Source organism: Taudactylus pleione, unplaced genomic scaffold, assembly GCF_031769625.1.
Source record: "Taudactylus pleione unplaced genomic scaffold, aTauple2 ptg000547l, whole genome shotgun sequence".
Classification (NCBI taxonomy): domain Eukaryota; kingdom Metazoa; phylum Chordata; class Amphibia; order Anura; family Myobatrachidae; genus Taudactylus; species Taudactylus pleione.
In genome coordinates this window covers 1262640-1400554 of record NW_028284949.1, presented here as the reverse complement: position 1 = coordinate 1400554, position 137915 = coordinate 1262640, and the positions used below count along the sequence as shown (strand labels likewise).

Sequence of the window (137915 nt, the reverse complement as noted above, 5' to 3'; positions counted from 1 at the left end):
CAGAGACGGAATCGGTATGATTTACCACCGGCCACATGGTCGGTGGTTCTAATCCTGACAGCGGCAGCACGGCAGAGGTGAAAATCCTGATCATCCTTTTTGGTAAGTATCGCTAACCTAATTCCCCCCCCTAACCCATACTTAGGGGTGCCTAACCCTAACCTCCCCCCCAAGTTCCAAACCCCCCTCTAAGTCCCTTAACCTAACCCCCCCATCCCCGCAGCCTAACCTTAAGTCTTCTGGGGAGGTGCCTAACCCTATCCTCCCGCCCCTAACCTAACCCTCCACCCCCGCAGCTGTCCGCCCCCGGCACCCGGCTTACCTTCGATCGGTATCACGGCTGCAAATGCACGCAACTAATATCTCTGAATTTCTATTACCATATAGTCTTTATATATTGTTGCAAGTATAATTCAGTGTGCTGAGGAACAATAGGGGGTTAACCCCCCCTTTTTTCTACTTGGTATGACCCTTCCCTTTCATGCACCTGAAAAGTACTACTAGATTGATTGAGCAGCTGACATTTTTTGTTTAATTTTTGTTTAATTGCACAATGACTGCACAGCAATGCATCTCAGGCATGGGATTAACATGTTTTATGGATTAAATGTAATTTTAAAAAATCCACATATGTTGCAAGCAGTCATCTTTGTAGGAAGGATTGGGGGAGATGAATCAAACCTATTATAGAAAACCAGAGCCGAAACTAAAGGTGTGCAACTGCTGTTGTTGCCAAAGTCTCAGGGCCGGGTGACACCCTCATTTGGCTTGCAGGGTGCTTGGAATGGCACCTTGCAGAGCTGCTGAGCTGCTTAGAGCATCATTTGAACACTCAGGGTAAGTAACCTGCAGCTTGTACAGCCATCTGCAGTGTCCTGAGGACACTCTATGCAGTGCATCCTGGTGCTGATGGCACTACCCCCTCGGTGTGACATAATTATGTGACATGTCTAGAAGACAGGGCATGCACAGGGTGCAGTGCCACCCTGTTATGACACAGAAGAGGACAATGGGAGTTGTCGTCTATAGAAGCTGATTCGTTGCCATGTGTGATTTCTCCATTTGCCCTTTATAGAATCTATGATACATCTCCCCCTGATTACCACAAAAGTTCTGTAACTGAACTGCTCTGTATTATGGACCCCAATGCTCTTACTGCTAATGATAATAGATCTGTCACTCACCTGTTACTGAGGAACCGGCCATCGTACAGGAGACAGTATGATCCTACTGTACATATCCTAGTGGGGAATAAACAGCCGGTTACTGGAGTCTATCATCAACCACTGACCTATTGCTGAGGTCATCTGGGAAACTTGTGCTATTTTCTAGATGGTTTCCTGAATTAATTAGGGCAGTATTGGGATATAGTATATTGCACTCGTCTATGGCAGAAATGTGATACAGACCATGGTCACCAGCATCAGTGCAACTGCACCTATAGACGCAGTCACTGACACCGGCACCGCCATACCCGATACTGTTACCCATTCATCGAAATTGTATTGATCTCCATGCTAATTTTCTTTGCATCTCCTGGTGGTACACATCAGGATGCATGTGCTGGGTGCATCGGAGCGTCACAGCGTGCCGGTCACCGGCACTCACTTGCTGGGTCCAGCAGCGTTGGTTGGTGGCTGGGCAGCAGGTGGGGAGTCTCCTGCGCCCTCCTCTGTAATCCTCGACTTCCCCCAGGCATCTGGCTGCAGTGTACAAGTGGCCGCGGCTTCCCTAGGAGCACGTGCGCCAACCTGTATGAATATTGATAGCGGCTGGCGCACCAAAACATATAATGGAGAGACTTACTACTGATTTTCTACTCCTCGTTCCTGACCTTGGCTTAGTACCTGACCTGATTCCATCTCCTCCCTGCTACTGCAATTGGGGATACTGGATTGACCTTTGCTATCCGCAGTGATCTGTTTTAATCTGTCCGTTTCTGACCCAGCTTGTCAACTACACTTTGTATGTCTTCAAATGTACTTTCCACAACACTCCAGTGTACACCAGCTCCTGCACTAAGGAACCAAAGGCCTGATGCAGACCCAATCGCAACGCTGCATTTTCCCGCAGGCATACACTTCCAAAGAATGCAAACCCTGCGATCGCAAGCTTGCCATAAGCACTCCCACTATGTCTTACCGTGCAATCGCTCATATGTTTTAAGACACCCTCCAGCAGCACATAGACGCCCACTTTCCCTTCGCGCCTTTGTCATCTCCAGGAAGTGTCTAAGACAATCGGTAACATTGAGAACCATCGAAGGCATACACGGCGCTTGTGGTTGACCATTCCCTACCACAAGCGCTGCAATCACTGCAGCATGTTAAACAGCCAGGTGACGTGTACAATGACGCTACCTCTTAATTATGTATGCCAAAGTAACGGCATTGAGACACTCAGACACGCCTGCATTTGCAGCACCACACCCCCATTTCCTTCAGCCAGCCCCTGTTGACACCCACAAATAGCACGTCCTGTCACTCAATCTAGTGAGCCATCTATGCTCCACGAGCGATCGCAGAGACTGGTTCGCGCACGAGCACTGCAGCTTTTATGCATGCGCAGATTGCAAACATTGGCCAGCTATGGGCGAACGCAGAGTTGTGATTGGGTCTGAATTGGACCCCAAGTCAGAGGGCTGCGACCTGCATGTCAGATGCAGCTACGTCCAAACCTCCTTGCAGGGGTCTCTGGTGAATACCACTGGTACGTTTGACTAGACCCAGTACAGATGCGTAGAGTCTATCTCAAAGTACAGTAGAGCAATCACTATCTAGGAGTTCGTGATACTTTACCTGCATCCACCTCCATATCCCCCCCCGAATGCGCATGCAACTTAGAAACAAGCCCAGAATCTGCAAACTGCCCAACGAGCACAGGTGATAATCACTCCAATTACCAGGGCAGCAATCAAGGAATAACGGGGGGAAGGTGTGGTACAGCAGTAAAGGGCCCACACTAAGAAGAGGGACGGCCAGTGCAAATGATCCCACCCAAAAACTGATTTTGATTCACAGACTGCCTGTTAATCAAAATAATCATATACCCTAAAATAAGAGGGGCAAGCTTTCTTAGGGGATCCAGTCAATATACCGTCAGTCAGGATGACAGTAATTAGCATGCCGGCGTCGGCATCCTGATGGTAAGCACTGCGGTTGGGGGAGGGTTAGGGTTAGGCACTAAGGGGGAAGGGTTTAGGGTGTGGGGAGGTTAAGTTCAGGCACCAGGGAGGGAGGGTTAGAGAGAGGGGGAGGGTTCAAATACTGACAGACAGATGTCAGTATCCTAACCCAGTCTGGATTCCGACATCGGGATTCTGACCTCCGGGATCCCAAGCGCCAGCATCTTCTAACCAACCAGTTCATAGGGTCATATTTACTAAGCGACGGTTTTAGGTTTTTCCATCGGTTTTGCATTTCACAAAACAGACAGGATTCTGCTGAAAGTACAGACTTTCGAAGGCTATTGAACATTGGCTCATCAATGTTTATTTATTACAAGTAAAGAAACCCCAGATTTACTATGCGGCGGGTTAGGAGCCTGCTCAAAAACCAACAGCAAACCCACCAAATTAATAGACCTGCCTTTGGTAGGAGAGTTTGTGTGGAGCACTGCACAGATCACTATAACCTTTGCAGGTTTTGCTGTGTAAAAGCGGTTTAAATGTGTAAAACAACTGTGTGGTACCCCCCCCTTCCCCATGTTTGCTGAAGTTCTAGCTGGGGGATGCCAGGCTGACAAAGCAGCTGTTGTGAAGGAGATGTGGCATATGTGGGCCATACTTGCCAACATTCAGCTCCCTCCTTCCGGGAGGGAGCTGAATGCCTGCATTCTGCGGGGGGTGTGGCCGGGCTATGATGCCGTTTTGGGGGCGGGGCCAGGGGCGTGACCGCACGATCGCGTCATTGTGGCCCCGCCCCCTCTTCACAATGCCGGGCAAAAAGGCATTGTGAAGCAGGGGGCGGAGCCACGATGACGCGATTCAGCGCGAATTGCGTCATTGGGCCCCCTGGCTGCGGGGGTTTTTAGTAGTAGTTCGGGGGGGGGTAGGCAGCAGCCGGGAGGCTTGCCTGCCTTTCCGGGGGTCGGGAGCGGCACCCGATGTTCGGGAGGCTCCCGACCAAATCGGGAGGGTAGGCAAGCCTGATGTGGGCGGTGTAATATGTCAATCCCGTCCTTGTTGCCCCACCCCCTGATAGACAATGCAGAGATTAAAGGAATTGTAAATCAGGCAGCATGGCTACTATGATGTGATTCAGCTGCCCAGACCACCCACCTAACTTGGGAAGTGGGCATTGCAGGATGGATGCTGTGCAGCTCTGGGAGATGTTATTTGGGAGCCTCCTGGTCATTCTGGGAGAGTAGGGAAGTATGTCACTCCCCTCAAATATTAACCAGCCCTAGGCCTCTGATCCCTGGCTGGTATTGAAAAATAGGGATGACAATAGCATGGGGTTACTCCTATTTTCCAATAACCATCACTAGGCTGAACCAGTTGGGGCTGCTGACACTATAGCAGGAGGACACACAGCATGGGGTCCCCCTACCATAATGGCAACCAACCCTCAGCTGGTCATTCTGAAGTTGGAATCCCTAGGGAAGTAGGAACCGCCCTCACCAAGGACAACCAGCCCAGGGCTCTTCTCTGCACTCCCATTCTTTTGTCTACAGAGGTAATCTTATTAATAAAGTAAAAATAAAATTGTTCTATAAAGGTGGACAACAAGTACCAGCAAGCCTCCACCTGTTATTTTTTTAAAGAAAAACCGTGCACATACACCAAATATTTGAATATTATATTTAAATAAAGATACCCTGACACATTACTTGTTTACCCATTTATTACTAACTAAATAAAGGGGTTCTTGTCCTCCGGTTCCTGTAGCATCCCTGAACCTTGGCAAAACAAAATAAGCCGCTACTGCTCCTCTCGTAGCCTTGCTTCAAATGAAATGTCACTCAGACAATATCCATAGGAATGCATGGAGCTTTACTGTTTTTTCCCCCTTACTTTTCAATAGCAGCCTACTCTTAGAGGCCGGGGCCGGTTATCCATATGGATAAGAGGTGGGTGGACAAACAAAAACCCACAAATTCTGACAAACTCCAAGCACTGATTAGGCAAGAATGGGCGGCCATCAGTCAGTACGTGGCCCAGAAGTTAATTGACAGCATGCCAGGGCGTATTGCAGAGGTCTTGAAAAAGAAGGGTTAACACTGCAAATATTGACTCTTTGCATAAACTTAATGTAATAATTGTCAATAAAAGCCTCTTATACTTATGAAATGCTTGTAATATTACTTCAGTATACCATAGTAACATATGACAAAAAGGTCTAAAAACACTGACGCAGCAAACTTTGTGATAACCAAAACTTGTGTCATTCTCAAAACTTTTGTCAATGGCTGTATAATACATATATATATATACATACATACATACAGACACAAAGTCAGAAATCCACTGCACTCGCCACTCCCAGATTTGGGGTGCAAACCTGCACTCGCCATTCCCAGGCATGGGGTGCAAGTGGCTTGTGCCCACATTGCTTAAATAAATAAAAACAGAAAACTCAGCGCTCACCATTGTTAAATAACTCACAATAATATATAAATAAATAAATAAATAAATAAATAAATAAATAATGGGGTTTTGGTTCATGGATTGATCAATGCATTTAAGCCTGCAGCCCTCATCACGGGACCCCATTTCTCTGCAGGTCCTACACTATCTATCATACTTCTGGAAACCTGGTAGCTGCTATCACAGAGTTTAAACTGAACATTTTTTACCTGGTTTAGAGCTCACCTGCCATCTAATGGCTTTGAAAGGCAAAGCAGTCACCAAACATAGCTTCTATCACACTACCAAAAAGGCAGCTGACACAGGTTATTATAAATGAGCTTGCAAAGGGGTGCATGAGAAAGCTGTGATCACACAAGGTTAATTAAAAATTAACCAAATATACAAAGTCAGAAATCCACTGCACTCACCACTCCCAGATTTGGGGTGCAAACCTGCACTCGCCATTCCCAGGCATGGGGTGCATGCAAGTGGCTTGTGCCCACATTGCTTAAATAAATAAAAACAGAAAACTCAGCACTCACCATTGTTAAATAACTCACAATAATATATAAATAAATAAATAAATAAATAATGGGGTTTTGGTTCATGGATTGATCAATGCATTTAAGCCTGCAGCCCTCATCACGGGACCCCATTTCTCTACAGGTCCTACACTATCTATCATACTTCTGGAAACCTGGTAGCTGCTATCACAGAGTTTAAACTGAACATTTTTTACCTGGTTTAAAGCTCACCTGTCAGCTTGCACCCCAAATCGGGGAGTGGCGAGTGCAGTGGATTTCTGACTTTGTATATTTGGTTAATTTTTGATTAACCTTTTGTGATCACAGCTTTCTCATGCACCTCTTTGCAAGCTCATTTATAATAACCTGTGTCAGCTGCCTTTTGGTAGTGTAATAGAAGCTATGTTTGGTGACTGCCTTGCCTTTAAAAGCCATTAGATGGCAGGTGAGCTTTAAACCAGGTAACATTTTTTCAGTTTAAACTCCGTGATAGCAGCTACCAGGTTTCCATAAGTATGATATACAGTGTAGGACCTGCAGAGAAATGGGGTCCCGTGATGAGGGCTGCAGGCTTAAATGCATTGCTCAATCCATGAACCAAAACCCCATTATTTATATATTTATTTATTATTGTGAGTGATTTAACAATGGTGAGTGCTGAGTTTTCTGTTTTTATATATATATGGGCAGAATGGGCCACCGGGACACCGTGCCGGTTCCCGCTGGGCCGGTCACTACAGTGGCCGGCGGCCACCCACCACTATTGCACAAATGAAATTGGCTATGGGGAGCTGCTGTGCATGACAGCCCCAGCAGCTTCCCCACAAGCATTTGCGGAGCCTGTCAGTCACCACTGACAACAGCTCCACCTCCAGCCCCTCCGCATCCTGGCTCTGCCGCCAAGACAAGCTAAGCAACAGGCAGCCTGCCCTGCATGGTAGGAACGCCGGCCACACCACAGAGAAGCAGCAGGCAGCCAAACAGAGGAGCAACAGCAGCAGCAGGTAAGTGTTGGCAGGTGGATGGCGGACAGATGGACGTGGACAGACACTGGGGCTGAGGGCTGGTGGCTTGGGACTTATGCTGTGGGCTGGGACTGGTGGATGGGGCTTGATTCTGAGCACTGGGGCTGGTGGCTTGGGAGTGGGGACTGATGCTGAAGACTGGGGCTGGTGGCTGAGGACTGGGGCTGGTGGCTTGGGAGTAGGGACTGATGCTGAAGACTGGGGCTGGTGGCTGAGGACTGGGGCTGGTGGCTTGGGACTCATTCTGTGGGCTGGGACTGGTGGTTGGGGACATGCTGCTGGCTGGGGATTGATTCTGAGAACTGGGGCTGGTGGCTGGGGAGTGGGGACTGATGCTGAGGACTGGGGCTTGTGGCTTGGGACTCATGCTGTGGGCTGGGACTGGTGGCTGGGGACTTATGCTGAGGGCTGGGGCTTGATTCTGAGAACTGGTGGCTGGGGAGTGGGGACTGATGCTGAGGGCTGGTGGCTGGGGACTGATGCTGAGAGATGCACACTGGGGCTGAGGGGGAATGAGGCTAAAAGACACACTGGGTCCTGGAGGAATGGGGCAGAGAGACACGCACTGGGGCAGAGAGATGTGCACTGGGGCTGGGGGAATGGGGCTGAGAGATGCACACTAGGGCCGGGGGAATGGGGCTGAGAGAGACACACTGGGGTCAGGGAAATAGGGCTGAGAGACATACACTGGGGTCAGGGAAATAGGGCTGAGAGACATACACTGGGGCCAGGAGACACACTGGGGTTGGGGGAATGAGGCTCAGTGCCACAGGTGGGCCCGGGGATGGAGAGATGCATTGGAGCTTGGAGAGAAGCAGGGGTCCTGGGGATGGAGATACAAGGGGTCCTGGATATGGAGAGATATGGAGACCTGGAGATGAAGAGACACAGGGGTCCTGGAAAGCCACAGGGGGACCTGGGGATGGAGAGACATAGGGGGTCTGGAGCAGGGCCGGCTCCAGGGTTCGGAGCACCCTGTGCCGGCCCTTGAGAAGGCACCCTAACCTCACCCAAATTTGGGGGCATGGCCTAATTACCATAGGCCACGCCCCATGTGTAACATCAGGCTGGGGGTAAAGCCCAGCACTCCGTCACTGGCTGGGCTTCCCCCAGCCCTCTCCCATCGGTGAATGGTTGTAGCGTGCATGCGCGCGGCATCCAATCACTCTCCGGGGGTCCGGCACCGCTGCGGCGGTGAGGGTCCCCAGCCTCCCGATTTGACCACCCGTGGGTCCCTTCGCTGAAATCGGGATGCTGGGGAGGGGTGCCGCCCTCTACAGGTGGCGCCCCTGTGCGACCACACTGGTCGAACACCCCAGAGCTGGCCCTGTTCTGGAGTAACACAGGGAGGCCTGGAGAGACACAGAAATTATTTGATCAGGGAAATTCATATTTTGCCCTGCACAAAACATCCTGTTACTATATATTAACTGGTTATGTTTCTATATAAGTCAATGTGATCTCCTACATGAATAGTGAATACCGGCTGAAGACGCTGCCCAGTGAGGCTCTAATTCCTCAGAGGTTCCCCGTTGCAGAGAACCCGCCATATAGGTAAGAAAAGACTTTCAAACTCACTGGTCTGTACCTAGTGCAGAGGGATGGGGTGCCCCAAAAAGAGTGTATCATTGACCAAGATTTATGTTACCGACCCTGCTCCCCTCAGTGGCTTGCAAAAGCCCCTCCAGGCATTAAGAGGAGGGAGTATCCTGCCCACCTCCACAGACCCTGCCCTCTCAACATACCCACCTCCATTAAGGCTGCTTCCAGAAATTTCCCAGGCTGGTTTTCCACCCCAATCGCCCGTGTGTGTGTGTGTGTGTGTGTGTGTGTATATATTTATATATATATATATATATATATATATATATATATATACATACATATATGCTATTTTATATAGTGTAATACAGATTAGCTATTACATTGCTGCTTGTGTATAAATTCAAGTACTGTATATGTTGTATATTAGTGAATAATAATAATAATAGACAGGGGCATAACTAGGTATTTCAATGCCCCATAGCAAAAGTTTGTAAGGGCCCCTATGTACCACCCAATGGTGAAAGATATATATGTAACACATGTAACATTGACAAGAAAGATGCCCCACCCCCCTCAGCTCTTGGCCCCATAACAGCTGCAGCCCTTGCACCTATGGTTGTTACACCCATGATAATAGAATATAATACAATATGTAATACAGATATATTACCTGCTCCAGCACGGTCTGTGACTATCCCAGAAGTATTTCTGTGCCACTACAAGTTACATTGTGCATAGTGCGTGCAGCTGGGTGTTAGGAAAATAAAATGTAGTTTATCTGTCTGTCCTTCCTGTAGGAGATATGTAGAGAGCCCGGCTGTCATCACCCTGCCAACAGCAACCACTGTACTTCTCCTTTTAACACTAAGTCAATTCCCATCCCCCTCCTGGCTGATGCTGCAAATTCCTCATGTCTATTTGTACTCCCCATCTCACTGGCACTCCCGCACATCAAGCCTAGTTTCTGTTTCACAGGCTATAGTCCTACCTGGCTGACGTTCCCTAACTCCAAGCCTCATTACCACCTTGTCTGTGACCTGTCTCTCACAGCCTCCCGGCTGCCTGACTGCCTCACGTACACGTGTCCTGGGAATATGGTTACATATAGTGGGTTTGTTCTCCTATGCTCCGGAGTTTCCTAATGTTGAATTTTAAGTGTGTATTATTTTGCAGAGAGATCCTTCTACATATATTTAAATCTCCTGAGTTCGTGGAAACTGTTGATCCCATGAGGTTGTGCAAACTGACTGCTCCCGGAATGGCTGCCACCCTGCAGGTCCCCCCCACATAGCGTGTAAATGCGGGTGGTCAGGGGGGGCAATGACACAATTTGCGCCAAATTGCATCATTGTAGCTCCACCCCCTGCTTTACAATGCTGGAAACATCAGCATTCTAAAGCATGGGGCAGGGCTGCAATGACAGCACACTCCCGCACCACCCACTTAAGCCACCCTCGGAGAGGGCTTCCAGAAATTAGGTAAGTATGGTCTGTATACAGGATTGAAGCTGTGGTGCTGGAAGGTAATGGAGCACAGCCGCAGATGGGAGGCAGGTCTGTATGCAGCATTGAAGCTGTGGTGCTGGAAGGTAATGAGGCACAGCGGCAGATGGGAGGCAGGTCTGTATGCAGCACTGAAGCTGTGGTGCTGGGAGGTAATGGGGCACAGCCGCAGATGGGAGGCAGGTCTGTATGCAGCATTGAAGCTGTGGTGCTGGAAGGTAATGGGGCACAGCGGCAGGTCTGTATGCAGCATTGAAGCTGTGGTGCTAGAAGGTAATTGGGCACAGCCACAGAAGGGAGGCAGGTCTGTATACAGCATTGAAGCTGTGGTGCTGGAAGGTAATGGGGCACAGCCGCAGATGGGAGGCAGGTCTGTATACAGCATTGAAACTGTGGGGCTGGAAGGTAATGGGGCACAGCGGCAGATGGGAAGCATGTATGTATGCAGCATTGAAGCTGCAGTGCTGGAAGGTAATGGGGCATAGCGGCAGATGGGAGGCAGTTCTATATGCAGCATTAAAGCTGCGGTGCTGGAAGGTAATGGAGCACAGCGGCAAATGAGAGGCAGGTCTGTATGCAGCATTGAAGCTGTGGTGCTGGAAGGTAATGGGGCACAGCCGCAGGTGGGAGGCAGGTCTGTATACAGCATTGAAACTGTGGTGCTGGAAGGTAATGGGGCACAGCCGCAGATGGGAGGCAGGTCTGTATACAGCATTGAAACTGTGGTGCTGGAAGGTAATGGGGCACAGCCGCAGATGGGAGGCAGGTCTGTATACAGGATTGAAGCTGTGGTGCTGGAAGGTAATGGGGCACAGCTGCAGATGGGAGGCAGGTCTGTATACAGCATTGAAGCTGTGGTGCTGGAAGGTAATGGGGCACAGCCGCAGATGGGAGGCAGGTCTGTATACAGCATTGAAACTGTGGTGCTGGAAGGTAATGGGGCACAGCGGCAGATGGGAGGCATGTATGTATGCAGCATTGAAGCTGCAGTGCTGGAAGGTAATGGGGCATAGCGGCAGATGGGAGGCAGTTCTATATGCAGCATTAAAGCTGCGGTGCTGGAAGGTAATGGAGCACAGCGGCAAATGGGAGGCAGGTCTGTATGCAGCATTGAAGCTGTGGTGCTGGAAGGTAATGGAGCACAGCGGCAGATGGGAAGCAGGTCTGTATACAGGATTGAAGCTGTGGTGCTGGAAGGTAATGGGGCACAGCCGCAGATGGGAGGCAGGTCTGTATGCAGCATTGAAGCTGGAGCATAGGGGCAGATGGGAGGCAGTTCTGTATACAGCATTGAAGCTGTGGTGCTAGAAGGTAATGGAGCACAGCGACAGATGGGAGGCAGGTCTGTATACAGCATTAAAGCTGTGGTGCTGGGAGGTAATGGGGTACAGCGGCAGATGGGAGGCAGTTCTGTATGCAGCATTGAAGCTGTGGTGCTAGAAGGTAATGGGTCACAGTGGCAGATGGGAGGCAGGTCTGTATGCAGCATTGAAGCTGTGGTGCTAGAAGGTAATGGGTCACAGTGGCAGATGGGAGGCAGGTCTGTATGCAGCATTGAAGCTGTGGTGCTGAAAGGTAATGGGGCATAGCCGCAGATGGGAGGCAGGTCTGTATGCAGCATTGAAGCTGTGGTGCTGGAAGGTAATGGAGAACAGCGGCAGATGGGAGGCAGGTCTGTATGCAGCATTGAAGCTGTGGTGCTGGAAGGTAATGGAGAACAGCGGCAGATGGGAGGCATGTATGTATGCAGCATTGAAGCTGTGGTGCTGGAAGCTAATCGGGTACAGCGGCAGATGGGAGGCAGGTCTGTATGCAGCATTGAAACTGTGGTGCTGGAAGGTAATGGGGCACAGCGGCAGATGGGAGGCATGTATGTATGCAGCATTGAAGCTGCAGTGCTGGAAGGTAATGGGGCATAGCGGCAGATGGGAGGCAGTTCTATATGCAGCATTAAATCTGCAGTGCTGGAAGGTAATGGAGCACAGCGGCAAATGGGAGGCAGGTCTGTATGCAGTGTGGAAGCTGCAGCGCTGACAGGTGATGTTACACAGCGGCAGATGGGAGGCATGTATGTATGCAGCATTGAAGCTGTGGTGCTGGAAGCTAATCGGGTACAGCGGCAGATGGGAGGCAGGTCTGTATGCAGCATTGAAACTGTGGTGCTGGAAGGTAATGGGGCACAGCGGCAGATGGGAGGCATGTATGTATGCAGCATTGAAGCTGCAGTGCTGGAAGGTAATGGGGCATAGCGGCAGATGGGAGGCAGTTCTATATGCAGCATTAAAACTGCAGTGCTGGAAGGTAATGGAGCACAGCGGCAAATGGGAGGCAGGTCTGTATGCAGTGTGGAAGCTGCAGCGCTGACAGGTGATGTTACACAGCGGCAGATGAAGAGCTGATGGCAGTAAACTCACTAGCTGAATGGAGTAGAAGCAGCAAATCTGTATACAGCACGGAAGCTGCAATGCTGGCAGATCATGATACTCAGCACAGACAGTAAATAGTGACATCCACAAAGTAGAAGATAAGAGTCACGGAGGACACAAGCACAGGATACAGGCATAAACCTGGAGCCTAGAACCATCCTGGGAAGGAAACACGTTGTTCAGGCCATGGATATCAGTGTGACCTGTGTATAGTGATCAGTGTGTATCAGGTGTTTGATTTTTTTTTTTGTCCCCCCACAACTTTTCACCTATATGTATAGTTAATTTATTTTTCAGTTGTTGCCCTCACCTTCTCTTATTTATCATTAATAATCCTCTATTATCCTTTACTTATATGTTTGTGTGTATTTTGTTTAATACTGCTTTGTCCCTTATTCCCACTTACATATATGCGCAAAGATTTTTTGTCCCCTCTTCACTAGTATCGCAGTATCACCAGAGATGGCGCTGGTGAGCAGCAGATTGTGTGTGGGGCAGGAGAGATCCGCCAACATAGGTTAGAAATACTGAGTTTTGCCACACCTAATTGCTGCCTTGTGGAGAGAGTCCAGGTGTGGGATAATGAGAAGGCAGACTAGTCAGGCTGCCATTGGAGACAGTCTAAGTGGGACTGTGGCAGCCAGAAAGCCCAGTGAAGCTAAGCCAAGCCATTGGGGGGGACCAGATCCTATACCTGGAGGAGACTGGGAAGGCCACCAAGACTGACTGTGTTTTTGTAGCTGTGGCAGCCAAGCCAGGTTGGAGCCGGTGATAGACTTGCAGAGAAGCAGGCAGAGACTTTATTTGCAGACTAACTGCTCAAAGGTAGTCAGGGGTCAAGAAGGGAGTTAGACGCCCTAAATAGGGGCATAGGCTGTTTGTTGTTTTCCATTTTCATTCTTGCTAACAAGCTCCATTTATTTTATTTTATCATGGAAGCTGTGTGCGTGGACCCTCATTCAAGCACCTAAACACTGCACCAATCCACCCATCTATCGAGCGAATTACCCCACAACATCACAATATGGTGGAGAATGCGGGCAGATAGAACTACGCAACCGGATCTGTGTAAAATTTGGATTATAGCAGCAGCAGAAAGGTATACGCAAAGCAGATCTGCATAGAAAAGGTGTAAAGCAGCAGCTAATGGATGTGTACTGTGACTGCATAGTGGACTCAACAATGCAATGCTCATCAGACTGGTGAGCGAAGAGAAGTCATTATGAAGTTTTGTTTGAAGACCATTGTCTGCAAATTGGGAGATGCAAAGTTTGCCAGAAACAAAAGTTGTTGGAGTATTGTTTATCTGCAAATTGCCTGCATACAGTTTATGGAAAACCATTATGATACATGCAAATGTTTGGGAATTGCCAGTTTTAAAATATATATTGTGTCTATGAAGAGAAATGTGCACACATGTTGAAATTCCTGCAGGAAAAGGCAAAGCATTTGGACTTTTTGCAGCATTGGAAGGGTTAAAAGAAATTGTGTGGTTTATTCTGCTGAAATGCTTAAGTCAGATGTGGCTAATCAAGTGTATGTGGAGGAACGATTGCTATTGAAAGGCTGTTGAGACTGCTTGATACCTGCTGGTACTTGTAGTTCCACATGAAGAAAGATGTTTTGCTGTGTTGAACATATATTGGAAGGCAAAGTGTGACATAGTGAAAACAAAAGCAAGTTGCTCCTGTGTGTTTTGTGCCAAGAATTATGGGAAATAAAAATAAATTATGTTAAAGGCAGAAGGCCTGCTACAAAGGTGCAGTCTGAAGCTGGGGATTTGGAAATCCAGAACTGGAGTGTCCAGTTTGAAAGTGGAAGTCTGTCACAAGGAAGTGATTTAAAGCTGTTTGAAATCCTCTGTGGTGAATCTTTTCAAAATACTTGGGTTCCATTTAATGTTCCAGAGAAAGAGACATTTAAATTGCCAAAGCAGAGTAAAAATGTCAGTGTGTGTGGTCAGTGTATCGGCATAGAAAAATTTGACTCTCTGGGGTAAATTTACTAAAGTGAGAGTTCTTAGAAGTGAGTTTTAAAAGTGATGTTGCCCATAGCAACCAATCAGATTCTACTTAACATTTAACTTGCACCTTCTAGAAGATAATAAATAGAATCTAACTGGTTGCTATGGGCAACATCACTTTTAAAACTCACTTAGAAAAATTCTCACTTTAGTAAGTTTACCCCCTTGTGTGAAGTTTGGTGTTTAACACTTTTACGCTATTGTGACCAGATAAGTGACTAAAGGGTCTATTTTCTAAGCAGTGTTAGGAGACAAAGTGAAAGGAGATAAGGTACCAGCCAAACACTGCTTAGTAAATAGACCCCTTAGAGCCATGGTAGCCAACCCTGGTCCTCAAGAGCTACCAACGGTGCATATTTTGCAGGTCTCCTCACAGAATCACAAGTGATAAAATTAGCTCCACCTCTGGATCTTTTCAAATGTGTTAGTTAGTAATGAATACACCTGTGCACCTGCTAGGTGGTCTGGAAAACGTGAACTGTTGATAGCTCACGAGGACCGAGGTTGGCTACTGCCTTAGAGGATAAGTCTACAAAAGAGAAGATTTTGCATGCACAAACTGAAAATGTTACAGAGTGAATTGTCCTCTTTGAAAATGGCATTTGAGAAGGAAGAAATAAAAAAAATGTAAAGCTCTTAAAGAAACAGACCTCAAATTAGTGGTTATGTCTGAATGCCTTGAGGAAGCTGAAGCATTCAGATGTATTACAAAGTAGGAGAATGATATGCTGCTGGCAAAGAATGACGTATTAAAGCAAGACATTGTTGAACTGATTTAAAAGTAAGTAGTCCTTCAGCATGAAGTGGAGGGATTGAAAGAATGTGTCCAGAGACATCAGAGTGGTGCAGAGCGCACACAAGTGAAAGTGGCAGATCCGAGTCTGGTGTTAAACTAAAGACTCTTTAATTGTGTCCACACAATTAAAGCTTAAAGATTGTGATTGGAGAAAAGTTCTCTCCCTGAAAAGTTTTGTGAAGTAAATGAAAAATATCTTCAGATGCTGCAGACTCGCGCTCAGTGGGAGACTGACCGTAGAAAAAAAAAAGAGATGGCGATGGTCCATCTTGAAGTCAGCTGTAAGGAGCGAGTACGAACTCTCCAATCCAATTTAGCTGCAGCTAGAGCAGTTACAGAATGTCTGACAGAAAGAAATGTATTCCTGGAGGAATGTCTGCATAAAGTTGCAGAGCATAGTGAAGATTTGGAGAGAGCTTAGCCTTGCCCATGGCAGGGCTTGGAAATTGCTATAACGGGGTCAAAACCTTGAGAAGTGTCTGCCAAGTACACAGGACCAGTTGCAAAGATTCCAAGTGAAGGGGAATACCAAAGAACCGGAGTTGCAATGTGAATTAAACGTGGCAGAGTCTCGCCACCCACACACACACACACACACACACACACACACGCTAACGAATAAAGGAGAGTTTAATGGTGCATACACATGGTCAGATTTTTCTTCAGATCTGAACGTTAACGATTTTATCGTTCAATCGTTCATATCTGAAGGAAAAATCTGACATGTGTGCAAGGATGAACAATGCGCATTCCTGTTTGTCAGATAATGATATCTGACGGGTTTGCAATTCATTTTAATGCAGTCAAAAATCGTTCAATCTTTCAATCGTTTGCAAATCGTTCAGTCGTTCATCTGACCGTGTGTATGCACCTTAAAAGGTCCGATATTGAAAAATGGTTACAGCAGCAAGATGCTACATTAGCCCCCATCTCATGGCTGCTTACAATCTATGTTCCCTATCATGTAAATGTCTGAATCACTTTACAGAGGATATTTGTCCATGCGGTAGCATGTGTGAAATGACCACAAACTATAGAGATCTGTATCACACTGGACAATTCCATAAATTTCTAGAAAAAAAAGAGAGCGACATCTGTATCTGGTGCACTGTATTCAAATGTAACCTTTATTTTTCTATTTAAAATGTTCAAACAGTACATAAAGCAAAGAGAGATATTTGGGTTTAAAATAAAACAAGAATCGTGTACAGAAAAACAAATTTTATGAAAAAAAAAAGTGATTAAAATAAAAAGAATCAATGTCCGAGTGTCTGTCTTTCAATAACATATCATCTTGGTAACACTGTATTGATGTTCAAATTATTTTCTGGTTCCAATAATGTAGTTATAGTTCCTGCTACAATTATAGTTTGAATAAACACTCTATCAAATAACGACCAGCTGGCTGAAAACATCAGACTGGGTATGTATCTTTTATACCTATGGATCTAATTGTAACAGATGTTGATTAAATGTGTCCGACGCTGTTGCTGCTAGATGTACTAAATACAATAGCATTTGAATGTGTTTCTACATTCTAAATTCTTCAGTGATCAGTTGGTGTACTTTACCAGATTCCTCTCAATAGATCTCAAGTGGGATTGCGGCTTTCTACACTTGGGATAACATTATTCTATTTCCTTGCTGCTTATTCCAGTAATATAGAATTCCTTTAATATATTGTTGTCTTATTTAAAATCTGAGATCTCTTTGGAGTTAAGCGGCCTATACACGGTACGATAAAGCAGGCGGTGTGACGGATTGGTACGATTTGCCTACTATATCGTGTATGGGCCTGAGGTTGTACAAAGCGCACTCCTGTGGGATCGTACGATCAGGGATGCGATGTGCGGACCGCCCTATATGTCGGACGTCGGATCCCCTGTTGCCTCATAGCACCGTGTATGACCGGCATTAGATTCTATACACCGTATTCACATGCATATAAATGATGTCCCGTCTCATTCAGCAATCCTTGTACAGGGTTCAGTCAGTGTATTTAATTACAGTGGAAATTAATTGCATGTAACAGACATTATTACTGCAGAGTACCTCAAATAAGTATTGTATATTCTAAATCCCTCAGTAATTAGCTATAGACTGTAGGATTCGTATTCACATCCAAGAGATAGTCGGCTCATGTAATGGGATAGTGTTCCGTCTTACTTTGCAATCCCTCTGCAGAATTTACTATTTCAATTGGGATCAATAATACAGATGTATCAGTTGTATAATAAATGTATTAATTCTCCCAGTGTCCCATGCGAGTCCTTTTGTAATAACAGGATTTATATGTAATTCATTCAGGAACCTTGTGTTCAGCTTCGTAATCACAACTTATTTATTGTGACTAGCGTTTCTCTGACAGTGTGTGATGTCTGATAATTAAGCTGAGGCTATAAATTCCACATATTAGTTCACCACACATGCTTTATTCCTCGTGGATTTATATGAACCCTATTTCATTCCCACTTCTGCCTATGATGTAATACAAGGTATCTCTCTCACATAACACAACATGGTATGCCTCAGTATAGCCGCATAGTTATAGCCGCGCATCCAAAACGCATGCTGTGGGATTCTTCTACAATATAGAGAATGTAATACTGAGCTAGTCTAACTTCAATACATCATAAAAGTAAATAATTAATTTGGATATATCAAACACTTGGCTACTGAAGCCGACGTACGTTTCGCTAAATACAGCTTTACCGAGGCAACCGGAGCCAGAACATACAGGGTCCTTAAATAGGTCATACAGCCTATCATCTTCGGCTCTGGGTTATTCAAATTATATTTGGGTGCTATGTCCGTTGAAATCATTACAATCTGCACTCTATTAGATCTATACTATCATTAATTTCAAAGAGCACAGGGATGAAAAGTCTCACCTCAAAGCTATGATGTAATTCCTAACCTATACCTTCCTTACTAGTCACGGATCTGGATGTCGAAGCTCCATTAGTTTTCAAGTTCAAATCATGATATATAAATCTGTCATATTAGATCATGATAATACGGTATACTATCATTCTCGATACACTGGATTATATTAAAGAGAAGAAAGCCCTTTAGAAGTTGCTCACTTAGTAATCATCAGAGAATTATATCTATTTATTGTGTTTATGTAATACTCATGCAGGTTTATGTTTACTAGTCTGGTTTCAATTACATTTATGCATAATATATACAATAATATATACTTAAAACTGAAGTCCAGTGCCTGGGAGTGAGCTATAGAGGAGAGGAGCCTGGGCTTCTTGGTAATTTGCTTTGACCATTTGGTCCCCAGCCTCTCCTCTCCAGGTTACACCCAAAGTAGACCCTGTGCGTCCCCCCCCCCTAGTGGAGGAAGAAGAAATGGCCTCTCAATTGTGTGACATCTATGATGTATAACAAGATGTGATTTCTTTCTATTCCCAGTCTAAGCATGAAAGTGGCACATTGAAAAACATATCCCTCACTAGGTTATATTTATTAAGAATTGTGTCTGGACAAGTTGGTATTCTTGTGAAAGTTTCCCCTGATTTTAAAACAGGGAAATTTATTAAAGGCAAACACTGGTGACAAAACACTGGTGCAAAATAGCTGAGGATTTATGGTCTTACCTTGATAAATCCTTTTCTTCGACTCCATAGGTGGCACAGGGATCACTGTGGGTATAGCCTGAAGGAGGAGAATCTGGGCATCAAACAGATATGGATTTCGTCCCAGCAGCCCCCTGGCTCCCTCTCCACTATACCCCACCTCCAGCCACCAGTTTAAGTTAGCAAGCCAAGGACAGGAGCGAGGCAAAGAGGAGAAAGGAGGAAAACCAGCACACACTCAGAACAAGGTGTGCCAAGAACCGGCATCAGAAGAAATAAACCCCACAAGCCAGGTGAGTCAGGGTAGGAGTCCTGTGCCCCCTATATAGTTGAACAAAAGGATTTAACAAGGTAAGACCATAAATCCTCTTTTCTTTTTTCTCCACTAGGGGGATCAGGGATCACTCCTAGATGTCCTAAAGCTGTCCCTAAATGGGAAGGGATGCTCCTGGGCTGCACGGGGAACCCCTCCGTACCCGAAGGCAGCGTCCGAAGACGTGAAGGTGACCATTATATAGAGACGAATACAAAAAATGTGGGCAAAGAACCACGTGGCAGAGTGAGGCGAAAAGCAAGCAGGGCCAGCTGGATAATCTGTTGAGACACAGTCAGCCCCCGCTTGCAAAAATCAAACAGGACCCCAGAGAAACTAAACTCTGTGTCTGTCCAAAGAAAATCACCGGAGAGCCTACATCCATAGATGTGTCCACCAGAAAAAAGTCCGGATACAGAAAAATCGAATCAATATAACCGCAGTAGAACAGGAACCGAGACAACAGGTGCCTCTGCTCTGCACAGCAACAAACTATAAAACTAGTGGCCGGTGGCTGGGTATAGTGGAGAGGGAGCCAGGGGGCTGCTGGGAAGAAATCACTTATTTGGTGCCCACATTTTCCCTCTCCAGGCTATACCCAGAGTGATCCCTGTGCCACCAGTTGAGGAAGAAAAAAATAAATTGAAGTCAATATACCATCAACCAAACTCTTAAGTACTTTCCAAAGATAGGAAGAGAACACGAGTATTTACTAAGAATCATGTCTGCTAACAATCTTAAATGGAGCAAACTCGAGACAAAAAGTTTCAAATAGACTCCCCTCCTGAGCAGGGAGGTTGGCAGAAGTGCAAGCTTCTGAGTGTAATACATTTATTATACTCAAAAGAACAATTAGAGGTTCCCTCCTCCCAAAAGTAAAATAAAACCAGCCTTGGATCTCTTGTCTGGTAGAGGAATATCAGGGGGAGAATCAACATGGGATCCCTCATTTTTACCTTTAATCTGCACCGAGCTAAACCAGCCAGGAGGCTTATACTACAGCATGAGTGCGGGAAAGTGAGTGCATGTGTAATTAAAGACTAATATGTATCTTGTCATTTATAAAAAAATATTTTATATACATTAAGGGTTCCCTGGTTAAGCGTTTCGGTGTAACAGAGCAGGCCTGCTGGTACCTGTAGTTCCACTGTCAAAAATAATCTTAACCCTTTATTTACACCATTACCCCTGCACCCACCAGCCATGGATGCAGGAAGGTCCTGCTGTAGTTTAAGCCCCCATGCTAGTTCAGCCCAGTGCTAGTTACAAGGAATATAGGAAGACTGGTCGGGTTTTCCTCAACCAGACTGAGCTCAGAGGTCCAGGGCTAGATATGTTTTTGGTGGGGTGACAACCCCACCCAATTTTTGTTATAGTTACCCTTTAATTACAGGAATACTCAAAAGTCTGTACCAATCACACTGATCGGTGTAGCACATCTGCTAAACACGCTGCTGACAGGCAGGCCTATTGTGTTCAGTCCAAATATCACTGAATACACTCACAACTAGCAACCACGACTGCATACACCATCGACAAACACGGTTCTGTGAAACCCGATTCTTAGCAAATTTGCGAGTTTATTTGAAACCAATTCAGTCCTGTCCATGTGATGTCCAGTGTGTTTAATATGGGGTCAGAGACAAATCTTAGGCCATTTCCATGCCCTGTGACGTATATTAACTCTCACCTGTGTGACGTCTCTTGATGTCTGATCAAACGTGGTTTCAGTTTAAAACATTTCCCACACTCAGAGCATAGAAATGGTTTCTCACCTGTGTGATGTCTATGATGCATAACAAGCTCTGATTTCTGTGTAAAACATTTCCCACACTCAGAGCATAGAAATGGTTTCTCTCCTGTGTGACTTCTCTGATGCATAACAAGATGTGACTTTTGTGTAAAACATTTCCCACACTCAGAGCATGGAAATAGCGTCTCACCTGTGTGACTTAGCTGATGTCTTAGAAGAGATGATTTATATGTAAAAGATTTCCCACACTCAAAACATGGAAATGGTTTCTCACCTGTGTGATGTCTCTGATGTATAACAAGATGTGATTTGTTTTTAAAACATTGCCCACACTCATTACATGGAAATGGCTTCTCACCTGTGTGACTTCTGTGATGACTAACAAGATATGATTTCTGTGTAAAACATTTCCCACACTCAGAACATGAAAATGGTTTCTCGCCTGTGTGACTTCTCTCATGTTTAACAAGAACAGCTTTCTGTGTAAAAGATTTCCCACACTCAGAGCATGGAAATGGCTTCTCACCTGTGTGACATTTCTCATGTTTAACAAGAACAGCTTTCTGTGCAAAACATTTCCCACACACATTACATGGAAATGGTTTCTCACCTGTGTGACTTCTCTGATGACTAGCAAGATATGATTTCTGTGTAAAACATTTCCCACACTCAGAACATCGAAATGGTTTCTCACCTGTGTGAATTCTCTGATGTGTAACAAGACGTGATATACAGGTAAAACATTTACCACAGTCAGAACAGGAAAACAACTTTCCGCCTGTGTGACTTTTCTCATGTATAACTAGAGCCGATTTCTGTGTAAAACATATCCCACACTGAGAACATGAAAATGGCCTCTCATCTGTGTGACTTCGCTGATGTCTAACAAGATTTGATTTATGTGTAAAACATTTCCCACACTCAGAGCATGTATGGGGCTTTGCACTGGTCTTCGTTGGTTGGTCATTAATGACTTTTGTGATCTGTTGGGTATCTATAGAATAGGAAAAAATGTTATCTACTGGAGGAGCTGTACTAGGTGTACCAATATCTGAGATATCAGGAGAACATTCCCCATAATCAGAGGGATCAGATGACACATCTGCACTGTGAGGTACTGGATATATAATTGTGGTGTTAGGGTTTTGTCCTAGAGAACCTCGGGTGAAGTTGTGATCTTCTATTTCACCATCTGTAGATAAGATGAGATGTCCTTCTGAGACCTTCCTTCTGTTACATCCATCTGCTGGGAATAAAATAAATATATGAAAAAAGTATTATTTCCCTGTAACAAGGATAGTTTTCCAATAGAGACTACGGTGACAGGTCCCCAAAGTAGCAACAAATGGGGAAGTTCCGTTGTTTCATGGTACAATTTATAACTTTCACATATTATGCTATGCTATAATTATCACAGGGTTTACAAGTTTAATCTAATGCAAAACATAAAGACAACTGTTGTTGGCATTGGCGCCACCACTACAAACCTGGGTCCATCTAGCAATCTAAGCACAAGGACTTAAGCAAAACATATAAGCTTGCAGCCCAGTATCAAGGTTCTTCCAAGTGGGTCATTCCATGCCAAATCATCACATCGTCCAACCCAACCGTCTCATTTTCATGAAATTTGGTAGGATAATAGACGACAAAGAAACTTTCATATGTAACATTTTAACCCTCAGTAATACACTGTGTTCATGCAACAGGGTTGCAAACATGACAAAAAATGTCAAAAGTATACTTGCAAGGTCAACTAAAATTATACATAACTTTGCTTCTAATTGTGGTAGAACTTTCATGTTGGTCTTGTTTTGAAGCTAAGGGGCCATAGTTTTCATAAAATTTTTTTTAATATTTAAATATTGACTTTTAAATTTCAAGGTCACATGATGTGAACTTTGACCTTGAATATCTAAAAAAAATGTTAAATTTTTTTGTACATAAAATATGTTATACACTTAAATACAATTTCTCTTTGGTAAATTAATTTCTATGGTGAATAATCGATGGGTTGCACCTCTCTGTCTGGCTGTAGCTTCTGCATTGAGAACTAGTGATACAAGACATGCTAGACTCTGGGAAGGGGTAGCCAGGATAGCACAGTTGGGGCCCGTGGCGGTGCATAGGGGGTGTGGCTAGGAATATTACCCGGCATTAGGATCGGAGTGGGGGGCATGACCACGCAATCACATCATTTTGGTCCCGCCACCGCTACACAGTGCAGAGATTACCAGCATTGTGAAGCAGGGGACGGGGCCGTTATGACAAGCCTTGCCTGCTTTACCCGATTTTCTGGTGGCTCCCATCCGTTTGTAGTTTTATTAAGAGTGTGACTAATGGAGAAGAAGTACATTAGGACTCAGTGCTGCAACCCATTTGATATTAAAGAACATATCAGCAGTAGAAAACAATTAAGGAAGGTGCTACCATGGATGATTAAACTACAGCCACCTGTCAATAGTGATCAAATGATTTGTGATAACTGTAGGAAAAATTAAAAGGGATTCTTTAACTGCTGAGGAAGAACCATGCACATCAATTGAGGAAAGTGACATGGAGGTGGCAACAGGCATAACTGAATCAGCTTTGCCCTTTGCAGTCATTAAATGAAAGTATAAGCAATGTGGGAGCATCACCTATCCAGAGGAAAAGAATGAAAAAAAAAAACCTATTGCAAAAGGAAACCTGTTAAAATACAGCCAGGATGTGGCTGCTGACTCTTACCGCAGCCTGACTGGGTCCTGGTAGCTTGCAAGGCCAGGAAGTCTGCATCCACCAACGCAGACCCTGGCCTCGTCCCTCCCGAAGACCATTTTCAGGAACGCTGCCCAGAAATGCCCCCGCAATGCCTCAACCTGTCAATCAGGCTGTGGCTGGGAGGCTCTGCAAGCGAACTCGCAGATGGAGGCCTGTAGATGCACAGTACTCCCACCATCGGAGATGTGCGCTAACCATCAGGTTAGCATACATCTCTGAATCAGGCCCTGTATTAGGTAAACTGTCTTAGTCCCTTCTATCACTAGAGCTCAATGTAGAAGTTGCAGCCAGACTGAGAAGAACACAGTATGGATGGCCCTCGACCATCAATAATTTACAAACATCGATTGTTTACTACCGATGGCCAATTGTTTTGCCATTGATGGCAGAGAGCCAATTTTTTTCCTCCATCGATGGCGAAAATGGAACCCGATGGCTTATTTCTGCTCATGACAGTTTAGCTCCGCCCCCTGGCTGTGCGCTAAGCCCAGCCACTTAAGCGCCGCTGCCTAAGCTCCGTCCCTTGTTTTAGGATTAGCCGGTGGCATGCAAAACACCCGACAGTGGTGGCCATCGAGTGGTGCAAACCATCAATGGTTCGCCATAGATTATTATTGTACCATCAATGGTCATCACCGATGGTGCCATAGATGGTGACTAATGATGGGAAACCACCGATGGCCATCCCTAGAACACAGAGAGAGACAACAAGACAAGTCTGAACTTGCCAGTTGCATGGTTAGTGCAAGAAGGGTTCAACTGCCGTACTTAATATTTTTCTACTCCTGTTTCCAAAGGCATCCCAAAATTTAATTTATACCAAAGTGAGATTGTAAGTGCATGACATACCTTATTTACTAAAAAATTCAACGTACACTTTTTTTTTAGATATTCAAGGTCGAAGTTCACATCATGTGACCTTGAAATGAAAAAGTCAAAATTTAAATATAAACTATTCTTTATGAAAACTATGGACCCTTAGCTTCAAAACAAGACCAACATTGTTCTACTACAATTAGAAACAGTTGTGATTGGTTTAAGTTGACCGTGCAAGCATAAATTTGACATTTTTTGTCATGTTTGCATCCCTGTTGCATGAGCACCATATATCACTGAGGGCTAAAATTTTACATATGAAAGTTGCTTTATGTAGTCTATCATCCTACCAAATTTCATGAAAATCTGAGACGGGTTGAAAAGTGACTTTTTTTGTGATGATTTGGCATGGAATTGTATATGCATCAAACACCATTAAAGGGCGACTGGAGCGGCGTTCACCTGCGTGCGCTGGCGGTGACGCTGTTCCATCCTCTACCCTCCCTTGCCTTACCCGCGATCACTGCTGAGCTGTCTCTGGAGAGGGACTGCGCTGGCTGGCGGCGCCGCGGAGATCTGCCGCCCAGGATCACAGACGCCGGGAGTAAGAGAGGCCCGCTCCCCTCAAGGGACCTGCTGGGATTCCCATTTCACCCAGTTTCCCTACGTCTGCTGCCGGGGGGAGGGTGCGGCTGCCGGAGCTCCAGACAACCTCCGCTTAGAAATTTTTCACTACAGCCTGCTGCTTCTGACTGCGACCAGCGGCTGTCCTCCAGGGACGTCCGCCATCTTAGATCCGCATTTTACCTCGGGGTGCAGCCAGAGGAGGGGGATCTGCCTCTGGGATGTCCCTGAAACTAAAGCAGGGTCCCTGTAACTAAACCTTCTTTTGCCTGTGAGATTAAGGCATATGTTATGAGACCTCTCCATGATACCCCCTTAGATATACAAGTCTAATACAGTAAATACATGTACTGCTTGCACCTTTCATTCTAGCTGGAGAGCTGAGTCAATACTAGCCTTACAACCGTATTGGAACCCACAAAAAGAGAGTATTGACTATCACATCACTATCTCAATTCAATACTACATTCCTGCAGAAAATCTTTTTTTTTTAGCTCTATGTGAAATCATAAGTTAGTGAACATCGCCACCCTGTGGTCTGATGCTGCCAACGCAAGCACTCAGACTTAATTGTGCTATATAATTTCTAGCCAATAATGTAGGTCTCTCTGATGGCTGCCTGATTCCTCCATGGGGTCTGGCGGGTGGGGATAACCGCTACTCCTGCTCATTGATGTTGCTGCAATTTACTTGTTGAATCAAATTATACATATTGCTGGTCGCGAAGGGCGTGGATATCTCATCTTCTCTGAACAATCCCATCTCTCTGGTGGCTAATGATCCTCTCCCCAGAGTCAATTAACCTGCTACGCTGACTATCTTGCCTTTTATACCTCCTCCGCTTGGGACCAGACCTGTGTTACTACCCTACACACCCACCTTCTGACACTAGAGTAGTGTTTTCATGAGTCGATGGAAAGATCGGGGGTCGAAAAGTACGCCCAAGCCTCCCAAGGATTCTGCTAGAACTGATCTTCGTCGCTTTCTCCACTCTCAAAAAGACTCCTCAATGTGCGCCTTCCCGTGCCCCTCATCACCAGCCAACTCTCCGGCTTCAGATACCCCATCTGGGACTGAGGATTTCTTAAGCATGTCTGGCCAAGGCGAGCGCCAGGATTTCTAGAAGGTCCTGTAACTCCTTAAAACCCTGCCCACTAAAACAGATATTCCTTCTAAAGCCGACTTTGCCTCTTTGAATAATAAATTGCGGGAAGTGGTGCATTCTGAAGTTGCCTCGCTTAAATCGGAATTATCACATCTGGGATCACGAATCGTGACGCTGGAGGAACGTGGAGAGACTATGGAGGAGTTCCAACATGCTCTTGTCGACACTGTTAAAGCACAAGCGGTGGAAATACAAAACTTGAAAGCCCATCTAGATGACCTTGACAACAGAGGACGCCATAACAATCTGAGGGTCCGAGGTATTCCGGAGGACATTTCCCACCAAGGACTGCAGGATGTATTAACAAAATTATTCAATGAAATCCTAGGACGTGACCCTAATGATTCTATTGTTTTTGATAGGGCGCATAGAGCCTTTACGTCCTAGAGGCTTACAGTCTGAGCGGCCGAGGGACGTGATTTGCCGATTACATTATTTCACGCAGAAAGATGACATCTTGCGGAAAATACGAGACTTAGACAACTTAAAGTTTGACGATCATCCAATACAGGTGTTCCAGGACCTTTCTTGGCAAACCCTACAGCTGAGACGTCATCTCAAACCCTTAATGGACGTTCTACGTTCCCGCAATATTAGATACAGATGGGGCTTCCCTTTTAGTCTTACAGCTTCTAATGGAGGGAGGACGGTGATTCTACGCCCCTCGGATGACATCGGTCCTTTCTGCTCAGCTTTGGACATTGATCCAGTTCGAGTTCCAGACTGGAGTTCTTCTCGTGATTACCTCCTTCCACCTCCGGCGCCTTCCAGGATGATGCCCTTTCAAAACGTAGGGCCCCTCCTGGTTCTTGGAGAAGACCTCACTCTACCTCGCCCATCTCTGGGATGTCTCAAGCTGTTGACCCATGTAGTTATGGACCTTGACATTATTTTCAATGAGACTTCTGTAACAGTTACTTTGGGACTCTCTTTTGTGAGTTTTGATTGGCTCAGTTAGTTATGAGAGATTTACCATTGCCATAGTCCCTGACTAAAGGTCTGTTGTCTGCCGATAAAACCCTGGGAAGGTGGTCATGTGAGTAGAGAGTGACCAGAGTTACTTGATCTAAAGTTTAAATTGATCTAGGTATTATCTGAAGGTTATATATAGTCTAATAGAACTTAATACTTTAAAGCATACATGGGATTGTTCTCTGTTATACTACTCCTATGTTAGTATGTTTTTCTACCTACCTCTTTCTTTTCTTGAATACTTAATAGGAACTTAGTTGGGTATTTCTGTTATTTAAGGATGGGTCTTCGCCCTTTGTGATTGGCTCTAAATTCAATATTAAGTAAAATCATTCTGATAGATTCAGCTATTCATTGATATTAATAGAATGATAGGGTTCCCCTACCTGTCCATCCCGTTGCCTCCTACACCGCATAGGCAGATCCTGGACCTAGTGGTGAAACTGGCTTTTGACTCTATGTTGTCCAGGTGCGGTGTTACAAGTATGTTTCTTCTTTTCACTATGTTAAGTGATTTTTGCTCTCTAAACTACAATCTGTTTTATCTGTTCTCTTTCTTTTTCCCTTTCTTCCATTTGCCTTTTATATCAGTGATATGTAGCAACGCTAGATTAGTATGTCCGAATGCCTCCAAACTTTATACTCATGCCGAAGTCTATGACCGATCTAACTTTTCTCCTGTTTTAAAATATACTCCTACCACCCAATATGGCTAATTTAAACATTGTTTCTATCAACGTGAGGGGCCTTAATGTCCCTGAGAAGAGATCTCGAGTATTAAGGGAACTGAAAGCGGAATGCGCAGAGGTAGTGTTTCTCCAAGAAACACACTTCAAAGAAGGTGCCGCATCACATCTCAAGAATAGAGATTTTCCTTGTGGATTCTTTTCTAATAATCCTGAAGGCAAGTCCCTGGGGGTTGCAATTTTATTTGCTAAGCATATTCCCGTTACTGACATCACTTGTTTACCGCTTATTGCAGGCAGGGTCCTAGTAATAAAATGTAAGGTGTTTACCCAAATATTTACCTTCGCCAATATATACGCACCTAACAAAGCCCAACCGGCTTTTTTTGAAAGGGCATTGGACCTGGTCCAGGCCCACACTGAAGGTATACTGGTTTATGGTGGAGACCTTAACTGGTCTTTAGACCCACATCTGGACTCCTCTAACCAATCGCCTAGGTACTCAGATAAGTTTCATCGTAAAGTGACGAAAGCTCTCCATACACACCAATTAGTAGATATCTGGCGCATACAACATCCTAATACACGAGACTATTCTTTTTTCTCTCACCCCCACAAGCTGTACACTAGGTTAGACTATCTTTTTCTCTCACACAGATTTCTTCATTTAATAAAAGAAACAAAGATTGGTCACATCTCCTGTTCAGATCATGCCCCCGTCTCAATGAGTCTCACAATTCCGTCTTCCCGACTTGTTTCACTTGGACGCTGAACGAATCACTGCTTCAAGACTCATATTGTCAACAACAAATTTGGTCGACCCTGGAAGATTATATAGCCACTAATGACCTCCCTGACATATCCAAGTTAACAGTTTGGGAAGCACATAAATGTGTTTTAAGGGGGAAGCTAATTCAGCTGGGATCTTATTTAAAAAAGCAACTCTCAGGAGTAAGAGACGCTCTAATACAAAAGATCCAAACCTTAGAACTCACGCACAAATCCTCCCTCTCCCCTGAGACATTTCAAGCACTCTCTGACGCACATCAGGACCTTAATATGCTTATGTCTGATAAAATTAAATCAGATATCCGTAAATGTCACAGTAGATACTTTCTATGGGGAAACAAGCCGGGGAGACTCCTGGCTAAAGCACTTCGTGACCAACGCGCAGCCACATTCATTGCCCAGGTAAAATCACATTCTGGCTCCATATGTAACACCACAAAGGATATTGCAGCAGCATTTCAATTCCATTAATCCCAATTGTACAATTTAAGAGATTCCAGAGAGGGGATTGACAAGTCCTCACGGAAGGCCTCCATTAAGACCTACTTGGAGGAAATTGGTTTTCCTACTTTATCAAATATGGACATAGAGTCATTCGAAGAGCCATTTACCCCAGAGGAATTAGAAGCAGTGATCAAATCAACACCTAACGGCAAAAGTCGAGGCCCTGACGGGTTCACTATCGCCTACTACAAAATGTTTAGAGAGTTGCTGTCCCCCCTGATGCTCCGTGCTTTTAATGAGGTTTCGGACCTTTCCTATTTTTCTTCCCAATCTTTACTCTCCCATATTTCAGTGATACCTAAAGAGGGGAAGGATCCAGCCCATTGCTCCAGTTACAGACCCATATCCCTGTTGAACGTTGACCTAAAGCTTTTCGCTAAGTTAATGTCGAACCGTCTCAAATTATTTCTCGACAAAATGATCCATTCAGACCAGGTGGGATTTGTCTCTGGTTGTGAGGCCAGGGACAATACTACTAAGGTCTTAGACCTGATCCATGAGGCCGTTTCTCGGAAGATCCCAACTATACTTTTGTCTACAGACGCTGAAAAGGCGTTTGACAGGATAGACTGGGATTTCCTGATGGGGGTGCTGGAGCATATGGGCTTGGGTCCGACGGGCATTCAGAGAATACGAGCACTTTACTCCACTCCTTCTGCACGTGTGAAGGTTAATGGGGATCTGTCTGAGCCGGTTTTGATTGCTAATGGCACTCGGCAGGGCTGTCCTCTTTCACCGCTAGTATTTATTTTATGTATGGAGGCCCTGGCGAGGGCCATTCGTCTTAATACTAACGTAATGGGGCTGACTGTGGGAGGAAGAGAATACAAGTTAGCCCTTTTTGCAGACGATCTTTTGGCGGTAATTACAAACCCACGGACTTCAATCCCTAACATCCTTCATGAATTTGATCGTTTTGGAGCTCTTTCCAACTTTAAAGTAAACTTATCTAAGTCTAGTGCACTTAACCTCACAGTAGATCAGAAATGTATGAAGGATATACAATCTTTCTGCCACTTATCCTGGCACCCCACACATATAAAGTATCGGAGTTGACTTCCGGTGGGCGGGGCACCCAGAGTGGCCGCTTTTTACATGGGCTCCTGACCATGTTAACCAAATCAGCTCTTCAAGTGCATATTTACCCCAGTAATTACTCTAAACGGCTGAGAACTACTACACCTAAACATTGGTGCAGATTTTAATCCAAGTATCGGGTCTGGAGCCACTTAATATCCACCGAAGTCGAGCCTGCATAGTCTCAGGCGCATATGATTGCCCTCAGCCATTTTAGGGCGCGAAAATTGTGAGAGTCTGAGAAATTCTTCTGCCTCTCCAGTCATTGCAATTTTATACTCACCCTTGCCTATGGACCCCCAATAGCTGTTTTGATTCCAGTCTGCAACTATTTCTGACGAGGTGCATCTGGGGACCTCGCGTGACAATTCCTTCCTCATTCCTCCCATTGCCACAGGACCCGGGTCCCGTAGATTGACCTGTGAAGCTCCCGTTCTCTCTGAAATCACTGACTGCGTCGCTGCCGGAGACTCCTGTATCTCTTCCTATCTGGGATAGTTGATTTATCTGCAGTGACCTGACCTATGTGGGGGTGGACTAGGATAAATACTTGCACTGTTCTACTTTATACTGCTGCCTTCGCTGATCTTCCACTGAGCTTAGCATTCCTCCCTGTGTCCCCCTGCCAAATCATTGCCATAGAGCAAAGTGGTGCTTTCTCTCCTGACCCTGCCAGGGACATATAATCGGAATTCGGCTGCATACCTGCCTCCTATCAAAGACCAGGGCCAAACTACAGGTGCTGACCATCTTGTCCCTGGGACTCTTGTTAAGTGAGGTGCTGCGTCTTTTGGTACTTTGGAGTTGACATTCGTGTCTCTATCTGCACCCTCATATTCACTGATCCTCTGTGCTCTGGACACTAACTGGAAATTATTAGAAGTGGATTGTCTTAGGGATGCTGGTGCAGTGATGGTGGCTATTTGTTCTGTTGTCCCTCAGTGACTCTTTCTTGTATTAGTATACTGGTGCTGAAGCTGTTAGTGGTGACTGCTGCTGACTAAATATTTCTGCGCTTTCTATATTTGCAACTATCCAGTATAGCAACATTTATTTGACATAGCATCTTATACAAATATTCATTGCACATGTATATCACTGATACCTATTGATGTATATTTCTGGTATACTGTATATATTCACTTCTGTTATACAGCTGTATCTATAGTGTTATATATGTTACACTGCATTTTGTAATATGTTCATGTATGGGAATTCTGAATTGGAGATGAGCCCCTCACTAACTTCCCTCTCCTCTGTCTCACCAGCGGTGAAGGTCATGTACTCAGTGTCTGACACTGAAGCTCTCGCCACTCAGTTGGCGCTCAAGTTATCAAAGATCTTGTTACCCTACATAGAAAGCAGATTTAATCGTTTGATGTCTCGTCTAGACCGTGACTCTATTGTTATGAATGACCTGGCCTACTCTCAGACTACTCAAATTCAGTTACAAAGTGATTTTGAGATTGGGGACCCAACCTATTCTAGCCTTAGAACTGAGTCTGATGGCCCTATGCCTACGCATATTTCTGAGACTACTGTCTCTATTACTGCCCCTGCATCATGTGCCCACTGGGTTGAATATTTTAGTCTTGCGGCAAATCCTGACTCCCTTCTTGAAAATCAAGCTCCACATATTGATTTGGGTACATACCTACTGAACACTGCCCATTCTTTATCCAGCTGGAGGATACACAGCGATTACAAGTTTTGTAGTTTTGTTTTATTGGTACCTACATTATAATCTCTCCTTTACCCATAGGACTGCTGTGTTTGTATACCAGAAAGGCAAGGCAAATCATTACAGAGCTAACTTTATACCTTTTCCTTGGCCTCCTAGGTTTTATTACATAAGTGGTTACTTGATGTCTTTATTACTGCTTTCAGGGTCACATATATTCCGCCTTTCTGACTCAATTCAAAGTGATTAGTAGATGCCTCCCTATCATTACTATTGGTCAGTATGCGATCCACTTAGGTTACCTTGGGGAACCAACATTATCCCTGGTGTTTTATGTTAGTTAATTGACTGAGACGATTACGACAACATGATATACAGTACTGAGGCTTACAAATACACATCTTAATTCCACACTGTTACAGTACATTGATATTCCTAGCCTATATGTTGTATTTGGTGTTTTCAACATCTTTTTGTTATGTTTTTGTACACTTCTGGGATAATTTATACCAATCAACCCACACTGTTTAGATTGTTCTGGTATGAAAACGTGATCCCTGGTGCATCCAGTTTGAATTGTTTTAATTTATCTGGTGTGTCGATGTAATCCCTGGCACACTAGGTTAGTTCATTGGTTGAGAAAATTAAGAAAAAGCGTTATTTTGAAGCACTTCTGCTCTGGTACTGTTTGTCTGCAGTACCTTTACTTTATAATGTATACTTTTGTCCCTTTTTATCTTCCATACTACAAACCGAATGTTGGTATATACATACTGTATCAAGCTCTATTGTTGTACTTTGTCAGTGTAACTCATTCATTGTGTCGCGGCTGTATATTTGTTTTTGTATGCCTTGCAAAATTGTTGACAGTTTTACTTACTCTGATACTTGTGCTTCAGAATTAATAAAAAGTTTTTAAAAAAAAAAAGTATCTGGGAGTTTTCCTTCATAAGGATCTCTCTCAGATATTCTCCTCTAATTTTCTCCCTCTTCTTGCTAAGCTGCGAACAGATCTTATTTCTTGGCGTCCAAAGAAGATCTCGTGGACGGGAAAGATAGGAGTGGTAAAGATGAATATACTTCCCACGGTCCTGTATCTTTTGCAAACCCTCCCAATTACAATACCTCATTCCTGGTTCACCACACTTCACAGAATTGTTTGAGACTTTGTCTGGGCGGCCCGCAAACCCCGCTTCAAACACGATATACTCTTTAGGAAAAAACATCAGGGAGGTCTACAATTACCACATTTTCTCACCTATTATCATGCAGTTTTGCTAGTGAGGGTAATGGAATGGAGTAGGTCAAATAATAGGAAGCAGCGGACTGATATTGAGGCAGCTTCCTTTCCTTCTATTGATTCAGGATTTCCTTGGCCTGCAACCCTTCCCCGAACTAGTCATCCTCTCCTGAGCCCAATCATCTCCTGTTGGGGCCGGTTTCGCTCACATCCCCTTTTTTCCCCCATCCCTTCTCCTTTAACCCCTCTATTTGGTAATCCGGCTTTTTCGCCGGGGATCCCAGCAAACTCATTTGGATTGTGGAGGACACAGGGGATCCTCAAGATTAACCAGCTATTTGAAGGCTCGGAAATTATGAGTTTTCCCTCTGTTCAAGCTAAATGGGCCTTACCTAATAGTGAGATTTGGAAATACTTGCAGATAAAGCATTTTCTATCGACACTAGATTCCCCTAAAACATACGGGAGGAGTAACACTCCGTTTGAGAATATATGTGTAGTTCTGGGATCCCCACCACACCCGCTGTCCTCTATTTACACAATGTTAATTGAACGCCTTTTTTCTGGTACACCTAAATTTATTTCTGACTGGGAATCGGATCTGGGGGGATTAATAGGAGAGGATGATTGGCCGGAGGTCTTTAGAAATACTTTGGCTGCATCCTCAAATACGTTAACTATGGAGACACATTATAAAGTCCTCTCATGTTGGTACCGCTGCCCCAGTCAGCTTTCTACGATGTATCCAGGAGTTCCTAGCACTTGTTGGAGATGTGAGACAGAGCCGGGAACACCTTTACACATCTGGTGGGAATGCTCTTCTATTAGACCCTTTTGGGATAAAGTAATTGAAACGGCAAGCCTTATTCTTCATGAGGATTTGCCTTCGTGCCCTAGCTTCTGAACGTCGTTCGGAGACCCTATGCGTACTTCAAAAAGTCGCTACTCTGTCATATATTAAGTGCTTCCAAAGCTGTGATCCCTGATCACTGGAAGTCCAGGTTAGCCCCCTCCATGTCTGAGTGGTGTAAACGTCTTAATCATTATATGACTATGGATGATTTGATTTTACCCCACTCAGACAGGGGTAAAAATTTCACTGTGACTTGGCATCCCTGGTTGCAGTATAAGGAGTCGGACCGTTACAAGATGCTTAGTCACAATTAAAGAGTCCAAACAGACTCCGGGGATATATTTAATAGCGAATTAAAAATAGATGATTGGTTGTAGCAGTTTTACGATCTAGTAGGAGGCTTCTTTCTTTTTCTTTTGTATTTTCTTCACCTTTCTTTAATTTCCCTCTTTATTTCTTATTTTTCTTTTATTCATTTATTCTGATGTAATTGTGTCAGATAAAGTTTTTGATGTAAAATGTGACCATATTGTGTAATATTGTTAACTATATATTGATATGCCAAATGCTGATTCTTTTGATATGTTTTCAATTGATATTTTTATATTTGAAAGAATTAGTGTTTGTACTTTGTTATGGTTTTCAATAAAAACATGCGTAAAACACCATTAAAAAATGTGCTCACCTCCCAGATCCAGAGGCTAACGCCTAAACAAGCACAGTCTAGTGAGCCACACCCAAAACGGCCTCATATCAACTTGATTGACAGCAATCAGGACTTTAGGCACAATTTGAAACAAAAGAAATAGGCCGGTGCTGGAGGTTAGCCATACATTACATTGTACCAGCCGAGAGGCAATAGGTTTTTGTTTCAAAATTAGCTTCTGTAGCTGGGAGGCGAGGAAGATGTAACTACAAGTTAGTGGTGTAACAAGCATCATTCAGAGTAGGAACTTGCAAGAAAATTAAAAACTTCTGACACCGGGCTGCAAGCTTAAATGTTTGAGCAAATATGAACAAACGCCTTATACTGTCCTGTGCTGGATACACAGATTGTCAACGGTGGTGATAAACCTCAAGGTGCCAGATGTCCTTGTTCTTCCATGTGATCATAAAATTTTTTGGGGCCTAATTCAACACTCCTAGGGGTTCTTACTGTCAGCAACCGCCTGTTACTGACTCCTCCAAGTGCCTCCTGGGTGGTGTTGGCTAATTGCCGCTGATCTTTCAATGTGGACAAGTCTGCACAGAGTAGCTGGCAGAGGGCTTGAGCTTGGAGTCACTGGGCCCAAACCAGAACAGCTGGAAGTAGTGTTTGGCGCTACTCTGATAGTCACAGGATACAAGCAGATGCAGGTGTCTAAGGCAATTGGATATGTATTGCTCATAAGATATGTCTTTACAAAGACAGTTACTCCAGAGCATACAAGATGTTACACAAGTTCCCTCCTCTCAGATATTCAGAGAGGATACACCTTACAAAGCCACATCAGTTCTTAACATACAGAAAATGTATATAACACAGCAGGGGTCCAGCCCAAAACATAAGTTATCAAATCAGAAAACCAAAATGAAATATAATGTCAATGTCACAGTAACATAGGTTAATTGTATTCCTCCCTTGATAAGCCTGACACTTAGTACACAGAATATTTGGTCATCACGAAGAAAACTAAATTATTGTGACTTAAAACACATCGTGTTACATGACTGGTCTCCTTAGTATGGAAGGCATGAACAGGAAACTCCAATATGCAGGAAGACCAAAAGACAAAGGCATCACTAGGGTAAATCTCAGCCTCAAGGCTTGGGTTCCTGACCACGACAACAATTGTCTTTCTGTATTGCATACATATACGGCATTACTATGCCACACAGCTTGTACCATGCACAATATGGGTAACCCAGGTGCTGTTATGTTTGTTTTAATATTTTACGATGCTTGCACTGGAGTTTACTTTGTGATATCAAACTACAAGTCCCAGCATGCCATGGCACAGTTTGGCTATTAGGAAATGCTAAAACTGTGGCAGGGCATGCTCGGGGGTATAGTTGCACAACAGTTGGAGGGCCACAGGTTGGCCAGGCATAAATTAGACCGTGAAAGCTGAAGGAACGTGAACAAGACACTGCTGCCTCCAGGCATGCAGGAAAGATGCGTAATATCCATGGGATGTACGGAAAGAGAAGCTGGAAATGTACACAGGTTGCCATTTTGGGGAATATGTACATGAATATGTTTTTTACTGCAGGTGAGCAGTGTGGGTGAAAATAATTTCATCCCGAAAGACGTATTCCACGCCCTCATAATGGTCCCTTCAACGTACAGAATGTCTACTAGTTCTTATTAGGAAGTGAGCAAAAATATTCAGCATATTATCCTATGTAGTATCAGTCGGCCAGGCCAAGCCCTTTGGCTGAGCATAGAGAATAAGGGATTGTTGTAGCAGGGCACAGTTGCACACTGTGTTAGCCCTGCCAACTGAGAGCGTGACATCATTACATCACACGGAAGGGGGTGGGACCGGCTACTCCGGTAAGTGCAATGCTTACTGCTGCATATACTGCCCAGGGAACTCATTTGGAGCGTCCACAGGAAGCTCCGCGGGTGCTCCAGCAGCAATCAAAGGAGGGTATGCCCACAGAGCCTCTGTGCCCTGTGCAACGGCACTGGTTGCCAATAGCTAGTTACGGCCCTAGGTTGTAGTGCAAGGAGTAGGTGACTCTTTTCTGTAGTAAGTGTTTATTACTCACCTGTGTTGATATCTGTGGAAATTTTCTCTTCTTTACACTGCTTATCACCCCTAACATAGGTCTCTTCTTCTCCCTCTATATCTTCTGCCTTCATATCAGTCACATACGTCTCTTCTTCTCCCTCTATATCTTCTACCTTCATATCAGTCGCATACATCTCTTTTTCTCCCTCTATATCTTCTGCCTTATTATCAGCCACATATGTCTCTTCTTCTTCCTTTATATCTTCTTTCTTCATGTCAGTCACATACGTCTCTTCTTTACCCTCTATATTTTTAACCTTATCATTAGTCACATCAACCTAAAAAAAAAATAAAAAAAAATATACAAATCACAACAATATAAAATACATCAGTCCAGAAAGAAAACCCAGTAAGGAAGCCACAAACTTGTGGCGAAACACGTCCTGGACACTTCCTACAGCATAAATTTATTTTATTAATTACAAATGTATGGAGAAAAAAAAAAAAATTATATATATATATATATATATATATATATATAATTTTTTTTTTATTTTGTAGGGTATCAATAAAGCTTTTCAAAATGTCTAAGAGTCTCCTGACACAAGTATCCAAATAGGATACCATCCAATTCATGTGAAAAAATGCACAAGAAAAGATTATTCTTGAATAAAACTTGAATAAAACTATGGAAGGAGGGTATGTCTGTATCATGGTCTGGTAGACACAGTTGTGAGCTATAGCCAAGACTACCAGTAACCCTTTTTCTGCTCCTCATGGTCCATTTCAAAGAGGAGTCGAGGAGCCCAACACTGCACATACCGGGGGGGGGGGGGGGGTTTGAGTGGCGCATTTAAGTGAGTAGAGGAATAAAACTGAAAACCTCTCTGAAAATATTTAAGTGGGCAACAATCCACGACGGAAGAAATTGCACTTATCTTTTTTCAGAGTTTTTTTTAGGGGCATTTGGAACCCATCATGTGCTGCTGGTTCCACTAGTCCCCTTCCCATAGAACCAGACTTTGTTCCCATGCAGCCTCATGACTAACGGTGGTATTAGGAGGTGTAGGGGAGCTGGCTAGAACATCCACTTAATTGTTTCACTGGAGCCCTAAAAGTATCCAGCTCAGTAGTATGGAGACTACAGCCTGGGTATCTGGTCACTTGGTCTCTGGAGCCCAAATTCCACCATAGGCCGTGGATAGGTACCGTGGCAGAAGTCTGGAATGAAGCCTTGCAGGGAACCTTCCCCCACACTAAACTTGCCGGCACCTGGCGTGTGGTCAATTACCCAGACGCTCTCATGCACAGAGGAGCAACCTCTCCCCACTATCCATTAGGGTCAATGTAAAGGGCATGAATATTTATGGCCAGTTAGATGGTAGGCCATAGATGTAGTGAATTTCCATGGGCAACAACAATAACCTGGCCACTGCGGAGAGCAACAAAGCCAGAGATCTGTCTTTGCTCACAGAGAATCCTGATATCTACCTGAGCACCTTCATCTTGGTCAGAGTAGGGCTGTAGTATCTCTCAGGGATAACAAATATAGAACATGGAGTCACTAGCAGATTCTGCAATCTTAGTGTCAGATTTACAAAAGCCAATCCCCTAGCATCTGGGAATATCATGGTGCTGTAGAGCACTGCATCTAGGAACATCACAGTGCTGCAGTGTCTGGGTATGAAAAGCCAAGTGTGCATAGAGTGTATATTTAAACTGATTTAAAGTCTGTATTCAAATATAAATAAATGCTCTTACCTTGTTTCCTAGTTTTGTAGGGGGATCTGAAGCCTACCATGTGCTGCTGGTTCCACTAGTCCCCTTCCCAGAGAACCAGACTGTCTTCCCATGCAGCCTCATGACTCACAGTTGTATTAGGAGGTGAAGGGGGAGCTGGCTAGCACATCCAGCTAATTGTTTCACTCGAGCCCTAAAAGGATCCAGCTCAGTAGTATGGAGACTACAGCCTGGGGATCTGGTCACTCTGCCTCTGGAGCCCAAATTCCTCCATAGGCAGTGGATAGGTCCCGCGGAAAAATTCTGGAATTAAGCCTTGGAGGGAATCCTCCCCTGCACTAAACTTGCTGGCACCTGGCATGTGGTCAATTACCCAGATATTCTCATGCACAGAGGAGCAACATCTCCCCACTGTACATTAAGTAAAAGTTACGCATAGTAAGAGACTAAAGGGCATGAGTATTTTTGGGCAATTAGATGGTAGGCCATAGATGTTGTTGCCCATGTAAACTCACCACAACAGCCTGGCCACTGTGGAGAGCCACAAATCCAGAGATTTCTCCTTGCTCACAGGGAATCCTGATATCTGCCTGAGCACCTTCATCTTGGACAGAGTAGGACTGGAGTAACTCACAGGGATAACATATATAGAACATGGAGTCACTGGTAGAGGTTGTAATCTTAGTGTCAGTATTATCAAAGCCAATTCCCTAGAATACTTCTTGTGATCGGGAGTCGGCAAGAGGCCACATTAGGGTTTCGAATCCCACTGGACCTTTGGTATCAGGGATTACTGCTTACCGCCAGTGACCACCTGTCACTGACTCCAACCACTGCGCAATGGGCACGTATGTTGCTGCCACCACCGAGCTCCTCCTAGTGGCACTCGAAACCGCTTACGAACACCCAGGCTCCTACTTCGGCACCTGGAACCGCTTCTGCTGGATATGCATTGACTAGCTGTGGCCACACCCCCTGATTGGTGTCAGCCGATTCCTCCTGATCCCTTGCAATGGACCAGGCTCTGCACGGTAGCTGGCAGAGGGCTTGAACTTGGATACGCGAAGCTCCACTCAGAACAGCTGGAGAACGGAATAGCATTTGGCGCAAATCTGTTGGTCGCAGGATCGAGATGCAATTGTAGTCAGGCAAAGTTGTTTATTACTCAAAGTCTTGAAAAAAAACTCATCCTTCAAGTTGAAGGGGTACATCAGCATCCAAAAATCTTATCAAACAGCAGTTCTTCTCCGCAAAGGATATACAGGGTTGTACAGTTTCACCCGGCACGAAGCGTTCTTTTATGCCACTCCGATACACATTACTACCGTGATTTCCAACCAATTACCTTAAGTGCATGACCTGTGCATGTGCTGGCCACATGCACATGTAACATTGTCCCCTATGGACAGTGGGGAGTATTCATCACCCTGTGCCTAAGCCCACCTGGTGTTTTAGTTGCCACCCAGTTGCCACGAGTCAGCTCGTCTAGGGCCGGGGGAGGTTTCCCTCCAAGACCTACTTCCAGGAATCAGCTAAGTGACCAAGCCTGCCTCCTATGCCTGATTATGAGCTCCAGGGGTGGGCAAGCATGGTCCCCGGGCAGGGGTTCCTGGCAACGGAAGGGAAGCTATTTTGGAGCTCCCTGAACCAGTTAGCTGGCTGCATAAGCCAGCTTCCTATGCACCTCCTCATACCACTTCCAGGTATGAGGCTGCATAAGGGGACATTTATTTCCCTGGAAGGGGCTGGGGAATCCAGCAGCCCACTGAGGACTCTGGATCCGCAGGCCGTCCAGAGAAATCACAGGTAGGTGCATTTACTTTACAAAATATACATTTGAACACTTTATTTTACATTGGGCACCCGTGTGTGTTTTACACTGTGTGCCCAGTACTGGGCTTTACTACATCAGCCCTGCCGTCCTGGGACACTGGGAGCCAAGCTCCCAGTCCTCAGCATAGGGCTTTCAGCTCTGCAGCCTGGGACCTATGCCATGGCTGCAGCAGCATTACCTGTACTCAGCAGCGCTCAGCTGCTGCTCCCTTCCAGCATAAGGCCACTATACCTTTTTTGCTGGGCGCTGGGAACTAAGCTCCCGGATCCCCAGCAGTCACCCCACACAGCCCTACTCCGCACAGGTGTATAGGGAGTCAGCGCTCCTGACCCCCAGCGTGCAGCTAATCTGCCTTGCAGCCACCGTACAGGGAGCTGGCTAGCCCGGTCTCCCTGCATGCAGTACTCAGACCTGCAGTCCGGGACACTTGTCCCGGCTGCAGCGGCTTCTTTCCACCCGGCAGCGACAGGAACTTCGCTCCTGGCCCCCGGCGGTCAGGGCACACTCCCTTCCGCAGTGCCGCTGCTCAGCTCTGCCCTCCACTGCCTGGCCTCGATGAGCAGCCAGCACGGAGAGGCCAGTGGTAATCCGGTGGAGCTGGGGCGTCGGGAGCCAGGTTCCCGGCCCCTAGAATCGGCGCACAGTGCCGCGCACTGGGGGTTAACCAGCACCATGCAGGGAGCTGGCTAGCTAGGTGCCTCCTGCATGTGATACCTACCCCTGCAGTCCGAGACACTTGTCCTGGATACAGCGGCTTCCTGCTGCCCTGAAGCGCCGGGGAGCTTTGCTCCTGGCTCCAAGCAGTCAGTGCACAGCACCGCAGCCTCGCTGTGTAGCTGGGGCACCGGGAGCTAAGCTCCCGTCCCCAGCATTGATCGCTGAAGGGCTCCTTACCATATTGCCCCCCGGCGCCGGGCACCGAGGGGTTAACACTGGCAACCGGGCTGATCGGCAGGTCCCATGCTACCTGGGGACGGTGGTGGAAGGCTGCAGAAAGGTGGAGTGTGTGCGTGTGTGGGGAGGGGGCTTACGAGATTTGGCAGAATAGTATATAAGTGGTTGTCTCAGATTGTCACCAGGATTTTAAAGACCTGGTTGGATAAAGTCATTGGTAGGACAGAAGAGAACAACTCTGAATTTTCTGAGGAGGGTTCATATAGGCATCACTGAATATAGGATATGAAGGACCTTCAGTATGGAGGGTAAGTAAAATAATAAGGTTGGGGTGCAAGATATTATAATATTCCCCAATGAAGCCATCAGAGCTGGATGACTTACTATTGTGAAGTGTAAAGATCACCCACACCCATTCAGAGATGTCCGAAATCAGCATCTTCAGCTAAGAGGAAGAAAGCTTTGCTAGGCATGGCTCCGGCAATCATTTGGAATGTAATACAAAGGCATCTGGACCAGCAGAATACATATTACATAATAGGATTGATATTCTGCGGCTACGGAAGACGCTGTGACCAGCAAACTGATGCAATGTAGGTTAGATAAGATAGCTAGGAGCTGGCCAGATGCATCCCCTATGGGTGAACTTGTTTTTGGAGACAAACAGGAACCATTGTGCATATAACTTGGACTAGTAACTTTCTAGAAGTTGTCGCTCTGTGCTGTAAGTGCCTAAATTGGTTTTTAGGAGTCCACCACTTATCCACGATAAACACGATATTCCTTCAGTCACTTACTACATACACAGTGTTATTGCCCATATATTCCCCTCTCCCTTCCACCTACATCCACTTATTACCCCTCCATTTATTCCTCTATGCACCCACTTATTACATATTATGCCTCCAGCCACTTACTATATACAGTGTTATTGCCCATATATTCCCCTCTCTCTCTGCGAATTTGAAGAGAAAATAGCAACTTGCACCTCAATTCACACCTAATTCGATTGACCCCACAGTGTTATTGCCCATATATTCCCCTCCCCATCCACTTATTACATATTATACTTATCATCCCTCCAGCCACTTACTATATACAGTGTTATTACCCATCTATTCCCCTCTCCAGCCACTTATTACATATACTTATCATCCCTCCAGCCACTTACTATATACACAGAGTTATTACCCATATATTCCCCTCTCCCTCCCGTCTCCATCCACTTATTAATCCCTGTCTGCAGAGCTTGGGGGCTGCCCGGCATGTCCGTAAATGCCGGGCACGCCCCCAAGAGTGACGAAAAGGGGACGCCTCTTATAGACACGCCCCCTTTTCGATGACCACGCCCCCTTCTTGGGCGCACGGGCATGCCCTCTCTAGATCCGGCGCCCTGCCTCCCGCCGGAGCTAGAGGGAACACTACATATTATACGTATTATTCCTCCAGTCACTTTGTGTAATTTCTCCGCTTTTCTTCTCTCCAAGGCTTGATGCATCTCTCCCTGTGTCACCTGCCCTCATTGTCACTGTTATTCTGTCAGTGTAATGTTACCTGGACTTGTTTAGGCCTAATGGTTATGCTCAGTCACTGTCATTATCTCTTACTCCCATCTGAACCATATTGTCATCTATATTGTTACGTAGCGACCATATTATATTCCATGTCTCTCTAAATCCCATCTACCTGATGCTCCTGTGGGATCCTGTGATCCTCCTCTGTATCATCCTGGGAATAAAGAGGAAGGGGACATCTCTCTGGGGTATTTCTGTTACTGGCTCCATCTGTAGGAGACACACAGTATATTGTATATATGCGATTATCAGATGACGTGTATATAGGTTGCCCTGTACAATAGATGAGAGTCTCCTCTTACCCAGTGATGTGAGGGGCTGGAGATTCTCCATCATCACGTCCTTGTACTGACCCCTATGTTCCTCTATATACTCCCCCTCCTGCATGGAGACATAGACAGTGACATCCTCACACCTTATAGGAACCTGACACACACAATGATACAGTCATCACCCAGACACATCCCCTGGTGTTACTGTATAATGTCCCATTCCCAGCAGTCACCTCTCCAGTCAGCAGCTGAATGATCTTGTTGGCGAGTTCCAGGATCTTCTGGTCATTGTGTCTCTCATGTATTAGTGAGTGAGGTGGAGGCACCGTGATGGGGCTCTTGGTCCTGCTCAGTCCTCCTGACACACCGGGTCGGCTGCATGGTGTCTCATGCCCACCGCATGTCTTCTTCACTACTGTGTAATCCTGTGTATTGGGGAAGACACCAAATATCACTGCATATAGTCCCATATCCCCTCACCACCCAAGTCATATCCATGTATTATTACTAGATATGTGATGTCACTGTGACACTCCCAAATACCCTCACCTCCGTAGTCATATCCCTGTATTACTATAGATATAAGTGAGGTCACCGACACATCCAGATCCCATCCCCAGTCATGTCCATGTATTATTACTATACATATAAGTGATGTCACTGTGACACTCCCAGACACTCTCACCTCCCCAGTCATGTCCTTGTATTATTACTATAGATATAAGTGATATCACTGTGACACTCCCAGATCCCTCACCTCCCCAGTCATGTCCCTGTATTGTTACTATAGATATAAGTGATGTCACAATGACACTCCCAGACCCTCTCACCTCCCCAGTCAGCAGGTAGATGATCTCCAGGGTGAGATTTAAGATCCTCTCAGTCATGTGACTCCTGTCCGTGTCCATCCTCAGTGATCAGTGATTTATACAGGACACATCTCACCTTCACATGACATCTAGTAAAGATTCTCTGGTTCCGTAAAGCTCATCTGTCTATTAAAAATATAATTAAAAAAAATATTACAGAGTACATGTAAGATATTTAAACAGGAAACACACACAGATATTACTCACCTGACACACACTGATCACTATACACAGGTAGCACACCTGATAACCAGTGATTATTACACATAGTATAATATACACAAGTACACAACACCATATGACAAGATATTTCCACAGGCCGGATCCCTCACAACCCACCCACCTTTTCCTCGTCATTCCACCCTCAGGTCATTCTCCCCAGTAACCTTGGATTAGGTCTCTGCACCCATCATCTTACCCTACTTCCCTGCTCCCCCTCCCCCATTATACGCCCTCTGATAGCGCACCTCATCTCCCAGCCCAGCCTCTCTCCCCTACTACTGCCCTATTCCTCTGTATCCTAAATATCTGGCTGACTTATGTCCAGTCACCAATCTTATTTCCTCTGCTCCCGCATCTGCAATAATTACTGAGTGTTAGAAGTGTTGTACCGTCTGTAACTCCGCAGCTGTAGTGGTACCATAAGTCCCAGCATGCCCTGTTATGCTGGAATCCACAAAAAGCCTACCAGGATGTACGTTACATGTGTGACAATCCTGTCGGCCATGTTTATGTAGCATAGGGGAGAGGTTGAAGCATATCTTGAAGGATAATCACTTACACACTGAAGATTTAGAACAGTGTCCCTGATTCAGAGCCGAACGCTCTGATAGACCGCTCGCTCTGAATCAGGGCCGGCCTTCTTGATTTTTAGAGCGGCCTCCTGACCGCTCGTATAGCTGTGGGTGACCACCCACAGCTATAGCGAGCGGCCAGGAAGATGGTCGCGATGGTCAAGACCATTGGGCTTGCGACGAGACCCTTGTGGTAGGGTCTCGTTGCCGCAAGCCCTGGAGTGCTTTCGGCTCAAACAGTGCCGAAAGCACTCCCACTGACATCACTTGTGATGTCAGTGGGGCCGGCCCCAGACGGTAGGCGTTCCCATGGGAACGCCTCCGTCTGGGCAGCCATGCCCCCGGCACGCCCACCAAAGGGGGCGTGCTGACACTCAACATCGACAGCACGCCCCCTTTGATACGAGACCCGGAGCGACTGTTTGCCTGTGACTATCCGGGTCTCGCGCAACGTGCACGACGGAGCCAGCTCCGTTGTGCGCATGCGCACTGGGCCACCATCGACCCGCTTGCGAGTGCTCAGCGCTCGCGAGCGGGTCTGAATCAAGCCCAGTGTTTCCCATCTCCGGTCCCCAGGGATCCCTAACAGAGCATGTTTTCCATATCACCTTGCTGGAGCACAAGTGCCTTCATAAGGCTGCGTACACACCTATAGATATATCTGTCCAATCTGTTTTAAGATTTTGTAATGTAATGTATGAGAGAGGATTGGGTATGGGAACAGGCAGTCAGGATGCCGCCGGTCAGAATACCAAACATCGGCATCACAACAGACAGAATCCCAACCCCTGCAGGTAAGTACTCCTAACGCTAATCTCTATCCCTCCCCGGCGCCTGAACCTACCTCATCCTCCCCACTCCCTAAACCTCCCCCCCTTAGTGCCTAACCCACTCCCTAGTGCCTAACCTTAGCCCCTAATCCTCCCCATCGGATGCTGGCAGTTGGGATTCCAGGCACCGGGAAATTTGATCCGAAACACTGGAAAACAGACCAGATTTTCCTTCCCACCAGACAGATTAAACACGTGTATGCAGCCTTACTGAGGACACATATCATAGGTACATATGAGACAATGCACGCGATATGTCGCTCCGCGTCTAGTGCGTACCCAGCTTGAGAGCTCATCAGTCAGGTGAGGACTCAGCAGGGCCTATTACAGAGGACGTTTGTGCATCTTATACTGCTTTTATAACTAAATTCCAAGTCTGACCCAGAGGTTGGAACAGGATTCCAAACCGGATCAGACCTGGAATTTCCCCTGCGCCGACTCAAGATATTCCTGAGTTGGCACCGGTGTGAACGGCACCGGGTCTGCAGAAACCCGGCTTTTCCGGCACTGAAGTGGACGCTTGGAGATGACCACTGAAGCCAGCCAATCGGCAGGCATGCGGTACCCGGATCATCGTGACTCGTATCGTGCCGTTTACACTGTAGTGCTTCACGGGTTTATTCCCGTGTTAAACCCTGCAAGTTAGCTGGGTTGGATTGCCGGGTCACTCCACCCGGGAATCCAACCCAGTCCCCTTTTACACCAAGGAGCTACCAGGGTTAACCCTGCAATAACCCGAGTTTTAGCTCTGGTGTAAAAGGGGTATTATACATCTCCCGGTGTACACTATGGTGTCTCTTCCACACTAATAGCAAAGCATGTGAGAAAGAGAAAGTTCTTTTTGTGGGGAAATCTTGTTGAAAGATAAAGATAAAACTTTAATCTCACAAGACAAACAAACAAGCAACACATAAAGCTAAAATAATATTCCTGGATTAATGAGATCGTCGTTAAGTGGAAAGGAAACAACCTTCAAAACTCTAAATATCGGTGCTATGTATGAAAGCAACTCTGAGCCACAAAACAGCTGATACGTTCTGTATGGGGATCATCATCATGCAAACACGCTGGACAACCTGACGATAACGTCAGGTTGAGCATGTTTGCAGATGATTGATGAGCCTGCACTGAACGACTGCTCGTTCAGTGCAGGCTCATCACAGACTGGCAAACGACTGCACAATTACAATGTCGTAATCGTGCAGTCGTTTTCATGTCTGCTAGTGGATGGTCACCTTTACACTAATAACCACATACTGAGGGTACTCACCACCAGCTACAGTGGTTACATTCTGTATGTTTTTTTTAGAAAGTGTTTAGCATAAATATGGACAAATGGAAGATCAGCACTATCCCGAGAAAGCACCCAACCGTGTGAAACGCGTTACGAGTTGGCAACGGACGGAGATTAACTGGAAAGTTCCCTTACATCGGGTGGCCGGTGACACAACTCTGCATGACACATACACTGTGAGTCTAGTGCAAAACATCAATGGTAACCTGGCCCCATCTTATCAGGCTTCAGACTGAGCACAGAACGGTCGTTATAGGCATACCTGCCGGGAAATGGGATTGTAAATCCAGCGGCTGTTTAAATGCAGGTCAAATACCTACACCGAGAGGCCGAAAAAAGGTAATTCCGACAGCAGAGGTAAGTAACGCTAACCCTCCTTTAGGGGTGCCAAACCCTAACCCTCCACGCTAGTGCCTAACCCTAACCTCCCCCCAGGGGTGCCTAAACCTCCCGGGGGGTACCTAACCCTAAAATCCCCTCTGGGAGCCCCCTAAACTAACCCCTCTCCCCCCCTCCTGTGGCTAGGAGGAAGAGCGCCCGGATTTACCTCGCTTGGTCCCGCATCGTCCTGGATTCTGGAGTTGGGATTATGACAGGTGGTTAACTACATCCCCCCTGCCGGATATGCATCCACGAAGAAGATGGCTACCATCTTGGGGTACGGTCGGGACAGTTCACCTTGTGACTGGCGTTCCACATTACCCTCACAGGGACCCGCCCTTCCACATATTCTCATAAAACCTATACACATAATCTCAGTGCTTATGCTGATGGATGTATGTGTAACTCCTTTATAAATAAGGATTGCCTCAACATAAATACCAGCGCTCGGCATAAACACATATTATCCTAGTACAATTGTATGGGGTTTTATGAGAATGTGGTTTAGCGCTTCAAAGAGTAATTAGCATGCCCGCATAGGTATGGGGGACCCCTAAGAGACCCCCAGGATTCCAAATGCAGAAAAATGGGGGTATACACGCATGGCTCTTACTCTGCTGAGACCTGAGGTTCAAGGCGTGCAAAATAACCTCACTTCTATGATATCTTGGATAGTGAAACAGATTTATTAATGTAAATATGTGACACTGTATCTAACACTATGTAAAAAATATTTCATAAACCGGATAAAATAGTTTCATAGACAGTAAAGAAAAAATATAAATACATATAAAATTAGGTCTTTTTACCTGGGAGCCAATGCAGGGTGTATGCGGGACACTCTGTATTACTACAAACACCCATGGCACCATACCTCCGAAATTGGTACGATCCTTCCAATTTCATTGTGATCTGTTTGCAGTGGGGAATTATTCCTCCCCCACAGATTTTATATGCACATCGTCACTTTCTTTGCGACATTAAAAACTTGACCCTCAGATGTGCAATAAGCTTTCTCATATATTATTGTCATTTTATATGTATTTATATTTTTCGTTCACTGTCTATGAAATGATTTATCCTATTTCTGAAATGTTTTAGATACAGTGTCACATATTTACATTAATAAATCTGTTTCACTATCCAAGATATCATAGAAGTGAGGTTTTTTTTTTTGCACACCATGAACCTCAGGTCTCAGCAGAGTAAGCGCCACGCACCTAGGTATAACTCACTTCCTTTTTCTAAATTTTATCCCAGCCTTACACTACTGTGCTGCTTAGTACATCACAAGCACAGGAAAGTCTCATTACTTTTACATTGGTAACAATTGGCTACTATATGTCACCATGGTAACGGGCAATGCAGTATAATTAGATGCTATGCTGCAGTAATACCTTATATGGGCTTCTTTGCAGATTGCTTATACTTACATTTTGAAACTAACCCACGTGCCTTATACTATATGCTGTTATATGTACATTATCCCACAAGGATACCTGGGAAAGCTCATATACATTGTGCTGTATTAATATATCATTATATTGCTGTCTACTCAGATATATGGGATTATTCTATCTTTGTTACATGTACCACGTCAGATAGATGGGATTACTCTATGTATGTTACATGGGAATGCACCATGTCAGAATGCTGGGATTATTCTATGTATGTTACGACGCTATATATGAAGGAGAGAGAAATATTCCCATTACCTCTATGTTCTGTGTACTTCCTGCTTTATTACGCCATACGGATAACACCTAGGTCATTACTTACGGACTCTATCACAGGTTACGTTTTATTTTTAGTAGGAGGAGTGCCCCAAACAGAGAGAACTTTCATTGTTGTTACAGGTATAATGATAATGCAGCACCAGAGCCTGCTCCAGCTGTATTATAGTAACAAGGTTTTGCTCCACATGTAGTATACCAACATTGGGGTCTGCTCTACCTGTATAATGCTAAAGGGTGTGTGGGGGGGGGGTAGACAAGGCATCTCGGATGCTGGTGGGCCATACACGGTGCAAGACACTGGCTCTGCACAAGACGGGAGATCAGATGTCCGACATATCGGGCAGTCCCCACACACTGTGCGATCGGCCCGATATGCCGGCTCCCCCCTCCCTCACCCGTATAGCACTGCATGGGCTTGCACATCGCATACCCTGATTAACTGATTCTGCAGTGCGATCAGGGGGTGCGATGTACGACCCCCACGGGAGCACGCTCGGCCCGACATCAGGCCCATACACGGTGCGATATAGATCTGCTCCACCTGTATCGTAACACTGAAGTCTGCTCCACCTGTATAATAAAACATGCAGCAGCTGATTCTGCTCCAGCTGTATTATAGAACAAAAGGTTTTGCTCCACCTGTAGTATGCCAACACTTGGGTCTGCTCCACCTGTATAATGATAGTGCAGCACCAGACTGCTCCAGCAGTGCTTTTTAAAACAAAAGGTTCTGCTCCATCTGTATCATACCAACAGTGGTGTCTGCTCCACCAGTATAATGATAATGCAGCACTAGAGGCTGCTCCAGCTATACTACAGTAACACCAGGGTTTGTTATACCTGTATAATATATAACAATGCTGTTTGCTCTACCTGTATGATGATAACTAGACACCACAGTCAGCTCCACCTGTATAACAATAATAAATCTCATTACCTGCTGTGACCGTCGCCCAGAAGCTGCAGCAGTTATAGAAGAAGACACGTCGCTCTTCATAGCCACGCCCCGTCCCGCCCACCTAGCTAAGGCTACTGTCTGCCCTCCCCTCTTATCATAGTGACCGCTCTACTCTCATTCCCCTCAGAGAGGAGATTGGCAGCAGCGAGTAGCCAATCAGGCGGCAAAAAATGGCAAAGACGTGCTGTAACTTGCAGCAACATGCACCTGCCGATCACAGCTTCATCACTAGAGTAAAAAGAATATAGTATAGTGGTGTCATGTACAGTAGCCGGCGGCCATATTCTTATAGTCATCTAGTCACAGAACAGAGTGGGCGGGACCACAGGGGCTTCAGCTGCCATTTTGTCTTAGACATTCCTGACAGCCGGAGCCAGGTAACGTGTCCTGTATATATTATTATTATTATTATTATTAGATAGGGGAGAGGGGACTGTTCGGTGATATATGAGGGGGTATAACACAGCTCCCAGCACACACTGATATGTGGTATTATTATTATGCAGGGGAGAGGGGACTGTTCAGTGTTTAAATGAAGGGGAATAACACAGTTCCCAGCACAAACTGATATGTGGTATTATTATTAGGTTACAGATAGATCCCCTTCAGTTTCTGTACCCTGACGTCATCAGCCATTGTCCAACGTCATTCCCTACCATCCACGTGGGCATAGAGGGGGAATATAATCTTGTGGTGAGCCACGGAGCCCGAAGCGTGGGTCCAGAGTGCAGCGCGAAAAAGGTGACGTCTCTGTGTCCGGCAGCAGCAGGTAATGTTGTCCTGCTATACAGGGGGAGTGGCCTGTGGTGTCCATTTATACAGGGGGAGCGGCCTGTGGTGTTCATGTATACAGGGGGAGCGGCCTGTGGTGTCCACGTATACAGGGGGAGCGGCCTGTGGTGTCCACGTATACAGGGGGATCAGCCTGTGGTGTCCTACTATACATGGGGAGTGGTCCGCAGTGTCCTGTTAATATTATACAGTGGGAGCGGCATGTGGTGTCCTGTTATTATCTCATAGGAGGAGCAGTCTGTGGTAGCCTGTTATTATCATACAGGGGGAGCAGCCTACAGTGTCCTGTTATTATTAAACAGGGGGAGCAGCTTGTGGTGTCCTCTTAATATTATACAAGGGGAGCGGCATGTAATGTCCTGTTATTATAATACAGGGGAGCAGCCTGTGGTGTACTGTTAGTATTATTATACAGGTGGAGCAGTTATTATATAGCAGTAGAGTAATAATAATAATGAGTTGTCAGAGAATGGAATAACATATAATACATATAACATGTATGTATGGGAAGTAGTCTGTATCCTGACAGTTAGAATCCTGATGTACGTCTGTGGGATCTGGATGGCCAAAATGCCAACAACTTCAAATGGTGAGTGTTAGGGTAAAGGTGCGTACACACGGGACAATATTTTGGACGACAGAACGATAACGTTATAGTTCAGTCGTCCAAAATAACGTTCACTTTCGGCTCCAAAACGATGACCAATAACGACCAATGCACGCTCCCCTTTGTCGTTGGCAGTAGTTAACGTTCATCGCCCAAACCTTCCGTCCAACTTGACGATATTGTCAGGTAGGACATGTTCGGGGTTGAGGGAGGGAGCCCGGCACTGAACAAAATCATTCTTGATTTCGTTCAGTGTGTGTGCTCAGCGTCGTTAATGACACTGAGCACACCCCTGCCGGGGACACACGGGACAATGTCGTTCATGGAGCCCAACGTCCCGTCTGTACCCACCTTTAGGCTTAGAATACGTATCGAAAATTTGCAGCATTTTCACTGTCGGGATTCAGATGCTGGCATTCTGATTTTGACCATCGGGATGCCATACCCAACCCATATTTATGAGGGAGGTTCAATAAGTAAGGTAGCAAGACCTCTCACGTGTATAATGTTCTCTATTTCATTATAATTTCCTGCCAGGCCAGAGCAGGTAGACCACTGCTTTCCTTCACGGCCATTAGACTGCGCCTCATATCATCATACTATCCCAGCATCAGGTGTAATGGCGCATACACACGGTCAGATTTTTCTTCAGATCTGAACGATAACGATTTAAAAAATCGTTCAATTGTCCATATCTGAAGGAAAATCTGACATGCCTGAATGATGAACGATGCGTGTTCCCGATGGTCAGATAACGATATCTGACATCTGATGTGTTTGCACTCAGACTTGGACGATTCCATTCATTTTAATGCAGTCAAAAATCGTTCAAATCTTTGGTAAAATCGTTCAAATCTGACCGTGTGTATGCACCATAAGATGGTGGGGCTGGTGGAAACGTGGTCACACATTATGGTGCATAGTGGGATCAGGTTTCTGCATCTTAAGGGCACATCAACAGCTGAAATTCATCCTGACTTGTCGATGTGTATGGTGGTAATGTCATGGAAACAGGTTTGGGTTTGGTGCACTGCCTACAGGACATACGTTCAAGATGAGCAGCCAAGCACGTCCACTCAGCCAACCGCACCCATGAGTTGTTATGGTGCTACCATTGGGAGGTACTGGACCATCTTCCCTGCAGCCCTGACCTGGTACAAAGTGATTTCCATCTCTTTGGACCATTTAAGAACCACCTGCGTCGAAGGCGATTTGCAACTGGTGGTGAAGTTCAGCATCCGTCATGTTCTGGCTTCAGGCGCTTGACTGATTTCTTCTATGCTGGTTTAGATGCCTTGGTGTAACGTTGGAACAAATGCTTAGACAAGTATGAGGACTATGTGGATAAATAATCTGTACCAACGCCATACTATTGATTACACGTATATGTACCAGTTGAACAAATTTACACAATGAAAGGTCTTGTTACCTTAATTATTGAACCACCCTCGTATATACCAGATGATACATAACAGGAGCTGGTAAGGATGTGTGAGAAGGACACAGACAGGCCATGTAACAAAGGGCTGCACTCCCTGAGATGAGACTGTCAGGGCGTCTTGTTATACTGAGCGATAGAGACTCTCTCAGAGACAGCCAGTGGGTGTGACAGTGCCCAGATCTTCAGAGTGTCACTGATTATCCCCCAGTAGACAGCAAGGACGTACAGGAGGATCAGCGTAGACTGGGACAGACAGCAGGGTTCAGATCAGGCCAGGATGGAGAGGAGTCATCAGCGCAGGACAGACACAGGCACAGCAGTCACCGCAGGCGAGACTCAGCACATGCACCCCTGTGCATGTTATGAACACCGCAATACTATAGTCACGAATCTTCGCCGGAGCTGATGAGGATCTGCTTCCTCCCTCACTGTAACATCTGGTAGCCAGGCAGCAAAATCTGGTAGCCATGGCAACCTGGCCTCCGGGATTTGTCGAGCCCTGGGTTACACAGTACCTACAGTGCATCCAGAAAGTATTCACAGCGCTTCACTTTCTCCACAGTTATTGTTACAGCCTTATTCCAAAATGGAATAAATTAATTTTTGTCCTCAAAATTCTACACACAATACCCCATAATGACAATGTGTAAAAAGTTTTTTTGCGATTTTTTTCAAATTTAATAAAAAAACAAAACCTAAGAAATCACATATACATAAGTATTCACAGCCTTTGCTCAATACTTTGTTGATGCACCTTTGGCAGCAATTACAGCCTCAAGTATTTTTGAGCATGATGCCACAAGCTTGGCACACCTGTCTTTGGGAAGTTTCGCAAATTCCTCTTTGCAGCACCTCTCAAGTTCCATCAGGTTGGATGGGAAGCATGAATGCACAGCCATTTTCAGATCTCTCCAGAGATGTTCAATTGATTTCAAGTCTGGGCTCTGGCTGAGCCACTCAAGGACATTCACAGAGTTGTCCTGAAGCCACTCCTTTGATATATTGGCTGTGTGCTTAGGGTCGTTGTCCTGCTGAAAGCTGTACCGTCGCCCCAGTCTGAGGTCAGGAGCGCTCTGGAGCAGGTTTTCATCCAGGATGTCTCTGTACATTGCTGCATTCATCTTTCCCTCTATCCTGAATAGTCTCCCAGTTCCTGCCGCTGAAAAACATCCCCACAGCACGATGCTGCCACCACCATGCTTCACTGTAGGGCTTGTATTGGCCTGGTGATGAGCGGTGCCTGGTTTCCTCCAAACATAATGCCTGGCATTCACGCCAAAGGGTTCAATCCTTGTCTCATCAGACATGAGAATTTTGTTTCTCATAGTCTGAGAGTCCTTCAGGTGCATTTTGGCAAACTCCAGGCGGGCTGCCATGTGCTTTTTACTAAGGAGTGCCTTCCATCTGGCCACTTTACCATACAGGCCTGATTGTTGGATTGCTGCAGAGATGGTTGTCCTTCTGGAAGGTTCTCCTCTCCACAGAGGAATGCTGTAGCTCTGACAGAGGGACCCGATCGCTCAGTTTAGGCCAGCCAACTCTAGGAAGAGTCCTGGTGGTCCTGAACTTCTTCCATTTATGGATGATTGAGGTCACTGTGCTCATTGGGACCTTCAAAGCAGCAGATATTTTTCTGTACCCTTCCCCAGATTTGTGCCTCGAGACAATCCTGTCTAGGAGGTCTACAGACAATTCCTTGGACTTCATGCTTGGTTTGTGCTCTGACATGCACTGTCAAGTGTGGGACCTAATATAGACAGGTGTATGCCTTTCAAAATCATGTCCAATCAACTGAATTTACAACAGGTGGATTCCAATTAAGCTGTAGGAACATCTCATGTATGATCAGTGGAAGCAGGATACACCTGAGCTCAATTTTGAGCTTCATGGCAAAAGCTGTGAATCCTTATGTACATGTGATTTCTTAGGTTTTCTTTTTTTTTTATTATTAAATTTGGAAAAATCGCAATAAAACTTTTTACACGTTGTCATTATGGGGTATTGTGTGTAGAATTTTGAGGACAAAAATGAATTTATTCCATTTTAAAAATAAGGCTGTAACATAACAAAATGTGGAAAAAGTGAAGAGCTGTGAATAATTTCCAGATGCACTGTAGGCAAACATCCGGTGAGTAGGAGACAACCAGCAGCCACCCCCATGTGTCAGGAGGACTGAGCAGGACCCAAAGCCCCATCACGGTGCCTCCACCTCACTCACTGATACATGAGAGACACAATAACCAGAAGATCCTGGAACTCACCATGAAGATCATTCAGCTGCTGACTGGAGAGGTGACTGCTGGGAATGGGACATTATACAGTAACACCAGGGGATGTGTCTGGGTGATGACTGTATCATTGTGTGTGTTAGGCTACTATAAGGTGTGAGGATGTCACTGTCTATGTCTCCATGCAGGAGGGGGAGTATATATAGGAACACAGGGGTCTCTACAAGGACGTGATGATGGAGAATTACCAGCCCTTCACATCACTGAGTAAGAGGAGACTGTCATTTATTGTACAGGGGAAAGCAGGAATTGGGGCCCCCATCTGATAATCACATATATACAAGGTACTCAGTAACTGTGTCTCCTACAGATGGTTCCAGTAACAGAAATATCGCAGAGAGATGTCCCCGTCCTCTTTATTCACAGGATTGTACAGAGGAGAATCATAGGATCCTACAGGAGCATCAGGTAGATGGGATTTAGGGTCTCACCAAATAGCAAAATACGAAGTGACTTTGTCAGTACTCCATGGCAGTCCCCACAAAAAGGTTATGTCTATAATGAGGCTTCTCTTTTCTTGTCTAAGGCACTTAGTAGTGTATGTGGTCTCTGTAACGGAGGCTTACCTCTTGCATCGTCCCAGGTTATAACAGAGTATTACCTCTCTCATCGTTCCAGGCTATAACAGAGACTTATCTCTCTCATCGTTTCTCAGTGCACTAAATTGTAACCTTAAAAAGAGCCAGGTTTGGAACAACACATTGGCAGAAGGATTAGAGCAGAGATTGATGGTCACATACAGGCTGGGATCAGACACGGTATCAGCAGTAGCAGGAAGCTTGGCGGAATAGCGAGTAGTCAAACACAAGTGGAATCTGTACACTGTATCTGCAGGAAGAGCAGAAGCAGGTAGTCACACAACAGCTGGGATCTGTACACTGTATCAGCAGGAAGAGCAGAAGCAGGTAGTCACACACCAGCTGGGATCTGTACACTGTATCTGCAGGAAGAACAGAAGCGTGTAGTCACACACCAGTTGGGATCTGTACACTATCAGCAGGAAGAGCAGAAGCAGGTAGTCACTCACCAGCTGGGATCTGTACACTATCGGCAGGAAGAGCAGAAGCGGGTAGTCACACACCAGCTGGGATCTGTACACTGTAACAGCAGGAAGAGCAGAAGCGGGTAGTCACACACCAGCTGGGATCTGTACACTGTAACAGCAGGAAGAGCAGAAGTGGGTAGTCACACACCAGCTGGGATCTGTACACTGTATCAGCAGGAATAGCAGAGGTTGGTAATCACACGCCATCTGGGATCTGTACACTGGACCTAATTCAGACCCGTTCGCAAGCGATTGAGCGGTCGCAAGCGGGTCGATGGTGTGCTCTGCGCACACGCAGCGGCCGCACTGCGCGTGCGCAAGCCCCGGAGCGAGAGAATTTCTCTCGCTCTGTGGCTCACTACAAAAGGGGCGGCTGTCGATGTTAATCGGCAGCTCGCCCCGTTTTGTAGGCATAGCGGGGAGGGCTTCCCAAACGGAGGCGTTCCCAAGCGAACGCCTGCCGTTTGTGGGCGGCCCCACTGACATCACCAGTGATGTCAGTGGGAGAGATTCCGGCTCTATTAGAGCCAGAAGCTCTCTGGGGCTTGCGGCCACGAGACCCTACAACAAGGGTCTCGACACAAGCCCGATGGTCGCGGTGGTCTTGACCATCGCGACCATCATCCTGGCGGCTCGCAATAGCTGTGGGTGGTCACCCACAGCTATGCGAGCGTCCAGGGGGCCGCACAAAAAAAAAAAAAAAAAAACGCCCAAATTCAGAGCGTCCGGCTTTGAATCAGGGCCACTGTGTCAGCAGGAAGAGCAGAAGTGGGTAGTCACATACCAACTGGGATCTTTACACTGTATCAGCAGGAAAGCAGAAGCAGGTAGTCACTCACCAGATGGCATCTGTACACTATCTGCAGGAAGAGCAGAAGCAGGTAGTCACACACCAGCTGGGACCTGTACACTGGACTTCATTCAGAGCCGCTCGCAAAAAGCGAGTGCTCGCTCTATATGAGGGCGGCCGCTTTTCTTTTTTAGCAGGCCCCCTGGCCGCTCGCTAAGCTGTGGGTGACCACCCACAGCTTTGGTGAGCGGCCAGGTGATGGTCGCGACCATCGCGCTTGCGACGAGACCCTTGTGGTAGGGTCTCGTCTGCCGCAAGCCTCAGTGAGCTTCTTGCTCTAATAGAGCAGGAAGCTCACTACTGACATCACGAGTGATGTCAGTAGGGCCGCCCACAAACGGCAGGCGTTCCTTCAGGAACGCCTCCGTTTGTCCAGCCACTCCCCCTCCCCGCCTACAAAACGGGGCGAGCTGTCGATCAACATCGACAGCCGCTCCGGGGCTTGCACGCGCGGCAGGTGTGCAGTACCCCACCATCGACCCGCTTGCGAGCGGGTCTGAATGAGGGCCTGTACTAGCAGGAAGAGCAGAAGCGGGTAGTCACTCACCAGCTGGGATCTGTACACTGTATCAGCAGGAAGAGCAGAAGCGGGTAGACACACACCACGTGGGATCTTTACACTGTATCAGCAGGAAGAGCAGAAGCAGGTAGTCACTCACCAGCTGGGATCTGTACACTGTATCAGCAGGAAGAGCAGAAGCTGTTAGTCACTCACCAGCTGGGATCTGTACACTGTATCAGCAGGAATAGCAGAGGCGAGTAGTCACACACCAGGTAAGATCTGTATACTGTATCGGCAAGAGGAGCAGAAGTGGGTAGTCGCACATCAGCTGGGAACTGTACACTGTTCTCAGCAGGAAGAGCAGAAGCAGGTAGTCACTCACCAGCTGGGATCTGTACACTATATTAGCAGGAAGAGCAGAGGCGGGTAGTCACACAGCAGCTGGGATCTGTACATTGTATTAGCAGGAAGAGCCGTCTGGGCAGCCACGCGCCCGGCACGCCCACCAAAGGGGGCGTGCTGTCAATCAACATCGACAGCACGCCCCCTTTGTAGCGAGACCCATAGCGACGGCTTGCCCATCGCTATCTGGGTTTCGCGCATGCGCACGACGGAGCCGGCTCCCTCATGCGCATGCGCGCTGGGCCAACATCGACCCGCTTGCGAGCGCTCAGCGCCCGCGAGCAGGTCTGAATCAGGCCCTTAATCCATTGTAAGAGCTGCCATGGAGTACATCAACGAAAATACATCTTCAGATTCAAAATTTGTTATTTTCTCTTATTATCCAGTTGGAGGACACTGTATACTATAAGGCAGAGAGTTTGGTGTAGAATCACCAGCAGGAATTTAAGAGTTAATATAAAGTGACCATACTGCTGTCACCACACTCTGTACCTCATAGTATCCAGTATCCCTCAGAGTATACAGAACTAAGAGAGATGGGTTGTTATTAATATTATTATCGTTTATTTATATGGCGCCACAAGTGTTCCGCAGCGTCTTACAAGGTACATAACTAAAAAGTGACTTACAGTAAAATACGATGCAATGAAGGACAAGGACATGGATAATATACATTGATACATAGGTGGCCATAACACCCACATAAGCAGCAAAGCATAGGCACCAAGTGTTAGGTGTCCTAGTGGTGAGTAAGAAGTAGATGAACATATAGTAAGGAGAAGCACAAGAGGGTAGAGGGCCCTGCTCGCAAGAGCTTACATTCTCAAGGGGAGGGGCAGACAGATGGGCATGATACAGATGGGAAGACAGGGAGGAGGGTTCATAATGTAAGTACAGCTATGCAATATTTCATTGTATGGCCTCTGTGCGCTAATTCACTGATATTCTTCTGTCTAATCTCAATAATACAAAAATTATTCAAGTTTTATTTTGTGGGTTATTTAGAGTGAAAATCTGACTGACATTAAGGTAGTAGATACAGAGGGAGAAGAGGAGACTTATGTGACTGATATGAAGGCAGAAGATATAGAGGGAGAAGAAGAGACCTGTGTGACTGATATGAAGGCAGAAGATATAGAGGGAGAAGAAGAGACGTATGTGACCGATATCAAGGCAGTAGATAACAAGGGAGATAAAGAGACGTATGTGACTGATATGAAGAGAGAAGATATAGAGGGAGAAGAAGAGATAAATGTGACTGATATGAAGAGAGAAGATATAGAGGGAGAAGAAGAGATAAATGTGACTGATATGAAGGCAGAAGATAACAAGGGAGAAGAAGAGACGTATGTGACTGATAAGGCAGAAGATACAGAGGGAGAAGAGACGTATGTTACTGATATGAAGGCAGAAGATATGGAGGGAGAAGAAGAGATGTATGTGACTGATATGAAGGCAGAAGATATAAAGGGAGAAGAAGAGACGTATATGACTGATATAAAGGTAGAAGATATAGAGGGAGAAGAGACGAATGTGACTGATATGAAGGCAGAAGATATAGAGGGAGAACAGACGTATGTGACTGATATGAAGGCAGAAGATATAGAGGGAGACAAGACATATGTGATAAATATAAAGGTAGAAGATATAGAGGGAGCAGAAGAGACGTATGTGACTGATATGAAGGCAGAAGATATAGAGGGAGCAGAAGAGACATATGTGACCGATATCAAGGCAGTAGATAACAAGGGAGAAACAGAGACGTATGTGACTGATATGAAGGCAGAAGATATAGAGGGAGAAGAAGAGATGAATGTGACTGATATGAAGGCAGAAGATAACAAGGGAGAGGAAGAGACGTATGTGACTGATATGAAGGCTGAAGATATAGAGGGAGAAGAGACATATGTGACTGATAAGGCAGAAGATACAGAGAGAGAAGAGACGTATGTGACTGATAATAAGGCAGAAGACATAGAAGGAGAAGAAGAGACGGATGTGACTGATAATAAGACAGAAGATACTGAGGGAGAAGAAAAGACTTATGTGACTGATATGAAGGCTGAAGATATAGAGGGAGCAGAAGAGACGTATGTAAGGGGTGATCAGCAGTGTAAGGAGGACGACATCCCTACAAATATCAGCACTGGTGAGTAATAAACACTTTTCTCTGCACAATGAAAACACAGTGTTCGGTATAATTTTAACTAATGTATTATATGTGTGGAGTTTGTATGGTCTCTCAGTTTTGTGTGGCTTTTTTTCTCCAATCCAAGAATATGCTGGGATGTTAATTGACTTATAACACAATGCACGTATGTCTTCTGGTATTTAGATAGTAAGCTCCAAAGTGTTTGGGACTTGTGTGAATATCTTGCATACAGCACTAAGGCCCTCATTCAGAGCCGTTCGCTATTTGCGGTCGTTCCTTCAAAAACAAGGGGTGGCTATTCAAATGATCCGTTCGCACATTGCAGTCTGATCACACCTCTAAGTCTGAACGAGCGAGCAAAACATACGCTCGTTTATTTGATAAAAACGCCCCTTGGCCGTTCGCACCATACGTCATGTCCGCTATTTATTAGATTAATCGAGTACATCGTACAGCTTATGAACTGCTCGCTATTCTTGTGGTTGGTTTTTTCAACCGCTATTTTGCGAGCAGTTCTGAGTTAAAAAAAAACAAGTGACGTGGTCAATGACGCTGCTGTATTAATTATGCACTCCCTTAAAACGCCCGTTTTGACCTTTAAGCACGCCTGCGTTCGAATTCCACTCCCCCGTTTTCTAGCACCTTCCCCTGTTACCACCCACAGACGCCTCATTCTGTCACTCAAAATAGCAGGCACTCGCTATATAGCGTACAAACGATTTTCGGCCGCACTGACTGGTTCGCGCATGCGTACTAAAAACCGTACGCATGCGCAGATGTGCGAACATCGCTCGGGACGAGCGTACTGCCGCTAGCGAGCGGCTCTGAATGAGGGCCTAAGATTGGCTCCTAATAAGTAAGCATAATAATAAAAAATGCAGTCAGTAAAATAATCTCTTATGCTACATCCTTCTCAGTGCCCATTAAGCTCCTCTACCCCTCACCTCATGTCACTGTGTTACCAGCCTAGAAATCTGACCAGTCTCCACCCCACACTCTCTGGTGTATCTCATACATCAGGAGCCATCAGCCCCTATTATACTCCTGCTCTCCCCCTCACATCATGACACTGTGTGTTACCAGCCCAGAGATCTGACCAGTCTCCTCCCCACACTGTCTGGTGTATCTCATACATCAGGAGCCATCAGCCCCTATTATACTCCTGCTCTCCCCCTCACATCATGTCACTGTGTGTTACCAGCCCAGAGATCTGACCAGTCTCCTCCCCACACTGTCTGGTGTATCTCATACATCAGGAGCCATCAGCCCTTATTATACTCCTGCTCTCCACCTCACATCCTGTCACTGTGTTACCAGCCCAGAGATCTGACCAGTCTCCTCCCCACACTGTCTGGTGTATCTCATACATCAGGAGCCATCAGCCTCTGTTATACTCCTGCTCTCCCTCCTCAGATCATGTCACTGTGTGTTACCAGCCCAGAGATCTTACCAGTCTCCTCCTCACACTCTCTGATGTACCTAATACATCAGTACAAATGACATCACTATAATGATTTAATCACTGGTCAATGTAATGAGATCCAATGTGACATTACCCATGATCCTCCTTGTGCACTACCACATCTTATAATAAGTATTATCTTCCTTCAGTAGTATTTTCTGACTGATTTTTTTAATATGCTGTATAGTGCCCATCACAACACACACATCACACTACTACACCTTATCTCACACACAGATCTATAACCACCACCCATCATTGCACAATGGATCCCTTCAGTTTCTGTGTTTAGATGCTCTGTACTGTTGTGCTATATCTGCTGACCTGTCTCTGTAGCCTTCTTTGCCCTTCAAAGCTGCTTCTTCTTTTTGCTGTTGCCCGTCTGTGCCCTGCGCCATTTCCCTACCATGTCCTGCTGCCTCCCCCACTATGTGCTCTGCGCCATTCCCCTAACCTGTACGTCTGCCTCTTCCGCTCTGTGCCCTGCACCATTCTCCTACCCCGTCCTGCTGCCTCCCCTGCTCTGTGTCATGTACCATTCCCCTACCCCGTCCTGCTGCCTCCCCCACTATGTGCTCTGCGCCATTCCCCTACCCTGTACGTCTGCCTCTTCCGCTCTGTGCCCTACACCATTCTCCTACCCCGTCCTGCTGCCTCCCCTGCTCTATGCCCAGCACCATTCCCCTAACCTGTCCTGCTGCCTCCCCCACTCTGTGCTCTACGCCATTCCCCTGCCCTGTCCTGCTGCCTGCCCCGCTCTGTGCCCTGCACTGTTCCCCTACCCTGTCATGCTGCCTCCCCTGCTCTGTGCCGTTTCCTTACCCTGTGTTGCTGCCTTCCCTGCTCTGTGCCTTGCCGCAGTTCCCTACCCTATCCTGCCTCCCCCGCTCTATGCCCAGCACCATTCCTCTACCATATCCTGCTGCCTTCCCTGCTCTGTACCATTCCCCTAACCTGTCCTGCTGCCTCCCCCGTTCTTTGCCCTGCACCATTCCCCTACCCTGTCCTACTGCCTCCCCTGCTCTGTGCCCTGCACCATTCCCCTACCCTGACCTGCTGCCTCCCTCACTATGTGCTCTGTGCCATTCCCCTACCCTGTCCTGCTGCCTCCCCTGCTCTGTGCCGTATCCCTACCCTGTCCTGCTCTGTGCCCTGCTCCATTCACCTACCCTGTCCTGCTGCTTGCCCTGCTCTATGCCCCGCACCATTCCCCTACGCTGTCCTGCTGCCTCCCCCGCTCTGTGCCCAGAAGCATTCCCCTACCCCCTCCTGCTGCTTCCCCCGCTCTATGCCCCGCACCATTCCTCTACAATGTTGTGCTGCCTCCCCAGCTCTGTGCCCAGAAGGATTCCCCTGCCCTGTCCTGCTGCCTCCCCCACTTTGTGCCCTACACATTCCCCTACCCTGTCCTGCCTCCCCTGCTCTGCGCCATTTCCTTACCCTGTCCTTCTGCCTTCCCTGCTCTGCGCCTTGCCTCAAACCCCTACCATCCCTGTCCTGCTGCCTCCACTGCTCTGTGCTTTGCACCATTTCCTTACCCTGTCCTGCTGCCTTCCCTGCTCTGTGCCTTGCCCCAATCCCCTACCCTGCCCTGCTGCCTCCCCTACTCTGTGCCCTGCGCCATTCCCATAACCTTTCCTGCTGCATAACCCACTCTGTGCCACCATCATTCTGTGTTGCTCTGTCCTATCACTCTCCTTTCCTCTCAGCGTTTATTTACAGTGACTTATTACCCTAATTTAGTAGCATGACTCTGGTGGGGCTACTCTACCTGAGGGTGATCAGAGGACCATATAAAGGCTGCTATTGCAAAATATACACTATATGGACAAAACTATTTGGCCACACCTGTTAATCATTGAATTCAGGTGTTTTATTCAGACCCTTTGCCACAGTTGTATAAAAGTAAGCACCTAGCCATGCAGTCTCTATTTGCAAATATATGTGATACAAAATGGGTTGTTCTGAAGAGCTCAGTAACTTCAAGTGTGGTACTGTGATAGGATGCCACCTTTGCAATAAGATGGTTCATAAAATATCATCCCTGCTGGATATTCCACGGTCAACTGGAAGTGATATTATTAGAAAGTGGAAGCATTTAGGAACAACAGCAACTCAGCCACGAAGCGGGAATACCAAGTAAAATCACAGAGTGGGGTTAACGACCTGCTGAGGTACACAGTGCGTAAAAGTCGCCAACACTATGCTGATTCCGTAGCTGAAGAGTACCAAAATTCCCCTGGCATTAATGTAAGCACAAAAACTGATCGGGGAAGCTTATTGAAATGGGTTTCTATGAGTGAGCAGCTGCATGCATACCTCACATCACCAAGTTCAAGTCCAAAGCCAAGCCAAGCATTGGATGGAGTGGTGTAAAGCACACCGACACTGGACTGTGGAGCAGTGGAAATGTTTTCTGTAGAGTGACGAATCACGCTTCTTTGTTTGGCAGTCAGATGGGCGAGTCTGTGTTTGGCGGATGCTGGGAGAACAATACCTGCCTGACTGCATTGTGCCAACTCTGAAGTTTGGTGGAGAAGGGATAATGGTAAGGGGCTGTTTTTCAGGGTTTGAGTTAGGCCCCTTATCTTCAGTGAAGGGTAATCTTCCAACTTTGTGGTAACAGTTTGGGTAAGGCCTTTTTCTATTCCAGAAAGGGGAGAGAAAAGAACTGCACTGTATCAGTCGGTCAATGCTTTAAAAATGTATATCCACTCTAGGTGTATGGATAAAACAATGACATTTATTACAATCTCTCTCAAATACAATATTGCATGGGTCCCAGCAAATATAACATTACACATATAAAACGTGAAAATATGCACAATAAAATTACAACACAATTGTATAGAATTAAGCTGTCTATCCCCCTCCTTAATATATTAACCAGTGTCCAGCCTGTTAACCTCCAATTACAGCACCGTAATCACGCTGCTCTATCCTGGTGAGACCGCCGTCTCTCCAGTGTGGTGGGCGGCAGGTGTTGGGAAGGCTTGCAGCAGGCAATAGAGTTGAAAGACTGTATTCTCCAGATACATAGCAATTGGTCTCCACACTTGTGCCGGTTAGGTGTCTGGTGACATTGCTGGATCCCCTGCTTGTGTTGACAATCAGTAGAAACTGAAAGCAGGATTTTTAACGCGTTTCTTTACCAGCGGGTAATTTCATCAGAGGATAAAACTCTGCAACATAGATAATGCTATTTATTCACACTGAGATAATTGAAGTAATTAAAATAATTAAATACACCTCAGATTATTGCTCATGAGGTCAGCTTTAAGGAATATCACACTTGGTCGGTTCAATGGTAATTAGAAGAAAAAAAGAGAAAAAGAAGGGGTTTCTTCTTCAGTGCATAGGGAGCATGACATTATAAATATAATAGAATAAGGTATTCATTTGAATTAACTATGTGACTACATCAAATATGTAGTATGAGCACTTTATTAAATTGGTCACCCCTTCATATGATACAACACCTGAAGACCACACTATGGTAGAAAGGGTTTACTCTAAGAATACAAGTAGATAAACTACAAATTATGAACTAAGATAATTACAAATAATAAACTCATACCTAATTGAATGAATAGAAATACACTAAGTGTAGAATAACTATCATATACATGCATCAGATAACCACATGAATAAATAATATGATGGGGATAAACAATAAAATAAATTATTTAATTTCCTTGATAAATCTCTGCATAATACAGTAGGTTGAAACTTAAAATTTAAGAAGGAAAATACAAACCATATATTGGTGAAGATTTATTAATATAGGGTATAATTCCAACTAAAGTGCTGAATATCTATTAATGCATCATGTTAAAAAAACTATAATCAAATTTATTATACAGTAAGATCAAATTAATATTGAATAGATCTGCGAATAATCAGTGCAATTAAATGCATTGTATGTACATTTAAATTGTAATATCTTATTTAAATTAATAGATCCATTACTCTTTAATTATTTTAAGTGAATAAAATAAATATATTATATAATTTATGAAAATAAATGCCGCCTAATTTAGATGAATTAAGAACAGACAACTATATTACTAAAACTGAGAGTCAAATAATATCAATTTATAACTTCATATTCGTTTAATACCTATCTCAGACTTACCTGATTGAATGAATGAAAGGTTTAAAAGTCCCGGTCTTTCTAGCAATCTGATTGCCTCGAAAAACCAGTTGCGAAACGTACGTCGGCAGAATGTCCCTTGTACTCATGCATCCTCCTAAATACTAAATTAATAGAGAGATGTCAAACTTCTAGAGATCCACAGACTTGTGTCATTGAAGGGAAACATTTACTGTATTGTTACACATCGTTATTGCTATAAATAGCTGACTATCGGACTGTGATCAGTGCTTATAATAACATACGTGTTAGAATGTTGGACTAATAGTATAAACTGTCACCTACGGTGATGATCACTACATAGCAAACTGTCACACTCTGAAATACGAGATATTAGAAAACCACGCAGACTGTATAAGACATGTCAGGCTGATTACAGCACTGAGATAATCTGCTGATAGATAGACTTACAATTTCAGGATAATTGGACATACCATGGTCGATAAGTTTTCTCACATATGCTGACTGTTATACGTTGATAAATATGTAAATTAACAGAGTAGTGGTACAACGACAGCTACACACACTGTGTGACTGAAACATTAATTAACTGCTGCACTGTGACGGCTTGTAGAAAAACAGACCTGCACAAAGAGCCATATATATTCCGGCTGTGCAGCCGAAATACAAGCTGATTCCTCCACTTTGACAGCCTGTAGATTAGTAGATTTATAGCATCTAAATAACTACACGTACTCAGGCTGTCCTGCCGTAGTTTAGATAGATCGCAGCACTGTGACAGCCAGTAAACCACAACTCATCCTGGCTGCACGGCAATAATGCCACACTGTAACAAATTCATAGATCAGAAGATCCTGTAGCAATAACATAATTATATACATACTAACTATGCCAACACAATTTATACTGAACATTGCATATGTTATGGCCAACAATTAAACTATGACCCAGTCCTAGGAATAACAATTATACTGTGCACATAGATTTGTGCCTGTGATCCTCTGCTGCTCTGTAATATATGATGAGAGTAGGATCTCTTGCAATACCAAATAAACTACACTGCAAAATAATCCTCTCTGTGGACACTTTGAATGGAATGGTGTTACAATATAAGAAAGTTACATAATATAAAGATACACAGTACCTTACAGTTTAGATACATAGTATCAGCTACACACAGAGCATAGCAAATGAGATGCACTTAGTGATTGGGAATAATTTTCTGAGCAGCATATGATTAAATGTGTAACAACAACGGTTAATTGATGTGAATAATGCAATGATTAATAATTTTTGAATAACATAGGATAAATGGAATGTTCATTTCCTATTTAATACGCAGAATAAATACATAATCTGCATTATACAATATAAGCCACATCACTGCTATATACCATCGATAACTGAAATATAAAACATAATATTTATGTAAGGTAAATAATTCAGTAACAAAACAAGATTGGCACTTTCTGGACACAAACTGATAAAAGATCCCCATACGGATCTGAGCGATCTAGTAATACCTATAACAAATAAGATATCTTAGATAAGGGATGAATAAAAGATTCCTCATTAAACATTAGTATACTAAGGGGGAAATAAATAAGCTGTACAACAAGCTTAACACTAAATATTAGTATACTAACCAGCATTCATAGGAGCTAAAGTATAATTACTGAGTAACGAAAGACATTCTTTTTAAGTGAAAAGATTAATAATCACCTTTTCTAACTTTATATACACTACTAATTATTTTAATACAAATATTTCACTGCTATCATTACTATATATTTTAGGAATAACAAATAATAAAAGTTATGTTTTAAATGGAATAATCAATCCATAGAATAAAATATTGTGTGTTAGTAAGTGCACTGAAGAAACCCTTTTTTCTCTTCTAATTAGTCTATCATAAGTGGCATCAGTAGCACTCCTGTCCATGACAGGATATGTTTAATGGTAAGTATCCGAGTATAGAGATATCCACAAAAAATAGACATTAATACCACTGAAATACCACTTGGATCAATAATAGAAAATAAGTGGTGAAACTGGTGCAGGAATATCATTTTGTTTTTTCTCTGTTCAATGGTAACCGACTTAATATACAATAAATCTAAATAGCTTCATATAAGAAAGACCTCTTTGTTTCGATGACAGTATTAGAGAACAATTATAGATATTTAAATTGCTTTTCTCTGCTGTCCAGATACTCAATGTTAAACTATTATTATAAGAGGCTTCACGTCCTTAATTAAACTGTATCCACATTTAGCTACAAAATAAAAAAAAACAATTATGTGCACATCAAAAATAGCTCATCTCTGCTAGGCATATAATTAATAGTAATAGACTTCAAAATAAAAATAAAAGTGAAAAAGAAGTAAAAATAGAAAAACGTGTCTATATTCATAATGCATCCACAGTAGACCACTAACAAATAGGAAGAGTAGGTACTGGTGTGTGTATATATATATATATATATGTGTGTCAAAAATTAATTACTGATTTTTCCCACATTCTTCCATTTATATTTTATCCTCTGACGAAATTACCCGCTGGTAAAGAAACGCGTTAGTAATCCTGCTTTCAGTTTCTACTGATTGTCAACACAAGCAGGGATCCAGCAGTTACACCAGACACCTAACCGCCACAAGAGTGAAGACCGATTGCTAGGTATCTGGAGCCTACAGCCCTTCATTCCTATTGCCTGCTGCAAGCCTTCCCAGCACCTGCCATCCACCACATGGGAGAGACGGCGGTCGGGAAATAGCAGCGCAAGTACAGCGCTGTAATTGGAGGTTAACATGGCGGGGATAGATTGTTTGAAACTGCTATTCAGTTAAACAGCCCTGGCAGCCAGGCTATTATGAGTACATACCGGAGTAAGTGTGCAGCCCCGCGGGTGAGACATTTTATATCTCATTGACTATAATTGTGAATACCATCTGCTCATATTTTCTGTGACCTTCTCTCGCGGTGCTCGTAAAATGTTCTAGAGACTTGGACACTGGTTAATATATTAAGGAGGAGGATAGACAGCCTATTTCTATACAATTGTGTTATATAAATGTGAAAATATGCACAATAAAATTACGTGTAATTTTATATTTGCTAAGTCCCATGCAATATTGTATTTGAGAGAGATTGTAATAAATGTCATTGTTTTATCTATACACCTGGAGTGAATATACATTTTTAAAGCATTGATCGACTGATACAGCGCAGGTCTTTTCTCCCCCCTTTCTGTTTCTGTGCTACATGCCTGTTAAGACTACAGAGTTTTAATTAGAATCAGGGAATCAGCACCCATTGGTTTAGTTTACCCTTTTATATTCCAACATGACTGTACCCCAGTGCACAAAGGACTATAAAGACATGGTTTGATGAGTTTGGTGCGGAAGAACTTGACTGGCCCACACAGGGCCCTGACCTCAACCCCATCGAGCACCTTTGGCATGAACTGGAATGGAGATTGCGAGCCGGGCCTTCTCGTCCAACAGCAGTACCTGACCTCAAATGCTCTTCTACAGAATAAATGAGCACAAATTCCCACAAGAATCCTCCAAAATCTTCTGAAAAGCCTTCCAAGTAGAGTGCAAACTGTTATAGCTGCAATAGGGGGACCAATTCCATATTAAAGTATATGAATACAGTGTTATTACAGTCCCCGTTGGTGTAATGGTCAGGTGTCCGAATACTTTTGTCCATATAGTGTATATCCATGTGGGGAACATTTCGTAGTGTGGACGCAGTTGTTTGTAATTAGTTTCCCATGTTTATGTGTGAGCATGATGTAGATGGATATTGTGGTTCACCAGCATCACTGGCTAATGAAGCGTCCTGCTCTGTGATGATGGCTAGGGATGTTACCCAGCAAAGTCTGCATTTGAGGGAGATAACCATTGGTGATGTGCCATCTGCATGTCCCTGTGGCTAAGTCTATGACCTGTGCTGATAATGTGCTTTAGGCTTTATATGCCAATATTTTTTCTGTTCATCGAGATTCTATTTAGTTTTTTGTGCATTTGTAAATGTAATAATGTGGTCATAGTTTGTACCTGCAATTAAACACATAAAAATATTCATTCATAATAGTTACATGGTTGTGTAGTGGTTAGCATTATAATCTCGCCACACTGAAGTCAAGATTTTAATTCCAAACCATGGTGCTATTTGTGTGTAGTTTGTATGTGTCCCCTCCAACACTCCAAAAATCATAATGGTAGGTTGATTGGCTTCTAACACAATTTAACCCTAGTGTGTATATATGTGTATCCATTGGGTAGATAATATAGATTGTAATCTCCACTGTAGCAGGGTGTGATGTGAATAACTGTGCTATATAAAGAACTGAGAATAATTATTTTATTTCTATCAGATGAACGGAGAAGCAGGAATAACTTGGAGGGAGATCTCATCTTGTCTTCAGAAATTAAAATAGAAGATAACAACACACAAGAATCTCCAGGAGACAGATCTCTAGTGCCTCACAGTGCAGATATATCATCTGATTCTTGTAATCTTCAGGACTGTTCTCCTGATACCTCAGCTTTTGTTACACATAGTGCATCTCATATCGGTGATAAAATATTTTCCTGTCCTGAGTGTGGGAAATGTTTTACATGTAAATCACACCTTGTTACACATCAGAAAAGTCACACAGGTGAGAAGCCATTTCCATGTTCTGAGTGTGGGAAACGTTTTACATATAAAGCGCATCTTGTGAGACATCAGAGATATCACACAGGCGAGAAGCCATTTCCATGTACTGAGTGTGGGAAATGTTTTACACAGAAATCATCTCTCTTTACACATCAGAAAAGTCACACAGGTGAGAAGCCATTTCCATGTGCTGAATGTGGGAAACGTTTTACATGTAAATCACATCTTGTTACACATCAGAAAAGTCACATAGGTGAGAGGCCATTTCCATGCTCTGAGTGTGGGAAATGTTTTACATGTAAATCACATCTTGTTATACATCAAAAAAGTCACACAGGTGAGAGGCCATTTCCATGCTCTGAGTGTGGGAAATGTTTTACATGTAAATCACATCTTGTTACACATCAGAAAATTCACACAGGCGAAAGGCCATTTCCATGTGCTGAATGTGGGAAAAGTTTTACATATAAATCATTTCTTGTTATACATCAGAGACATCACACAGGGGAGAGTCCATATACATGCTCTGAGTGTGGGAAATGTTTTACAAACAAATCATCTCTTGTTACACATCAGAGATGTCATACAGCTGAGTTGCCATTTTCATGCTCTGAGTGTGAGAAATGTTTTACAAAGAAATCGGCATTTGTTAGACATCAGAGATTTCACACAGGTGAGAAACCATTTCCATGCTCTGAGTGTGGGAAATGTTTTACACAGAAATCAGATCTTGTTACACATCAGAGAAGTCACACAGGTGAGAAGCCATTTCCATGTGCTGAGTGTGGCAAATGTTTTACACAGATGTCACATCTTGTTACACATCAGAGACATCACACAGGTGAGAAGCCATTTCCATGTGCTGAGTGTGGGAAATGGTTTACACAGATGTCACATCTTGTTACACATCAGAGACATCACACAGGTGAGAAACCATTTCCATGTGCTGAGTGTGGGAAATGTTTTACACAGAAATCAGATCTTGTTACACATCAGAAACATCACACAGAGCGAAGTCCATATACATGCTCTGAGTGTGGGAAATGTTTTACACACAAATCATCTCTTGTTACACATAAGAGAAGTCACACAGGTAAGGTGCCATTTTCATGCTCTGAGTGTAGAAAATGTTTTAGAGACAAATCGACTCTTGTTACACATCAGAGATGTCACACAGGGGAGAAACCATTTCCATGCTCTGAGTGTGGGAAATGTTTTACACAGAAATCAGATCTTGTATCACATCAGAGAAGTCACACAGGTGAGAGTCCATTTCTTTGCTCTGAGTGTGGGAAATGTTTTTCACGGAAATCACATCTTGTTACACACCAGAGAAGTCACACAGGTGAGAGTCCATTTCCATGCTCTGAGTGTGGGAAACGTTTCATACAGAAATCACATCTTGTTACACATCAGAGAAGCCACACAGGAGAGAGACCATTTCCATGCTCTGAGTGTGGGAAATGTTTTACTAGGAAATCAGCTCTTGTTAAACATCAGAGAAGTCAACACAGGTGAGAAGCCATTTCCATGTTCTGAGTGTGGGAAACATTTTATACAGAAATCAAATCTTGTTACACATCAGAGAAGTCACATCGGTGAGATAGCATTTCCATGCTCTGTGGGGGAAATTATTTACACTGATATCACAGCTTGTCAGACATCAGCTGATACAAAACAGGGTTGTAGCAACACTACAGTCACACATTATTTTAATATTTCATTTATCCATCCACAGATCATTGGGATGTTTGTCATTAATATAAAAAAGAGGAGAAATGTACAGCGCTAGGAAAATCTAAACAACAATAAATATAGTGCTTGATAAAGGTGCAATAAAAATGTATAGTATTTAATATGAACTCTTCCAGGGGCGGTGACAGATTTCACCATCTATATAGTCAGAAGGTGATCTGGATGTTCTAAGTGAATTCGCTTCACCCAAATGGTTAAAACTAATCAACATAACTCAACACTATTACCTGATAACCTCTTCACCTGGTTCTACCAACCACCTAAATATTTGTTATCCTCTGACTTCACATATGTGATTTTCTACCTTTATCCATATGTGTTTTTATATATATATATATATATATATATATATATATATATATACACACACACACAGTACTGTGCAAAAGTTTTAGACAGGTGTGGAAAAATGCTGCAAAGCAAGAATGCTTTCAAAAATAGAAGTGTTAATAGTTTATTTTTATCAATTAAAATGCAATGTGAATGAACAGAAGAGAAATCTAAGTCAAAATTTGGTGTGACCACTCTTTGCCTTCAAAACAGCATCAATTCTTCCAGGTACATTTGCACACAGTTTTTGAAGGAACTTTGCAGGGAGGTTGTTCCAAACATCTTGGAGAAATGATCACAGATCTTCTGTGGATTTAGGCTTGCTGAAATCATTCTGTCTCTCATGTAATCCCAGACAGACTCAATGATTTTGACATTAGGGATCTGTGGAGATCATGTCATCACTTCCAGGACTCCTTGTTCTTCTTTACGTTGAAGATAGTTCTTAATTACATTGGCTATATGTTTGGGGTCGTTGTCCTGCTGCAGAATACATTTGGAGCCACTCAGACACCTCCCTGATGGTATTGCATGATGTATAAGTACCTGCTTGTATTGCTCATCATTGAGGACACCATTAGTCCTGACCAAATCCCCAACTTCATTTGTTGAAATACAGCCTCAAATTTGCAAGGTACTTCCACCATGCTTCACTGTTACCTGCAGGCACTTATTATTCTATTATTCTCTCCTTCAAAAACTGCAAGTGTACCTAGAAGAATTGATGCTGTTTTGAAGGCAAAGGGTGGTCACACCAAATATTGATTTAGATTAATATTCTGTGCATTCAATTTGCATTTTGTTAATTGATAAAAATAGACTATTAACACCTCTTTGTTAAAGCATTCTTACTTTGCAGCATTTTTTTCCACACCAGCCTAAATGTTTTGCACAGTATTGTGTGTATGTATAGTGTAATAAGATTGGGGTAGGAAGGCTCTCTCTTGGGGTAGTGGGACACCTCCTAACACACAGCAGCCAGGAAACAGCACACCAGTCCAGGGTTTTCGTGCAAAGTAGTTTTTTTTCAGTAATAAAAAGCATAAAAAAAACATAAGTCCTATCCCTATTTCCTATTTCTATTCCCTATTTCTTAACAATGATTAAGGTGAATATGGATACCTCACCTTTTTCTGTTTTATTAAATTTTATTGACTATGGATGTTTTATATTGTTCACAAATACCACCTATTCTATTATCTATATATATATATATATATATATATATTATTTTTTTTTAGTTAAACAGATCATGAAGATTGGTCCATTACTTCCAGTATCTGAAACGGAAGTACGCGTTGTCAGGGTTACCTTAACATGAGCTACATCATGTATCATTATGGCCGTGGACCACGCGGTCGGATTTATTACTTCCGGGAGCTGAACCAGAAGTATGCGATGTCCGGGCCTTACTTAGTATATCCGGCAACAGAGCGCAGAAAGGCAGCCACGTGCTATGCAAACACGCGGCGGCCGTTTCGGAAATTACTCCCTTCGAGGACCGCTACTCTATGATTTCCGGTGGAATCACCGGAAGTTCGTGGCTTTCACTATATGTGGAACGCATTTATGCTTGACCTATGTGCTCCAGGATTAACACTTTTTATACAAATGGATTCTGCTCTTTATCGATTTTTTTATGAGAATAGGTGGTTTTGAAGGATATTAGTAATAATTTTATGTTTTCATGAAGTTTTTAATATGCATTAAGAAAGGTATGTTTTCACTTCCGGGTCAATGGACCCATAAATAGCAGATAGCACAGCCATGGATCCCATACAGCCTTGAGGAAGAGTAACCATTACTCAAAACGCGTTGGCAGCTGGGATCTATCTGCTGGTGAAACCTTGTGACCGTGTGCGGCGAGCTAAACCAGAGGCTTAGAGGGAGCTGGGCAGTTTATCTTGATATTCTCCCATACACACTCTCTAGAAGCACCAAATCTGGTGCCAACCACGGTACGGTTCCAACATATATTTATGATTCTGCGTGACCTCAGAAGAACGTGGATGTGGCTACATTTGTAGTGAACATTACATCTTATTTATTCATATATGTGTCATCCAACCTATATGCTCTTAATTCTGGGTGATCTCTGGGTGGCTACATGTTGTAGTGAAAATTCAAATCTCATGTTCATGTCTGCTTGTCGGTATATGTGTTATTAAATTCTAAAAATTACTACACTATATAGTATTTTATTTCTAGCTTTTCCCATATATATATATATATATATATATATATACATACAAATAACAGCGGCACTCACAGGACTTGTAAAGAAGACTCCAGACTCCCAAGGTCAAGTTCAACGTTTCAGTCAAACGACTTTTATCAAGAACCATAGAACAGTGAAAGAATACCTATATACCAGAAATACATCCCATAGTGACAAAACATGCAGCCTGCCCAGCATCTCCCGCCGGATCCAATGACGTCATCAAGACGGGACCCGCCTCCTAAAGATGACTCGGCTGTCGGGCGCACCGCTGTTGTAGTGATGCACCATGACAACGGAGCACACAACGTGCGGTCATGCAGCCGATCATGTGACCTATCTCACGCGAGCAGGGATAGTAAACAAAACTGCGTCAGCTGCCCTAACAAAAAAGGCAGACCTGACCACAATGTAAGTGTGAACTATGTACCGTATAACCAGTGGCTGAAATGTGCTGAGTAAGCCTAATAAATATATAACTGGCAACAAATTCAGAGCATGCAGAGACAATAAAGGTAAAAACATAAACAGTGTGTCAATTTGTTTTGGATCGGGTGCCAGGGCAGGCTGTCACAATATACAGTGCAATGATATACTTAATAATGAGGGTGGGTGTTAATAAACTACAACAGAAACAAGGAATAAATGAAATGAAAAATATGAAATGTGTAAGGACACAAATATGATGTAGTGTGCAAGAATAAGGATGCATCTACATCTAGCTGCTGAAAAATCTGCTCTAATTTATGAATCAATGTAGCCAAAAAACGTGGCAAATTAAATATATACTGAAAATAATATGAAAAAATAATAATTTTCTTCTTTACATCCTATTTTTTATTTCTTTTTCTCTGCTATGTGTTGTTTTCTTGATGGCATGTACGGAGTGATCCAGGATCTAATTATCAGGATTGTATTCATTTCTGTTACAGTCATACTACACTGGATACGCCTTATACCGTCTGATCTTTGAAGCTAAGCAGTGTAGGCCAGTTTAGTACTTGGATGGGGGACCCCCAAGGAATACCTGGTTCTGTAACATACTGTGATCCGCAGTCGGGCATCATCTGCTTCATCCATCATGTTTCTCTTGTTTCATTTACATTTTTTAGTCCATTCTTATTTATTTTCTCTCATTCAGTATATTTTTTTGTTTCTATCTATAATTACAATTTTTATCCACAGCATGGACAGCCCCCATTGTTATGGCATTTTTTTGTCTTGAATGTTTGGCACAGCTTGACTCATCAACAGTACTTTCGTTCAACTTGGTAGAGTTTGATCCATCATTAGTTTTTTCGTACAGGTTCACTGCAGAGTGGAGTTACGGTACCAGATGTGTACATCCAGAGACATATATTTATATTCCAAGCTTGTCGTCCTGTTATTCATTCGTTTTTTGTATAGCTTTTATGACATCATAGGAATGTCTTGGGATTTATTGTACATTTGTGCCGTATGTGTTTTATATGTTTAACACATGTAGGTATTTCTCATTGGCACATACCTCATCCTAGACGTTACAGATTCTCTAGGTGTTCAAGCAGCACAGGTTGAGAATTGTTTTGTATTCTTTGACTGTATATTTGTGTCTCCAGTATACATTATTATTATTTTTTCAGATTATTTTCAGTATATATTTCATTTGCCACATGTTTTTTGGCTACATTAATTCATAAGTTAGTGCAGATTTTTCAGCAGCTAGATGTAGATGCATCCTTATTCTTGCACACTATATCATATTTGTGTCCTTACACATTTCATATTTTTCATTTTTTTATTCCTTGTTTCTGTTGTAGTTTATTAACACCCACCCTCATTATTAAGTATATCATTGCACTGTATATTGTGACAGCTTGCCCTGGCACCCGATCCAAAACAAATTGACACACTGTTTATGTTTTTACCTTTATTGTCTCCGCATGCTCGGAATTTGTTGCCAGTTATATATTTTTTAGGCTTACTCAGCACATTTCAGCCACTGGTTATACGGTACATAGTTCACACTTACATTGTGGTCAGGTCTGCCTTTTTTGTTAGGGCAGCTGACGCACTATTTTGTTTACTATCCCGGCTCGCGTGAGATAGGTCACATGATCGGCTGCATGACCGCACGTTGTGTGCTCCGTTGTCATGGTGCATCACTACAACAGCGGTGCGCCCGACAGCCGAGTCATCTTTAGGAGGTGGGTCCCGTCTTGATGACGTCATTGGATCCAGCGGGAGACGCTGGGCAGGCTGCATGTTTTGTCACTATGGGATGTATTTCTGGTATATATGTATTCTTTCACTGTTCTATGGTTCTTGATAAAAGTCATTTGACTGAAACGTTGAACTTGACCTTGGGAGTCTGGAGTCTTCTTTACAAGTCCTGTGAGTGCCGCTGTTATTTGTATGTATATCTTTGATCCATTGGGACCATCAGAGGGCACCCAGGCATGTACAGTGTATTTATTTGTGGAGTGCCGGCGTTATTTTGATATATATATCTGGGAGAGAAATTCTGGATGAGCAACAGAATAACAGCCGTGAATCCTGACATACAATAGACAGAGACATCATAAAGACTTTTATTGCCTTATAAACATTGATGTGAAACAACTAATTAGTGCCTCGTATATGTGACCAAATTTTGTAGTATTGTTTTCTCTATTAACTGTTCTTGGGGACAGTAGGTCGTGTGTAGTGGCTGCTTACTATTAGGTTGCACCCGTGTCTTTTCCAACAATTTTGTGTATCATAATCCTAGCCAGTCTGGGCACTAACTAGACAGTAACGTCCCTCTCTCAAAAGTGGTAGGGCCTGCTGCCCTCACCACAAACATAGTCATATGCACATCACTTACAAGAAGTAAATCACAGTGTCTCAACAAGCCTGCCTGCTTGTTCTCCCAGGTGTGAGACCCTGAGCCTAACCCTGACACAGCTCATATGAGCCTCTTCCAAGTGAACCCACTAATCAGTCTGCTCTCAGGCTGAGAGGGCCAACACCTGAAACAGCCCTGTGGATGGAGCCCTCCCTTCTCTCACATCCACACACCAGGACCCATTATCTAGCTTTTACTCCAATCAAACAGACTTTTCCTGAGGGTTTAAAAGATATAGGTTACGGGCAACAACTCCACTTTTAAATACCCGCATTTTAGTAAATATACCCTTAAGTCTCCAATAGAGACCTAGATATGAATGTTAAATTGCTTATTTATTATATACAGTATAATCTCCATATCTGTCCTTATTAGTGTAATTTGGTGTTTGGTGTGATCATACCATGTGACTCGTGATATAATAAGTTATTACTAATATTATAATTATAAGTATACAATATGGGATTATAATGTTTCCATAACTTGTGACCAGGATCCCAGTGATGCTGTCGATATTCACAGCTCACTAATCCGTTATTTTACTATATCATGTATGTTATTTATATCTTTCTGTTTGACTTTATAATTTAGGAGAATTGCTTTGATATATATAACATGTAATGATTGGTATTGGTAATCTCCATCACATGACATTGTTCCCATTCTATGTGCCCGGAGACTTGTATTTGTATATCGTCACCATGATAGCTCTTACTCATTGTTACTGATGTAACCGGTCACATGATTGACCAGGTGGAACAAATCATTAAAGTCTCTTAGTGTTTTTTCTACAGAGATCTCCACTACTGGTCCATTCTGGTCATGTGTGTGTGTGTTTACATCACATGACTGGGTGGATGTGATTACCCAGACTCCCTCTCTAGTTCATTCTGGCACTCTGCATAGATTGACATGATTGGGCTATTCCGATCATGTGCCAATGTATACATCATGTGACTCAGGACCGGCTGCTATGCTGCATTAATTGGCAAATGAACCTTTTTATTGTTAGGTTTTATATTGTTTTTTACAAACTCATTTGCTGATTATACGTTAGGTAATGATTTTCTTCTATGTAATGCATTTATTTATTATTCTTACATATACTGTATCATGACTAATTATGTCCGTTGCACAACAAAAAAGAAAAAAATATTCCCATAAGGGGCACTCACTGGATAGATTGAACCTTATGTAGCTTAATTGTAATCAATATTATAAAGGTCCAGATAGGTGAAAAATAGAACATAAAACATAACTTTTATTGATAATTATAACATTATTATTTAAAAAAAGCCAGCAAAGTATTGTGATTGGTGAAAATAAAATGAAAGAAAAATATGTGAATTAAAGTGATTAAAAAACACTATTCTCACAATGTAATTTGACCTGTGGTTTTTTCTTGTATTCTAAGGTAACAATTCAAAATATCATGTGATGTTTGTCGCAGACCGGTATAATTAGCTTTTTCTATATGGGTTCTATAATCACTTTGGGTTTTTCATTACTCGTGATACCTTAATATTTATTAGAGAGTCACTCAAAGTACTGTCTACCTATGGGTTGTTGCAACCACTCATTAATATAATATATATAGTAATTAAATACCTCACATGTGACATTAATATTTTTATACAACATCTATAGTTGGCAGATTTAACCACTAATCATTTTACAGTATGACTGCTATCTAGAGACTAGCTCATAAAATTGTACACATACAAATGGGCCCAGCTAGTTTGTTGCTCATAGTGTGCCATTCAGGCCTCTTTTGCGCCATGGAACATTACGTGATGGCTGTACTGTGGCGTACCGTGGTATTCTACAACAAAAGATAAGCCACTGCATGTAATACACTGCTTAACCGCTGGGTGGCGAGTGCTCCACTGATGAAATTTGTACTACTGAATACCAGACTGTTAAATTGGATGGATATCACATTCACGCAGTGTATTTGCATATTGCATGTTCGCACAACCAATCCTTTTAATATCACATAAGCTCTTAGAATGGGATGCAAATCAGTACACATACATAACTGTACAGTAGTGTAATTGTCGTGTTCTTATGATGGTATAACCGATACTGTAGATTAATGAGACGCACGCACAGCTTTCAATGAGACAAGATGAATTCTCTAATGGTGGGGTACTGTGTATATATGTACTTTGAAAGGAAGACACGTTTATTAAAACAGCAGTGGGTGGGTGGAGTGCACAAGGATGAGCCTGCTATTGACATTGTACACAGTGCCTGCTGTAATTCGCAGACATCACATCACATACACGACCGGAGCGGTTCTTGATACGGCTGGCGTGTGTGGGCTAGAGGTTTGGTAAACGCCTTGTACAGTGCTTGTCTTGGGTTCAAGACCTGGAAAAGAACAATTCACTACAGGATTAAAAAGAAATCACTTGGTGGTGTGTGAGTTCTGTCATTTATACAGGTATCTGTGTTGACCAAAAATACGCACTCCCAGCATAAAGACAGAGCAAATGAAGTTTAGTATTATCCAACCCTACTGAACTCAATACATTATCCACAACTTCCCACCACCTGGCATTTCTAAGCTACTTTATGCCACTGTACTGCTGATGCACTGTGTGCTCAAGAAAGTGGAGTGCGGCGCTGCAAACGCCATGTAGCGCCCTGCTAGTCGTGCAATGCTGTGGTGCTATGGCATATGGAGTCTCAGTATTGCGCATGCCTAGTAGTCTGAGTGAAAGAGGGGTACCTGGATTACAAACTGACTGCGTTTTAAGATGCACACTTGCAGCCCTGTCGACATGTCGGCTGTGCTGTGGTGGCTGCCAGCTCCGGGGGTTGGACATAGGATCTCCGGCGCATGCCAAGTGGAGCCGATCCATTGGCCATGCAGCGCCCTGCTAGTCGCGCTATGCTGTGGCATATAGTCTCATAGTACTGCACTTGCCCAGTAGAACCAGTCGGGAGTCACACACAGTGCATCCCAGACTTAGATACTATAGTGATTTTATGAGTTTAGAAACTAGTAGTGGGCTCTGTTTGAAAGAACGGTCTCTGTATTACAAACTTACTGTGCATTTTAAGCCGCACACTTACGTCAATGTTTGCGCTGTCCCCAGACTTAGATACTGTAGTGAATGCATGTCTTAAAAACTAGTAGTGGGGTCTGAGTGAAAGTGGTCCTTGGATTACAAACTGACTGCGTGTTTTAAGATGCACACTGTCGGCACGTTGGCACTGAGGTGGCTGCCAGCTCTGTGGGTTTCACATATCTCCTGTGCATGCCCAGTGGAGCCGCTCCATACGCCATGTAGTGCCCTGCTAGTCACGCTATGTTGTGGCGTATGGAGTCTCAGTTCTGCGCATGTCCAGTGGAGCCGGTCGGGAGTCACACACAGTGAATCAGGTCCTGTCCCCCAAAGCAAGCAAGAGCCTTTCATTACCATAATAAAGGACACTTCGTTAGCCATTTAAGCAGTCAACTCAAGATCTGCCCTTGTGTCCTGAAAAGTCGAGGAATGGTGACTATTGCCAAGGACACTATCCCCCATCTGCTAGAACACCTAATGTGCCGCTATGAATGTGTTAGTCGCTGCGGCACTGCAGAATAAGCAATGGCATGTTTTAGCAATTTGTAGTGTTGTCTTAACAGTGGTGCATAAAACCATCACTGAACTAAAAGTCAACCCAGAAAGACGTGTCTCTATATCACATATTGACTGTGCGTTTTAAGACGCACACTTGCGGCACTGTCCCAGACTTAGATACTGTAGTGAATGCATGTCTTAGAAACTAGTAGTGGGGTCTGAGTCACAGAGATGTCCCTGGATTACAAACTGCGTTTTAAGACACACACTTGCGGCACTGCTTTGCAGAATGCGTATCCCAGGTTTGAAACCTGGAATGGGATTTTTTAATATGTATTTTTAAGAGTTACATATATTGTCTTACTTTGGAACTACAGGTCCCAGCAAGCTTGCCCTGAATGCTGATACTTGGAGAACCACAAGTACCAGCATGCGGGGCATTATGGCCCACTGGTACCTGTAGTTACACAGCAAAAGAAATATTAAAATAAAAACATGACACACACACCAAAGAAAGTTAGTTTATTAAAACATGCATGCACACATGGTATGAAGTATCCCGATGCCGGCAGCCAGAAGGTAAGTACCCTATCCCTACCCTTCTCCCCCCTAACCCTCCCTTAGTGGTACCTAACCCTAACATCCCCCTCTATTGTCTAACCCTAACCTTTTCCCAGAGGTGCCTAAACATACTGTAACCCTCCTTACCGCACCCTAAACCTAACCTTCTCGGAGGGGGTGCCTATCCTTAACCTGCCACCAGGGGTGCACAACCCTAACCATAACCCCCCCATGGCTAATGCTAAGGGCGCCCCCGGACTTACCTCGTTAAGGCTGACATCCTTAATCTTAAGTCCCGTGCCGAGCTTCTGCAGTCAGGATATAGACCGCCAGTATCTTGTCCACCGGTCTATTGACTGCATTCCTGCATACACTATGAATATATTTATAAATGATGTATAGTATATATTTATGATGGGGCTCTGGGTCCTGCTCAGTTCTCCTAACACATGGGGACGGCTGCTGGGTGTCTCACACTGACTAGATGTCTTCTTTACTACTTTGTATCCCTGTGTATTGGGGAAGACACCAAATATCACTGCATATAGTCCCAGATCCCCTCACCTCCCCAGTCATGTTCATGTATTATTACTATAGATATAAGCGATATCACTGTGACACTCCCAAATCCCCTCACCTTTCCAGTTAAATACCCATATAATTACTATAGATATAAATCATGTCACAAGAATACTCCCAGGTACCCTCACTTTACCTCATGTCCCTGTATTACTATAGATATGTGATTTCACTTTGACGCTCCCAGTCATGTCCCTGTATTATGACTATAGATATAAGTGGTCACTGTGACACTCCCAGATCCCCTCACCTACCCAGGCATGTCCCTGTATTATTACTATAGATATAAGTGATGTTGCAGTGAGACCCTCAGACCCTCTCACCTCCCCAGTCATGTCCCTGTATTATTACTATAGATATAAGTGATGTCACTGTGACACTCCCAGACCCTCTCATCTCCCCAGTCATGTCCCTGTATTATGACTATCGATATAAGTGATGTTGCAGTGAGACCCTCCCACCTCCCGGCATGTCCCTGTATTATTACTATAGATATAAGTAATGTCACAGTGACACTCCCAGATCCCCTCACCTCCCCAGTCATGTCCCTGTATTACTATAGATATAAGTGATGTTGCAGTGACACTCCCAGATCCCCTCCCCAGTCATGTCCCTGTATTATTACTATAGATATAAGTGATGTTGCAGTGACACTCCCAGATCCCCTCCCCAGTCATGTCCCTGTATTAATACAATATAGGTGATGTCACTGTGACACTCCCAGATCCCCTCCCACTTCCCCAGTCATGTCCCTGTATAATTACTATAGATATAAGTGATGTCACAGTGACACTCCTAGATCCCCTCACCTCCCCAGTCATGTCCCTGTATTATTGCTATAGATATGTGATGTGATGTTGCAGTGAGACCCTCACCTCCCCAGTCATGTCCCTGTATTACTATAGATATAAGTGATGTTGCAGTGAGACCCTCCCACCTCCCCAGTCATGTCCCTGTATTATAAGGTCGTGCCCTTATATTAAGGCTGAATAAAAAAACTGAATTATCCCATAAAGAAGTCCTGGTGTTTAAGGGGCTACACCTCAAAAGCTATTGGACGTACCGAGCTGTAATTTGGCATGGATGGGTAGAAATGTCGCTCGGTGCAGCATGCCAGATTTCAGGGCAAAAAATAAATAAAAAATTAGGATTTGGGAGTATTCTAAAGTTCCAACTGTCAGTTTTTTCTGACACTCTCAGGACCACTTTTGTGTAGTATATGGGGGATTTTTGGGAGGTTATAAGTCAAGGTAGAGGATGAATTTAGACTTGGGGTTTGTATTATTAGGTAGCTCTTGTTCCAGTGTAGGGCCTTTTGGGGTTCAGGTAACAGATATATTTGTGTGTGTGTGTGTGCGCGCTGAGTATATGGTTATATACAGAGTGTCAATCGTCCGTCAGTGGTCGCTGGCAGTGGGCGGGTGATGAATGAGCGGGTGGGTGGGTTATCACAGTCAGCCAGTCAGTACTGATCACGTGTCATGGCTGCACCCGGCTGCTCCCTGTCCCGCTGTGTGTTGGCTCTGGTCATAAGGCCTCCATCATCTTCCTGCATGGATCAGGTACCTGCTCTCTCCCCGGCCCAGGCTCTCTATCCTCTGTATAGTGCAGCAGCTGTGGTGGGACTACAGGATGAGGTGTACAGAGACTACCGCCATCTCCAGCTGCCTGCCCGATGGTACCCCTATCACTGTGCGGACGTGGACACCGATTGCTAACAGCTGGTACCTTTACTCCGCCTTCTCCCCTCCCACACGGGCATGTTGCAGCATGAGGATGAAAGTAGCCCTGTCCACTCTGTTCCCCAAACACACCCCATGGGGGGTTGTGTCAGTGAGGGCTCAGGCTGCTGGCTCCATTTGCCCCAGGAACCAGCCATGGTACCATGAGGAGACTCCTCCTCCTCCTACTGGCACTGGGGAGCAGCACCAGGGGCGAGACAGGGTGGGTCATCTCCATTCTCCTCCCTGGAGGCCGGGCTGCAACACCAGGGAATCCGGGTTATTCACCGCCACTTATCCAGCAGCTACCACACTACCCCGTTCACCTCTGTCCCCACCACCGACCTGTTCCCAGTCATTGTATTGCTTGTCACCCCCTGTACCTGCCCCCTATCCTGTGCCTCCTAAGTACCTGCCCCCTGCCCGTCTCTCTGCCTCCATCCTGTGCCCCCCAGTACCTGCCCCACTCCACCTATACCATGCCCCAGCAGCTGCCACTGAGCTCCCCAACCTGTCACCCCCCAGTATCTGCCCCCCTGCTACACTACCAACTTACTGTGCCCCCACCAGCATCTGGCTCACTGCCTTCATCCTGTCCACACAGCCCCTACCCCACTGCACCCATACCTTGCATTCAGCAGCTGCCACTCTGACCCCCATCCCCCCAGTATCTGCCCCTCAGCACCTGCCTCACTACCATACTGTGCCCTCTGCACCTGACTTGCTGCCCCCATCCTGTGACCACACTAGCCTCACTGTCACCATACCCCATACTGTATTATACCCTCATGCAGCATGCCCCATACTGTATTATACCCTCTGCCCCCATCCTGTGCCTCCCCATAACCTGTCTCTTCCTATATGGTACAGTCTTACTTTGTGAATCACCACCCCTTACATCCCATCGTTATTGGTATATGCCAGTGATTTAGAGACCAACGCCGGAATACTGATAGTGAAAAATCCTGATGGGAGCCTGTAAGTACCCCAACCGTCCCTCTCTCCCCCCTAACCCTCCCCCAGTGGTGTCTAACCCCCCCTTCCTGCACCCTAAACCTAACCCTTCCCGTAGGGGTGCCTAACCCTAACCTCCCCCCCCGGTGGCACCTAACCCTTATTCCCCTTCCCCGCAACCTAACCCACCCTGGGAGGTCCTTAAACCTGACCCCTTCATCCTCGTGCTGTCATACTTAGCCGCATATTTACATTTGGGATGCCGGCGTCTCCATTCTGATGGCCGTCGGTGTGAGTATATTGACATCCAGGATACCTCTTAATGCCTGTCTTATCATCCCCAGTCGGTGCCCCTCTCAGCAGCTGTGTCCCTCTTACTCTGTGAATCACCACCCCATGCCCTCACATATAACATTTAATGCCTGTCTTATCAGCACCACTCAGCTGTGCCCTTTACTTTGTGAATCACCACCCCTTACCCCCACATATACCACTTAATGCTTGTCTCATCATCCCCAGCCGGTGCCCCTCTCAGCAGCTGTGCCCCCTCTCTTGTGCCCCTGTGAACCAACATCCCTTACCGCCAAGTAAGTCCATCTTTCAGTACTTGTCTTATCGCTATCTGCATGTACCACCATTATACACTAATACCCTGCAGCCAATACCCCACTTACTCCATGGCTTTCTCCACAGCATTGCCCCCCTCCAACTGCGAGGTGAACCTGCACTGCATCCCAGCCTGTGGAGATGTGATGAGGATGATGATTGCTCCGATAATAGTGATGAGGAGGGCTGCTGAGAGTTTGGGTTCAGGGGGGGCACCTGTGATACTCTCGTCAGTGCTCTGCCACTGATCGCACACAGCCTTCTGGGATACATGTGTGTCTAATGTCATGGTGCCAGTTACACATATGCCCGTCGTCCAATAGCGGCCAGAGCCACACTGTATGTGTCTATATGTCCTGGTGCCAGTTACGTATTTGCCAGGCATCCCATAGCTGCCAGCGCCACACTGTATGTGTCTATTGTTCTGTGCCAGGTACATATATGCCAGGCTTTCCATAGCTGCCAGTGCCACACTGTATATATCTAATGACCTGTGCCAGTTACATACCCCGTATAATTATAAATACGTGGGAATGATGATGAGAGCATTCAAATGCGGATTTTTCAACGTACTAGCAATATCAGAAATGCCGTTTCTGACATAGGAAAAATGAGAGAAATCTCTTCCGTCGCACGGCATTTTTTATTGAAACATAGAAGCGACCCAGGACAACTCAAAGCATTCTGCCTTGAGAAAGTGAAGATGGGCATTAGGGGAGGGGATCTCAACATGGCTCTACTCAGGAAAGAATCTGAATGGATATTCAGATTGGACACCCTTGTACTCGAGGGGCTCAATGAGTACAACAGTTATAGTCCATTCTTATAATTGGTATCTTGGTATTACATGTGGAACTTGGTCAATAATAATTTTTATACTATCTAATATTATGCACGTGATTTCTTTAGTTAGTAATCATCTTAGGTTACTTAGAGTTCCTTCTACATCATATTATCCACCAGAGTTATAAACACATTCATTCTTTGATATTATTATTATCCGTTATTACTACTTCTATTTTTAAATTGTGTTTTTAGAATTATATTGTTCCCAGTTTTAATATAAAATATTTGTCTCATGCTGCATTATCAGCATGATATTGTATATTTTAATGGAGTGGGTTATTTACTTTCTCACTCACCATATATATGTAGGTATAATCTTGAGAAGATTCAAGTTTCACTTATTTTTATCACTCCACATTCACTTTTGTTTGTATAGTATCCCATCACGACTTATTTTGTTACATATTCACTTCACTTCTCGGATCAGTTTTGAGCGCGGCCCGGTCCTACTTTATCTTATTAGTAATTTTATTACTCACATTTCGATACTACACATTATTTAATCACCTCACCTTTCACAACGCTTCTTAATTACAATTTATTCATGTTCCCTTGGTGCACATGGCAGGGTTTTGCCAGCACACACTACATATTTATGTTCACCAGAAATAGATTGCTGGACTGATCGAGTTTGAGATGGGATACTTCTCCCTAATGAGTTGATATCACTGTTCACCTTTGAGACCCCAGGGTCAGACTTTGGGAAGGCATGACAATGTGACACTGTAAACACTTGCAGTTTAGGTTAGATTACTGTGAGAACTAGATTATTTGCCCATCATTTGTGTTTTTTCTGCACCATTATAGGGGACGTATTTTGTTACATACTTACATCATTTCCAATTTATACAGTTACGTTTATAATGTATCAATGATTAGGTGGATGCAATCAGTATCTGTTGTTACTATATGTATACTTACCTAGATACCATATATGCTTGTTATTTCATATTCTCTTTTTCACATATATTTATTCTCCTTTTATTTGATTCGACTTTATATTAATTTTTATTTTATAAAAAATATAAATATTTTTTTCATTATTTTATTTTTTTTCATTTACTATTTTATATTATTGTTTTCATTTTTCTCTTTATATTCATGTTTTATTTTATTATTTTTACCATTTATTGGTCCTTCTTTGTGATGCTGTCCTTGTCACAGCAAAGATTAATGTGTAGATGTTGTAGATTGGCGAGACCAATCCCATCCACTGCACCCTGGAGAGGATGGCTAGTCATTAAGTTTTGTAATAGTTTAATATGTCACTCCCATGGGTTGTCTGAGTGGCTGACCTGCCTGTCGATCATGGAGATAGGTGGGTCCAAAACTGACCCGCTGTTGGATAGGAAATACCACAACGGGATTACCAATGATTGTCCACCTTGTTCGTAACAATATGACGCCAGCCTATTGGCTAACTCTTATTTAAATATCCAGAATGTCTAGTACTCACACTTGCAGCTGTCATCTCCGTGAGCAAGCCATATCGGCGAAACACGCGTTGGAGGTGCAGTATGGGTGCCCGTGGCTGCGCAGCACGGGACACCCCATCACCAAGTTGGTATACCCATGTGTTCCTGAGGACTTTACCAGTGTATGCCGGCTTTTTGTTTCAATCCCTGACTAGACTATTTATGAGTGCAGGGGTTAAATTGGAAACACATTAGATAGCTTTCTTCACCTCAATAGACGTAGTACACTTTACTATTTATTACCAATTTTTACTTGTGCTACAGTGTATTTAGACAACAGTACTTATCAATTGTTAGCCTTGAGCACTTGTGGCAATTAGCCGCGGTAACATTACAAAAGATATCCTTTAACAAATTTTTGGCAATTAGCCGAACTAACATCATGAGAGTTATTCTTTAATAACATGGACGCTTATTTTTAATTAATGTATTTTGACTGCTCATATATATTTTACTATCGGCATAACAACAGTTGATACAACAGGTGCCATGCACATATGATATATTAATACCAGCAAAAAAAAATTCACCTGAGTGACTACTGATTGTCTTTCAGCCAGTTTATCCAGCACAACATTTTTTTTCTGTCTTTTCTAATTGATTAGGTACAACCACGGGTTAGCACGCCTCTCATTTAGTGCCCTATGCTATGTGGTATGACATCTGAAAGCAGAAAGGAACACCCTAGCAACGTATCACTCATCTCTTTCTTTCTAAGGGTATAACCAGTCTCCATTTGCGTCATACTTCTCATCGATGGTTAACAGACCAAGGACCTCATTTATGGTGAGGGCCTGCGTATGCGCAGCGCTCGCACTGCACGTGCACAAGCCCTGGAGCGAGTGACAAATGCACTCGCTCCGGGGCTCGCTACAAAAGGGGCGGCTGTCGATGTTGATCGACAGCTCGTCCCGTTTTGTAGGCGGGGTGGCCGGACAAACGGAGGCATTCCTGAAGGAACGCCTGCTGTTTGTAGGTGGCCCTACTGACATCACCAGTGATGATCTGTTAGAGCAGGAAGCTACCTGGGGCTTGCGGTAGGTGAGACCCTACCGCAAGGGTCTCGTCGCAAGCCCCGATGGCCGATATGGTCTCTACCATCGCCTAGTCACTCGCTAAAGCTGTGGGAGGTGACCCACAGCTTAGCGAGCGGCCAGGAGGCCGCCTTTCAAAAGAAAAGCGGCCGCCCTCATTCAGAACGAGCGCTCGCTTTTTGCAAGCGGCTCTGAATGAGGTCCCAAGTGAGATGCAGTACAACAAAAGACCACTATTCTGTTTTATTTCAGATTTCAGGTTATTGTGACGCTATTTGTGCACAAATTATTGTTGATGTTTATTATACCACTGGTAGTATACCCTGGAAACTGTTGCTAGTCTATTACCTTTACTAATTTTCTGATTGGGCAGTTACTAATTCAAGTGATTAGTCCTCAAATTGGATGTCCAATACGGTAGCAAGACATCCATGAGCAGTGACGAAACCCTGAATAATGTAACACCCACTCTGTTGTTTCTAAGCAATATTGCACACTGTGAGCTGGCTCTATCCTCATAGATGACAATTGTGCCAGGTGAGGTTGAGCAGGGCAAACAGTAGCAAATCTATCTTTCCTGACTATCCTGTGTATTTTTCTTTAAGGTGTGATAACGTTACAATGTATTTACCAACTTGGTTTAAACATATATTACCAATTTGGTTTTAAATATAGCATTCATACTTTCCAATATTTTGCCACATGTCAATTGATATATTTTTGATGGACCTATTTGGGTTATCGAGTACAAAAGCTTATTAGTAATATATCTACCCTATAACAATTGTTGGTTATTTGATTTTAGGAGATGAGTCTGCCTATATTTATGTACCAGTGTTTATACACCGCAATGTTTTTTGTATTATTTCATTTTATGAGCACATGATTTATGTCCATCATTTCGTGTAAATGTGCTGTTAAGAGGAATTTATTTTATTTGGAATACAAACAATAAAAGTTATGTTTTAAGAATATCTTTCCCATATTTTCAAGAGTGCTCCCGTCACAGAGCTTTTCTTTCTCTGTTTCTTCTCGCCAGTTGCATATCTGCCACGCTTCCCATAGCTGCCAGCAGAGGTGTAGCTAGGTGCCATGGTGCCCGGAGCAAGGGTATGTTTCCGCACCCCCTCCCTTGTAATGAATTGGTGGCGTGGTTACATTTGAAAAGCACATGAGCAGTGTCGGATTCCCCCAGAAGAGTCTTTCACGGATGTGAAAGATTCTTCTGATGTAGCCAGGATCTAACTCGCAGGAATAATAGTTATCGCTATTGCTGTCCCTTTGAGTTTTGTTTAGTACATAGAGGGGGTATTTAAATTAAATTATCCAACACGATATGGATGGGTAATAAACACGGCATAGCCCCCCCCTCAAATTAGATACATATTGCACCAGCCATGCAGCATGGACGGCGTAATGGTTAGCATTACTGCCTCACAGCACTGAGGTCTTGTATTCGATTACCACCATAACACTTATACCCCCTTTACACCAGAGCAAAAACCTGGGTTTTTGCCGGGTCTACCTGGGTCGCAGCTCAGTGTAAAAGGGTCCCTGATAAATAACCCGGGTCAAATGACCTGGCAATCCAACCCAGGTAGCTACCAGGGTCGGACCCAGGATGGACCTGGGTAATGGTGCAGTGTAAACGGCGCAACCCGGGTTAACCGACCTGGGTCATGCCTAAAATTAGCTGATTGGTGGTTGTGGAGCAGTCACATCCCACTTTTTATGACCTCACAAGTTTAGCAGGGCAGACACAGGTTCAGTGTGAACGGGGCTGATCTGGGAATAACCCAGATCAATGGTGCTGTGTAAACGGGTCTGACCTGGGTTGGAACCATCTCTGAAAACCCAGGTCGGACCTGGGTTTTTGGTGTAAAAGAGGTATAACTGTGTGGAGTTTCTATGTTCTGCCAGTGCTTGTTCTCCGGGTACTCCGCTTTCCTCCCACAAATAAAAAATATACTGGTAGGTTAATTGGATCATGACAAAAAATAACCCGTGTGTGTGTAAACATGGTAGTAAATATAGATAGTTAGCTCCACAGGAACAGGGACCAATGTGCATGGTCAGATTATCTGTAAGGCGCTGTGGAATATGTGTGAGCTATATAAATAACATATACTGTAAATAAATATATCTCAGCAAACAATGAATCTGGCACTCCACTGGACCCCTCAGGGACTGACTTGCACCAGTGTGAGTAAAGGCGGCACTCAGAGACCGTAGCAGGGTGAAGCTGTGCTTTATGAAGTCTATGCATTTTTATGACTGATAAAAGTGGCAGTGCCCCCCCCCCCTACACTGATTGTAACAGCTCCTCATCCCTTATATTTATTATTGCACCCAACAGTGACGGCCCCTATAAATTCTAAAGCCGTATATAGCATATATATATGTGGAGCCAGAGCATACTTACTTTCTCTTCTGTGTCGGTGAGGTGCGTCCCGGGTGGCTCTGGCTCCTCTGTCCAGACTCCTGTCCTGTCTCCGCCCATCTGACGTCACACGCACGACTGGGAGCACAGAGGGAGGAAGCTTATGCGGCTCAGGCTGTCACTGACAGCTGCGAGCCGCGGGGCACGGACGGCAGGTGCCGAGGCAGAGTCAGACTGCGGCGCACCCTCTAAGTTTTGCAGCGCCTGGAGCTTGCGCTCCACCGGAGCCACCCTTCCTACGCCCCTGGCTGCCAGTGCCACACTGTATGAGTCTAATATCCTGGTGCCATATATATACAGTATATGCCAGGCTTCGCCTAGCGACCAGTAACACACTGATGGTTAATATAAGATGGATGAGTGTTTGTGCACACTATGGAGTCGTCTCCGTCTTATAGAATATGGTCTTTATGTAAATATTATATAGTATATACAGAATCTGTATATTATAGCATATGCTGTGTGTCATTGTGCATTATAGGAGCCTTGTGTAAGGTGCTGTGTGTGTGCCGCATTGCTCTGCTTTCTGTACATGAACATCCACACACTAATACACTGCATGTTGTTACATCATGTGTGACAGCGAGCTGCTGGCATGGGCCTGTGTGATGTTACATTGTATCTCCCATCTGCACCTATCCCCTCTCTGTCTTATCACACGCACTGGATGCTGCCTCTTTTATGAATGAACAGGATCACCTACAACTTATTGGCAGGAGGAGAGCATCAGTTGTAGTCACATGTTAGACACGTGACCAATGGGAAGACAGTGATTATGTATACACCCCTGACCTGTGTACTAGAGGATGTGGCCAGCATTAACCATTGCAGCCTACACTAATCCAACAGCTATATTCTGCCCTGTTACTACATACTGATGCCATGCCCTATACTGTATTATACCCTTGTCACACTGATGCCATGCCCTATACTGTATTATACCATTGTCACACTGATGTCATGCCCCGTACTGTGTTATACCCTCCTCACACTGATGCCATGCCCCGTACTGTATTATACCCTCCCTCACACTGATGCCATGCCCTGTACTGTATTATACCCTTGTCACACTGATGCCATGCCCCGTACTGTATTATACCCTCCTCACACTGATGCCATGCGCTATACTGTATTATACCCTCCCTCACACTGATGCCATGCCCTGTACTGTATTATACCTGCCTCACACTGATGGCATGCCCTGTATTGTATTATACCCTCCTTACACTGATGCCATGCCCTATACTGTATTATACCCTCCTCACACTGATGGCATGCCCCATACTGTATTATACCCTCCTCACACTGATCACATGCCCTATACTGTATTATACCCTCCTGACACTGATGCCATGCCCTGTACTGTATTATACCCCCCTCACATTGATGCCATGCCACATACTATATTATACTATTATACCCTCCTTCACACTGATGGCATGGCCCGTACTTTATAATACCCTCTTCACACTGATGCTATGCCCTATACTGTATTATACCCTCCTCACATTGATGCCATGCCCCATACTGTGTTATACCCTCCTCACACCGATGCCATGCCCCGTACTGTATTATACCCTCCTCACACTGATGCCATGCCCCATACTGTATTATACCCTCCTCACACAGATGCCATGCCATATACTGTATTATACCTCCTCACACTGATGCCATGCCCTATACTGTATTATACCCTCCTCACACTGATGCCATGCCCTATACTGTATTATACCCTCCTCACACTGATGCCATGCCCCGTACTGTGTTAAACCCTCCTCACACTGATGCCATGCCCCGTACTGTATTATACCCCTCACACTGATGCCATGCCCCGCACTGTATTATACCCTCCTCACACTGATGCCATGCCCTGTACTGTATTATACCCTCCTCACACTGATGACATGCCACATACTATATTATACTCTCCTCACACTGATGGCATGGACCATACTTTATTATACCCTCCTCACACTGATGCCATGCCCTGTACTGTATTATACCCTCCTCACACCGATGCCATGCCCCGTACTGTATTATACCCTCCTCACACCGATGCCATACCCCATACTGTATTATACCCTCCTCACACCAATGCCATGCTCTGTGCTGTATTATACCCTCCATACACTGATACCATGCCTCATACTGTATTATACCCTCCTCATACTGATGCCATGCCTATACTGTATTATACTCTTGTCACACTGATGCCATGCCCCATACTGTATTATACCCGCCTCACACTGATGACATGCCACATACTATATTCTACTCTCCTCACACTGATGGCATGGGCCATACTTTATTATACCCTCCACACACTGATGCCATGCCATAAATTGTATATACCCTCCTCACACTGATACCATGCCCCGTTCTGTATTATATCCTCCTCACATTGAAACCATGCCCCGTACTGTATTATACCCTCCTCACACTGATGCCATGCCCCGTGCTGTATTATACCCACCTAACACTGATGCCATGCCCTGTACTCTATTATACCCTCCTCACACTGATACCATTCCCTATACTGTATTCCAATGAGCACACAATTCTGTGAATTAGCAGCTCAACCATTTGCGTGAGTGACAGCAATCTCACTCTGTGTGAGTGCTGAATCTGCAGTAAACCACAGGGTATGATGCCATACCATATATGTATTACGCAAGGAACACGTCTATTAAGGTGTTAGACTTAATGATCGGAATTTCATTGGTTTCTGGAGTTTGAGTGGCAGAAATTCAGTAGATTTTGTGGAATTTCAGATCATGTCAAAGAAGGTTTTTTGTCTATGGAATTATTTCAATAGGTATTAAGTGATGAAGTGATGTCACAATGACACTGCCAGGTCCCCTCATCTCCCCAGTCATGTCCCTGTACTAGTACTATGGATATGCGATGTCACTGTAACACTCCCAGATCCCCTCACCTCCCCAGTCAGCAGGTAGATGATCTCCAGGGTGAGATTTAGTATCCTCTCAGTCATGTGACTCCTGTCTGTGTCCATCCTCAGTGATTTATACAGGATACGTCTCACCCTCACGTAACTTCTAGAAAAGATTCTCTGGTTCCTCACAGCTCATTTGTGTATTAAAAATATAATTGTAATAAATATTACAGAGTACATGTAACATATTGAAACAGGAAACACACACCGATATCACCCACCTGATACACATTGATCACTATACACAGGTCACACACCTGATAACTAGTGATTACTACACAAAGTATAATTTACACAAGTACACAACACCATATGACAAGATATTTCCCCAGGCCAGATACATCACAGCCAGTGGCGTCCTTACCTGATATTGCACCCGGTGCGGGCCAGGACAGGTAGCCTTAATACCCGCCGCATTGCCTCGCGGGTGGGGGCGTGGCCTCACGGGCCGAAGACCCGTTTTTTTGTTAAACCGGGGGTGCTGGAGGTGCAGGCTGCCTCCGGGGACAGCCTGTTCGAGTGCAGGCTCCCTCACTGTGCTAGGAAGCCGAGTGCTGCACGTAATGCAGCACCCGGCTCCTGTCACTGAGGGGGAGCCAGCACTTTGGTGTCACCCCTCAGCTGGTGACACCCAGTGGGGCCCGCACCCCCCTTGTGACGCCAGTGCTCACAGCCCACCCACCATTTCCTCCGCATTCCACCTTCAGGCCATTCTCCCCAGTAACCTAGGATAAAGTATCTGCACCCTACAGCCATGGCCAAAAGTTTTGAGAATCAGAGAATGACACAACTATTGGTTTTCACAAAGTCTGCTGCTTCCATTTTTATGCTGGCAATTTGCATATACTCTAGAATGTCATGAAGAGTGATCAGATGAATTGCAATTACTTGCAAAGTCCCTCTTTGCCATGACAATGAACTTAGATCTTGATTCAGAGGCGCTTGCTCTGAATCAGGGCCAGGCTTTTTTTTTTTTTGGATCGGCCTCTTGGCCGCTCGCATAGCTGTGGGTGACCACCCACAGCTATTGCGAGCGGCCATGATGATGGCCTTGCGACGAGACCCTTGTGGTAGGGTCTCGTGGCCGCAAGCCCCAGAGAGATTTCGGCTCTAACAGAGCCGGAATCTCTCCACTGACATCACTCGTGATGTCAGTGGGGCCGCCGCCCAAACAGCAGGCATTCTCATGGGAACGCCTCCGTTTGGGCAGCCACCCCCCCGGCCCGCCCACCAAAGGGGGCGAGCTGTCACTCAATATTGACAGCTCGCCCCCTTTGTTGCGAGACCCGGAGCGACGAATTGCCCATCGCTAGCCGGGTCTCGCGCATGCGGGTCTACAGGAGAGAGCCCCTAAGTCAGAAACACGTCTGGCCGAAGCAATGGCCAGAAGGAAAATTGTCTTAGCTGTCAGCCATTTGAGGTCCACTGAGCCCAGTGGTTCAAACGGCGGTCCCTGGAGAGCCCTCAGGACCACAGCTAAATCCCAAGGCGCCACCGGTGGAACAAAAGGTGGCTGAATTCTGAGAACACCTTGCATAAAGGTGCGCACATCAGGGATTGCAGCAATCCTACGATGGAACCAGACGGACAGGGCAGACACCTGTACCTTCAGAGACGCAAGGCGAAGCCCATGGTCCAGTCCCGCCTGCAGGAAGGCTAACACTCTAGACAGACGGAACTCCCGAGGGGCATAACCTCTCGGTCGACACCACTGGAAGAACGTATGCCACACTCGATGGTAAATCCTTGCAGAGGATGGTTTCCGAGCCCTTAGCATTGTTTGCACTACAGAGCTGGAAAACCCCCTGGACCTTAACATGGCCGTCTCAACAGCCACGACGTCAAAGACAGCCGAGTCAGGTCCGGGTGAAGACAAGGACCCTGTAACAGGAGGTCCGGTCGTAACGGCAACCGCAGAGGAATGTCCACAGACAGTCCCTGGAGGTCTGAGAACCAGTGCCTCCGGGGCCATGCGGGAGCTATCAACAGGAGCGTCCCTCCTTCCTGTTTGAATTTCCGGATTACCCGTGGAAGAAGGGAAAACGGAGGAAACAGATAAGCAAACCGGAACATCCACTGGACGGACAGAGCATCCACCAGAGACGCCTTTTCGTCTCTTGTGCGAGACCCGTACACCCACAACTTGTTGTTGTGCCGTGAAGCCATGAGGTCGATCTCTGGAAGACCCCTCCTGTCCACCAGAGGTTGAAAGACGTCCTGGTGCAGAGACCATTCCCCCGGATGAACGTCCTGGCGACTGAGAAAGTCCGCCCCCCAGTTTAGGACTCCCGGGATGAAGACTGCTGATATGGCCGGGAGATTGCGCTCCGCCCAAACCAGGATTTGGGACACCTCTACGAGAGCTGCCTGACTTCGGGTTCCTCCTTGCCAATTTATGAAGGCCACGGTGGCAGCGTTGTCCGACTGGACCTGCACTGGGTGACCTTGGAGAACCCGATGTGCCTGCTGGAGAGCATTGAAAACCGTGCGGAGCTCAAAGATGTTTATTGGAAGCTCCGCTTCCGCCCGAGTCCGCCTGCCCTGGAACAAGTGTGGACCCGTGACTGCTCCCCAGCCCCGAAGACTGGCGTCCGTTGTCAACAGGACCCAATTCGCCACCCAGAACGGACGACCCTTGTTGAGATGGGTCGTCTGCAACCACTAGGCTAGAGACAGGCGAATCTCCGGAGTGAGCACCATCGTCTGGGATTTTAGACTCTGAGGCAGCCCATTCCATTTGGACAGGATCAATTGCTGCAGAGGTCTGGAGTGAAACTGGGCATATTCCACCATGTCGAATACTGACACCATGGAGCCCAGTAACCTCATCGCCGAGTGTAGAGACACACGGCGATTCTGCAGACAACTGCGCACCCTCAACTGCAAGGCAGAGATCTTTTCCCCCTTCACAAAGATCCTTTGCTGTCCGGAGTCCAATAAGGCTCCGAGGTGCAGAATCCTCTGAGACGGGATCAGGGTGGACTTCTGCCAATTTATCAACCAGCCGTGCCGTTGCAGTACCGCAATGGTCAGATCCAAGTGACGGAGAAGGAGCTCTGGAGATCCTGCCACCAACAGAAGGTCGTCCAAGTACGGCAACATGCGGACTCCCTGCAGCCGCAGAGAGGCTGCCATGACCGCCATCACCTTGGTGAATACCCGTGGTGCTGTTGCCAGCCCAAAAGGTAACGCCCGGAACTGAAAGTGGTCGCTGCGGATTGCAAACCTGAGGAACTGTTGATGGCGTAAAGTGTCCCGCGGGTGGAGAAATGTGCGGTGACCCGGTCACCGCCGGAGAATAGACGCCGGGCGCATGCGCCCGGCATTTATTCTCCCTCTCTGCAGCGCTTGGGGGCTGCCCGGCGTGTCCGTAAGTGCCGGGCACGCCCCCAAGTATAACGAAAAGGGGACGCGTCTTATAGACACGCCTCCTTTTCATGACTACGCCCACTTTTCGGGTGCGCGCACAAGGTTGCCCTCTCTAGCTCTGGCGCCCTGCCTGCCGCCGAAGATAGAGTGAACACTATGGTACAATATCAATCACCAGCCACAGTTTCCACCACTCAATGGCAATCGCTGCTGGGTGTCTGGCAAACCGTGGGCTTATCAAAAAACAGGGGTCGGGGCTTAGGTGGTGGGACTTAACAGACAGCCAGGGGCAGGGCTAAATCATGTGTCATGAACAGAATAAAAAACCATCAGGTTCCACTTTGCCATCGATGGCAGAAAAGAATTGGCACTCTGCCATCAATGTCAAGACCATTGGTAGTAAACCATCGATACTTGTAAACTATTGATGGCCGATGGCTATCCCTACTGTGTTCTTCTCAGGCTGGCTGCAGCTTCTGCACTGAGAACTAGTGATAGAAGGGACTGTGGCCCTGATTCAGAGCCGGACGCTCTGACAGAGCGCACGCTCTGAATCAGGGCCGGTCTTTTTTTTTTTTTTAGAACGGCCTCCTGGCCGCTTGCTATAGCTGTGGGTGGTCACCCACAGCTATAGCAAGCGGCCAGGAAGATGGTCGCGATGGTGAAGACCATCGGGCTTGCGATGAGACCCTTGTGGTAGGGTCTCGTTGCCGCAAGCCCCAGAGAAATTTCGGCTCTAACAGAGCCGAAATCTCTCCCACTGACATCACTCGTGATGTCAGTGGGGCCGGCCCCAAACGGAGGCGTTCACATGGGAACGCCTCCGTTTGGGCAGCCATTCCCCTGGCCCGCCCACCAAAGGGGGCGTGCTGTCACTCAACATCGACAGCACGCCCCCTTTGGTACGAGACCCGGAGCGACGGTTTGCCCTTCGCTATCCGGGTCTCGCGCATTCGCACGACGGAGCCGGCTCCGTCGAGCGCATGCGCTCTGGGCCACCATCCTCCCGGTTGCGAGCGCTCAGCGCTTGCGACCGGGTCTGAATCAGGCCCTAAGACAGTTTACCCAATACAGTTTATCAGTGAATAGTGGTAGTTTGATCAAGAGCATGACAAATGGATAAAGTACATTCAAGGCTCCCACACACTGAGCGATATAGTGGCCGATCCGACGGTTTTGAACGATATCGCTGCTATATCGTTCCGTGTGTGGTCATTATATCGTCCGCTGCACCCTCCCATGGGGTTGTCCGTCGCTCCTCCAGATCTTTCAGCATGTTCAATTGGATTTTGGGGATCGACGAACGATCCCATGCAGCACTATGCGGGTGGGGAGGGGGGTGCCATAACGGATGGGCGGCCACCAGACTGCACAGTGTGTGGGGTCCGCCCGATATGTCAGCCGTCGGATCGCAAGGTGCATATCGCAACGTGTATGGGGCCCTTAAGACTCAGTGCTGCAAAGAATTTGATATTAAAGGACACAGCAGCAGTAGAAACATTTATCAGACACTGGAAAATGGATAATATCCTTTTTTATAACTTTTGTAATTTTTACAGCTTTCCTGTTGCAATAGTTTTCTTTTTTCATTCTTTTCCTCTTGATAGGTGATGCTCCCAAACTGCTTAAACTTTCATTTAATGACTGCAAAGCTAATTCAGTGCTGCATGTTGCTATTTCTGTGTTACTTTTGTCATCAATTGATGTGCATGGTTCTTCCTCAGCAGTTAAACAATCCCTTTTAATTTGTTTCCTACAGTTATCACAAATCATTTGATCCCTATTGACATGTGACTGTATTTTAAATCATCCATGGTAGCATCTTCCTTAATTGTTTTCTACTGCTGTCAGGTCCTTTAATGCAGGGCTCGACAAATCCCGGGGGCCAGGTCACCATGGCTACCAGATTTTGCTGCCTGGCTACCAGATTTAGCAGTGAGGGAGGAAGCAGATCCTCATCAGCTCTGGCGGAGTTTCATGCCTATAGTATTGCGGTGTTCATATCATGCACAGGAGTGCATGTGCTGAGTGTTGCCTGCGGTGACTGCTGTGCCTCTGTCCGTCCCGTCCTGCGCTGACAACTGGCCTACTACAGAGGACGTCTATGCATCTTATACAGCGCCGGACACCTCCCTTTCTCTCTAGTGTTACCCACCGAGCAGTGACTGCTCCAGCTGTATTATAGTAACACCAGGGTCTGCTCCACCTGTAGTATATGTAACACCTACTGAGGGTACTGACTGCCATCTGCAGCTGATACGTTCTATATGGGAGGGTCTGAGTGAGCCGGACAACTCCCTTTCTCCATAGTGTTACCCACCGAGTGGCGACTGCTCTAGCTGTATTATAGTAACACCAGGGTCTGCTCCAGCTGTATCATATGTAACACCTACTGACTGCCAGATGCAGCGGATACGTTCTGTATGGGAGGGTCTGAGTGCACCAGACACCGACCTTTCTCTATAGTGTTACCCACCGAACGGCGACTGCTCCAGCTGTATCATATGTAACACCAATAACCACCTACTGAGGGTACTGACCGACCAGCTACAGCTGATACACTCCGGTTTTTTTTAGAAAGGGTTTAGTATAAATATGGACAAATGGAAGATCAGCCCTATCTCGAGAAAGCACCAGCGTGAAATGCGTTACGAGTTGGCAACGGACGGATATTAACTGGAAATTTCCCTCTCTAACATCGAGTGGCGACGCAACTCTGCACGACAATTGAGTCCAGCGCAAACCATCAACAGTAACCTGGTCCCATCTTATCAGGCTTCAGACTGAGCACAGAACGGGCGTTACAGGCATACCTGCAGGGGTGTGCTCAATGTCATTAAAGACACTGAGCAGAAACACTGAACGATATCATTCAGTGCCTGGCTCCCTCCCTCATTCCCGAACATGCTACAACCGGACAATATCGTCAGGTTGGACAGCAGGTTCGGGCGATGAACGGCAACGACCAGCGGGAGCGTGCATTGGTTGTTATTGTTCATCATTTTGCGGCAAAAACTGAACAATATTTTGGACTGAACGATAACCATATCGTTTTTCGTTCCGTCATCCAAAATATCGCTGCGTGTGTACGCAGCTTAACTCTGCTGAGACCTGAGGTTCAAGGTGTGCGAAAAAAACTCACTTCTATGAGATCTTGGATAGTGAAACAGATTTATTAATGTAAATATGTGACACTGTATCTAACACTATGTAAAATAACATTTCATAAACAGGATAAAATCATTTCATAGACAGTAAACAAAAAATATAAAAACATACCTCCTTTCAGCGGGACAGTCCTGTTTTTCTATTGACAGTGCTGGGGTGGGGGGGGGGGGGATGGAGTCCAGTCATCTCGAAGATGCTGGCCCGTTAGTGATGTAAACAGGGCGTCCTGTGAGACCGCGTCCCCTTTACCAACTGACCGCGCCAATTTTTTGGACATGCTCTTGGGCCGCACAACTCCAGAGTCGGAAGGTTCAAAAATTGGGAGGTATGTACTACCTATAGAATGATAATGCAGTACCAGAGTCTGCTCCAGCTGTACTATAGTAACAAAATGTTTTCCTCCACCTGTAGTATACCAACACTGGGGTCTACTCCACCTGTATAATGATAGTGCAGCACCAGACTGCTCCAGCAGTAGTATTAGAACAAAAGGTTCTGCTCCATCTGTATCATACCAACAGTTGTGTCTGCTCCACCTGTATAATGATAGTGCAGTACTAGAGGCTGCTCCAGCTATATTACAGTGACACCAGGGTCTGCTAAACCTGTATAATATATAACAATGTTGTTTGCTCTACCTGTATGATGATAACTAGGCACCACAGTCTGCTCCACCTGTATAATAATAATAACAAATCCCATTACCTGCTATGACGGTAAGGTATATTTGCTGCTGTGTGACCGTCACCCGGAAGCTGCAGCAGTTACAGAAGACACGGCGATCTACATAGCCACGCACCGTCCCGCCCACCTAGCTATGGCTACTATGTGCCCCCTCCGCTCTTATCATAGTGACCGTTCTCCTCTCATTCCCCTCAGAGCGGAGATTGGCAGCAGCGAGTAGCCAATCAGGCGGCAAAAACAGAAAGGACGTCCTGTAACTAGCAGCAACCTGAAATCCGCCGCTTACAAACTTTATCACTAGTGTAAAAGGAGTATAGTATAATGGTGTCCTCATGTACAGTGAACGGGCGGCCATATTCTTATAATCGTCTAGTAACTCTAATCACAGAGCAGAGTGGGCGGGACCACAGGAGGCTTCAGCTGCCATTTTGTCTAAGATAACACAGCCGGAGCCAGGTAACGCGTCATGTATATAAAATATTATTACTATTATTATTATTATATAGGGGAGAGGGGACTGTACAGTGATATATGAGGGGGAATAACACAGCTCCCAGCACACACTGATATTTGGTATTATTATTATATAGGGGATAGAGGGGACTGTACAGTGATATATGAGGGGGAGTAACACAGCTCCCAGCACACACTGATATTTGGTATTATTATTATATAGGGGATAGAGGGGACTGTACAGTGATATATGAGGGGGAGTAACACAGCTCCCAGCACACAATTTGTAAGGCGCTGCGGAACACTTGTGGCGCCGTATAAATAAAGGATGATAATAATAATATGTGGTATTATTACAGCTAGATCCCCTTCAGTTTCTGTACCCTGACGTCATCAGCTTCTGTCTAACGTCAATCCCTACCATCCACGCGGGCATAGAGGGGAATATAACCTTGTGGCGAACCTCCAAACCTCTTAGCGTGGGTCCAGAGTGGAGCGTGAAGAAGGCGACGTGTCTGTGTGCGGCAGCAGCAGGTAATGGTGTCCTGCTATACTATACAGGGGAACAGTCTGTATTGTCCTACTATACAGAGTGAGTGGCCTGTGATGTCCATCTATACAGGGGGAGCAGCCTGTGGTGTCCAACTTTACAGGGGGAACAGCCTGTGGTGCCCTACTATAGGTGGAGCAGCCTTTGGTGTCCTACTATACATGGGGAGCAGCCTATGGTGTCCTACTATACATGGGGAGTGGTCTGCGGTGTCCTGTTAATATTATACAGTGGGAGCAGCCTGTGGTGTCCTGTTGTTATTATTTTAAAGGGAGCAGCATGTGGTGTCCTGTTATTATTAATATTATACAGGGGGAGTGGCATGTAATGTCCTGTTACTATTATAATACAGGGGAGCAGCCTGTGGTGTTCTCTTACTAATGTTATACAGGGGGAGCAGCTTGTGGTGTACTGTTACTATTATTATACAGTTTGAGCAGCCTGTAATGTGCTGTTATTATATAGCAGTAGAGTAATAATAATGCTAATGAGTTGTCAGAGAATGGAATAACACATAATAGATATAACATGTATGTATGGGAAGTAGTCTGTATCCTGACAGTTAGAATCCTGATGTACGTCTGTGGGATCTGGATGGCCAAAATGCCAACAACTTCAAACGGTGAGTGTTAGGGTTAGGCTTAGAATACTTATCGAAAATTTGCAGCATTTTCAATGTTGGGATTCAGATGCCGGCATTCTGATTTTGACCATCGGAATGCCATACCCAACCCGTATTTATGAGGAAAGGTTATGTCAAATTTAAGAAGAGAAATAGTGTGTATTAAGAATTTTACATTTGTGCCTTGAAACTTGTCAAGTACAGTAGAGATAAATATTAACCATGATGTAATAAAAGTTATGTTTTAAACTCAATAAATTTTCATTCCTAAAAGAGTGCTCACACAACTAAGTTCTTTTTCTCTTCTTAATTTGACATAACTTTACCCAACTCTAGTGAGCACCACCACTACCCCATACATGATTAACAATAGTTTAATAATTAGGGAATAGTGGCTGTATTATCTTTCTTATTTTCTCTTTACTTTGCCTGTGCGACGATCTATCCAACTCCCCTCTTTTCCCCTTTTCCAAATCAATAAGTAAGGTAACTAGACCTCTCACGTTTATAATGTTCTCTATTTCATTATTATTTCATGCCAGGCCAGAGCAGGTAGACCACTGCTTCCCCTCACGGCCATTATACTGCGCCTCATATCAGTTATACTGTCCCAGCGTCAGGTGTAAGATGGTGGGGCTGGTGGAAACGTGGTCACACATTATGGTGCATAGTGGCATCAGGTTTCTGCATCTTAAGGGCACATCAGCAGCTGAAATTAATCCCGACTTGTCGAGGTGTACGGTGATAAAGTCATGGAACCAGGTTTAGGTTTGGTGCACTGCCTACAGGACATACGTTCAAGATGAGCAGCCAAGCACGTCCACTCAGCCAACTGCACCCATGAGTTGTTATGGCGCTTCCACTGGGAGGTTCTGGACTATCCTCCCTATAGCCCTGACCTGGGACAAAGTGATTTCCATCTCTTTGGACCATTGAAGAACCACCTGTGTCGAAGGCGATTTGCAACCGATGGTGAAGTTTAGCATCCGTCATGTCCTGGCTTCAGGCGCTTGACTCTGATTTCTTCTATGCTGTGATAGATGCCTTGGTGTAATATTGGAACAAATGCTTAGACAAATATGGGGACTATGTAGATAAATAATCTGCACCAAGGCCATACTGTTGATTATACGTATATGTATGAGTTGAATACATTTACACAATGAGAGGTCTTGTTACTTTAATTATTGAACCACCCTCGTGTGTGTATGTATATATATATAGATATAGATATATATATATATATAGATATCGATATATATATATATATACCAGATGATACATAACGGGTAAGCAGTCGGGAAGCCGACGGACGTAATCCCGACCGCCGGCTTCCCGACTGCTTACTCCCGGCAAGGCACTAATGACAGGCGTCGAAATCCTGACACCGGTCATTAGACCTACGCCGGGAGCCCGACACCCGGCTTATGGATCGAAGGTAAGCCGGGCGCGGATAGCCGCGTTTTAGGTTTAGGGCTCCTGGGGGGACTTAGGGTTAGGCATCCCCCAGGGAAGTTAGGTTTAGGCTAGGGGAGGGGGGGGGGTTAGGGTTAGGCACTTGGGGGGGAAGGAGGTTAGGGTTAGGCACTTGGGGGGGAGGTTAGAGTTAGGCACCCCTAAGGGAGGGTTAGGGGGGGGAATTAGGTTAGCATACTTACCTTAATGGACGATCGGGATTTCCCCCTGTGTCGGGCTGCCGCTGTCGGGATTTGAACCGCCGGCCATGTGGCCGGCGGTCAATCATACTGATTCCATAACAGGAGCTGGGAAGGATCTGTGAGAAGGACACATACAGGCCATGTAACGGCTGCACTCCCTGAGATGAGACTGTCTGTCAGGGCATCTTGTTATACTGAGTGATAGAAACTCTCTTAGAGACAGCCAGTGGCTGTGACAGTCCCCAGAGAGGGTCACTGATTATCCCCTAGGACATGTCTCACCCCTCCCTATACTGCACACACATGGCCGGCAGGCTGGTCACACATGACCCCCACATATGCTGGGATCTGTACACAGTATTAGCAAGAATAGCAGTAGCAGGTAGTCCCACACCAGCTAGGATCTGTACACTGAATCAGCAGGAACAACAGAAGCGGGGAGTCACACCAGCTGGGATCTGTACACTGTATCAGCATGAAGAGCAGAAGCGGGTAGTCGCACCCCAGCTGAACTCTGTACACTGTATTAGCAGGAAGAGTAGTAGTCGCACACCAGCTGGGACTTGTACACTGAATAAGCAGGAAGAGCAGAAGCGGGTAGTCCCACACCAGATGGAATCTGTACACTGTATCTGCAGGAAGAGCAGAAGCTGGGAGTCACACGTGAGCTGGGAACTGTACACTATATTAGCAGGAAGAGCAGAAGCATGTAGTCACATACCAGCTGGGATCTGTACACGGAATCAGCAGGAAGAGCAGAAGCTGGTAGTCACACACCAGATGTGATCTGTACACTGTATCAGCAGGAAGAGCAGTAGTAGGTAGTTCCACACCAGCTGGGATCTGTACACTGAATCAGCAGGAAGAGCAGAAGCGGGTAGTCCCACACCAGCTGGGATCTGTACACTGTATCAGCAGGAAGAGCAGAAGCGGGTATTCACACACCAGCTGGGATCTGTACACTGAATCAGCGGGAACAGCAGAAGCGGGGAGTCACACCAGCTGTGATCTGTACACTGTATTAGCAGGAAGAGCAGAAGCTGGTAGTCGCACACCAGTTGGGACTTGTACACTGTGGGCCTGATTCAGAACCGCTGTGCACTCGCATCTGGGTCGATGATGGGCCAGTGCGCACGACGGAGCCGGCTCCGTCGTGCGCATGCGCGAGACCCGGATAGCGACGGGCACTCCGGGGCGTTCTGTCGATGTTGAGTGACAGCTCGCCCCCTTTGGTGGGCGGGCTGGGGGATTGGCTGCCCAAACAGAGGCGGTCCCATAGGAAAACCTCCGTTTGGGGGCGGCCCCACTGACATCTAACAGAGCCGAAATCTCTCTGGGGCTTGCGGCAACGAGACCCTACCACAAGGGTCTCGTCGCAAGCCCGATGGTCTTGACCATTGCGACCATCTTCCTGGCCGCTCGCTATAGCTGTGGGTGGTCACCCACAGCTATGTGAGCAGCCAGGAGGCCGTTCTAAAAAAAAAAAAGACCGGCCCTGATTCAGAGCGAGCGCTCTGTCAGAGCGACCGGCTCTGAATCAGGCCCTGAATCAGCAGGAAGAGCAGAAGCGGGTAGTCCCACACCAGCTGGGATCTGTACACTGAATCAGCAGGAGGAGCAGAAGCGGGTAGTCCCACACCAGCTGGGATCTGTACACTGTATCGTCGGGAAGAGCAGAAGCGGGTAGTCCCACACCAGATGGGATCTGTACACTATCAGCAGGAAGAGCAGAAGCAGGTAGTCGCACACCGGCCGGGATCTGTACACTGTATCAGCAGGAAGAGCAGAACCTGGGAGTCACACATGAGCTGGGACCTGTACACTATATCAGCAGGAAGAGCAGATGCAGGTACTCGCACACCAGATGTGATCTGTACCCTGTATCAGCAGGAAGAGCAGTAGTAGGTAGTCACACACCAGCTGGGGTCTGCACAGTGAATCAGCAGGAAGAGCACACTGAATCAGTAGGAAGAGCAGAAGTGGGTAGTCGCACACCAGCCGGGATCTGTACACTGCATCAGCAGGAAGAGCAGAAGCGGGTAGTCACACAGCAGCTGGGATCTGTACACTATATCAGCAGGAAGAGCAGAAGCGGGTAGTCCCACACCAGTTGGGATCTGTACACTGTTTCTACTTCAGGGTCCGTAGGGGGTCCACAGGGTTGACCTTGGGGTATAGCTGGATCTGGATCCACGGGCACCACGCAGTTAAAGCTTTCACTGCTCCCAGGATGCACTTGGGTCCGTCCTTCTCTATACCCCGCCCCCGAGCCACAGGCACCTCAGTTTTAGTTGGTGCCCGGCCGGAGTCGGGTCATCCTGTCGCAGTGGGGCTGTGGGAGCAGCCCCTAAGCTTTATTTTAAAGACAAAATTTTTTCTTTTTTTACTCTATTAGAGCGGCAGCATCAGACTGTCCTTTAGGACGTCCAGGCTGCCGCTCCTCCCCGCTGGCGCCGCGACGCCAGTACAGATCTGGGGATCGCGGCGGGACCCCAGAGTCTGTACTAGCCGGGCTCTGGGGACTCCCATGACTACTGCCGGACGCGACGGGGATCAGGTAAGCCGCGGGTCGCTGCGTGCGGTGGCCCGCGGATACTTCAATGCAGTCAGGAGCCTCCGGTCTCTGGGGACAGACCGCAGGCGCTAGCAGCGGCGGCGGGCTCCCCCTCTAAGTAGAGGAATACCCCACGTGTCCGCTAGACCACCAGGGTGACAGGCTGGAAGCGGGACCGGCAACCCGGGGGTTAATTGCTAGCCAGGGGAGGCAGCCTTCCCTGTCTAGCGGCTCCTCCCCTCAGCTCAGCGCGCCCTTCAACTAGCAGTCTGGCGTCGCTGAGCTGCTCTTATCTTTCGTCCACTCTTCCTCTGAGGTCTCCGGCGGCCATCTTCACTGGCAGGCATCGCAGATCTTCCAGGCGGTATCAAGTGAACCGGTCCCCCTGTGTACCTCTCCCCTGCTAAAGGACAGTGTACACAGCGCTATAGCCCTCCCAGACACTGAATCTGGGCGGTTGATTGTGGCGGAAGGTGCAGTGAGTACTAACTTTTCTGCATTGTATGTGACTATTGCTAGTGCTGCCTGTCTGTGACTTATTCTCCTTTACTGTCAGCTTATACCTATCCCTTTCCTTCTCCTACGGCCCGGCAGGTGTGTGGGGGAAGGGCGTTTTCTGATACCCTCACTTATATAAATCACGTATTTGTGGGGTCAGTCACATACTGTTGTGTGCTACACAGTAACATATCTGGGCTGTTTGTGTCGCATACTGGTGAGTGCGCGGGTGTTAACACCATAATTCCTCTGATGATACGTATTTCTTGTGTATTTACTGTATCATGTCTGATGGGGAGACTGAGCGCTTTGTGGCTCCTGTGCTATTTTCCTGCAGACGCTGTGCTGCGGGAGTTGATGGGGAGGACTTATCTCAGGATGATCTGTGCGGGCGGTGCCAGCTGGTACCGGGTCCCTCCAACCCCCGTGTCACAGGACCCTCCTTGGGCGATGTTCTCACAGGTGCTGGCGTCAATTGCGGATCGGTTATCGGTCCCATCAACGGTCCCTTCTAGGGCGTTGCCCCAGCCCACCATCCCCCATTCCCCGGGTATTCCGCAAATATTGCAGTCTCCTCCCGGGGCCCAGACTGTGGGTCCTTATTCGGGACTGCCTGTGTATGTCCAGTCTCCTCCGGGGACACGTCAGTCTGTGGTGCCTTTTCAGAGTTTTACTCCGACGGCTCCTCCACCTTGGGTGGATGTTCTCTCTAGCTCTGTACAGAGTCTGGCGGCCTCATCATCGGCGTTTCAGTCGATGTTGCAAAGTGATGTGCCAACAAGGCCGCCCAAACGCCCTGTTGTGAGTTCACTGACTGCGCAGTTGTCGGACTCGGACGTGTCCTCAGATGATGGAGAAATCCATGAGGACTCTGACTATGATGCCATGGGACAGGAGGTGGAAGCTAAGTCCTCCATTAATGTTTCAGCCTTAGTTAGGGCGGTGCAGGCTATCCTACATGTAGAGAATGATGCGCCGGCCCCTAGGTCGAAGTTTCCTAATTTTAAAAAAGCCAAGGTAACTTTGAATGTGTTTCCCCTGTCTGATCAACTAACGGATCATATGGCGGCAGCCTGGCAATTACCCAGTAAGAGGTTCCATCCACAGAAGAGGTTGGCGTCAAATTATCCTTTTCCTGAAGCTCATTGCAGGAAATGGGAGACTACGCCGGCGGTGGATTCCCACGTCACCCGCTTGATTAAAAGCGCGACGCTGCCATTGCCGTCTATCTCCTCTTTGAAGGATCCCACGGACAGGAAGGTGGAAACTTGTTTGAATTCCATTTACTCTCTTTCCGGGGCGGTGGCTCGCCCGTCCATGGCTATCTCCTGGGTGGCTAAAGCCATTGAGGCCTGGGCCAATGCCTTGGAGGATACCTTTCCCGACGATGCTCCGGATATCCAGAGAGCGTTAGTGGGACAGATGCGGGATGCAGCTTCCTATATCGGGGAAGCGTCTTTGGATGCCAGCCTGCTCACTTCTAGGGTGTCGGCTGCAGCGGTGTCTGCTCGGCGGTCCCTGTGGCTGAGGTCCTGGAGAGCTGATGCAGACTCTAAGAAGGGTCTGGAGGCCTTGCCTTTTAATGGAGAATTACTATTTGGTCCGGATTTGGACAAAATAGTTGATACTTTGGCTAAGTCCAAGTCGGCTTTCCTCTCTTCGGCCTCTGCGCCGGCTAAAGTGAGGAGTTCTGCTTTTCGGGTTCAGGGTAAGGCCAAGGGTCAGTCCTTCCCGAGACATTCGGCGACCAAGGCCGTGCCCAAGAAGCAGGCATGGAGTGCTCGGCGCCCTTCTTCCAAGCAGGAGGATAAACCTGCTGCCTGATGGGACCCCAGAGTGGGAGGCCGACTTCTCCAATTCGCCCAGTGTTGGCACAATACCACCACGGATGCCTGGGTTCGAGAAGTAGTCTCTCAGGGGTACGCCCTGTCTTTTCGGTTCAGGCCGCCCCACCAGTTTTTCTGCACGAGTCCTTCTCTGGACAAGACCAAAGCTGTCCAGATTCAAGTAGCTATAGAATCCTTGATACAAGCAGGGGTCATTGTTCCCGTTCCGCAGTCTCAGCGCAGGACGGGGTACTATTCTACTCTGTTTCTGGTGCAGAAACCCAATGGTTCTCATCGCCCTATCCTGAATTTGAAGTCTCTGAACAAATACCTCAGAGTTCCCAGGTTCAGGATGGAAACGTTACGTTCCATCATTCTGGCGATGGAACCCAGGGATTATATGGTCTCCCTCAATATCCAGGACGCCTATCTCCATGTGCCCATAGCATCGGCACATCAGCGGTATCTGAGGTTTGCTAACCTGAACCATCACTACCAATTTCGGGCGTTGCCTTTCGGCCTTTCCACGGCTCCGAGGGTGTTCACCAAGGTGATGGCAGTTATGGCTGCCCACCTTCGGGGTCAGGGTATACGGCTGTTGCCGTACCTGGACGATCTTCTGCTGCTGGCAAGCTCCCCGGAGGTGCTTCTTCGACATCTCCACCTGACTATTGCTTGTCTTCAAGCACACGGGTGGTTGATAAATTGGAAAAAGTCCTCTCTGGTCCCATCACAACGGATGGTCCATCTGGGAGCACTTCTGGATTCTTGTCAACAAAGGATTTTCTTGACTCTGGAAAAGGTGTCCTCACTACAACTGAGGATACACAGTTGCCTGAGCAGTGGCAGGGTGTCGGTCCATGTGGCAATGAGAGTCCTGGGGTCCATGGTGTCGGCATTCGACATGGTGGAATTTGCCCAGTTCCATTCCAGACCCCAGCAGGGGCAGATTCTATCGGAATGGAACGGGTTACCTCACCGGATCCGATCCCAGATGCTGTCCCCGGAAGTGCGCCGGTCACTGGCGTGGTGGCTTCAGTCGGCTCATCTCGTCCAGGGTCGCCCCTTTTGGATCTCGGACTGGGTTCTGCTTACAACAGATGCCAGTCTCCGGGGTTGGGGGGCAGTGACCGGCTCGTTGTCTCTTCAGGGCCGTTGGTCGGCGGAGGAGGCCGCCCTTCCCATAAACGTTCTAGAGCTACGGGCGGTGTTCCGTGCTCTACTGTCAGGCACCGTTCTTCACGGAAGAGCAGTTCAGCTGCAATCGGACAACGCTACCACGGTAGCGTACATAAATCACCAGGGAGGGACTCGCAGTCGAGCTGCGATGTCGGAGGTGTCTCAGATCCTGGCTTGGGCGGAGTGCCATCTTCCAGCAATCTCGGCAGTCTTCATCCCGGGAGTCCTCAATTGGGAGGCAGACTTCCTCAGCCGTCACGACGTGCATCCCGGGGAATGGTCGCTTCACCCAGAGGTGTTTCAACTTCTCGTGGACCAATGGGGACTGCCGGAGTTGGACCTGATGGCCTCCCGTCACAACTGCAAGTTGCCCGTGTACGGCTCAAGGACAAGAGATGCAGGCGCAAGCCTAGTGGATGCGCTGTTGGTGAAATGGACGTTTCACCTAGCGTACCTGTTCCCTCCGATCTCCCTGCTACCTCAGGTACTCAGAAAAATCAAACAGGACGGGGGCACATTTCTGCTGGTGGCTCCAGCGTGGCCCAGACGTCCTTGGTACTCCGATCTCAGGAGCGTTCCTGCCTCAGCATCGGGACCTGCTGTCTCAGGGGCCCTGCCTTTACCCGGATCTGGGTCGGCTGTCTTTGACGGCGTGGCTCTTGAGACAGTTGTCTTAAGGTCCCGGGGTTTTTCTACCTCTGTCATCGGTACCATGCTGAGGGCGCGTAAGCCTGCCTCTGCACGGATTTACCACAGAGTGTGGCACACTTACTTTCAGTGGTGTGAGTCCAGAAACTTTGATCCTCAGGTGTTCAGGGTTTCTAGGATTTTGGCATTTCTCCAGTCAGGTCTTGACCTGGGCTTACGTCTGGCTTCCCTGAAGGTTCACGTATCGGCTCTGTCTGTTTGGTTCCAACGACGGATCGCTACCCTGCCTGATGTTCACACTTTTTTCCAGGGTGTGCTTAGGATTCAACCTCCCTTTGTGCCTCCTGTGGCTCCATGGGACTTGGCGGTGGTTCTTCGGGTCCTGCAGGGACCTCCCTTTGAGCCTCTTGAGTCTGTTGACCTCAAGTGGTTAACACTAAAAACTGTGTTTCTCCTGGCAATTGCTTCAGCCAGGAGGGTATCCGATTTGGGGGCACTTTCCTGTAGTCCCCCCTTCCTAATTTTTCACCAGGACAGGGCCGTGCTTCGTACTCGTCCTGAGTTTTTACCTAAAGTAGTCTCTAAGTTCCACATCAATCAGGAACTTGTGGTACCAGCTTTTCAATCTCCTGATCTTACAGCTGGTGAGGCTTCGTTGGACGTTGTCCGTGCTCTGAGTTTATGTTGATCGGACGGCTTCTGTAAGAAAGTCCGAATCTTTGTTTGTCCTCTTTGGTTTTCATAAGAGGGGTTGGCCTGCCAACAAACAAACAGCCCGTTGGCTTTGTTCTGTTATTAGGGAGGCTTATATACAGGAACGTTTACCTGTTCCGGCCTCTGTTAAGGCTCATTCCACTCGGTCTGTGGGTCCTTCTTGGGCTGCTAGACGTGGTGCCTCCGCTGTTCAGCTGTGCAAGGCAGCCACTTGGTCTTCCATTCAGACATTTTTGAGGTTTTATGCGTTTGACACCTTTGCCTCTCAGGATGCATCCTTCGGGCGCAGGATTCTCCTTTCTGCTCAGGAGCGTCCCCGCCCTTAGTTGAACTGCTTTGGGACATCCCCAAGGTCAACCCTGTGGACCCCCTATGGACCCTGAAGTAGAAAACAAGAGATATGGTAAAAACTTACCTTTGTTATCTCTGTTTCTACGAAGTCCATAGGGTCCACAGGGCGCCCGCCCTGACGCACCTGGCTTCTAATGGGCTGTGTGGCTGGTCACCGGTTTTCCGTCTCCCATTTCTGTGAGTATGGTTTCTTGTGTGTTCCAGTCTTCCTTCTCTCTGTTTAGTCTCCTCCTCCGGCCTTGGCTGCTTACCAACTGAGGTGCCTGTGGCTCAGGGGCGGGGTATAGAGGAGGACGGACCCAAGTGCATCCTGGGAGCAGTGAAAGCTTTAACTGCGTGGTGCCCGTGGATCCAGATCCAGCTATACCCCAAGGTCAACCCTGTGGACCCTATGGACTTCGTAGAAACAGAGATAACAAAGGTAAGTTCTTACCATATCTCTTGTTATCAGCAGGAAGAGCAGAAGCGGGTAGTCGCACACCAACCACGATCTGTACACTGTATCAGCAGGAAGAGCAGAAGTGGGTAGATAAACAAGAATTGGTACACTGTTTCACCTAACCCTGTGTGCAGGAATAGTTTGGATAGCACTAGTAATCACCTAGCTGCAACTGCTATGTATGCTCCTGCTTTATAGTGTCAGGGTGAGAATTCAAGGGCATTAGGACTTGCAGGCAACTTGCACATGCACTGATCAACTTCCACTCATGTACACTGGTCACTCTTCTCAGCCAGCCACTCTCTTACCAGCTTCTCATACTGCCCAATTGATATATATTACATGGAAGATGAGTAACAAATCCTAGTACGGCAAGATGAGGAGCCGCTAAGTTAGAAGGAACTTAACCCACTGTAAGAGCTGCCATGGAGCACATCAAAGAAAATACATTTTCAGATTCAAAATTTGTTATTTTCTCTTAATATCCAGTTGGAGGACTCTGTATACTATAAGGCAGAGAGTTTAGTGTAGAATCACCAGCAGGAATATAAGAGTTAATATAAAGTGACCATGCTGCTGTTACCATACTCTGTACCTCATAGTATCCAGTATCCCTTAGAGGACTAAGATGGATTCATAATGTAAGTACAGATATCCAATATTTCATTGTATGACCTGTGTGTGTCTAATTCACTAATATTCTTCTATCTAATCTCAATGATACAAAAATTATTCAACTTTTATTTTATGGGTTATTTAGAGTGAAGATCTGACTGACATTAAGGTAGTAGATGTAGAGGGAGAAGAGACGTATGTGACTGATAATAAGGCAAAAGATACAGAGGGAGAAGAGACCTATGTGACTGATATTAAGGTAGAAGATATGGAGGGAGAAGAAGAGACGTATGTGACTGATATGAAGGTAGAAGACATAGAGGGAGAAGAAGAGACGTATGTGACTGATATGAAGGCAGAAGATAAAGAGGGAGAAGAAGAGACGTATGTGACTGATATAAAGGCAGAAAATACAGAGGGAGAAGTGACATATGTGACTGATATGAAGGCAGAAGATATAGAGGTAGAAGAAAAGACTTATGTGACTGATATGAAGGCAGAAGATATAGAGGGAGAAGAAGAGATGTATGTGACTTATATGAAGGCAGAAGATACAGAGGGAGAAGAGACGTATGTGACTGATATGAAGGCAGAAGATATAGAGGGAGAAGAGACGTATGTGACTGATATGAAGGCAGAAGATACAGAGGGAGAAATGACGTATGTGACTGATAAGGCAGAAGATATAAAGGTAGAAGAGATATTTGTGACTGATATGAAGGCAGAAGATATAGAGGGAGAAGAAGAGACGTATGTAATGGGGGATCAGCAGTGTAAGGAGGACAAAATCCCTACAAATATCAACACTGGTGAGTAATAAACACTTTTCTCTGCACAATAAAAACATAGTGTTCCGTATCATTTTAACCAATGTGTTATTTGTGTGGACTTTGTATGTTCCCCCAGTTTTGTGTGGATTTCCTTCTCCAATCCAAGAATATACTGGGATGTTAATTGACTTCTAACACAATGCACATTTGTCTTCTGGTATTTCAATAGTAAGCACCAATGTGTATGGGACTTGTCTGAATATCTTGCATATAGCAATAAGATTGGCTCCTAATAAGAAACATAATAATAAAAATGCATTCAGTACAATAATCTCTTATGCTACATCCTCCTCAGCCCCCATTAAGCTCCTGTTCTCCCCCTCACATCATGTCATTGTGTGTTACCAGCCCAGAGATCTGTCCAGTCTTCTCCTCACACTCTCTGGTGTATGTCACACATGAGTGCAAATGACATCACTATTATGATTAAATCACTGGTCAACGGAATGAGATCCAATGTGACATTACCCATGATCCTCCTTGTGCACTACCACATCTTATAATAAGTATTATCTAATGAAAACAGACATTTTTTTGCAAAGGGCAAAAAAATAAGGGTTAAAGACAAATATGCCTTTGTTGGGGCACTCTTAGGAGGAAATTAGTCTCTCTTAATATGTAAAGATAGATGAATGTGATAGGGCTAAACCTTAACATTTAATACAAAACCTAAAATAAATTCTCTCCTATAAATAGCTCTATAACAAAAGGGGAGGTAAACAGTACAAGAGAATACAAAATCACAATAAGAATACAAAAAATAAATAAATCTCTGCCCACCACTGTGTCAGAGTGGGATATACAATAGAATATGTATATATCACAATGTATTATGGGCATAAATTCCCAAATGATCACTGATCAGGGTGAGCAATGTACAGGTAAAAAAGGCGAAAATATAAATGTGGCGGATCTCACACTCTACTTGTTCAAACAAAAGTCTCAAAGAGATAACTATAGCACACCATCGAGTAACAAACTACAGTGCTTAGATGCATTCTTCTAGAGACATGAAATGTATTTATATTAGTGTACTGCAGCCAAATAATTAGGGAAGAAGGAATCCCTGTAAATTGGTTAGACTGATACTCTGAGAAAAATATATTATTAAAACATAAGCAAATCAATGAAAAACAGTGGAATGCTCTACACAATATACCAATGAGAATAAGATCACATATCAGAGGGATGGTGAAAATCATATATTGACAAACTAAATACACATAGCTGGATGAAATAATAATTATAGACCAGTGCTTATAGTGATCTAACAATGTGCAGGTGAGAATAGATCTTAAAATATCACGTTATAAATCACAAAAATAAGACAGCTGAATAATGTCTTTTAACAGGCTAAATGTGCTTAATCCCAGAGAAAATATACATAAATATCCTCAATGGGTATAAATAATCAGGGTGAAGAAAAAGATTAAGCAACACTGCTTAGGATAACTTGTGAGAGACAGAATAATATACATCACATTGAGATTGCTTATATGATATGTACAGTTGGTGTATTGCACTCAAACGGGGATTTTTACAAAGGAGAAAAGAAGGAAGGAAAGTCTGGGGTATAGGAAACGTGATGTCACTTCTACTTTCCTCCTGTCAGACTCAAACAGAGGATGAGAGAGTGCATACAACGTGTTAACCCAGATGAAACAAGAGATAGTGCTTCTGCTGTCTGAAATAAGGCTGAGTCTCTCCCCTGTTACCATATGGGCATTGCAGGAGGAGTCATCTGCCAGGACTCAGATGAGAGGGCGCTCTTGGTCACCTGATCAGGTGACCAAGCCGTATCCTTTAACCACTTAACTGACGAATTTTGTTTCCAAAAACTGCTCCAAAATTGTCGTTTTTTCCTCTTCTACCTCTTCCGCTCTGTGCCCTGCACCATTCCCCTACCCCGTCATGCTGCCTCCCCCGCTCTGTGCTCTGCACCATTCCCCTACCATTTCCTGCTGCCTCCCCTGCTCTGTGTCATGCATCATTCCCTTATCCTGTCATGTTGCCTCCCCCTCTCTGTGCCATTTCCCTACCCTGTCCTGCTGCCTTCCCTGCTCTGTGCCTTGCCCCAAACCCCTACCCTGTTCTGCTGCCTCCCCCGCTCTGTGCCCTGCCTACCCTGCTCTGCTGCCTCCCCATCTCTGTGCCCTACACCGTTCCCCTAACCTGTCCTGCTGCTTCTCCCATGTTGTGCCCCGCACCATTCCCCTACCCTGTCATGCTGCCTCCCCTGCTCTGTTCCCTGCACCAATTTCCCTACCCTGTACTGCTGCCTCCCCCCGCTGTGCCCTGCACCATTCCCCTACCCTGTCCTGCTGCCTCCCCTGCTCTGTTCCCTGCACCATTCCCTTACCCTGTCCTGCTGCCTCCCACACTCTGTGCCCTGCACCATTCCCCTACCCTGTCCTGCTGCCTCCCCTGCTCTGTGCCCTGCGCCATTCCCTTACCCTGTCCTGCCTCCATTGCTCTGTGCCCAGCACAATTCCCCTATCCTGTCCTGCTTCCTCCCCCATTCTGTGCCCTTCACCATTCCTCTACTCTGTCCTGCTTCCTCCCCCACTTTGTGCCCTACGCCATATCCCTACCCTCTCCTGCTGCCTTCTCAGTTGTGCCCTGCACCATTCCCCTACCCTGTCCTGCTGCCTCCCTTGCTCTGTGCCCGGCACCATTGCCCTATCCTGTCCTGTTTCCTCCCCCGTTCTGTGTCCTGAACCATTCCCCTACCCTGTCCTGCCTCCCCTGCTCTGTGCCCTGCACCAAATTCCCTACCCTGTCCTGCTGCCTCCCCTGCTCTGTGCCCTGCACTATTCCCATAACCTTTCCTGCTGCATCACCCACTCTGTGCCGTCATCATTCTGTGTTGCTCTGTCCTATCACTCTCCTTCCCTCTCAGTGTTTATCTACATTGACTTATTACCCTAATTTAGCAACATGACTCTGGTGGGGCTACTCTACCTGAGGGTGATCAGAGGACCATGTAAAGGCTGCTATTGCAAAATATACACTATATGGACAAAACTATTTGGCCACACCTGTTAATCATTGAATTCAGGTGTTTTATTCAGACCCTTTGCCACAGTTGTATAAAAGTAAGCACCTAGCCATGCAGTCTCTATTTGCAAACATATGTGATACAAAATGGGCTGCTCTGAAGAGCTCAGTGACTTCAAGTGTGGTACTGTGATAGGATGCCACCTTTGCAATAAGACGGTTCGTAAAATATCATCCCTGCTGGATATTCCACGTTCAACTGGAAGTGATATTATTAGAAGGTGGAAGCATTTAGCAACAACAGTAACTCAGCCACGAAGCGGAATACCACGTCACTCACAGGAGCGGGGTCAAAGACTGCTGAGGCGCACGGTTCGTTAAAGTCGCCAACACTATGCTGATGCCATAGGTGAAGAGTTCCAAACTTCCACTGGCATTAATGTAAGCACAAAAACCGCGGCGGGAGCTTATTGAAATGGGCTTCAATGGCCGAGTAACACTACTCGCATCACCAAGTACAATGGCAAGCGTCAGATGGAGTGGTGTAAAGCAGACCGACACTGGACTGTGGAGCAGTGGAAACGTGTTCTGTGGAGTGATGAATCCTGCTTCTCTGTTTGGCAGTCAGATGGGCGTTTCTTTACCAGCGGGTAATAACATCAGAGACTAAAGCTCTGCATTATAGATAGTGCTATTTATTCACACTGAGCTAACTGAAGTAATTAAAATAATTAAATAGGATTATTGCTCATGAGGTCAGCTCTAAGGAATATCACACTCAATGGTAACCACATATAACGCTTGACTTAATATACAATAAATTTAAATAGTGAATAAATACATCAATAGCTCCATATAAGAGAGACTTCTTTGTTTCGCTGATTATTAGAGAACAAATATAGATATTTAAATTGCTTTTCTCTGCTGTCCAGATACTCAATGTTAAACTGTATTATTATAAGAAGCTTCACGTCCTTAATTATACTGTATCCACATTTAGCTACAAATTTAAACAAAAAAAACAATTATATGCGCATCAAAATTAGCTCCTCTCTGCTAGGCATATCATTAATAGTAATAGACTTCAAATAAAAGAGAAAATAGAAGTAAAAGTAGAAAAACATGTCTATATTCATAATGCATCCACATTAGAGCAGCAACAAATAGGAGTAGTTATTAACCCATTCACTGTATAGTAGCTTATCATATATAAGTATCCAACTTTACACCCATATGAATACTGGTGTGTGTATATATGTGTGTGTATATATATATATATATATATATATAATGAAAATGCATTACTAGAAAGGATAAAGAGATTTTTTTTATTTCCCACATTCTTCCATTTATATTTTATCCTCTGATGAAATTACCCGCTGGTAAAGAAACGCGTTAGAAATCCTGCTTTCAGTTTCTACTGATTGTCAACACAAGCAGGGGATGCAGCAGTTACACCAGACACCTAACCGGCACAAGTGTGAAGACCGATTGCTAGGTATATGGAGCATACAGTCTTTTAACCCTATTGCCTGCTGCAAGCCTTCCCAGCACCTGCCATCCACCACACAGGAGAGACGGCGGTCGGGATATAGCAGCGTGAGTACAGCGCTGTAATTGGAGGTTAACATGGTGGGGATAGATTGTTGGAAACTGCCATCCGGTTAGACAGCCCTGACAGCCAGGCTATTTGGAGTTCATACCAGAGTAAATGTGCAGCCCCGCGGGTGAGACAATTTCTATCTCATTGACTATAATTGTGGATACCATTGGCTCATATTTGCTGTGACCTTACACGGTGCTCGTAAAATGTTCTAGAGACTTGGACACTGGTTAATATATTAAGGAGGGGGATAGACAGCCTAATTCTATACAATTTTGTTGTAATTTTATTGTGCATATTTTCATATATATGTGTAATTTTATATTTGCTGGGACTCATGCAATATTGTATTTGAGAGAGATTGTAATAAATGTCATTGTTTTATCTATACACCTGGAGTGAATATACATTTTTAAAGCATTGATCGACTGATACAGCGCCGTTCTTTTCTCCCCCTTTCTGTTTCCGTGCTACATGTCTGTTAAGACTGCAGCGTTTTAATTAGAATCAGGAAATCAGCGCCCATTGGTTTAGTTTACCCTTTTGTATTTTAACATGACTGTACCCCAGTGCACAAAGGACTATAAAGACATAGTTTGAGGAGTTTGGTGCAGAAGTACTTGACTGGCCCACACAGGGCCCTGACCTCAACCCCATCGAGCACCCTTGGGATGAACTGGAATGGAGATTGCGAGCCGGGCCTTCTCGTCCAACAGCAGTACCTGACCTCAAATGCTCTTCTACAGAATGAATGAGCACAAATTCCCTCCAAAATCTTGTGGAAAGCCTTCCAAGAAGAGTGCAAACTGTTATAGCTGCAATAAGGGGACCAATTCCATATTAAAGTTTAAGTATACAATGTCATAACAGTCCCTGTTGGTGTAATGCTCAGGTGTCCAAATACTTTTGTCCATATAGTGTATATCCACGTGGGGAACTGTGCGTAGTGTGGATGCAGTTGTTTGTAATTAGGCCAGAAGTTTCCCATGTTTGTGTGAGGGTGGTCTAGATGGATATTGGGGTTCACCAGCGTCACTGGCTAATGAGGCATGTGCTGATAATGTGCTTGTGGCTTTATATGCTAATATTTTTTCTGTTCATTAAGGTTCTATTTTGTTGTTTGTACATTTGCAAATATAATAATGTGGTCATAGTTGGAACCTGCGAATTATATTTTTAATAGTTATACGGTGGTGTAGTGGTTAGCATTACAATCTCACCACACTGAAGTCAAGAGTTTTATTCCAAATGATGGTGCTATTTGTGTGTAGTTTGTATGTGTCTCATCCAATACTCCATAAATCATAATGGTAAGTTGATTGGCTTCTGGCACAAATTAATCCTAGTGTGTATATATGTGTATCCATTGGGTAGAGAATATAGATTGTAATCTCCACTGTAGCAGGGTGTGATGTGAATAACTGTGCTATATAAAAGAACTGACTGTAATAATTATTTTATTTCCATCAGATGAACAGAGGAGCATCAATAACTTGGAGGGAGATCACATCTTGTCTTCAGAAATTAAAATAGAAGATAACAACACACAAAAATCTCCAGGAGACAGATCTGTAGTGCCTCACAATGCAGATATATCATCTGATTCTTGTAATCTTCAGGACTGTTCTCCTGATACCTCAGCTTTTGTTACACACAGTGCATCTCATATCGGTGATAAAATATTTTCCTGTCCTGAGTGTGGAAAATGTTTTACATGTAACTCACATCTTGTTACACATCAGAAAAGTCACACAGGTGAGAAGCCATTTCCATGTTCTGAGTGTGGGAAACGTTTTACATATAAATCATTTCTTGTGAGACATCAGAGATATCACACAGGTGAGAAGCCATTTCCATGTTCTGAGTGTGGGAAATGTTTTACATGTAAATCACACCTTGTTACACATCAGAAAAGTCACACAGGTGAGAGGCCATTTCCATGTGCTGAATGTGGGAAACGTTTTACATATAAATCATTTCTTGTGCGACATCAGAGATACCACACAGGTGAGAAGCCATTTCCATGCCCTGAATGTGGGAAATGTTTTACAGAGAAATCATCTCTCATTACACATCAAAAAAGTCACACAGGTGAGAAACCATTTCCATGCTCTGAGTGTGGGAAATGTTTTACACACAAATCAACTCTAGTTAAACATCAGAGAACTCACACAGGTGAGAAACCATTTTCATGCTCTGAGTGTGGGAAATGTTTTGCACATAAATCACTTCTTGTGATACATCAGAGAAGTCGCACAGGTGAGAAGCCATTTGCATGTACGGAGTGTGGGAAATGTTTTAAACATAAATCAGATCTTGTTGTACATCAGAAATATCACACAGGTGAGAAACTATTTTCATGCTCTGAGTGTGGGAAATGTTTTACATATATATCACCTCTTGTGATACATCAGAGAAGTCACACAGGTGAGAAGCCATTTCCATGTACGGAGTGTGGGAAATGTTTTAAATGTAAATCAGATCTTGTTAAACATCAGAAACATCATACAGGTGATAAACCATTTCCATGTACGGAGTGTGGGAAATGGTTTACACAGAAATCAGCTCTTGTTATACATCAGAGAACTCACACAGGTGAGAAACCATTTTCATGCTCTGAGTGTGGGAAATGTTTTACATATAAATCACTTCTTGTTAGACATCAGAGAAGTCACACAGGTGAGAAACCATTTCCATGCCCTGAGTGTGGGAAATGTTTTACAGAGAAATCAGGTCTTGCTAAACATCTGCTGTCACACAAGAGAAAAGCATTTCTATAAGCTGATACAAAACAGGGTTGTAGCAACACTCCAGTCATACAGTATTTTAATATTTCATTTATCCGTCCACAGATAATTGGGATGTGTGTCATTAATATAAAAAGAGGAGGAATGTACAGCGCTAGGGAAATCTAAACAATAAATAATATAGTACTTGATGGAAGTGCAATAGAAATGTATAATATTTAATATGAACTCTCCCAGGATGGGTGAGAGATTTCACCATCTATGTCAGAAGGTGATCTGGATGTTCTAACTCTATTCGCTTCACCCAGATGGTTAAAACTAATCAATCTAAATCAACACTATTTTCTAATACCTCTGGTCTTTCACCAGATAGAGAAGAACCTCTTCACCTGGTCCTACCGACCACCTAAATATTTGTTTTCCTCTGTATGACTTCACTTATGTGATTTTGTTATATATATAATCAATCATGAAACAAAGAAGAAGACAAGGCGCATCTACATGAGTAAAAAATAACAATCACTTTTACTAAGTGTAATAAGCTCACATACATCACAGTAAACAGCGGCCAGCTCACACTCAACCCTCCGGGACCTCCGAATAGCACCCAGGGTGATGGATATCCACATTATACAAAGTGGCAATCTGTCCAGTTCTCCTTGCAACAAACAGCTTGGGATTCAGCTCGTGACGACACCACGTCCAACGTCAGACACCGAACCACGCCCAACTACTTTATATATATATATATATATATATATATATAGTACTGTGCAAACATTTTAGACAAGTGTAGAAATATGCTGCAAAGTGAGAATGCTTTAAAAAATAGAAGTGTTAATAGTTTATTTTTATCAATTTAAAATGCAGATAGATGAAAAATAGAACATAAACATAACCTTTATTGATAATTATAACATTATTATTTAAAAAAATCTAGCAAAGTATTGTGATTGGGGAAAATTAAATAAAAGGAAAATATGTGATCATGTGAATTAAAAAAAACGATTCTGTCAATATAATTTGTCCTGTGGTTTTTTCTTATACTCTAAGATAACAATTCAATATATCGTGATGTTTGTCGCAGATAGATATAATAAGCTTTTTCCATATGGCTTCTATAGTCACTTTGAGTGGCTCTATAATAAATATTAAGGTATCACGAGTAATGAAAAACCCAAAGTACTGTCTACCTATGGGTTATTGCAACCACTCAATATAATATAGTAATGAAATACCTCACGTGTGATATTAACAAAATTTTTAGACAATACAGTTGGCAGATTTAACCACTAATCATTTTACAGTATGACTGCTATCTAGAGACTGCTCATGAAATTGTAGACATATTTCATATGTATATAAACTAATGAAAGACTGCCAATAGTCAGGAACATTAAATATATGATCAAATAGAATTACTAAATAGTTGTTATTTTGGTTTTTTATTATAAAAACCATTCATATAGTCACTTGTGTAATGATAAGTCTACCTCGCTACTCAGCACTGTGTAACCTGGTCTATTACCTATCTCTTTTAAGAGGCAACAGGTTTATTACAATGTGTCACTTGAGGTGTCACTCAGCTCACCACGCTGCATATGTTGTGTTTATGCACATGTTGCCAAAACTCTATAACAGAATACATTAGAAATCTGTAATGGTTCGTACACACAGTACGATTAAAATGCACCATATGAACAATAACGATATTGATCATATCGTTATCATTCATATTGTGCATTTTTCGGTGCCTCCAACAACCTGCGATGCGCGGGCACGTATGGACGATAACGATATCGTAAATCGCCCGTTAATGCAGGCAAACCTGGTCGATATCAACCAGGTTACTATAGGGACCCGCAATCATTGATCGCTGGTCACTGGCCATCGCTGACAATCGTCCCGTGTGTATGCACCATAACACTTGATCATCTTGCAGTGTATTTGCCAACTAGAGGTTAGTTTGTGTGGCTGTATGTGGGATTATAGCACATATAGAAGAATGCAAATGTTATACAAAATAAGCCGCAGCTTGCAGTATCGTTTGTTCATACTGCCATACACCCTTGTAGTGCTGATTACTCCGCTAATTATAAGTATGTTGTCCCATACAAAATAATCCGCAGCTTGTGGTAAAATATTTACCTGGACAAATTCCATAATGAATTGGTGGAGCTTAGGGACAAGAATGAAGATCTGGAGAATAGGCAGAGTCGCAATAACATGCATCAGAAATTTCCCTGAATCCATTACATGGAGCGGCCTGGAATTGTTCCTACAAGCATTATTCTCTGCAATGAATGTGCTAACAGGGCAATCTGCCCAAATCCTTGAGACAAGAAGCCTCCATACATTATTACCATCTACCTTTTAGGTTTCAAATATAAGGACCTCCATTACTGGTCAGATGCACTTCCTTCCTTTATGAAAATTTCAAATGACTGTTCTTGCAGGACAATTACTCTGTGACAGGAGACACGCATCGCAACTTGAAAGATCTGGCACAAACTCTCTGTGCCGAGGGGCTTCTCTTTCAAGATTACTGTGGACATTGGTAGCAAGACTAACTTCTACTGAAGCCTCCAGAGATTCATTAGACATGTTACATCTCCCTGTGATAACTGAGCGAGACTTCTACTACAACTTACAGGGACTTCATCTCATAGACATGCCAGAAGTCACCATGCCCCACTTTCCCCTCATTTAAACCTTTTTGCCCACAATGGACCATCTGCTATGTATTATATGACTGAATTTGCTGCTTGAAGCAACATGATATCTCCTGAAGGAAGAGACTCATTAGGCCTGTAATGTACTGCAGTCTCCAGTTATAGACGGTTACTCTGATTTTCAGTCTAGCCCTAGGGCAAGATGGGATAAGGTGCAGTGGTTTTGTGTCACCCTAGTGCAGTGGTGGGCAATAAGCAGCCCTCCAGCTGTTGTTGAACTAGAAATCCCAGCATGCCTGGCTACAGTTTTAGCATGGCCAAATAGCAAAATTGTGGCAGGGCATGCTTGAATGTGTAGATCTACAACAGCTGGGGGGCCGCTTATTGCCCACCACTACCCTAGTGGATGGTCACATCAGTCAGGTTAGGTCTAACACACCATGCTGACATGCTAATAATGTGACTAAAGCATTGTAGCAGTGTTGGCGTTACACCCTCAGAAATGAGGCCTACAATCATGTTTGCAGGTGTAAAGCCGGCACTGCTGAGATAGAATCGGTGAGCCCTTCTAGTGTCTGTGGTAGAATATGAATGAAGTAAAAAGGGATACTAGCAGGATAATCACACGGGGAAGAGTACTTATGACAAATGAGTCTGAAAGCAATATACTTCTAATAAGTCAGAGGTCATTCTGATATTATGGTGAAGCCCGGCATGAGTAAGGTTAGAGAGCAGAGCCAAATGATCTAACGGTGGCTGAGGCCATGTCTAAGCCAGAGAATATACAGCAAGATGCAGTAGAGAAGGAAGTCAGTATATGGGAATGCTATCCGATAAGTTCATTATGTACAGCTCTGTATTTTGCCAAAAGTAAATCAGACAGGAACCAAATCAAGCTGCTTCCAATTTATATTGTGTGAGGGGATCTGTCAGCTCTGCTGTTTCCTGAGACCTTCCCTGGAGAGCCCGGGGGGAATTCTCTGACTGAACCTGAGTTGGTTTATCAAAGTGAGTGAGATTCTGTATATAATTGCTGTAATTGGGAATATTACCATGTGCCCTTTCTCTGAGGATACTCTGAGAGAAAAATAGGGGTATGTAACTGGCATAGGAATGTAGTCAGCATCCCTGCATGCGGGATGCCGAAAGTCTAAATACCGGCGCCAAAATACTGACATGTCGGGATCCCGGCACCTGTATCCCGACCATCAGGATCCCGAAGGGTAAGTAACGGGGTGTAGGGGGAGTTTAGCATTAGGTAGCGGGGTTAGGTTTAGGTACTAGGGGGACGGTTAGGATTAAGCATTGAGGGGGTCTTAGGTTTAGTGTGCGGGGAGGGGAATGTTAGGTCTAGGCACTAGGGGGGTTAGGTTTAGGCATCGGGAAGGAGCACTTAGGTTTAGGGTGTGGGGAGGGGGAGGTTAAGTTTATGCACTAATAAGGGGGGGCTAGGTTTAGGCACCAGGGAGGGAGGGTTAGAGTAGGGCTTAGGGTAAGGGATGGGAAAATACTTACTGTGACTTTCTATGGGTGTCAGTATTCTGAACAGCGGCATCCTGACAGCCGGGATATCATACCCATTCCCTGGCACCCCCTCCCTAATATAATCTCACGGTGAGATTCTGTACATAATTGGGGATATTACTGCTTGCCCTATCTCTGAGAGAAATAGGGGTATGCAACTGTAACCCTTCTCCCCAGAAAAAAATCTAATGAAAGGAATCAAAATAGATCTTCTGTAAATGTATGGTAACCCCAAATGCTGATAGATTCAGGCTGATTCCGGGATGACATATGAGTCTATGACAGTAAGACGGAGCCAAGAGGATGTCAGCTAGATAAACTATGCACTCGTCTCCTTACTGACAGAGTAATGGCTGCTCCATCACCAAGACAATGTGTATGGGGCATTTGCTCAATTAGATAATTATAATGGCCCATTAGTATAGGCGCTCCCTTACACTTTTATACTGTGTGATTGTGGGTGGTAATAACATTATAACATGTTATTATACTGTGTGACTGTGGGTGGTAATAACAATATAACATGTTATACTTTGTGACTGTGGGTGGTAATAATAATATAACATGTCATTATACTGTGTGACTGTGGGTGGTAATAATAATATAACATGTCATTATACTGTGACTGTTGGTGGTAATAACATTATAATGTTATTATACTGTGTGATTGTGGGTGGTAATAACATTATAACATGTTATACTGTGTGACTGGGTGGTAATAACATTATAACATGTTATACTGTGTGACTGAGTGGTAATAACATTATAACATGTTATACATTGTGACTGTGGGTGGTAATAACAATATAACATGTTATACTGTGTGACTGGGTGGTAATAACATTATAACATGTTATACTGTGTGACTGAGTGGTAATAACATTATAACATGTTATACATTGTGACTGTGGGTGGTAATAACAATATGTAGCAGTGTTGGCGTTATAACATTATAACATGTTATACTGTGTGACTGGGTGGTAATAACATTATAACATGTTATACATTGTGACTGTGGGTGATAATAACAATATAACGCTATTATACTAGGTTATTGTGGGTGATAATAACAAAATAACATGTAATTATGCTGTGTGACTGTGGGTGGTAATAACATTATAAAATGTTATTATACCGTGACTGTTGGTGTAGTAACATAACGTTATTATACTGTGTGATTGTGGGTGGTAATAACATAGCATTATTATATTGTGTGATTGTGGGTGGTAATAACATTATAAAATGTTATTATACCGTGACTGTTGGTGTAGTAACATAACGTTATTATACTGTGTGATTGTGGGTGGTAATAACATAGCATTATTATATTGTGTGATTGTGGGTGGTAATAACATTATAACATGTTAGTATACTGTGTGACTGTGGGTGGTAATAACAATATAACATGTCATTGTGCTGTGAGACTGTGGGTGGTAATAACAATATAACATATTATACTGTGTTTCTATGGGAGGTAATAACATGATATACTGTGTGACTGGGTGGTAATAACAATATAACATTATTATACTAGGTGACAGTGGGTGGTAATAACAAAATAATATCATTATGCTGTGTGACTGAGGGTGGTAATAACATTATAACACTATTATACTGTGTGATTGTGGGGGGTAATAACATTCTAACATGTTACTTTACTGTGTGTCTGTGGGAGGTAATAACAATATAGTAAGTTAGTATACAGTGTGACTGTGGGTGGTAATAATAATAAAACATATTCTAATACTGTTTGACTGGGTTGTAATAATATAACATATTATACTGTGTGACTGTGGGTGCTAATAACATTATAACATGTTATTAGACTGTGACTGGGTAGTCATAACAATATAATATGTAATTACCTTGTGTGACTGTGGGTGGTCATAACAATATAACATGTAATTACACTGTGTGATTGTGGGTGGTAATAACAATATAACATGTTATTATACGGTGACTGTGGGTGGCAAGAACATTATAGCATTATATTAAGTGATTGTGGGTAGTAATAACATTATAACATGTCACTATGCTGTGTGGCTGTGGGTGGTAATAACAATATAACATGTTATAATACTGTATGACTGTGGGTGGTAATAACAATATAACTTGTTATTATACTGTGTCTGTGTGGTAATAACAATATAAAATGTCACTATGCTGTGTGACTGTGGGTGGTAATAACAATATAACATGATATACTGTGTGTCTGTGAGTGGTAATAACATTATTGTCAAGGCTGGGGACTGTGCTATGCCCGGAAGAGAGCTGGATATCAGCTCAAGGGAGGTTTGGGGTGTTTTGAGCAAAGATGGACAGATGTAATTCTTCCTCATAGATGAAACATATAATATGGTAGGCAGCAGGACAGTATAGAAATAGTGATACAGTCAGCCAGGGCCTGATTAAGACTTGTGGGGACCCCGGAACAACTAAGTTGTGTGGGCTCCATCAAGAAAATTGCCTCACGCAGCAACTACTATTTCCCTTAAGCCGGGTACACACTAGACGATATGACATCTGATCTGGCGGATTGGACAACATATCGTCCACATCGGGCAGTGTGTACCTGCTATGTTGCTGATGTCAGTGACATCACTCGAACCTGGATGCAGGTCCAATGGGCAATATTGTCAGCATGGCCGCTACTGTCTCGCCGTCACTCCAGGCAAAATATATACATATATACAGACAAAATATATATATATGTTTACTGCTAACAGAGGGAGACATACACTTCATTGGACTGAATAGAGTTTTGCCACTTGCTTGGCACTGGGTCTCATCGTTTTTACACATTGGGAGTATATAACACGTCTTCACATTTAAATTGCTATTAAGGAATCCGGTTACATTTATCGGTTGAGAAACATCCGTCTAATTGTTATAGTTAAATCGTTATAACAACTACTTGGCTTCTAGGAGCCTTTCTAAGAATTTCTACCTATCAAGGGACGGAAAATAAGCTTATACCACTGAGTGTTCTAACCAATTCCATAGCACTGAGTGTTTATTCAGACCAGTTCCATTTTTGTATTTACCCCTGATGAAGTCCCATATGTGGACGAAACGCATAGGGTCATCGCTTTGAAAAACTTGCACCTACCACATGAGAGGTCCACCTAAGAGCTCACACCCGTAAGGGTGTAGGTGGCAGATAACATCTATCCTTCTGTACTGGGGCAGGTTTACTAAAAGTTGTTTTATGCTATTTATGCATTGATTTGTATTGTAAATTGTTTTATATATTTTTACCTCTGTTAATATACCAAGAATACAATATTCAGGTATAAGAATTATGGGCTGCCATAGGGCTTTTTTTTTTTATGTATAACATCCAAAGCATAAACAAAGGGTGATTTGAAGAGTAACTAGAAGGTTGTGTTTAACCAATAGCTAATATTGCAATAAATACCCCTAAGTGGTGGAAATTTATCCTATTCAATTAATATAAATATATATTTATAGCTAGAGAAAGATAGAGATATACAGTCAGGTGCATATATATTGGGACATTGACAGAATTTTCATATTTTTGCCTCTATTCACCACCACAATGGCTTTGAAATGAAACAAACAAGATGTGCTTTAACTGCAGACTTTCAGATTTAATTTGAGGGCAATTACATCCAAATCAGGTGAACGGTGTAGGAATTACAACGGTTTCTATATGTGCCTCCCACTTTGGCATTTGGCATTATGGCAAAGGTGGGGGGCTTCTGTAGGCAGCCACTAGCAGTCCTGCCGTCTCTGTGCCTGTGTGAATCTGACTGGAGCCGGCCAAGGTGAGTGGTCAGCTTCCAGTCAATATCTGCAGCAGTGGGGGCCCCTGAACTACCCCTCTGTCTGCCCCTCCTATAATCCAGCCCTGGGTATAGGCATTATGGAATGCCTAAGGGCATTCACACCTAGGGCCAGAGTTTTTTTCTTTGAGTTGGCCTGGGTGCAGCAATCTGAGGCAGCCAGGAGAAAGCAGGAGGCTGCAGCAGCAGGAGACTCAGGGCCCGATTCAGAGCCACTCGCACGATGTGTATGCAAATTGCATAGGCAGTGCTATCACACAGCAATGCATTAGCATGCCCAGTATTTCTTAGAGAGCGATCACATTGTGTATGCACTCACCAGCCTGTTTTAAGGCGCCTACTTGTGCACGTCATGTCCAGGAAGTGTATGCAACCATCGGTACATTGGATGCTATCGCAGCACTTGAGGATGACCATACCTTGCCGCAAGCACTTCAGTGTAAAAACAAGCCAGGTGACGTGTACTATGATGCTGTCTTATAATTATGCACACCTCCAAAATGCTGTTGAGATGCTCAGGCACGCCTGAGTTTGCACTTCCACTCCCCCGTTTTTAATGGCCAGCCTGTTATCACCTACAAACAGCTTCCCCTGTCACTCACTCTGCTGGGCTGTCTATGCGCAGCAAGTGAATGCATTGTGAACTTTCGCTAAGGTATGCGCATGCGCACTGCAATGCATATGTATGCGCACAATGCATACCATCGGCAGCAGTGAGAGTTATCTTAGCGAGTGTGTCTGAATGAGCTCCTCAGACTCAGAGGCAGGAAGTGTATTTACTTTCACTTTCTGCCTGTGAGGCTGAGGCGAACTGCTGCATAGTGCAGAGAAGCCAGGCAACACCGTCGGAGCTGCTGCCAGACCCGGCCCCACCACACAGGATAAAAGTTAAGAGCTGGAAGAGGGGAGGAAGATTTTGGGAGTGGGGCCTGATAGCACTATTATGGGAGGGGAAGACAAAGACATATGGGGAGCTAATGATACTGCTATGGAGGAGGCAGATACATATGGGGAGTGGGGGCTGATGGCACTGCTGTGGGATGGTGAGACAAATACATGGGGAGTAGGGGCTCAGGGAGATGATACTGCTGAGGGAAGGGGGGCAGATATATTTGGGGGATGATGACTGTTATGGAGGGAAGCAGAGCTAAGGGTGTGTGGGAGCTCAGGGCACTGCTATTGGGGGGAGGGCAGAAGACAGAAACACATGGGGAGTGGGGGCTCAGGGTGCTTAATACACTGCTATGGGGGGAAGAGATATTGGGATTGGGGTTCAGGGGGATAGGACACTGCTCAGGTGGACTCCATCACCCACATTGGTAAGGGACCCAGTGTGTGCACTAGTGATGATGATGGACACCAGAATAGAAAAGGGTAACAACATGGTGCAACCATCAGCTATCATTCTACTGAGATGTGCTACAACAGCCTACATGGATGCCCTGTAAACTTATATGCAGCAGGTGGGGTGTGGGGGAATGCCTGTACTGTGAGTGATGGGTGCTGATTGTGCTGTGCTGGCAGTTGTGCTATAATCTGTGCTGTTAGGGGTGTGTTGATGGGCAATGAGTAATGGGTACTGTGCTGGGAGGTGTTGGGGGAGGGTTAATGGGTGCTGTGTTGAATGAGGGGTACTGTGCTTGGAGAGGGGTGTTGTGACCTGTGCTGGGTGAGGGATGCTGTACTGTAATGTGTGCTATGCTGGGTGAGAGATGCTGATAGGTGAGGGGTACTGTGCTGGGAGAGTGGTGTTGTGTGCTGTACTGAGAGGGGTGTTGTGACCTGTGCTGTGTGAGGGGTGCTCTTCTAGGTGAGGGGTGATAAGTGCTGTACTGTAATCTGTGCTGGGTGATGCCATGAGGGATGCTGTGCTATCTGTGCTGGGTGAGGGATGCTGTACTATAATGTGTGCTGTGCTGGGTGAGGGGTGATGTGCAGTAAGGGAAGAGGAGTGCTGCCAGGGTAGAATGTGCCCTATAAAATTCCTTCTGAGGTGGGAGTATAAGGAACTTTCCCCTAAAACCTGTCCCTTTTTTCTTTTATTACAGCAGTATGCTGAGAGGGGTGCCGCGAGGGGAGAACCTGGGATGTTCTGCCGAGGGAACCAGAGAAAATCTTACCTAGGGCACCAAATTGGTTAGATCCGGCTCTGCAGTCAGCAATATATAATCAGTGGACCAAGCCAGGGACTGACCTTGGAACAAACAATGGAGCTGGAGTGAAACTGGATTTGGAGTTTGCAATGGGGCTGACGTGGAACCGGACTGTAGCTGAAATGGAATTGAACTTGAACATAATCTGGAGCCGGACTGGGAGTTCACGATGAAGCTAAAGTGTAATAGAACTTGAACATAATCTGGAGCCAGACGATGAAGCTGAAATGGAATTGAACATAAACTGGAGCCGGAGTGGATTCGTCAGAACATCTAAGACAACTAGCTAGAGCCAAGAAGTATCAATGACGCTCAGGCTGCCGAATGCTGTCAGGGCAAAGACTTATACACCCTGTGATGCACAGGGATTGGCTGATGCAGTCAGGTGAACACTAGCCTGGCTTAGCATTGGAGACTTATACGCCTGTCAGACACAAGACCTGGGAAATACATGGGTACTTCCTGGGTCTATAAATCCGGGAAATTCCCAGGTCTAAATCTGAGACCCCATTCACACTACTCCAAAAATATGGAAAATTCCAGGGTCAGACACACTCACACTGAACCCGGGTCTGCCCAGGAATTTGGTGTGGATTTAGAGGGGATACTTCACAGTAATGATAATCTAAAAAATATGAGATATGGTAAGAACTTACCCTTGTTATCTCTATTTCTACACAGTCCATAGGGTTCTACAGAATACCTTGGGGTATAGGCAATGGCGACAGACATCGGGCACCTTGTTTTAAGCCTCCCAGGATGCACTGGGGTCCCTCTCCTATACCCCGCCCCCGAGCCAAGGCATCTCAGTTACGTAACAAGCCATAGGCCGGAGGAGAAGAAGTCTGGAACACACAAGAATCACATTCTCACCAGAAGGAGACGGAAAAACCGGTGACCAGATCAAATCTGCAGTATAGGTGCGACAGGGCGGGAGTCCTGTGGAACCCTATGGACTTCATAGAAATAGAGATAAAAAGGGTAAGTTCTTACCATATCTCATATTTTCTACTTCAGGGTCCATAGGGTATCCACAGGATACCTTGGGGCTGTCCCAAAGCCGTATCCTTTAAGGGTGGGGACACTCCTGTGCAGAAAGGAGAATCTGCCGCCCGAAGGAAGCATCCTGAGAGGCGAAGGTATCAAATGCATAATACCTCACAAAGGTATGGACAGAAGACCATGTGGCTGCCTTGCGAAGCTGAACAGCAGTGGCACCACGGCGAGCTGCCCACGAAGGACCCACAGACTGAGTAGAATGAGCAGTAACAGGACGGTACAGGAAGGCCCTAATGAGTGTAAGCCTCAGAAATAGCCATGCGAATCCATCCTGCCAAAGTTTGCTTAGTGGCAGGCCAACCCATCTTATGGAAACCATAGAGGACAAATAAGGAGTCCGACTTCCGAAATGAATTAGTACAGTCAACATAAATCCTTAGAGCACATACCACATCTAATGAGGCCTCACCAACTGAGAGGTATGGGGAATTTAAAGGCCGGCACTATAATTTCTTAATAAATATGGAAACTAGAAACCAGCTTAGGTAGGAAACCAGGGCGAGTTCGAAGCACCGCCCTATCCCTATGAAAAATGAGAAAGGGAGGGCGACATGAGAGAGTCCCCAAATCTGACACCCATCTGGCCGAAGCAATGGCCAGAAGAAACACAGTTTTAGCTGTAAGCCATTTTAAATCCACTGAGCCCAGTGGTTCAAATGGTGGTCCTTGGAGAGCCCTCAGGACCACAGCCAAATGCCAATGAGCCACTGGAGGAACAAAGGGAGGCTGAATGCGATGGACACCTTGCATAAAGGTGTGGACATCAGGAATAGTAGCAATCATACGCTGAAACCACACTGACAGGGCAGAAACTTGCACCTTCAGGGAGGCAAGGCGAAGACCGTGATCCAAGCCAGCCTGTAGGAAAGCCAAAATCCTGGATATCCTAAACACCTGAGGATCATAGCCTCTAGGGCGACACCATTCAAAGAAAGTATGCCACACTCTGTGGTAAATTCTTGCAGAAACAGGCTTCCGGAGCTCTTAGCATGGTGTTAACTACTAGAGCTGGAAAAATCCCTGGACCTTAAGAGGGCTGTCTCAACAGCCACACCGTCAGACAGATGACCCAGGCCTGGGTAATGGCAAGGACCTTGAGACTACAGGTCTGGACGTTGAGGAAACAGTATCGGAGTGTCTATGGAGAGACTCCGAAGATCTGAGTACCAGTGACGTCTGGGCCACGCTGGGGCTATCAACAGAAGCGTGCCTCCTTCTTGCTTGAATTTTCGAAGTACTCGAGGAAGAAGGGAGAATGGAGGGAAGAGGTACGCAAACTGGAAGGTTCACCGGACCAACAGAGGGTCTACCAGAAGGGTGTCCTTGTCTCTTGTTCTTGACCTGTACATAGGCAGCTTGCTGTTGTGTCGGGAGGCCATGAGGTCTATCTCTGGAAGGCCCAACCTGTTCACTAGGAGTTGAAACACCTCCTGGTGAAGAGACCATTTCCCTGGATGCACGTCTTGACAACTGAGGAAGTCCGCTTCCCAGTTGAGCACTCCCGGTATCAACACTGCCGAGATGGAAGGGAGATTGCCTTCCGTCCAAGCCAGAATGCGGGACACCTCTGTCAGTGCCGCTTGACTTCTGGTTCCTCCTTGGTGGTTTATGTAGGCCACTGTGGTGGCGTTGTCCAACTGTACCTGCACGGGTTTTCCGTGGAGAACATGTCTTGCCTGCTGAAGAGCTTTGAATACTGCTCAAGTTCCAATACGTTGATTGGAAGTGCAGATTCTGCTAGTGTCCACCGTCCCTGAAACAAGTGTGGACCTGTTACTGCTCCCCAGCCCCGAAGACTGGCGTCCGTTGTCAGAAGGACCCAGTTCGCAATCCAAAAGGGGCGCCCCTTGTTTAGGTGAGCCGTCTGCAGCCACCAGGTCAGAGACAGACGTACCTCCGGGGAAAGCACTATTATCTGTGTCTTTATCCGATGGGGCAACCCCATTCCATCTGGAGAGGATCAATTTCTGCAGAGGTCTGGAGTGAAACTAGGCATACTCCACCATGTCGAACATCGACACCATGGATCCCAGTAACCTCATTGCCGAGTGAATAGACACTCGGCGACCCTGCAGGCAACTGCGTACTTTTGCCTGCAATGCAGAGATCTTTTCCTCCATCACAAAGATCCTCTGTTGTGGAGAGTCCAACAGGGCTCCGAGATGGAGCATCCTCTGTGAGGGAACCAGGGAGGACTTCTTCCAGTTCATCAACCAACCGTGATTCTGCAACACTGATATTGTCAGTTGCAGATGGCACTGAAGTATCTCTGGAGACCCTGCCAACAGCAGGTCATCCAGATAGGGTAACAAGCGGACCCCCTGCTTCCGAAAGTGGGCTGCCATGACCTTGGTAAACACTCGAGGCACCGTGGCCAGACCAAAGGGCAGTGCCTGGAACTGGAAATGTTGATCGACCACTGCAAACCTGAGGAAACGCTGGTGTGCTGAGAAAATGGGGATATGCAGGTAGGCATCTTGAATATCCAACGACACCTTAAAATCCCCAGGCTCCATTGCCAATATGATGGAAAGCAGGGTCTCCATCCTGAACTGAGGAACCCTCAAGGACTTGTTGAGGGACTTGAGGTTGAGGATGTGCCGGTAAGACCCATTGGGTTTCTGTACCAGAAAGAGCTTGTACTAATACCCAGTTCCCCTCTGGGGCAACGGAACAGGCACTATAACTCCAGCCTGGAGCATAGAGTGTAACACTTTCCGGAATTCCAGGGCTTTGTCTTGATCCGACTGAAGGCCTGTGGTGAAAAACCGGCTGGGAGGCCTTCGCTGGGAGAGAGCATACCCCCGAGAGACCACTTCTCTTACCCAAGTGTCCGTGGTAGTCAGATACCAGCACTGGGCAAACTGAAGAAGTCGGCCTCCTACTCTGGGGTCCCCCAAGGGGAGGCCCGTCCTGCAGGCTGAAGGCTTATCGTCTGACTTGGGAGTAGGACGTCTTGTACTCCAAACCTGCTTCTTTGGCTTGGCAGATTTCTTGGCCCCTGACTGTCTTGGAAAGGACTGTATCCTGGACTTACTCTGTGCCCTATAGGGCCGAAAGGACGAAGTACCAGACCCTGATGGGACTGTAGCCAATGGCAGACACGCAGATTTAGCTGCCACCATCGTGGCCACAATTTTGTCCAGATCAGGGCCAAACAGGACTTGTCCATTAAAAGGCCTTTCCATTCCAATCCCTTCTTGGAATCTGCATCCACTTTCCAAGAGTGCAACCACAGGGAGCGGCAAGCCGCTACTGCTGCCGAGGAGATTCTGGAAGTGAGGAGACATATCTAAGGCTGCCTCATTGATGTACGTGGCTGAGTCTCTGAGATTGCCTACTAACTCCACCTGCTCAGCTGAAGAGTCAGTGTCCAGAGATGCCTCCAAGTTATCTGCCCAGCGCTCCATGGCTCTGGCTACCCAGCACGGCCATAGCCCCTACAGCAAAGGAATAAATGGATTTTAGGCAAATTTCCACCTTGCGATCCCTAACACCCTTCAAGGAGGACATGGGCAATATTGCACTCCTCACTAGGCGTGTTACACGAGAATCCACCTGTGGAGGGGTTTCCCATTTGGAAAAATAATTATCCGCAAAGGGGTATGCAAAGGCCAAGTGTCTTTGAGGCTGGTACCGCTTACCCGGATTTTTCCACGCCTCCTCTAAGTGGTCCACTAACTGACCAGATAGTGGAAATACAGTGGCATCTCCCTTAATATCCTTAAAGAAGGCGTATTTGGATTTAGCCACGGGGGAATCTTCATCCTCAATAACCAAGTCCGCATGGACTGCCCGTATAAGGTCAGGTATAAAGACTTTAGACTCCGCCTCCTTTACACGAAGGGGCTCTTGGTCTGAAAAGTCAATAATCTCACAGTCATCAGACGTCAAGTCATCATCATACTGAGCCGTCTGAGATAATAAAGGTCGCTTAGAAGGCCGCAATGGTGACTCATTCTGTAAAACGTCTGTCAGGTTCTGTACCGTGTTGGACAATGAATTCACCCACACAGGCTCTTGCAGGATCTGGGGGGGCGAAAGCGGAAGACACTGGGGTACCATCAACTGCCAGGGGAACCCCTGCATGGGTGATGAGACAACCGCCTGCTGCGATAACCCCATCTGGGGAAATGCAGGGGGCGTCACCAACTGGCCCACAAGGGTTGTAAGTGCCTATTCAAAACAAGCCCAGGGTGGTTCCTGAACAGGTGCCTTGACAGAAATAGGGGGTGATATAACATGCCCTACATAAACCCTCAGCATTCACATCTCCCTCCGCTAACTGTACATTGCATCATTTGGTACATTTTAGCTGAAGAGGATAATCACGTTCACTCCCAGACATGAGTGTATACAGAGTGTATGTGACTCCCCACACAGAAAAACACTTTTACTGTGAGGTAAATAAAACCCTGCAACACCGCACCACAAGGGCTTTAAGCAAAGAACAGGGATAGTAAAATGGCTGACAGTCAGAGTGAAAGTAGACAGACAGCGCTAGCATAAAGTCACATGCAATGCAGAAATAAATTACCTGCACCACAAGCACTATGATCAACTATGCAGATACAGAGCCTGGTAGGAAACAGTGCTGCTTACGCTGACCTAATCGGAGGAGAGGTATGCGGGGGACCTGGACCACGATGCCACCTGTCAAAATCCAGCGTTGGCCGCCGAGGATTTGAGGAGGCAGGCCCGGGGGGGAGCGCTGACACAGCCCGCCAGACCACTGTGGAATGTCACTGTGCAGCGAGGGAGGCGCCGGCTGTGAGACAGGGAAGGTGCGCTCCCCTGGCATGCTATTAAACCCTGGGACAGTGGAGCGTATCCTAACCACCACAGC

The 137915-nt window shown here is 45.3% G+C and overlaps 3 protein-coding genes and 1 pseudogene across 3 annotated transcripts; 3 read left to right on the top strand and 1 right to left on the bottom strand.

Annotated features, from left to right (window-relative positions):
* Positions 1-19903: 19903 nt before the first annotated feature.
* On the bottom strand, positions 19904-50177 carry LOC148500736 (uncharacterized). The gene is made up of 7 exons (XM_088451349.1): positions 50100-50177; positions 44089-44253; positions 43492-43683; positions 43289-43367; positions 43099-43196; positions 36982-37282; positions 19904-22309 (listed from the first exon to the last, which is right to left on the bottom strand). The coding sequence occupies exons 2-7, from the start codon at positions 44164-44166 to the stop codon at positions 20997-20999; spliced, it is 2061 nt and encodes a 686-aa protein (XP_088307475.1). The 5' UTR covers positions 44167-44253; positions 50100-50177; the 3' UTR covers positions 19904-20996.
* Positions 50178-50463: 286 nt separating this feature from the next.
* Positions 50464-122823, top strand: LOC148500733 (uncharacterized). Its single transcript, XM_088451413.1, has 6 exons — positions 50464-50497; positions 50708-50889; positions 55559-55656; positions 59053-60196; positions 70157-71944; positions 120750-122823. The coding sequence occupies exons 4-6, from the start codon at positions 59119-59121 to the stop codon at positions 121886-121888; spliced, it is 4005 nt and encodes a 1334-aa protein (XP_088307539.1). The 5' UTR covers positions 50464-50497; positions 50708-50889; positions 55559-55656; positions 59053-59118; the 3' UTR covers positions 121889-122823.
* On the top strand, positions 75668-75785 carry LOC148500735 (5S ribosomal RNA; annotated as a pseudogene).
* LOC148500734 (uncharacterized) lies at positions 101966-118979 on the top strand. The gene is made up of 4 exons (XM_088451411.1): positions 101966-102027; positions 102384-102558; positions 113824-114487; positions 118894-118979. Exons 3-4 carry the CDS (start codon positions 113947-113949, stop codon positions 118902-118904), a joined length of 552 nt encoding a protein of 183 aa, XP_088307537.1. The 5' UTR covers positions 101966-102027; positions 102384-102558; positions 113824-113946; the 3' UTR covers positions 118905-118979.
* Positions 122824-137915: the final 15092 nt, after the last annotated feature.

What these genes read in the sequence shown, in the direction of transcription:
- LOC148500736 (XM_088451349.1), bottom strand. Translation starts at nt 44,166, where the DNA reads ATGGACACGGACAGGAGTCACATGACTGAGAGGATCTTAAATCTCACC. An exon ending in TCTACCTGCTGACTGGGGAG is followed by an intron (nt 43,684 to 44,088) that starts GTGAGAGGGTCT and finishes CCCAATACACAG; the next exon opens with GATTACACAGTAGTGAAGAA. An exon ending in TTCCACAGATATCAACACAG is followed by an intron (nt 22,310 to 36,981) that starts GTGAGTAATAAA and finishes TTTTATTCCCAG; the next exon opens with CAGATGGATGTAACAGAAGG.
- LOC148500733 (XM_088451413.1), top strand. Translation starts at nt 59,119, where the DNA reads ATGAAGGCAGAAGATATAGAGGGAGAAGAAGAGACCTGTGTGACTGAT. An exon ending in CCCTACAAATATCAGCACTG is followed by an intron (nt 60,197 to 70,156) that starts GTGAGTAATAAA and finishes TATTTCTATCAG; the next exon opens with ATGAACGGAGAAGCAGGAAT. An exon ending in TCTTGTTAAACATCAGAGAA is followed by an intron (nt 71,945 to 120,749) that starts GTCAACACAGGT and finishes CTGATACCTCAG; the next exon opens with CTTTTGTTACACACAGTGCA.
- LOC148500734 (XM_088451411.1), top strand. Translation starts at nt 113,947, where the DNA reads ATGGAGGGAGAAGAAGAGACGTATGTGACTGATATGAAGGTAGAAGAC.